The following is a 120,551-nucleotide window of genomic DNA, read 5'->3' on the forward strand; positions in this document are numbered from 1 at the left end:
TCTGGGAGGGAAGAGGCAGGTGCGTGTGCGGGAGTCGGGGTGAGGGGGGAAGCAAAGAAGGCGGAGGCAGGGGCCTGTTGATGGAAGGTGGGTGTCAGGAGGCAGGAGGTTGAGGGCTTGGCCGAGGGACACAAGGAAGTTTGAGGGTGGGGGCTCTTCAACCTGCTTTGTTCACAGGCCTCCCTCCCAACCCCCCCCCACGAACCCCCCACCCCCACCCCCACCCCGGCAGTCTCTGTCCTTCCCACTTCCTTCCCGTCTCCCCCCCGGGACCCTCCTATGACGCATCTGTGGGACACTCCCTCCCACCACTGTCCACTCTATCAATGGACGCTGTGTTCTCTCTAGCAGCTCCTCCTTGTGTCCACTGTCACAGGGACCATATGGTCCAGGGTCAGGCAAAGGCGATCTCCATCTGGCTGCAAGGAAGCTCTGCCTCCCCGTCTATGACAATTCTGAAATTCTTTTTTTTTTTTTTTTTTTAGGGCCGCACATGCGGCCTATGGAAGTTCCAGACTAGGGGTTGAATTGGAGCTGTAGCCGCCAGCCTACACCACAGCCACAGCAACACCAGATCCATAACCCACTGAGCGAGGCCAGGGATCAAACCCTCATCCTCATGGATACAAGTGGGATTCGTTTCCACTGGGCCATGATGGGAACTCCCGAGAAGCTGTGTTTTGTCTTTTCATACCCGCTGGCCTCTGCCCCACCTTTTGAAAACCCTCCAGTGACGCCCTGTGGCTCAGAGGACAGAATCCAAACACTTCAGACTGGCCTCCAAGGAAAGCTCTGCAGGGCTTGGCTCCTGCAGTACTTTTTAAAAAGCATTTTCATTTTCAAATAATTTCAGGTTTGCAGAAGTAGGGTAAAGACAGTGCAAAGAATTCCAACATACCCTTTACCTCGTTTCTCCTAATGTTACCAATTTGCATCACGGAAGTATATTTGTCAAAACTAAGAAATTAATATTGGTGCAATGGTGCATTACGTTTATAGTAAATAAAAAAGTTTATCGTTTTTTTCCTTTTCATCATGGAACATGTGACAGATACAAAGGAATCTAAGTGCAGGTGGAAGACTAATGATAATGCACTTGAACCCACCAGTCATTTAAGAAATGGAACTTTACCGTTCCCGAGATGATCTCTGCGTGCCTCTCCCTGATTAAATCCCCATCTCAGTGACTGCAGCCACAGATTTTAATTTATGGAGGTGACTGAATGACAACACAGAGAGGCTAATGTCATCAAAAAAAGAATGTATTACTTACTCTTTCCAAGGGAGGGGGGACCCCCCGCCACTGGGGGCCACATGAGAAAGACATCTGAGTGTGGGGGCTTAAGAGCCTTTACTAGGGTTCCATGACTTTAGGGGTGGTGACCGGTTGCCACCCCTAGCTGGTCCTGGGATGACTGAGGGCAGGGAAGGATTGGTTTGGTGTGTGAGAGTTAGCTAATGTGGGTAATAGTGGGTGTGGACTCTGGATGTGTTCATTTGCATAAAAAAGGCATACTCCTGGGAGTTCCCATTATGGTTCAGCAGAAACGAATCTGACTTGCATCCCTGAGGACGCAGGTTCGATCCCTGGCCTCACTCAGTGGGTTAAGGATCCGGCATTGCTGTGAGCTGTGGTGTAGGTCGCAGACACGGCTCGGGGATCCTGCGTTGCTATGGCTGTGGTGTAGGCCAGCAGCTGTAGCTCGGATTTGACCCCTAGCCTGGGAACCTCCATATGCCTCAGGTTTGGCCCTAAAAAGACCAAAAAAAAGAAAAAGAAAAGAAAAGAAAAGAAAAAGGCACACTCCTGGTCGAACCTTTGCTCTTTCTAAGAACTGGTTACTCTGAGGTACCGTTATCCCTTCTGTGCCAGCAAGATTTGTAAGATGTCAAAATACCATAAGAGGCGTTCCTGCTGTGGCTCCGTGGGTGTCTCTGTGGAGGTGCCATTTCTGTCCCTGGCTACAGTTGTAGCATAGGTTGCAGCTCTGGCTCAGATTCCATCTTTGGCCCAGGAACTTCCATATACCACGGACGTGGCCAAACAACAACAACAGCAACAAACAAACAAACAAACCCACCAGAAAACATAGGAAATAGACATTTAAAAACACAATTAATACCGCCTCTCTTTCCATGCTCCTGCCTCCTCAGCCCAGAAAGCCTATTCCTTTGTCTTCCTCTATCATTTTACCCCTTATATATAATTTCCTAAACAAAATATTCTTTTGCTTTGTCTGTTTTTAAACTTTATATAAAAGGGAGTCATATGAATGCATTCCTTTGTGATTAGCTTTTTCCCACTGGACCTTCTGTTTTTGAGATTCATCCATCCGGTCACAAGGAGAACAAGTTCATTTGCCTTCACTGCTGGATGGCACTTCATTTTCTGCATATCATGATGAATGGTGTACAACACACATTGCAATACGTCTATGGTCTGTCATCGATGGATACTTGCATGTTCTCCAGGTTTGTTGCTTTGCTGTTTGTGAAAAACAGCATTTCTATGAGTATTCCTGCAGATGTTGCTAATCCACGGATGCACTTCCTTGGGGTAAACCTAGCAGCAGAAGGATGGGTACATACAGGTTCATATCCAGGCACAGTGTCTTCAGCTTTACTGAGGCTAGTGGAACACTATTTTTCAAAGTGTACGCGCCCACCAGCTCCCCTCAGACCCTCGCCATCTGACTTGCAAATTTTTGCCAATCCAGTAGGTATGTAAGGATATCTCCTTGGGTTTTAATCTCTGCTTCCTTGATTGATAGTGAGAGAATATGTATAAACTCTGACCGCTGGCTTTTCTTTTTGTAATGGAGGTGCCTTGACTTAAGCTTTGACTGCCCAGGCATCCACTGCAAAGAGGGCTAGCTGGAACAAACACATTGCTGGCCACAAGACTAGCTAAAGGACCAGGCCACCTGCCTGAAATGCGAGCCTCCTCTGTTTTAGAGATCTTGGTTGATTTCAATAACTGATCTTTGGGGCTACTTGCTTTTTGTTTTCTTTCCTCTTCTTGTGCCTTAAATTCCTGTTCTTCTGTTTTAAATTCGCCAATGAAGAGAGAGCCTAAGAAACCCTAGGTCCCCAACTTTGACCCCAGTTAAAGCAGAACCCCAGGTCCTCGCACTTTCTCTCTCTGGAAACCTTGCTGTGTAGCCCCAGGTGTGTTTTATCATTTCCAGGTCCTGTAAGTAATAAACCTTTCTTTTTTTTATGCCGAAGGGCATCTTGCAATCGTAATAAGAACCACAATAAACATTGACCAGCAGACAACAATGGGTAAAGTTGGCTGGATTCCATGATTACCCTTACAATTCACCGAGGACAATGCCCCTTTTACCCGAAACTTTCTTACTAACCACCTGTCAGGTGGGGACACCATCTGGAAAAGGAGCTCTGCCCGCTGGGGGTCACTGGACTGCTCTATGCTTTTGCTTGTTGCCTCTGAGGTGTGTTGCCTGCAGTATCCAACCCAAAAGGTCACGGCTGCTGTCACAATCCAAAGATCTCCCAAGAGCAGTGTGATCAAGGCCATATGGTCTAACAAGACAATTACATGCTAATTATAAAGGCTTTAATTGACTATAAATGTGTGCAAAGCTCCTCCACATCTCAAAGCTAAGGACAGCATAGGGTGGATTGGATCCCAAAACAATTGTTACTGCTCAGGGAGAGGCTCTGGGCCAAAGGCACCAAGAAGAGTCCCATCAGGAGTTCCTATCGTGGCTCAGCAGTAATGAACCCAGCTAGTATCCATGATGATGTGGGTTTGATCCCTGGACTCGCTCAGTGGCTTAAGGATCTGGCGTTGCCATGAGCCGCGAGGTAGGTCTCAGATGCGGCTCAGATCCCACATTGCTGTGGCCGTGGCGTAGGCTGGCAGGTACAGCTCCAATTCAACCCCTAGCCTGAGAACTTTCATATGCTGCAGATGTTGGCCCCCAAAAGACAAAAAAAAAATAAAAATAAAAAATAAAATAAAGTAAAATAAAAAAAGATTCCCATCAGGAAGGTAGACAAGGAGGATGAGAGACCTCAGCCTGCCACTACGGCAGTGGGTTGCGCCTGGACCATGTCTCCTAACCCGGAAGAGTCAAATAGCCTTGCAACCAGAAGCCAATGGCACCACCAGAGGGAAAATACAATAGAAGCCTATGGTCTCTGTGTCACCACTTCACTCACGACTGTGGCTATTCGTTGCTCTTCAGTTTATTATGGGTTCAATACCTGACACTATATTGCTGGCAAAGGCCAGTCCCCAAGAGGTCTCTTGGGACACCCCAGGGGAAGAAGTGGCCACCCACAAAGAGGGCTCACCGGATGTAGTCCGAAACTTTCCAGTAACGATAGAGAAGAGATAACAGGAGAAATTAAGAAGTAGAAACTGAAATCAAAACTTTCGAAATTCAAATATTTCTTAAAGATTTTATGTAACAGGAGGGAAAGAGGAACTACTTAGCTATTTCGAATTTTTATCTTTTGTTTGTTTGAAATGGGCTCTGAATTATTATTATTCATGGCTGCCAAAATGCAGCAACTGGCTGGTGTCTCCGAGGACCTTAAATTCCATAACTTTCTTTTTTTTTTTTCTTTTCCTTTTAGGGCTGCACCCACGGCATATGGAAGTTTCCAGGCTAGGGGCTGAATCGAAGCTGTAGCTGCTGACCTACACCACAGCTCACGGCAATGCCAGATCCTTAACCCATGAGCAAGACCAGGGGTCGATGGAGTTCCCGTCGTGGCGCAGTGGTTAACGAATCCGACTAGGAACCATGAGGTTGCGGGTTCGGTCCCTGCCCTTGCTCAGTGGGTTAACGATCCGGCGTTGCCGTGAGCTGTGGTGTAGGTTGCAGACGCGGCTCGGATCCCGCGTTGCTGTGGCTCTGGCGTAGGCCGGTGGCTACAGCTCCGATTCAACCCCTAGCCTGGGAACCTCCATATGCCGCGGAAGCGGCCCAAGAGATAGCAACAACAACAACAACAAACAACAACAACAAAAGACAAAAAGACAAAAAAAAAAAAAAAAAAAAAAAAGACCAGGGGTCGAACCTGAGTCCTCATGGATACTAGTTGGGTTTGTTAACTACTGAGCCACGATGGGAACTCCCCATTTTTCATTTTTAATGTGGAAAAAGCTGATTGTATTTATTTATGTTTACGTGATATCCCTATGAAAAATTCAAATAATGGATATTAATCAGGTTCACTACCTCTGAGCCACAATGGAACTCCTCCATAACTTTCTTAAAAATCCACCCAGGCTATGTACTCATTGCCTTCAAGATACCACAGATCTTGAAGTTCCCTGGTGGTGGAGCAAGTTAAGGATCCAGCATTGTCACTGCTGTGGCTCAGGTCACTCTGGCGCAGGTTTGATCTCTGGCCCAGAAACTTCTGCATGCCTTGGACACAGCCAAAAAGAAAAAGGAAAAAAAGAAAGAAAGAAAGACACTTCAGCTTTCCCTTGAATTGGGGAAAACTAAAAAAAAACACACCTCCTAAGGTGCCTCTGCAGCCAAGGGAAGAGCTGACAGGGTTATTGCGGCCTCCTGCAAGGATGATCACTGAAGCTCACAGTGAACGAAAAACACTAAGATGAAGCCCACCTCCTGCTGCACAAAGTCAGCCTGGTCCAATGATTTGATCATTTCCATGACTATAGCGATTCAAACAACCCCCCTTCACTTCCAACCCTGAAGAGACCCCATATGACCGTGAATCCAAGGAATTATTTTTACAGGGGATTTCAGGGCAGTGCTATTACATTTTACTAGGACTGCCAAAACCACCAAAGGGCACTAAAACTCCCAGGAGAAAACATCTTTTCTCTGTCCCTTGAAGATGTAAATTTTACCATGTCTTTGAACTGGAAATGCCTCAGGAGGTAATTTAGATTATAAGAGAACTGCGCAGTTCAAACCTATGTTGCTCAAGAGTCAACGGTACTTTTTTTCTCACTACTTGATCCTCCCAGAATTTAGAAACCCTCATTGAGCTTCCCTGTGTTCATAGCAATATAATTATTTGCATAAGTTCAATAAGAATCTGTTCTTCTTGCGACAGGAGACAATTAGAATCATTGGTTATATTTACCAAAGCTTTGGCTGGAATATCGTATTTGAGAAGGGGCATAAACATAGATAGGACTGGGTTTAAGGAACTAAAGTTGATTTTATGGAGCCAATATAGGCCTGAAATCAAGTCCACCTAACACAGAGTGCCCTTACTAAGTGTATGATTAATCTCTCTATCCAAAACTTTATTCCTCTGCTTCTCTCCTCTGACCTCAATCTCTTTCTTGTCTCCACTGACCTCAATCCTGTGCTAACTGAACACTAATCAACCAGAGTCAGATGACTGGTATGGCTGTGGTTGACAATATAATTAATGTACTAAAATTGCCTTATAGATACTGTCATCAGCATATAAACCCAGGTTGTTTCTCTAGGAAAAAAATGAATGAAGAGACCTCCAAGCCACAGACTACCAGGGCTGAGAATCACAAACCGAAGACATCCTGACTCCAGAAACTATGATTAGGAAATGTCAAAAAATGTCACTCAAAAAATGTCACAAGAAGATGATTAATCCCAGTTTCTTTCTTTCTTTCTTTCTTTCTTTCTTTCTTTCTTTCTTTCTCTCTCTCTCTCTCTCTCTCTCTCTCTCTCTCTCTCTCTCTCTCTCTCCCTCTCCCTCTCCCCTCCCCCTCCCCCTCCCCCCCCCCCCTCTCTCTCTCTCTCTTTCTCTCTTTCTTTCTTTCTTCCTTTTTGTTGCTGTGCCTGAAGCACGCAGAAGTTCCCAGGCCAGGGATCAGACCCATGCTACAGCACTGCTTAACCTGCTGAGCCAGCAGGGAACTCCATTCCCAGTTTCTTTGTTCCTCCCCTTTAATATATCCCTAACTCAAAGACCAAGCTGAAGTGATCTGAGGCTTGTCTCCCACTTCCTTTCTTGGTACCCTGCAAATAAACCCTTACTTTGTAACAAATACTTGTTTTCATAGTTTGGCTTTTTGCAGCACAGGCACACAAACTCTTGCTTGCTAAGAGCCCCTTGGAAAAATCAGTTTTGTATCATTCTTGTAGATTTCCCCCCTCCCTTCAGCTTTACCAGGTGTGTAAGGAAGGTCACTTCCTGGCAGACCTAGGACCTCAAGAAGAAGGAATTCATCCAAATCTATAGATATTGCATGCAAATTCTGATGGCAAGAATTTGGCTTGGCTTCCTAGCCTTGAAAATCATTTAAAAGTTTAAGCTGAGATCCCTTATGAAACGTTCCAGCAAATCATACATAAAATAGTCTGAATGGTCAGTCGCTATTCTTGCTGCATTTATGTAGATAATAAGGACAAGTTTAAAGAGACTATTTTTCTTTTGCAAACAAATTAGTCTTACTTTGATAATCTGTGATAAAAATAGGGGTGACTGTAGAAAAAAATTATGTTTCAGTCAAAGCTATAATATATACTTACGAATATTAGATTCTAGTTCTGTAAGTTTTCTTTGTAATTTTGTGTTCTACTGGTAAACTGGACTGGATACTGAACTCTTCTCATTTTCCTATGCTATCTGGCTCCAACTCTCCAAACTAGTGTTTCCAATTTTTCTCCCCCTCTTCTTACTTGGAATCATTCAGAACTAAAACTGCCCTTTTCCCAAAGCCATGTAAGCCAAAGTCACTCTTTTAAATATAAACTTCAGAGAAATCACCACACCAGCTCATATATGAACAAGCTTCATGCCCTTGCTGTGTGGGCCACTCAGAAAGATCACCAGAGGCATTCAAACTGCAAACCAGGAAATTCTATCAGATTGCCATCACCTGCCCTCACTCCATCTGAAGATGCTTCAAGTTCAACATCTAAACATTTTCTCCATTGGTTGCCTTCAAAACTCAGAATCAAGTCTCAGAAATGTCTGTTATTAAATAAACTGATGCAAATACTTGAACTGTGTATGTCTAAATTGGAGAATTCACCTGCATCACAGCCAACTGAAATGAGACACAGCCTTTAACTGAAGTGACATATTGTTAGTACTAAGAGACATTTGATTAGATATGGAGCGATCAACCAATTCAAGACATGTTCAAACTTACACCAAATGGCCCAAGATGTAACATTTTATAATATTACTCAAATCTTTGAACAGATTTCTAGAGCTCCTAGATCACTGACTTAATTTCATCAAGAGACTCTTCAAGTTTAGGACAATGGCTACAAACTGGGTTTCAGACTATTTCCTATATAATTTTGGTAGGATTTGCTACTATAACCTATTTAGGTGTGCAGTTTCTGGGTTACAAAATGCCCTCCCCCTGACTTTTAGCATATCAGCCTCCCAGGCAGTTAGTTTACTCACTGTCGATTCTGTTTGCCTCCACATCACAAAGTAGATTGTGGTGTAAACCCTGCCAGGAGGCTTTTTTATTTTTTCGTGAAAGTGCCCGACTTAAGCCTTGATTGCCCAGGCATCCACTTCAAAGAAGGGTATCTTGAATAAATAGCTATATAGAGCCAGGCCCCTTTCCCCCACTGAGGCTTCTTTGTTTTAAGAGATCTTGGCTGATTTCCATAACTGACCATTTGGGCCACTTGTTTCCTCTTCCTGAACTTTAGATTCCCAGTCTTATGTTTTAAATTCGCCAATAGAGAGCCCAGGAAACCCTAAGCCCCCACCTGCTACCCCAATAAAAGCAGAACCCCAGATTCTCAAATGCATTCTCTCTTTCTACTGGCAAGCTTGCTCTGTGGCCCCAGGTGTGTCGTGCACTTTTCAGGATCTGTAAGTGATAAACCTTTATTTTTTCAAAGTTTCCTGATGGTTATTCCTGAAGGGCATCTTGTAATCATAATAAGAACCACAAAGGCTGGTCCAACCACAATGCTTATAGGCTGAGATGAGCACAAAACAGGTGGAGTGTCTTTTCTCATGTTTATGGATCATTTCTGCTACTTTTTTGAAATTTCTGTTCATATTTTTGCTCATTTACTATTGCGTTATTTATTAGTCTCTTCTCTCTCTCTCTCTCTCTCTCTCTCTCTTTTTTTTTTGGCTTTTTAGGGCCATGGATGCAGCATATGGAGGTTCCCAGGCTAGGGGTCGAATTGGAGCTACTGCTGCTGGCCTCCACCACAGCCACCACAACATCAAATCCGAGCTGCATCTGCAACCTACACCATAGCTGGTGGCAACACCGGATCCTTAACCCACTGAGCAAGGCCAGGGATTGAACCCTCAACCTCATGGTTCCCAATTGGATTCATTTCCATTGCACCACGACGGGAACTCTTATTAGTCTCTTCTTGATTCATAAGTGTTTTTTTACATATTTTAGCTGCTACTCTTTGGTTAGTTATGTGTATTCCAAATACCATAGATTATGATTTGTCTTTTCATTTTCCTGATTTTTTTTTTTTGACAAATGGAAGTTTTCAAGTTTAAGTAGTCAAACCGATCACATATTTCCTCTATGCTTCAACCTTTCATATCGTGTTTTTAAAAGCTTTGGTTGTTTGGTTGAAGGATATTTCCATAAGGATGCTTTAGTCCAAAATTGTAAGTTTTACCACTTAGATTTAAATTCTTAATTCAGGAGTTCCTGTCGTGGCTCAGTGGTTAACGAATCTGACTAGGACTCATGAGGTTGAGGGTTGGATCCCTGGCCTCACTCAGTGGGTTAAGGATCTGGTGTTGCCATGAGCTGTGGTGTAGGTCGCAGATGTGGCTTGGATCTGGCATTGCTGTGGCTCTGGTGTAGGCTGGCAGCTACAGCTTGGTTCCCCTAGCCTGGGAACCTCCATATGCCGCGGGTGCAGCCCTAAAAAAGACAAAAAACATAAATAAATAAATTCTTAATTCATCTGGAATGGAGTTTTAATATATGGCATGAGGTAGGGAATTATTTTCACTTTTTTCCATATGAATACCCAATTATTCTGGCACTATTTGTTGGAAGGACCAATATTTCCCTCTGCATTTGCAATGCAGGTTGTGCTGTATGCCAGCGTTTCATACAAGTATGAGGAAAAAAATGTTAACAGCGGAGTGAAATAAAGTGGCATGCAAGGGATTTTGTCTCAGCAAGTCCATGTCTAAGAATTTATCCTAAAGGAGTAACTATAAACACCAAAAACACACTTAGCTCAAGGATGTTGTTTATGCGACCTAGAAAGGGGACACAATCTACCTGTATATCCCACAAGAGGGGACTGTTTAAATAAATTCTTGGAGTTCTCATTGTGGTGCAGTGGAAATGAACCCAACTAGTATTCATGAGGATGCAGGTTCGATCCCTGGCCTTGCTCAGTGGGGTAAGGATCCGGTGTTGCCGTGAGCTGCTGTAAAGGTAGGAGACACAGCTCGGATCTGGTGTTGCTGTGGTTGTGGCATAGGCTGGCAGCTGCAGCTCCGATTCGACCCCTAGCCTGGGAACCTCCATATGCCATGGGTGTGGCCCTAAAAACAAACAAACAATAAATAAGTTCTTGTACGTCCATACAATGGAACGTAGAGTAATCTAAAAGGATGTGCCAGGTTTTCCTGTGGTGACAAGTGTTGACTGGGAAAGAATGCACAATCTAAAAGTTGAGAATTGTTTTATTTGGCACACTTGCTGGGGATTAAGCCTAGGAAGCAGCTTCTCAGGTAGATCAGAGGGACTGCTCCGAAGAGATAAGGGAGAAGCCGGGATATATAGACGTTTTGCAACAAAAACCATCTAGTCATCAAAAGATTACTGTTAAGGAAAGAAAATGCAAAGACCTCAAGTTAATGGATTTAGTGCTCTTGTTACAAATGACAGGCAGATGCAGGAGTCTGGGTTCCCTGACATCATTCCTTTGATGTGCACCTGCACTACCCCAGGGCAGGTAAGCTGTTTTTCTCCATCCTGAATCCCCTCAGGTTGCACGGGTGAGGGCGGCCACTGAGGCTGAGGGCTCAATGGTTGCAACATTCTTTGTTTACGGACGTGGGAGGAGATATTTTTTATTCCACATAGAAAGAGATACTTACAAAAGCAGACGGTAGAACCATCTATATAGTATAAGCCTCTATATAATCTGGAGGTATGTTCATAGAGGCATTTCAAAGAAGGAAGGATTTCTATTAAACTGCTAGCAGTTGATCGGCATTATTTGAGTTTTTCATAGGGATATCAAGCAAATGTAAATAAATACGATCAGCTTGTTCCACATTAAAAATGAAAAACGGGGAGTTCCCATCTTGGCTCAGTAGTTAACAAAGCCGACTAGTATCCATGAGGACTTGGGTTCGATCCCAGGCCTTACTCAGTGGGTTAAGGATCTGGCATTGCCGTGAGCTGTGGTGTAGGTTACAGATGTGGCTTGGATCCTGAGTTGCGGTGGCTGTGGCGTAGGCCAGCAGCTATAGCTCCAATTCTACCCCTAGCCTTGGAACCTCCATATGCCATGGTGCAGCCCTAAAAAGACAAAAAAAGAAAAAAAAGAAAAGAAAAATGGAGTTTCCATGGTAGCTCAGCCAGTTAAGAACCCGACATAGTGTCCATAAGGACGCAGGTTTGATCCCTTGTCTTGCTCAGTGAGTTAAGGATCCAGCAATGCTGCAAGTTGTGACACAGGTTGCAGATGCAGCTCTGCATTCCCATTTATTGTCAAATGAATATTCATGGCACACAACTATGTAATAAGCTCCCATCTGCTGTGTACATGTGTGTATACACCAATGTGCGTGTGTACACACAGATGCACACACATAAGCCCACGCTGGTAGGAAGACACGTAACTAACCAAATACCAAAAGGGGGGTTTTTGACTCTCTGAGTGGAGGAGTTGGAGCTGATCTTTATTTTCTTTTGCTCCTCTTTTTGCTGATTTTCCCACGATGACCACACTTTTTCCTGGCTCTTTGGAACTGCTGGAGTCCAAGGCTGGCTCCGTGAGGCCAGCAGGAGGGGGTCACTCCACAGCTGGGAAAACAGCAGCCCCCAGACGAACCCTGAGGCCCATTCTGTCAATGTTTATTCTTCCTCCCTGAGCAGTCCTGACATCCCCCCAATAACTTTTATATTTTTTTATTTTTAATAAGGGCCGCAGGTGTGGCATATGGAAGTTCCCAGGCTAGGGGTCAAATCAGAGCTGCAGCTGCCAGCCTATCCCACAACCATAGCACAGCCAGATCTCAGCTGTGTTGGGACCAACACTGCAGCTCAGGGCAACACCAAATCCTTAACTCACTGAGCAAGCTCGGGGATCAAACCAGCATCCTCATGGGTACTCATCGGGGTTCATTTCCGCTGAACCATGATGGGAACTACCCCCCACCACCAATAACTTTAAATAAACTCAAGTTCTTCCCCTGTGATTAAGAGCATCCTGAAGAGAATATGCACAATCTCCAGAGGTACTTTTTTTAAATTTTTTTTTCTTTTTTTTCTTTTTTTATAATTTTTTTTATTTTCCCACTGTACAGCAAGGGGGTCAGGTTATCCTTACATGTATACATTACAATTACATTTTTCCCCCACCCTTTCTTCTGTTGCAACATGAGTATCTAGACAAAGTTCTCAATGCTATTCAGCAGGATCTCCTTGTAAATCTATTCTAAGTTGTGTCTGTGTGTGTGTGTGTTTTTTTTTTATGGCCACACCTGCAGCATTGGGAAGTTCCCGGGCCAGGGATTGAATCCAGCCGCAGTGACGCTGGATCCTTTAACCCACTGCATAGGCCAGGCATCAAACCCCGACCTCCGCAGCAACCAGAGCTGCTGCAGGATCTTAACCCATGGCACCACAGCAGGAACTCCCAGAGATACTTAATATTTCCCCGTGCCTTTTGAATTAATGCTCCATAAATGTTATCTAAGCGATGAGTAATCTTATCCTGTGACAATTCTGCTCAAAATCCTTGAACAGCTCCTACTGTCACCGAAGTAGTCCTGGCCTAAGGCTGTGGAGGGGGTAAGAATGGGGGCTCAGAATTCTTTCAAAGAACCTGTAAACCCAAATCATCAGGAAGGGGTGTCTGGAGGCCAGCACACAACCCCAAGGGGGGTAGGAAAGGCCCTCAGCCCCATCTGCCTCCCTGTTCTCGCATCCTTCCCCCTCCCCTGGGAATATGGAATTGCTACTCAGATTGGCTGGCTTCTAGGACAGTGATGGGCTCTTGTCTTCTGGTGGGCAGGAGTCTCTGGGGCTAAAGAGGACCACACACCCAGGTGCCCTTTCTCGGGGTTCTTCAGCTCTGTGCCATGAGACCAGTAAGTCCAACTCAAGCTTACTCAGGCCTTCTCCCCCTCTTTTCCCTCCACCAAGCCAGCCTTTGTTGAGATTTCTCCCCCACGCAGCCAGCCAAAGACTGGGTGGGGATGGCATGAACTGTGGGAAGAGACGGTCCCCCTACCTTCTGTGCTCCTGCCCAGCCTCAGACATTGGCCACGGGCCCAGCTGGCAGTGAATCTCTAAGTTGTTCCTGGGCTGGATCCTCTCTGAGTTCCGCTTGCTCCCCAGGTATAGTGGGGGGCAGGTGGCGGGAAATGGCAGGGCAAGTTTTAGGCATTAGAGGTCCCTTAACCAAACCATCGAATATCAGCCTCCTCATTTCAAATGTCTGCAGACCCTGAGCTCAAAAAATGCAAGTTCATTTCAAAGAGTTGCTAAATTTGCAGTGGCTTTTTCTCAACCTACTGGCTGCAAACCTAACTATTATTACAGGAGGACCTTGATACTTGAAAAACTTGGGGGCAAGGCATCACTGGGCTCTGAGAACAAGACCACAACATGGCTTTGCCTACCTGTTCCCTTTATCTGGCCTGCCCTTCCCCCACCGATCCCTGGAAAATGCTCAGGGGGTTAAGGGACATGGGAGTCCCGACTTTCCATAGTCAATTCCATCACACAGCCCAACAGGAAGTGCTCCCTCCCCTACTTTTGAAGCCCTCAACAACCTCAGTTGTGTGGCCTCAGGCAAGCTACTTCTCTGAGCCTCAATTTTCTCATCTGAGAAATGGAGCCAATGATACCCACTTTCAGAGATGAGTGAGGACAACTAAGAGAAAATGTTCTCTGAGGGCTTGGCTGCTGGCATGGTTTAAGCCCTCTGAAGACCGGGTTGCTTTTATGGACGAGGCCCCTGGGGCCCAGAGAGGAGCAAAGGCTCGTCCAAATTCGCACAGCAATGCAGGGCCAAGGCAGGGCTCAAAGCCAGGCCCGTTGCTCACTGGCCTCCCCCAGTCCCCGCCTGCCTGTGTCCCCAGCTCTGTGCACTTAGCCCTTAGGGGCAGGACCAGGCGAGCAGCGGGGGTTTGCTCTAAAGCCACAACAGTTCTCTCTGGGACGCCCCCGCCCAGGTCCCGTTTAGCTGAGCACACACCTATTTCCAGCTCTGGGTGTTCCTTGAACATTTGGCAACTATGTGCTGCTTTATTTCCTGTAACCCTCCCCGGGGGCTGGAGGAGGCCCAGGCTGCTAGAGCCAACACCAACTCGGTCAAGCTCTCCAGCTTCCCGAGAGAAAGGAGAAGCCAGGGTGACACTCTCCTTTCCCGCTGCCCCCTGAGGGGACAACTTCGCTTTCTGTCTCCCCATCCTTCGGCTCTCAGCTCTCCCCAGAAACTGTCCACCCTGCAAAGCCAATGCCTTCCGGCTCTGAAATGGCCCTCCTTCCCCTCAGCTCCTGGGTTGCCCCGATAGGGCCAAGGTCAATTCTCACCTCCTCCTGGCAGCCTCCAGGGATTGCCAGGTCAGACTCAGCTCGTCCTTCCAAGGCTCCAAACACTTACTGTCTGGAATAGATACTCTGGGTTCTGACATTTCTTTCATATTTCCACTTTTTGAAATTTTTTTTCTTTTTTCTTTTTGGCCACCCTGCAGCATATGGAGTTACCAGACGGAACTCCTGAAATTTTTTCTTACTTTTTGTGAAAATTTGAAAGATTACGCTCCGGAGTTCCCGTCGTGGCACAGGGGAGAAGAATCCAACTAGGAACCATGAGGTTGCAGGTTCAATCCCCGTCCTCACTCAATGGGTTAAGGATCTGGCGTTGCTGTGGCTATGGTGTAGGCCGGCAGCTATAAGTCCAATTGGACCCCTAGCCTGGGAACATTGATATGCCACGGGTGCAGCCCTAAAAAGCAAAAATAAATACGATTATTTTCCACTTACAATTCTTATAAGCTATTGGCTATATTCCCCGTATTACACCCTTGAGTCTCTCTTAAGCCCAACAGTCTGTACCTCCCACACCCCTACACCTATCGTGCCCCTCTCCCACTGGTAACTGCTAATTTTTTCTTTATATCTGTGAATCTGCTTCACTCATCACTAGTTCGTTGTATTCACTTATTCACTATTGAATATATCTTGTGACCTACTCCGGGACTGCACTAGTGGTAATAATAATATGAATAATAATAACAGTAATACCACGAGAAAGTTCTGCCCTCATCTCCAAGACCAAGGTACCCAAAGGGGCCTCTTTATAAGACTCAAGGCTCAGAGAGAGACATTTTTTAGCACAAGGTAAGAGAGATGCCTGCTCAAGGGTTTATCTCTGTGTACAAAATGTCTGATTGCTGGGTTGCTTTGTTTGTTGTTTTGTCTTTTTGTGTCATCACCCACAGCATAGGGAAGTTTCCAGGCTAGGGGTTGAATTGGAGCTGCAGCTGCGCCCCTACACCACAGCCACGGCCATGCAGGATCTGAGCCGCCTCTGAAACCTACACCACAGCTCATGGCAACACCAGATCCTTAACCTACTGATCAAGGCCAGAGATCAAACCCACAGCCTCATGGATACTAATTGGGTTCTTAACCTGCTGAGCCACAATGGGAACTCCCTGATTGACTTTTAGATACAACACCTTGAGGCCTGATCTGCATGAGGCCCACTTCCTTTCCTTCCCCTCCACCACCAGGACCTCCAACAGCCTCCTCCTGTTCTCACATCCTCAATCCGGGATCAGGAAATAATCAGCAACATACTCCAGAAGCCAGACACACAGAGGAAGTGGGACCAGGAGGAAAAGAGGTGGGAAATCAGGGACTGAGCCGGAGGGGTCCCACTTGACCACAGGGATGGCCCTGCGCTAACACCTGAGCCCTGGGGCCTGATGAAGAGGCTGTGCCTGAGGATGGAGTAAGGGGACAAATGAGTAAACAGGTTCAGCAAGGTTAAGTGACAAGGTCAGACCCACAGATGGAGGTGTGGCAAGCTGGGACTTGCACCCAAGTCAGTAAGGTTTCCAGCCCACGCTCCTAACTGCTTTGCTGTGCTGGAAATGGACACTTCTCCTCCACAACGCCTGGCCTGCTCACCAAGGCCACGGGAGCCCTGGATTCCTCTCCCTCTGCACGCGTCCAGCCCAAACCCAAAGACCAGAGGACTGAGCACTCAGCATGGGCCCCCCTGTGTGTTTTCCTGGGGCTCCAGGACTCTCCAGCCAGCCAGCTGTGAAGGTTAAATTATGACTGTTTATGGAGCACCTTCTCCATGCAAGTGGAGCCATCCCTAGGATCTCATCTTATCCTCAGAGCAATCCCCACAGCGGACATTGTCTCCCCATATTTAAATGAGAAATGCAAATTTCAGAAGGGTCAAAGAACCTGACTAGAACAGATAGCCTGGCTGGGACAATGCTCAGGGCTCCAACCCCAACTCACTTTCCTGTAGAAAAAAGTAGACATCTTAGGAGTTCCCATCGTGGCTCAGCAGTAACGAAACCCAACTAATACCCACGAGGCTTCGGGTTCAATTCCTGGCCTCGATCAGTAGGTTAAGGATCTGGTGTTGCCATGAGCTGTGGTGTAGGTTTCAGAGGCGGCTCAGATCCTGCATGGCCGTGGCTGTGGTGTAGGGGCAGCTGCAGCTCCAATTCGTCCCCTAGCCTGGAAACTTCCATATGCCACGGGAGAGGCCCTAAAAAGCAATAAATAAATAAATAATTAAAAAGTAAGTAAACATCCAAAGGACCATAGAAAGATGGATAGAACCAGCCCCTGAATTCTCCACTCTTGACCCATCCCACCTCTGAACTCCTGCTGAGAGATCATATTTCACCTGTGATTTAAACCACATTGAGTTGGAAATAGCAGGAAGGGTCTGAGTGGATGACAGAACTATTGTGTATTCTTATTGTAGTTCTGGTTACACATAGCTATACATTTATATATTCAAGGAACTAGACAAAACTAGAAATAAATATGGCATAATGTTAAGATTTTTTAAAACTGGGTAGTCTATTCTCATTCATATATTCGAAATAGTTTACAATAATAAAAAGACCAAAAAAGGAGGAGGAGAAAGAGGAGAAGAAGAGGGAGAGAGAAACATTGGGAAAAGGCTATTTAGAGACAATGGCTGGAGCAGCTGCAGCCATCTTGCAACCATCCATGAAAAGTTGATCAGTTGATCTAGGAAAGAAATGAAAAATGTTATTTGAGCCAAACTGAGACTCATAACCAGGAACAGCATTTTGGAAAGCTTTGAGAACTGTTTTTCCACCCATTAGAAGTCAAACGCAGTTCTATAAGTTTTTTGAGACAGAGGGCTATACTTTAGATGATTTATTATAGACAGTTTACACAATCCAGATCTGCAGGTTCAAGGTGATGGGCCATGTGACCCCCTTACAAGATCAAGATGGAATGTCATCTTTATGGAGTTGTCTTATCTAGGCTAGGAGAATGTTGCTTTTTAGGGTTGAGCAAGTATTTCTGCCAATGGGGAAGGTTTGCTTGAGGCATAATCCAGACACACAATGCACAGCAAAGGGTGGTATGGAGGCCAAAGGGCAGAGAAATATTTCTGTTTAAATTTTTCTCGTCTTGTCATAAACTGTGAACATCATTTCACAGGACGAGGAAAGGAGCCAGTGTGAGGGTAAGTCTGAGACGCCAGGCTGGCCGGGCAAACAGGTGGTGCGATGGGCAATGTCTGTTAGCTGTTGAATTCATTGGAACCTCAAGGCTGCCCTCTCTCTGGACTTGGTCTCTGAGATGTTGTATGTGTTTATCATTGAAGCCAATGTGAGCCGGGGGTTTCTATTCTTTGGGTTGAAGACACTGTCACCTGGACCCCACCAGGGCCTCTCCCTCTGTCAGTTCCGGGACTTATCCCTCCACCACCCGCTTCACGGGAAGCTCTTCAGCACCTATCTGCGCCCCTCCCAGACACCAGACGCCTCCTCTCCAGGCAGCACCCCCTCTCTGGCCAACGGGACTGTGCAGGCCCCCAAGCAGAAGGGAGACTGAGCACCTCGACCTCCCCAGCTCACACTGGCCCACAGACTCAGGGCAGCAGCAGGGGCCCACCCTGGGGCTCAAGCCCAGCTCTGTCCTGCTTGATGTTTTTTGTTCTCGCTATTGGTTTTTTTAAGTTGGTTTTCATTTTTCATTTTACTTTGTAAGAAACTCTTTTATATATAAATATATATCTATATCTATTTTAAAAAAAAGAAGACGAAGACACTGGCACTCACACTGAGTAGGGAGTCAGGTCTGAAGCAGCGGGGCACCTCCATAGCCTGTGGCAGTACTGAAAAGGCGGCCAGAGGGTCACTGAGAGGCGCATCTGGATTTGACGGAGTATGGGCATCAGAGGGAAGCCAGAGGGACTGGCTTGTGCAGAACCTTGCCAGTTGTTTTCAAGATTCTGATTTCATGGCCATGTGAGTCACTGTCCTGTGAGTTTCTTCTTAATACTCCTTTCTTGTCAGACTCCCTCCCAGATGAAACCTCTGCCTAGATCAGAGGTATCTGGGGCACTTAGAGCTGCAGGTGTTTAAAACTGTGTAAGATAACTTTTCAAACATTGAATGTCCAGAGCTCCCATTGTGGCTCAATGGGTTAAGAACCCGACTCGTCTCCATGAGGAAGCGGTTTGATCCCTGGCCTTGCTCAGGGGGTTAAGGATCTGGCATTGCCACAGCTGCGGGGTGGGTCACAGAGGCAGCTCAGATCTGGTGTTGCCGTGGCTGTTGGTGAAGGCTGGCAGCTGCAGCTCTGATTCGACCCCTAGCCTGGGAACTTCCATATGGTGCAGTTGCGGCCATAAAAAGACAAAAAAAAAAAAAAAAAGAATTTTCCTGCAGGTCATAAATCTGCATGTTTTGGCCTCTGTCTTCTTTGTACAGATGTAGACATGAGACTCTGGTGGACCAGGAAGGCAGAGCTAGAGTGAGAACCTAGGGTGACAGATCCTCTTGGGAACTGCCTAAGGTAGATAGAAGAATTCTTCTCCCCATGAAAGGCAGTGCAACCTTGACAGAGACATAATCACTCTGTGACTCAGTTTCCTCATCTCCAAAACAGAGACTCCCTTTCTCACAGACTGTATTTAGGCTTGGAGATAATACATGTGAAGTGTCTGGCACATAGTAGATGCTGTCTACAGGGCCACTGTTTTCATTCTTAAGCAAGCCTGAAAGATATGGTCGATGGGGACAGAAAGGGAGACCCTTTTAGAACCAGGGGAAGAGAAGGAAAAAAGAAAGACCTCAGGAGGGCTCATGTCCTCTGGCTGAATGGGCTTCATTAGACTTTCATCACAGCAGAGCTCAAAGACAGGGCACCAGGGGGCTGATGAGGACCCAGCAGGAGAGAAGCTGGCCTCCCTCTCTACAGCCCCGCCCCTCCTCTCATCACCATGGAGACAGCGCTGGCTGCCCCTTGGTGTTCCAGCCCACACAGGGCCTGAGGCTGCTGCAAAGGGAGGGACAGGGGCCCCCAAGCAGACAGAGACCTGTCTGGAAAGGTGGGGTGGGGGTGTGCTGACACCCACACCCACACACCAACCCCCAAGGTGCTGAAGGACTGAGGCTGCTGTGGGATGCTTCTGGCTCTCTGTGTTCGAATCCCAGCTCTGCGAGCAGCTAGCTGTTCGTCCCCCTCTCAGAGCCTGGGGGTTCCACATCTATCAAAGGAAAGGGTGAAAAGGAATAAAAACTAAGCTTGGTGAAGAAAACTGTGGGACGGGGAAGGAATGAAATACGGTGCAGTGTGGGTCGAAGGAGAGAGAGCACTACAGACTGTTTATGGAGAAAGGGGGGGAAATTCCCCTCATGGCGCAGTGGAAATGATCCCGACTAAGAACCATGAGGTTGCAGGTTCAATCCCTGGCCTCACTCACTGGGTTAAGGATCTGGTGTTGCTGTGAGCTGTGGTGTAGGTCGGCAGCTAGAGCTCTGATTAGACCCCAAGCCTGGGAACCTCCATATGCCACGGGTGCGGCCCTGAAAAGACAAAAATATAAAATAAAATAAAAAGAAAGAAAGAAAAAAGGGGAACTTTACACAGCTGACTGGTGTGAGCTCATATTTCTTTGTTAAAAAAATAATAAGCTCTACCTATCCTTACCAAAAAGTGGAGGAGAGAGAGGGAGAAATACCTTAAAATACTCTTGTGCTTGTCATCTCTGGACTTGGGGGATTGCACGTAATTTTTATGCTCACATTTTGGCCAGTGAACATGGATTACTTTTAAAGGCAGAGTGACATTAGTAACTACCGTTTGTGGGCTTATTATGCAGGAGTGTTGCACTAAGTGCTTCACATGGTTTAAATTCCTTTCCGTCTTGACAACTATTCAGGGAAGGAGAATAATCTGGTTACCCCCACTTTACAGAGAGGAAATTGAGGTTCAGAGAGATTAAGGGGTTTGACCAGGGTCAAACCACCCCAGACTGGCCAACCTGAGCTTTTAAAACCACAGTTAAGATACTAGACTCCAAAACTCAAGAATTCAACTCTTACCAATTATCCCCTCTCAGGACGAGAAAATGTGAAAAGGTCTGTTTTCTTAAATGCTTTACTACAGAAAATATCAAGGAAATCAAAAGCAGGAAGAAAAATAGAACTTTGAGTTATAAAAATGAATAAGTTCTGGGGATGTCGTGTACGGCATGGTGACTATGATTAAGAATAGGAGTTCCCGTTGAGGCACAGCAAAAACAAATCAAAGCAAAAAAAAAAAAAGAATACTGTATTGTATAGTTGGAATTTGCTAAGAGTAAATCTGTTTTGTTTTGTTTTGTCTTCTTAGGGCCGCACCCGAGGCATATGGAGGTTCCCAGGCTAGGGGTCAAATCAGAGCTGCAGCAGCTGGCCTACACCAGAGCAACACGTGATCTGAGCCACCTCTGTGACCTACACCACAGCTCATGGCAACACCAGATCTTTGACCCACTGAGTGAGGCCAGGGATCGAACCTGCGTCTTCATGGATGCTAGTCAGATTTGTTTCTGCTGTGCCATGACGGGAACTCCTTAACAGTAAATCTTAAACATTCTTACTACACACACAACACGATAACTACACGAGGTGACAGATATGTTAATTAGCTTAGTTGTGGCAATCATTTCACAATCTCTACGTATTTCAAATTACCACGTTGTACATTTTATTTTATTTTTTTTATTTTTATTTTTTGTCTTTTTGCCTTTTCTTGAGCCGCCCCGCGGCATATGGAGGTTCCCAGGCTAGGAGTCTAATCGGAGCTGTAGCTGCCGGCCTACACCACAGCCACAGCAACTCGGGACCCAAGCCACGTTTGCGACCTACACCACAGTTCATGGCAACGCTGGATCCTTAACGCACTGAGCAAGGTCAGGGATCAAACCCACAACCTCATGGTTCCTAGTCGGACTCGTTAACCACTGAGCCACAATGGGAACTCCCGTTGTACATTTTAAATGCACACTGACTCTTGAACAAGATGGGGTGAGGGGTGAGGGGCACTGACCAACCCCCCACTTTAGCAGTTGAAAATCTGCCTGTAACTTTTAGCCGGCCCTCCGTATATATGCAGTTCCCTGGTATCTGAGGTTTTCACATGCATGGATTCAGCCAAGCATAGATATATACAATATTATTTGTCAAGTATACAATTTTATTTGTCAATTATACCTCAACAGAGAATAAAAAAAGAAAAGAAAAATATAATGAATCCTGAGGTACCTACCACCCAGCTTCCAGGAAGTCCTTAGACGGGGGGATTTGGGTGGGGGTTCAGGGAGGGGGGTAAGGTGTGCTTAGGAAGCAGAACGATGCCCAGAGCCAGAATCCTCGGTCTATACATGCCACACACACACCCACACACACACGCTATACATATACACACATGCACACCCCAGTACACACATATATACATACCACCACCACACCCACACCCACACACACACCCTAGTGAAACTGACAACATCAATGGCCTGAACTAGCCCAGAACCCAGACTGGGACTTAAACCTACAGTTTTAAATTAGAATCACTCACGCAGTATCTGGACTTACTGAGGTTCAGGTTCCATGCCACCGCGCAGAAGGAATTCAGCGGGAGACAAAGTGATAGGCAAGAAACAGATTTATTAAGATAGGATGCTTGTGAGAGATGCAAGCAGGCAGCTAAGGAGGCTCTGCCCCCAGGATTAGCTGGGCTACAGTTTTATCATCCAAGGCGAGTGGGGGTGGGAAAAGACTGCTTCTTCCTCTTTCTTGGAGTAGCGGCTCCTCCTAGGTATCTGGTATTCAAATCACTGGAAGGGGTGTGGGGGGGTCCTTAAACTCCCGCCCTTGGGCTGAACCTGAACCTCATCCCATCCCCCACCCAACGACCTGAGGCAAATCCCGCTCCTCTACTAGTCAAGCAAGCCTGCCTTGTTCTGATGGCTTTCTTGAGCAATTATTAACTAGAGCGACCTCCCAAAGTTCCCTGGGTTTCCCTCTCTGTCTGGTCCCTTATTGGGACTTCTACAGCTACCTGTGTATCTATCCCCCTCCGTCCCTATCACTGGCACACAGACAGACATAACACACCCCCACCCCCCACCCATACCACACACACAGGGCTCCCAGTCTCCACATCCGGCTGCCTCTGGGGCTGTGGCCCTGACCTTGGTGGGGCACCGCAGGCAGGCAGGCAGGCAGCTGGCCGCCCCCTCTCCCGCCCCCGCTCACTCGTGTTCCTTCCTCCTCTCTGCACTCTACTGACTTATGTTTCCCCAGCTGCCTCCTCTACAGGTCCCTGGTTCCCCTCCAAGGCCTCAAGGCTTTGGCAGCTCTGCAACGCGAAGACATGGCCAGGGGCGCTGACAACACACTCAGGTGGGCGACTCTGGTGGCGCTGGCTGCCCTGGGCACAGCTGTGACAGCGGCTGCCAACCCCGGCATTGTGGCCAGGATCACACAGAAGGGCCTGGACTACGGTAATTGGATGCCTTTTTCTTCCCTCCTCTCCCACCCCCAAGGAGCACTGATTAAGCACCTGCTGTGTGCAGCCCTTTAAATCCCATGTACAGCTGCTCCAAGGAGGCCCTCTTACCCCCATCTTACTGAAGAAGAAGCTGAGGTTAAGGCGAGTTGCCCAAGGTCACAGGGCTGGATTGGAGCGCTGGTCTGGAGATCACCAGTGCTCCAGCCTTTAATGGTCCCCTCTCTCTACCCAACATCCAATTTGGGCTTCTAGGCCCTTCGCTTCCTTCCAGGCTGGTTCTCCCCAGCCATTGTCTCAGGTCTCTGGCTCGGTCTTCAGCATGGGCAGAGCTCAGGCTTGGTGAAGGGGAGCGTGTGGGGGGGGCCCTCCTCAGTGGTCTCGCCCAGGGCAGGGGCACGGCAGCCATACTGCACACTACCATCTGCAGGATGAGGAGCGGACCCCCCCAGGCCACTCATCCAGGCCCAGACAGAGGACAGTGGCATGAAGCAGACCCCGACCTGCTCAGATCCGCGCCAGGCACGGTGCTGAAAGGACATGCTGTTACCAGTGATCTTTACAGCTGAGCAAACTCGGAGGAGGGACTCGGAAGTGGGCATCCTGGAGCTGAGCTCCGGGTTTGGCTCAAGTACCAGCCTGGGGCTGTTCAATGCTGCCTCTCAGTGGCAGAGAGATGAACTGCAGGACAATTGGGCACAGCCGGACCAGAGAAATCAGACCAAGGAGAAGGCAGAACCTCTCTCTGGAGGGCAGACCGCTTAGGGAGTCAGGACAGAATCAGGGGGACCTGATGTTCCATCCCTGAATTCTTACCCCAGTCCAGGACACCTCCAAATCCCAGGGGTGCAGATGGAAGACTCACTTGAGAGAGGAGAAAGGACTGTGTCCCCACTCTGTACCCAGAGCTGGGGGCAGGTGTGTGTTGGGGGTGGGGGCAGGCTGAAGGCTTCTTAGGAGCAGAGGCTTGGGCTGGGCCCTCAGCCAGAAAGTCTTCACCTGCTGTCGCAGCAGTCTCACGCCCCTGCCCCTGTGGCAACCAGTGAGTTTCCTGAAAGCAGCAAAGCTGCTCACATCCCTGTCGTTACTTACACTACTCATGGTTCCCTACTGCCCTCAGAAGATGTCCTGGCCTTGGCATTAGAGGCCCTTCAGGACCTGGCTCCTGCAGACCCTCAAATCATGGCCATTGCACATTTTCTTTTCCCCGAGGGCAGAGACAATATGCACCTTACCTCCTTCTGAACCCCCAGAGGGCTTATCCCAGGGCGCGGCTCTGGGACCAGAAGGCCTGGATTCACATCCTTCCTCTACCACCTGTCAGCTGTGTGCTCACACTTGTGAATCTCAGCTTCCTCCTCCAGGGACTGGGAGCTGTAACAGGACTACCCAGGATTGTTCAGATTCTGTAACTTAATACATGTGTGGAGGCCAGAACTGTGCCTGGCACAGAGTAAGAGCATGATGACATTTTTATTGTTGTTATTATTATCACTTCCTAATTGGCCCTTGGAAAACACAACTCCTATTACTATTTACTCCTTACGTAGCATGTTTGCCTTTTAACTGGTTCTTTGATGCTGTTAACCACATAAGAAGTGATGGCAGAATTCCCGATCTTGGGAACTTCATTCATTTATTCACCCAGCAGATATTAAGTTCCAGTCACTGTGGCAAGTGTAGAAGATGTTTGTGACATCTGCCACTGACCTTGGGGGGCCTACGTCTAGTAGGGGAGAGAGATGTTAATCCAAAAAAATCACATGGATAAATGCATAATCAGAGACAGTAATGGGGGCTCCAAAGAAGATGCTCACAGCATCGCGGGAATGATGACAAGGGGGATTGCTCTCATCTGCTGATCAGAGAGAGTTCCTGTAGGAAGTGATGACCGAACTGACTAGAAACTGACCAGGTAAAGATGGGAGGGAAGGGTTTCCCAGGCAACAAGAATGGTACATTCAAAGGTCCTGTGGAGAGAAGGTCCAAAAGCCAGAGATGGAGTCTCTGTGAGGGCTGAGCACAGAGGGGGGCACACACTAGGTGTTCAATAAACACTCATAGGTTGCATGACTCGGGATTAGGGTGTAATATTTTAAACAAGGGGTCTGTTGGCAAACCACAGCCCATAGGCCAAATCTGGGCCAACCCAGGTTTTTGCATGGCTTTTACATTTTTTATTTTGTTTAGGTTTTTATTTTTTCTATTATAGTTGATTTACATTGTTCCATCAATTTCTGCTGTACAGCAAAGTGACCCAGTCATACATACATACATATAAACATATATATATATACATATATACATTCTTTTTCTCACATTATTCTCCATCACATTCTATCACAAGTGACTAGATATAGTTCCCTATGCTATACAGCAGGATCGCATTGCTTATCCACCTCAAATGCAATAGTCTTCATCTACTAGCCTCAATCTCTAGTCCATCCCACTCCCTCCCCTCGCAACCACAAGTCAGTTCTCCAAGTCCATGAGATTGTTTCTTTTCTGTAGAAAGCTTCATTTGTGCCATATTATTAGATTCCAGATATAAGTGATATCATTTGGTATTTGTCTTTCTCTTTCTGACTTACTTCACTTAGTGTGAGAGTCGCTAGTTCCATCCATGTTGCTGCAAATGGCATTATTTTGTTCTTTTTATGGCTCAGTAGTATTCCATTGTGTATATGTACCACACCTTCTTAACTCATTCATCTATCGATGGACATTTAAGTTATTTTCATGTCTTGGCTATTGTCAATAGTGCTGCAATGAACATAGAGATGCATGTATCTTTTTGAATGTTTTGTCTGGATATACGCTCAGGAGTGGGATTGCTGAATCATATGGTAGTTCTATTTCGTTTTCTGAGGTATCTCCATACTGTTTCCATAGCGGTTTTACCAATTTACATTCCCACCAATGGCGTAGGAGGGTTCCCTTTTCTCCGCACTTGTTAATGATGGCCATTCTGACCAGTGTGAAGTGATACCTCATTGTAGTTTTGATTTGCATTTCTCTAATAATTAGCGATGTTGAGCATTTTTTCCATGTGCCTGTTGGCCATCTGTATACCTACTTTGGGGAAATGTCTATTCAGGTCTTCTGCCCATTTTTCAATTGGATTGTTTAGTTTTTTTGTTGTTGAGTTGTATAAGTTGTTTGCATATTTTAGAGATTAAGCCCTTGTCAGTTGCATCATTTGAAACCATTTTCTCCCAGAGTTCCCTTTGCGGCACAGCAGAAACGAATCTGACTAGGAACCATGAGGTTTTGTGTTCGACCTCTGGCCTCGCTCAGTGGATTAAGGATCCGGCGTTGCTGTGAGCTGTGGTGTAGGGTGGCAGCTGTAACTCTGATTAGACCCCTAACATCCACATGCTGCTGGTGCAGCCCTAAAAATAAAAAAAAAAAAAAATTAAAAAAAAGAAAGAAAGAAACTATTTTCTCCCATTCAATATGTTGTCTTTTTTTTTTTTTTTTTTTTTTTTTTAATGGATTACTTTGCTGTGCAAAAGCTTGTAAGTTTGATTAGGTCCCATTGCTTTTTTTTTTCTTTTTTTCTGCCTTTTACATTTTTAAACAGTTGGGGGAAAAAAATCAAAGGAGGAACCCTATCTTACAACATGTGAAAATGATATGAAATTCACATGTCAGCATCAATAAGATTTCATTGGAACACTGCCACACCGATTCATTGAGGTAGCATCTATGGGTGCTTTTGTGCAGTAAGCCCAGGGCTGAGCGGTTGTGACAGAGATGGCAAGACCCACAAAGCAGAAAATATTTCCTGTCTGGCCCATGACAGAAAACCTTAGCCAAGTCCTGCTTTAGACATTTCCAATCCCACTGTCCCTGCTATGTCCAGGCAGTGCCTCTGACCATGACCCTGCCCGCTGCTTTCTCCCCTCAGCCTGCCAGCAGGGAGTGGCTACTCTGCGGAAGGAGCTGGAGAAGATCACGATTCCCACTTTCTCCGGAAGCTTCAAGATCAAGTACTTTGGGAAAGGACGTTATAACTTCTACAGGTAAGGCCTGTCCAGCTCTGTCCTCGGTGTTCAGGGCTATAGTATGTTGAGGCCATCAAGACCTAGACTCTCAGAGCTGCAAACTCCTAAACTCAAAGAGGTTAGGATCCCAGAGCTAACGTTTACACCATCCCCAGCGGATACGATCCCCCCAAGTTGAGGGCAGAGAAAGCCACACAAACTATCTTTCAGGTGCTCACCATGACTCCTGGGGGATGTCATGAACCCCCAAACTCTGTGCCAAGCCCATATGTTAATTAGCATCTGAGAGGAGTGGTGACGTTTCAAGGACAGAAAATCTGATCCAAAATGGCCTGAACCAGGATGTACTGGCTCACACGACTGAGACATCCCTGGAATGGGCGGACTTCAGCTTCAGCTTGAGACAGGCTTAAATGTCCCTAGGGCCTGTTTCCCTCTTGCCACTTCTCAGCACCACTTTCCTTGGGGAGGGTCTAATGGTTGGGTAGGGCGTCCCTGCAAAGAGGTGAGACGCCTACCAGCACCTCTGCAGCACCCCCAACCCTTCTCTTTAAAGCCCAAGCAGAAACCCCAATAGTCACTCTGATTGGTCCGTATTAGGTTACATACACCCTCTGGGACCAATCACCTGTGGCCAGGGGAAAAGAATACACAAATGAGCTTGCGCTGAAGTCACAAGCTCCACCCCTTCAAGATGGCGGTGAAGTCGCCTTTCTTTGGAGCAACGTGAAAGAGCTGCGGGCAAAGGTTCCCAGAAAGGAAAATGTCAGAGGGGTGTGAGTGCTGGTGAGGAAATAACTTTTAAAGAAATAACTTTTAAAGAATAAATAACTTTTAAAGAATTTTATGCATTCACTCCCTCAACAAGTACTTTTGAGCACCTACTATGTGTCTGATCAGCAGGCTTTGCTACAATAATGAAAAAAGGCAGACACATTCCCCCTTTACAGAACTTGTAGTCAGTGGGATGACATTGACGGATCACCACACACCCGCAAGATAAAGATTATTTTGGCCATTTTTGGAGTTCCTGGTGTGGCGCAGGGGAAACGATCCTGGCTAGGATCCATGAGGATGAGGGTTCGATCCCTGACCTCGCTCAGTGGGTTAAGATCCAGCGTTGCTGTGGCTGTGGCTGTGGTGTAGGCCAGGGGTATAGCTCCTATTCCACCCCTAGCCTGGGAACCTCCATATGCAGCAGGGACAGCCCTAAAAAAAAAAAAAAAAAAAAAGGAAGGGTTATTTTGCCCATTTTACAAATGAGGAAATTGAGGCTCAGGACGATTAAGTGATGTGCCCAGGGTCACACAATAGTAAATTGAAGAGCAGGATTCAAATGCAAATTTGTCAGACCTCACGGCCTCCTCACAGAGTTCCCAAGGCTGCGGTGATAGCCTCTGGGTTCTCTTGGAAGGGGTGGGGTAAAGAGCCAGAGTGGAGGAGAAGGACCATTGACTGAGTCCTCGTGTGCATTCCCAAGATGCTAACTGATCGGTTCTTCTCTGCAGCATGGTTGTTCGTGAATTCAAGCTTCCCACTTCCCAGATAAGACTGTCACCTGACCAGGGCCTTGATCTCTCCATCAAAGATGCCAGTGTCAAGATCAGTGGAAAATGGAAGGCCCAAAAGAATTTCATGTACGTTTCCAAGCCTGACGTTTGTTGAGTGTGTGTGAACTTTGGTGATATTTGGAAGGGGTGAGAGCCAGCGTCTTGGAATGCAAACTTTTTGCCAGGCCCATTACCATTTGTCCCCTCAGGGCTTCTGGGGGACTTTTTCACAGAAGTTTAAACATACCTCTTGGTTAATAGCTGAGCACATGTCCACTTCTGAATGTAGGACTCTGGCAAAGCTGAGTTGATTTATGAGGCTTAGGATGGAAGGCTCAGTGGGACCTTTAATTTACTCCTTTATCAGTTAGCTGTTGCTGTGTAAGTCAATGGCCTAAAACATTGGCTGGTGTTCCCTGATCTAGGTTGGCCTCAGCTGAGGTGGGCTACCCAGAGCATACTCCTGGTTATGGCAGAGATGCCAAAAGGTGACTGGAACCATGTAGGTCCCCTTAAAGCCTAGGCTTCAAACTGGCCTGTGGTCACATCTACTCATATGCCATTGGCCAAAGCAAGTCATGTGGCCAAACCCAAAGTCAAGAACATGGAAATGCACACAGATCCTCCCAAGACAGGCAATGGCGAGGGTATGGATGCAGGGAGGGGGGAATATGGGGCAAATCATCCCAACTACAACCCTGAATCTAAATATTGGGCTCTCACTACAGTGACCCAGTGCATCAGTGAGAGTGGCTCAAACTGACCTGTCACTTTAGCAATTTCTCCTTTGAGAAAACTGGCACTTGGGTGAGGAGAGGGGCGTGGGTCTGCCCTCCGTTACGAGGACTGCTGGGTCTGTCTGTTCCCCACAAGAACCGCTTCATTCTTCAAGAGGCTCTTTTGCCTCAATCATTTCACTGACTGATCACACACACACACACACAAAACCCCACACTTCCTCACATTATAGAAGACTTGACAAACTACATTCACATCTGCTATCTTGTCCAAAACTCATTTTATCCCTGAAGGAGGAGTTATTAACCCCATTTAATGAACAAGAATATTAATTATTTAAAGTCACTGCCCTCCCCTCCCGAAAAACTCAGCTTTCTAGCAGCAAAGCTGGTCCAGGGTCTGGGTGAGGAAACTGAGGTTCAGAAAGGTTAAGAAACACTCCCAAAGCCACACAGCACAGGCAGCGGCTGAGATAGTGGCTAAAAGCAGGATTCTGCCAGGCAGACCTGGATTCACACTTGGGGTTGGAATCCGGCTGCTGTGTGACCTTGGGCAAGCTGCCTTCCCTCTCTGAACTCCATCTCCTCAGCCAGAGTAGGGATAATAGCCAAACCTACATTCTAGCATTGCTGTGAAGTTGGAATGGCAGCAGAAAAGAAAATGCTTTTGCTCCAAGACTTTTTTTGGGAGGTGGGGGTGGCTCATCTGCAGCACGTGGAGGTTCCCAGGCTAGGGGTCACATCAGAGCTGCAGCCGCCGGCCTACACCACAGCCATAGCAACGATGGATCCGAGCCACGTCTGCAACCTACACCACAGCTCACGGCAACGCTGGATCCTTAACCCACTGAGCAAGGCCAGGGATCAAACTGGTGTCCTCAGGGATGCAAGTCAGGTTGGTTACCGCAGAGCTGCGATGGGAACTCTGCTCCAGGTCTTTTCTTTTTGTTTCCCTTCAGCAAAGCCAGCGGCAACTTTGACCTGAGTGTGGAGGGCATCTCCGTTTTGGCTAGTCTGCGGCTGGGTTATGACCCCACCTCTGGCCACTCCACCGTCTCCTGCTCCAGCTGCAGAAGCCACATCAACAGGGTCCACGTACGCACGTCCGGCAGCAGCCTGAAGTATGGTCTCCTGGGGCTGTGGTTGGGAGGAGGGCTAGGGTTGTCTTAATCACTCTATTTTTCCTTCTTCTTACGGCCACACCTGCAGGATATGGAAGTTCCTAGGCTAGGGGTTGAATCGGAGCTACAGCTGCCCCCCTTACACCACAGCCACAGCAACACCAGATCCGAGCCTCATTTGCAACCTATGCCATAGCTTGTGGCAATGCCAGATCCTGAATCCACTGAGCGAGGCCAGGGATGGTACCCACATCCTCACGGATACTGGTCAGGTTCTTAACCCGCTGAGCCACAATGGGAATGCCACATCCTAATCATTCTTGTATTCAGAACACCCATCCTAAAAGCTGCCTCCATGCTAGGGCTTGTCCAGAGACCTCCGATGTAGGGAGGTCCGCAGATGGAACAGGCACGACCCCTGCCTTGAGTCACTTGATCGTTCAGTATCCATTCAGCAAACTTTCCTGAACACTTACTAAGCTCCAGGCTCTAAGCTAAACACTTTAAGCGCTCTAAGCTCTACAGTCCTCACCCAAAGCCTGGAGACATGCATCTCTCCACCCACCCAATAAAAATCGATGAAGATGCCGCCCTGCACCAGACTTGTGTAGTGAGCTCAGAAAATAGCAGTGGTCACTAAAAATGTATCCCTAGCTGATAGTGATTGGAGGCTTACTGTGTGCCTAGCACTGTGTCAAGCATGTGCTTTATCTCATTGAATCCACGTAATAACCTCGTGAGCCTAGTCTATGAGTACATACCCCATTTTCAGAGAAGATCAAGGCACAGAAAGAATAAGAAAGAACCTGAGTTTTCATACCTAGTGAGTATTGCAAAGGGACTCAGCCCAGGACTCCCTGGCCCCGGATTCTTAGCCACAGTCCCTGTTCTCTTGAAGCATCTAGCCTGGGGGGAAGACAGAAGTTAATCAGATCATGGCTCACAAAGTATTACAAAAGGATATAAGAACTAAGAAAAAGAGGTACAAAGTGTGGTGAACACATAGAACAGGAAGGTCTGACCTAGTCTGGGGGCTGACCAGTTCTTTGACTGAATGACATTTGAACGGAGATGAAAAGAGTAAGTAGGAGTTAATTACATTGGAGGCAGTGGGTGTTCCAAGCAGAGCCAACCGCATGTGCAAAGGCCCTGTGGTGGGAGGAAGCACAGGACACAAGAGGAGATGGCAGAGCAGCGTCATTTGTGTTCAGAGAGGGAGGGAGTACTAAGGCATGAGGCTGAGACAGGGCAGGGCAGGGGGCCCAAGGACAGGGTCCAGGTGGTCACCTGTTGAAGAAGTCACAGGTCCCTGCACACGGCGGGGGAAGCGTCTAACAGGAGTGTGCCCAGTTGGAGCCCAGGGATGAGGGTGCTTTAGGCCTGTTTGGAAGAGGGAAGAAGGCTTCCCAAAGGAGGCAACTTCTGAATGGGGCCCGGGGACACCTGGGAAGCCTCACACATGCCCCCCCTCCCGTGTCAATCTCCAGGTGGCTGATCCAGCTCTTCCACAGAAATATCGAATCTGCGCTCCGAAAAGCCATGGAGAGCAAGGTAGGTGCAGGTCCCCCAGAAGCTCAGCCCGGGTCAGGGCAGATGGGCCCCCCCATGCCCACACCCCTCATGCATGGCTGAATACCTGTGCTCCCACCCAGGCCGCTGCAGCAGTCCTCCGAGGCCTCAGAAAGTCATGTCTGCTTTCTTGGGGATCCAGCGAAAACTGAGGAAGGGTCACAGCCCCCACAGCAATGCCCCCCCACCCCAGCCTGCCTGCTTGGACCCCCTCTGCCCTTCCCCCAGCACTCCCCCTGCAAAACCACCACCATCCTCTCCTGCTGGCCTCTGTCCTCACAGCCCTCAGGGCCCCTTCCCCATCCCACCCCGCACCCCCTCGGTAGTGCTCCCCAGGCAGAAAACACGCAGCTGGGGAGCGTGCTAGACTAGAGTGTGTCAAACTGAGGTTGGAACTGGTACAAAAGACAGACACGGGCCGGGGCCCCACACCCCTGCCTTCCCCCAACCCCTTGCCCCGCCACGAACCAACTTCTTCTGCTCAGAAAAAGGGCCATTTGGGGGCTGGCTTTCCACAAATCCACCATCAGCTTCCAGGAAACCCCTGTGCCCATCTCCCAAGCCAAGTGAGCTTGGGTTTTCTCTACAGGGCAATAGGGAGCCATTGAAGGTTTTAGGCCAGGGAGTGACCTGGCCAGATTGGTGCTTTTTATTTTTATTTTTATTTTATTTTATTTTTTTGCTTTTTAGGGCTGCACCTGTGGCAGATGGACGTTCTCAGATTAGGGGCTGTACACCTGTTGGCCTACACCACAGCCACAGCAATGCTGGATCCTTTAACCCACTGAGCAAGTCCAGGAATCGAACCTGTGTCCTCATGGATACTAGTCAGGTTCTTAATCCACAGAGTCACAATGGGAACTCCATAGAGTACATTATAAAATGAGTTTTAGAGTCAGAGTCTCTGGGTTTTAATTCTGGCTCCAAGGCTTAGCAGTGTGATCTTGAGCATATGACTTGACTTTTCCAAACCTCAGTTTCATCATCTGTAAAATGGGCACACTGATACCTCCTTCACCAAGCTGCTGTAAAGATTACTAAGATAATGCAGGCTCTGCACCAGCCTAGCTTGTCCATAACTCAAGGGTCTTTGCAATTAAGTAATAGTATAAGGGGAGTGTTAGCATGTATTCAACATACGGAGCTATTGAAACAGATTATTTTTCTGTAACAAAGAATGACCCCTCGGTGGCAGCCAAGCTAAATGGCAATAATGCAGCTGCTGGTGGTGCGGTGATGATGGTGAAGTGATGGTGAGGAAGAGGAAGAGGAGGGTGGCCTGCGTATGCCCAGTGCGTGCAGAGGGCTTGCACTATGCTGAGACCTCTTTCAAGGATTCTAGCAGTCAATCCACACAAAATCCTTCCGGGAGGGAGGGAGGGACAAGTGTCATCATGCTTATCTCCATTTTACAGATGAGGAGACTGAGACCCTGATAGAGGAAGGGATGGCACTGAGCTTCAAATTCAGGCCACCCTACTTCAGAGCTGAAGCTCTTAATCAGTCCAGGATGTTGTTTTAGAAGAGAGTATGGGTCCGAGTGAATGGGTGGATGGGTGAGACGTCAGGGTGTCCATGATGCTAGGAACGCCTAGGAAATGGGGAAGAGTGAGTTAGGGGGTCCACTCCCAAGGAATACAGAGAGGAGGGCGAGCACCTGAGAGAAGGAAGAAGCTGTAGGTGTGGATGAGAGTGGGGGAGGGGCCAGGCGCCGGGCTGTGGTGTAATTTGCTGTGGTTTGGCGCCCCCTGGTGGCCTCACCCGTAAGTGGCGCTGGAGGGCCGAGGCAGAGGGCAGGCAGTGTAGGTGTACCCCTGGCCCCCCAGCCAGATGTGCTGGCCCTCCCGTCTTTGGGCCTCTGGGAGCAGAGGCACAGGTTTCTCTGAAAATGACATTTTTTAGTCCCCTGGGACATCTAGAGTTTTGTGTGATAGAAACACACTCCAGGAAAATTGAAATCTCTTCCTAAGAAATTTCTTCCTCATTGCCCACGGCCCCTCCATGGAGCTGGGCTTTGCACACGGCTTCTACGGATTCTCAGAGGGAGCATCTCGGGAGACCAAAGTGGAAGCTGCACAGCCTTTTATGGCCCCACCTGTAAAGTTACACGATGTCACTTCCACTGTCTTCTATTGCACCATGTTCTAAGCAAGCCACAACACCACTCACTCAGATTGTAGGGGAGACTGCACAGACACTGCCTCTTGATGGGCATGTGACAAGCCCACATTCCAGAAGCCAGTGGAATGGAAGATGTAACCCGCAGCACTGCATTTTTCAGATGAGAAAATGGAGTCTGTTTTCTCCTAGCAATGGACTAACTTGCTCTTGACAAAATCAGCATATGACCCAGGTCTTCTCAGGCAGGTGCTTGTTCCCCTGTGAGTCATGGGGAGGGGAGCACTGGGAAGACTTCTCCGGCCACACAAAGCAAAGATGAGGGTGCCCAACCAGACTTAAGTGGAGGCCCTGCCCCTGCTCCCAGCTTGTGCAGGAGAGCTGCCCACCTCCTGTTTTGTTTTTTGTTTTAACCATGTCATTCCACAAAGGGCCTGAGAAAAAACAAATTTTTTAAATCCCACCCTTAAAAAATAGAAAACGTAAATATCCATCAGGAAAGACCCACACCAGAATAGGAAGCAAAATTCAGATACCCAGGGTATACAGTCACAAACAGTTACTATTTCCAAGCTGTATGTTGGGCTCTGAGCTTCCTAGTGGCCAAAGAGAAAAGGGAAAGTAGAGTAGTTACATGATTTTCTTTTTTCTTTTTTTTTTCTTTTCTTTTTTTGGTCTTCTTAGGGCCATACCCGCGGCATGTGGAAATTCCCAGACTGGGGGTCAAATTGGAGCTGTAGCCACCAGCTTACGCCACAGCCACACCAACACAGGATTTGAGCCACATCTTCAGCTTACACCACAGCTCAGGGCAACGCTAGATCCTTAATCCACCGAGCAAGGCCAGGGGTCAAACCCCACGGATACTTTTGGATTCATTACTGCTGAACCATGACAGGGACTCCTACCTGATTTTCAAGGAATCATTCAAGAAAAGCAAAACGTGTCTGGATCTTCCCAAAGGACATTTTCCGCTATAGGAAGCCCTTACTGATCGTTTCTTTTCTTCTCCCCAGATCTGTAAGATGTTGACCAATACCGTGTCCTCCAAGCTGCAGCCTTATTTCCAGACCCTGCCAGGTGAGGACTGGAAGGGGTCAGGGAGGCTAGGGAAGAAGGGGGATGGAGGAGGGAGACAGAGAGAGCATGATGGAGCCAGCAAGTTTCCCAGGAAGTCCTGGGCTTGGGTGGGATTGGGTAGAGCAGGTTTCAAACAGCATTTGGCATCAGATCCCTCTTGGGCCAGGTCCTCCTGGCAGGTCCAAAAGTTAAACAAAAAGGCAGCCCTGCAGGGGCCAGAACACCCACAGGCCTCTAAAGCCAGAGATGCATAGCTGGCCTGAGATCTGCAGCTAGTCACTTCTCCTCTCTGGGCCTCAGTTTTCATATCTTTAAAATGGGAACAATTTCCTCTCTTCCCCAAGCGTTTGGAAAACTGTGAAGAGCTGCAGTAGGTGGGGGAGGACCCGGCTGGCCCTGGGTGATGCTCACCGCATGTCACACACCCTGCAGAACTGTCTCCCTTTGGCCTCCGACCACCCCACAGAGATCACTGTATGCTTCCAATTTTACCACCAGGAAACTCAGGCTCAGAAAGGAGCTGTGACTTGCCCAGGGTCACAAAGCCAGGAAGGAGCAGAAGCAGAATCCAAATCCAGGTTTTTTTCCTCCAGAGCCTGTGCTCCCAGCTGGTACCTGGGCTGCCTCCCTGCCAAGCCTGGCCGTCCAGTGTGTGGTCCATGTCCATTTAAGATGCTCTCCCTTCCTCCAGGCACCGCCCCAGCCTCTCCAGGCACAGGCCCATCCCCTGTGTGTTCCATGTAGTTGCAGTGTCCAAGGTTTGGCCTCACCAGGCAGGAAAAAGACTTTGGTTTGAGTCCCAGCTCTGACATTCACCACCTGTGCCATCCTGGACAAGTTATCTTTTCTTTTTTATTTTATTTTTTGTGTGTGTCTTTTCTAGGGCCAGTCCCGTGGCATATGGAGGTTCCCAGGCTAGGGGGTCTAATTGGAGCTGTAGCTGCCGGCCTACACCACAGCCACAGCAACGCCAGATCTGAACCATGTCTTCGACTTACACCACAGCTCACAGCAACCCCAGATCCTTAACCCACTGAGCAAGGCCAGGGATCGAACCCGCAACCTCATGGTTCCTAGTCGGATTCATTAACCACTGCGCCACGACGGGAACTCCAAGTTATCTTTTCTGAGCCTCGAGTTCTTCCCCTCTCACATAGGAAGGAGGGACCAGTATTTCTTTCATCCTCATTGACTGCTGCTGGGAAACAGAGAAACTGTTCAGACTTGAAGCCAATCTGGCAGCCTGGGATATTATCACTGCTAATAATAATCCCTTCTGGAAGGGAAAAGAAGAAAAAAAGGGAGTTTTTGCTGTGACACAGTGGGTTAATGACCTGGCTTGTCTCTATGGAGGTGCCGGTTCAGTCCCTGGCCTGGTGCAGTGGGTTAAGGATCCAATGTTGCTGCAGCTGTGGCATAGGCGGCAGCTCTGGCTCAGATTCGATCCCTGACCCAGAAACATCCGTATGCTGCAGGTCTGGCTAAAAAAGCGAAGAAAAGATCCCTTCTGGCTTTTAAGCCCCTACCATATACAGGACATCTGAAGGTCACTGTACTACCCCATCCTACAAATGAAAAAAGTGGCTCGAGAAGTGAAAAGACTTGTCCAAGGTCAAATAGAGTTCAGGTCTCTCTGCTCCTTGACTGTTTTAGCCACATCTCAGAGCCAAAAGAAAGAAGGGAAGGAGATGACGTCTGTGAATGTGGGGGTTAGGTTCATTTTCCTTTAAAGGGCACTCAGGGAGAGCTCCCTGGATGGGGGGTGGGAGGGAGCAGAATTCGCACTGCAGGTCATGGTTCAACTTTAGGGGAAACTGACCCTGCATCCCAGACCCCAAAGATGCCATCATGGAGAGCCAGCTCACGGTCCACGTTTCCCTCTAGTGACAGCCAAAGTGGACAGAATGGTTGGCATCAATTACTCCCTGGTGGCACCTCCAAAAGCCTCGGCTGAGAACCTGGATGGGCTGCTGAAGGTGAGTCTTACACCAAGAATCTTGTACCCCCACAACCTTTGCCTCAGACCCCTGGGGCCTCCCCATCTTCCTTGGAGGCAAATCTTACATTGACTCCACCCATTTCCTATCCATCCTCACCGCTCCCCCAATCCACTCGCCTGGCAAGACATAGGAAATTACACACACACACACACACACACACACACACGAGGCAGAAACGAAAACGCACACATGTAGGCCTAGAACAAATACAAAAACCACATATATAGACCTAGAAATAGACTCACACATCACATCCACGTAGCTCACACTTTGTTTTACAACTTCTACATACGGAGCAGTGTGATAGGACCCTCTTTCCATGAAATGTCCTCCCCGTAGCCCTTTCGCTGGCTGTTGGGTCTCTCAGTGGGCGGCTTACGATAACGTATGTGGACAGCGCCCCCTCCTGGAACATCTGGGCTCCTTCCATTTTTTTCCACAAACGGAACCAGAGCTGCCACCAACATCCTTGTGGCTGGACCTCTGCCCATCTTTGACTATTTCCTAGAATTGAGAGCGCGCAACCAAATTACACACGTTTACAAAAATCTAAGAGTTGCGATGGAATGCAGGACTAAAACGATACCTAATAGTCTCCAGGGAATGAGAATGTCCTGTTTACTGTGGCCCCCGCCCGCCGCCGCCGATCCTGCCCAGAGATAAGGGCTGTCAGCTGTGGGGGGTATTAACCCCACCAGTCCCCTGGTCCTGAATAGTCACATATACAGGCATGAAACTCCATCCAGTTTTGCTGAGAATTTCTTCACACAAATGTATACACACTGTTCTTCATTTGCTTTTCTTACAAAATGGTATATATTACAGATGGTTCCTATTTGGTACATCGGTGAATCCATTATTTTTATTTTTTTAATTTTTAATTTTATTTACATCTTATTATTATTATTTTGGCTGCACCTGTAGCCCTCGGAAGTTCCCAGGCCAGGGATCAAACCCGTGTGACGGCAGCAACCAGAGCCACAATGGTGACAACACCAGATCCTTAACCTGCTGAGCCGCCGGGGAACTCCACACCTGTTATTTTTTAAGAGTTGCCTATAGTACTCTATAACACGTATGTCGAGGTCATTCATTTTAAATAATGCAATGATCCTAAGGTACAGAGAATAGTACACACTCTGTGTACCCACCACCAGATATAAGAATTGTTACCATTCTGTCCTACTCACCTCTGATGTTTTTGAAATGAAACATTGTAGAAGTAAATATGGCCCCTCGGGCACCTTCTACCCCCACGGAATCACACTGATGATGTCACTGTGTGTCCTTCCTGCCTGTGTTTATACCTTTTGCTACATAACTATGCATGTCAATAAATCACATATCGTATTTTTATAGACCTTTGAATTTTACATAAATGGCATTCTAACATATGTAACCCTCTACAATTTGCTTTTTTATAACTCAACATTATTATTTTTTCAGCTCAACAAATGATCTGCTTTTGCAACATGGTGCTAAATTGTCCTTTGAAAACATAAACATATAGTTCTCATCAGCATGTAAATGCTTTCACCAAAATCTGGAGAGCATGGGCTGAAAATGCTCACATACTTAAAACAGTTTACCCCTTTCTTGAAAATTCTGCTAATTTGACAGTTGAAAACAAACAACCAGCATTTCATTGTTCTTCTAAGAGAATTTCTGTGCTCATTTGCAAGTTTGAGGCAGAGCCAATAGCGTGGCTGGGAGCAAGCTCGCCAGACTCTGGATGCCTGAGTGCAATTCCTGACGCTGCCACTTACCCCTTTGAGTGACCTTGGGCAAATCACTTCACCTCCCTGAGCCTCAGTGCCCTCTCCTGAGAAACGAATGAGGTTTCACCCACTTCCCAGGGAAGGCAGGAAAAGCACTTAGAAACTAGCACCAGGAGGCACGGGATGCTATTGCTAGTTTCTGAACATAGCTTTCTCCTCTGTGAATGCATGCCTGGGATCCTCAACCCATTTCTTTCTTGGCATGGAGACATTGAATTGTAATTCCCGAAGGATACCCAGGCTCACTCTGCTGCCTCCACCTCCAGGGGGAGTTTTTCAGCCTGGACCACCCCAGCCCCCCTCCCTTTGCCCCGCCGGCACTGGCCCTTCCTGCCGACCACGACCGCATGGTGTATCTGTGCATCTCCGAATACTTCTTCAACACGGCCGGGCTGGTGTACCAAAAGGCTGGAGTCCTGAATCTGACCATCAACAACAGCATGGTAAGGCCAGGTGGGGGTGGATGTGGGGAGAGGCCGGACTCAAGGGTGCAGTAGACGGTCTGGATCTATGTCTTGATTCACACAGGGGCAGGTCGAGGTGCAGATTCAAGAGTCAGCCAGGCCTGCGTTCACATATCAGCTCCCTCTTTTCCAGCGGGGTGACCTTAGACTGGCTATTCAGTCTCTCAGAGCCTCAGTTTCCTCATCTGTAAAACACCATAACACTCTCCTCCTCCACAGGCTGTAATGAGGGTGAGATGAGATATGACTGTTTAGGCAGCCTCAGCCCAAGCTAATTAGCACAGTGGAAGTACCCTGAATACTAACAGTAACAGCCAGTATTGACGGAGCACTTGTCCTGTGTCGGTCTGTAGTCCAGTCATCTTTGTATCAGTTATTGTCATCATCCTCATTGTCTCTGGATTCGTGGCTCTGACCTTCAGTTTACCCATCTGCAAAATGAGGAAAGCATCCTTTCCAGAGTCTAGGGGCAACCTGACCCCAACCTGGTCACCAACCACGTGGGCTCCCTCCTCTATCACTCCTGGAAGAGATACCAGATCCTCCCTCTCCCCAGAGGCACCAAAGGGAGGCTGAGCCCCCACCTGTTCCCTGTGGAAATAAACAAAGACCAGGGCAAGGGAGTCAGCCTCCATAATTTGCCTGTGGCAGAGACTCAAAGGCAGGCGGAAGCGAGGGGTGGGGGGAGAGGAAGTTTTATAGCGAAAAAAAGGAGGGTTTTGGGGAGGCTCTTAAGGAGGTTGTCAGCATGGGGAAGCTGGAGGTGGGCTAACAGAAGCCAGGCAACCTATGTTATTGGTTTGGGGAGCATGTTTGCCTTTTCCAGGGCAAAAAATAGGGAAACTGGCTGTCACGGATCATGCCCTGACTGTTCTGGGCCAGCGTTCTATTGTCATATGTGGTTCAATCACGGTCTGTTTGTATATTCAGCCTCTCGCCTGTCATATGGAATTTGCCCCTCCACCCCCACCATCTATAATATCATCTTCTAAGATCCTTTTCTCTTCTTTCTCACTGCAGATTCCAAAGAAATCTCTGTTCAGCCTGACAACCAACTTCTTTGGAACTCTCATACCCAAGGTAAGAAAGGACCTGCTCCCCTTTAGTAAGCTCATGAGGTGGCCTGAGGCAGCTGAGGAGGACAGGACTCTGCTGAGTGGCCTGCTGAGATCCAGAGGCAGATTCAGATCTGCTTTCCTGATGCAGAGGCACCACTGCCTGAGAGTGTGGCAGTAGCTTTGTGCAGCCTATCCCCAAGACAGAGAAAGGCTCCAGGCAACCACGTGACCAGGCGTGAGCGTAGATGTTGTAGAGCTCACCCATTTCGCAAATATTTACTGAGCACCCACCACACTTCTGGGGCCCCGTGCTGGGCATCCAGCAAAACATACCAAAGCCCTGCCCTCCTGGAGCTCCAATCCATCAGAGAGGGAAAATCTTGTTCAGGCACCCAAAACAATAAAAAAGAAAATGCAGACTATTTATTGGCTTAAGTTGATGAGGTCCCTTTAGACAATGCAGCCCAGGACAGCCTCTGTCTCAGTCTGCTTGGGCCACTGTAACGAAATGCCACCAGCCATCTTGCTTAAACAACAGAAATGTATTTCTCATAGTTCTGGGGGCTGAGAAGTCCAAGATCAAGGTGCCAGGAGATTCAGTTGTTGGTGGGGGCTCTCTTCCAGGCTTGTAGACAGCCACCTTCTTGCTGTGCCTTCAGATGGTCTTACCTCTGAGCACATGGGAGAGAGTAAGTGAGCTCTGGGGTCTCTCCTTACAAAGCACTAATCCAGTGGATCTTGGCCCCACCCTTATGGCCTCATTTAATCTTAAGAACTTCCGTAGGGCCCTGTCTCCAACTACAGCCATCCTGCAGGGTAGGGCTTCAATATATGAATTTGGGGGTGGAGAGGGACACAAACATTCAGTCCATAATAGCCTCTATGGTGGTGACACTTCCAGAAATTTCTATGGGAGGTACTAGGTGTGGAGGAGCTGTGACTGATAGGAAGCCCAAGAGAATTGTCTGGAAGATTCATTTGCATAACAATCACATACTTTTTACTCAGATCTTGAGTTTCCCTGGAGGAGGACTGGAGGCTAGCAGAGATTGGGGTGTGCCAAAGCTCTCCTCAGTTACCCCCACCCCTGAAGCCACCGCTGCTCTCTAGACCTGAAGGAAGGGAAAGAGCCAAGCTAGGGAGGCATATAGGACAAGCATTCAGGAAGAGGGAATGGAGAGTGCAAAGGGTTTTAGACAGGAAGAGAGCAGGTCAAACTTGAGGAAGTCCCATGTGGCTGGAGCTAGAGGCCAAGACGCAGTGGCATGGGAGGTGAGGTGGGCAGGATGGCAGGTGCTGAGCTGTGCAGTCTTTAGGTTTTATTCCAAAAGCAGTGGGAGGACATTGGAGGTGTTTATGAAGAGCCAGAACAGGTTGGATTTTGCAACCTTTTAAGAAAACGGCCCCTTTTGTTGGTTGTCCCCCTGGCGGCTGCAGGTGTCCACGATGTTCCCCAACATGGAGATGCAGTTCCTCATCTGGGCCTCCTTCCCCCCGCACCTTACCGTGCACCCCTCTGGCCTTGACCTCACCTTTGTCCTGGAGACCCAGGCCTTTGCTGTCCTTCCGAACGCCTCCTTGGCCCCCCTCTTCCTGATTGAGATGGTAAGCGGTTCCTGGGCGAGAGAGCAGGTGGGGAGCCCTGGACGGGGGCTGGGAGCACTGCCTTCAGAGTCAGGGGACCCATGCGACTCCTACCCAGTCTCAAATCTGGCCTGTGGGTCTCCAGGGCCCGAGATGGGAGCCTCTGTCCTACTGCGTCTGGTTTCTACAGGTGTTCATTCATCCCATTATTCATTCTGTAGTTGCCTTGAAACCTGTGTGCTGTTTCCAGTGCATTCATTCATATCTTTGGCCATTCCATTGTGCATTTGCGGGTGTGCTCATTGATTCATTGATTTATTCAATTATTCATTCAACTGCTAACTCGAAACATATCCTATCTCTTCCGGTTCACACATGCATTCGTTTATTCCATTATTCACTTATTCATTTACTTCCACCTCGTTCCACTGATGATTCATTTGTATATCTCTTTGTTCATTCATTCATCATGTCTTCATCCATGCCTATCTTTATTTATTCTTTCACTTGTGAGTTTAATCCTTCACTTATTCAAATGTTTATTCCATTGTCGATTTGTGCATTCATTCCTTTGACCAGTCTATCACTCCATGAACATTTGGTGGCTGGCATCCATTTTGGCCACTGGAGGTGAAGGCCAGACCCTCCTCACCAGGAGGTACTCAAAGGGCTGCCCCGTCTCAAGTTGAGACCCATTTTCCCCACACCGCAGATGCAGTGGATTCTGAGAGGCTCCCCCAAGGTCACACAGGAAAGCGGAAGGGGGAACCTTGGTTTTCTAACTCAGTCAGCGTTTGTTGAGTGCATACATGAATGAATGTGTGTTGAGAACAGGGTTGGCTAGGATTCCAGCTCTACCGTATGATGCTTGTAACCCACGGGAGTGGCCTGAGGACTCTAAAATGGTCTCAGAAGCACCGGGAGACAATGGTAATTGGTTGACCATCCAGCACTCAGCAAGGGGCCCAAAGCAAAAGGATGTGCATCTGTGGGTTTTGTAAGTCTGACCTGGCGGTGGTTGGGGGGCTCTTCTGCTGAGCCTTTGAGAAGCTGACCTTCTGGTCTTGGAGGCTTCACAGAGTCGCTGGTGCCTGGGTCAGGGGACTTCACTTCCTGGCTTGTTGCTTTGCAGAACAGCAGCATTTCTGTGGACATTGGTGTCCGGTCCAAAAGGCTTATTGGAGAGCTCAGGTTGAACAAGTAAGTGGGCCTGGGGACACGGGAGGGGAGGGGCTTCCCACTCATTCTTGGTGCCTCTGGGCTAGCCATGGCCTGACACTGTGCCAAGCTTTCCTGCCCATGTATCGCATTTAAGCCTCAAAGAGCACACGGTGGGCACAACACCCTCTTTTTGCAGAAGGTGAAATGGATGCTTAGAGGAAGTGACCTGCCCAAGACCACACAGCATAGGGCAACCAACCAAACGGCAATGTCCCAGTTTTCCCACTGAAAGTCCTGCGTCCCAGGATACCGCCCCCCCACCATTAGGCTGACTCATGACTGGACAGTGCCAGCTGACAGATCCACTCCATGCCGAAGCACAGCACGTCACTGGCCTTCCTTGGGGCTGGAAACTCACTTCACTCCCCATCTTTGGGGCTTCCTCAGCCAGCTCCTGTGGGCAGACTCTAGAACCTAGGCCCATCCGAGAGTGAATCCGGGCAGAGGAAGCTGGGGTTAGGGACGTGAGCTCTGACCTTGAGGCTGCTGCCTTTGAAATAGCTCGCCCTTGGCAAGCACTGAACTCTCTGAACTTCAGTTTCCCTGTTAAAATCAGCCCAATTATTTTTCTTTGCCAACAGAATCATTGTGAGGGTGAAATCACGTATTGATATGTGTTGAGGTGTTTGTAACACTTCAAGGGATGTAGAAAGCACTCGATAAGCAAGAGGGAAAGAAAAAGACAGGGACACAGAAAAAGAGAAATATAGAAATGAGGGGAGGGAGTTCATGTTGTGATTCAGTGGAAACAAATCTGACTAGTATCCATGAGGGCACAGGTTCGATCCCTGGCCTCGCTCAGTGGGTTAAGGATCTGGCGTTGCCATGCGCTGTGGGGTAGGTCGCAGATGTGGTTTGGATCCCGCGTTGCTGTGGCCATGGTGTAGGGCTCCAGCTAGAGCTCTAATTCGACCCCTAGCCTGGGACCCTCCGCATGCTGCAGGTGCGGTCCTAAAAAGACAAACAACAACAACAACAAACAAACAAAAATGAGAGGAGAGACAGAAAGAGACCGGGACAGATGGAGAGACGGAGAGAAAGGAAGGAAAGAAGGGAGAGAGAGACACAGGAAAGACAGAGAGAGAGGGAGGGCAAGACAGACAGATGGACGGATGGAGAGACACATTAACAGGGAGATGCTCAGAGAGACAGATGCGCAAAGGGAGGAAAGAGGGAAGGAGAGAGAGACACACGGAGATAAAGAGCGAAGGAGCCGCGCAGAGCAGAGCAATGACCCCAGCGTTCCGACCTGGCAGCTACCTCTTCATCGCTTTGACGCTGTTTAAATTGAGTCTTGACCCACATTTCTGCCCACTTCTGCCTTCTCTCTGGCACAGAGCTGTCCTTCTTAACCTTGAGTTTGGCTCCTGAGGCTTGCACGCTGCTTATTTCTCCTGGCTTCATTTTGACAAGTGTTACTGCTTCAGAAACATGTGGATTTAATTTTCCTGGAAATACCCATGGGCCTTTCAAGTAGAAGAGCCAGAGAGGATACCGCTGGGCCATGGCCGAGCACGGTCTTTCTAAAATGTGCAGGGATGGGGGTGGTGAGAGTGCAGAGGGCAGGCAGTTTCAAGCTCCGTAGGGTACTGGAGACAACAGAAGCTTTCGCATCAGGGAAGACCTATTTGAAACTCTACCTGGCTAATTGTTAGCTGTGTGATCTTGGGCAAGTTGCTTGACTTCTCTGAGTGTCAGGGACCTCATCTGTAAAATGGAAGTGTGATGATGGCCCTTGCCTCTTCCGTGTTATAGGAATTCAGTGGGATAAAGCATAGTGAACCATAGGGTTCAATAAATAGCCATTTATTGGCCTTTTTCCTAGATCATTGTTAAGATACCATAGTTTATAGGATAGTTTATTGGCTCAAATAATGGAAAGGCCCAAAAACTTTAGGCAAGGGTGGATCCATATGCTCGAATAATGCCCTTAAGACTCTCTTCATCTCCTGGCTCTGCTATTTCTTATGCTGGCTTCATTTCCCAGCAGGCTGTCACCGAGTGGTGGCAAAAATGCTCACCAGCATCTCCCTGATTTTTCTGGAGAAAATAGAACACCCATCTCCCAATATTTCCAGTGGAAGTCCTGGGACCAGCTCTCCTTGGACCAGCATGGGTTAGAGGTCAATCTTTGAAGCAATCACTGCAGCAATGGGCAGGTAGACTCTGCCCTTGGCCAGCCCATCGCAGAACCCAGCATTAATAACATAGGGAATGGGTGACTATCCCAAAGGAAAAACCAAGGGGCTGTCACCAGAGGCAGGGGGAATGGATACAGGATGGAAAAACCAGGCAAAATCCATCAGAGTGCGCCCCTTCCGCCTTGCAGCAGGGTTCTAATTCAGGTCAGGCAGATGGTGGTCTCAGCTTCCCATTCCCTTCTCACAGGCTGCTCCTGGAACTGAAGCACTCAAACATCGGCCCCTTCTCGGTGAGTCTGAGACCCCTGGTGTCTCCTTCCTTCCCCTGATCTTGAGATAACTGTCCTGAGGGCCATCGGGGCTCATGGCACCATTTCAGTGGACCCCTAGTTATTTTTGCATATGACTTGCATATTGAATAATGGTGGGGGGAGCTTCGTGGGCACAGAGACCTGAGCTGGAATTGCTGCTCTGTGTTTACTGTGGGCCTTGGGCAAGTCACTTCCCCTCTGAACTTCAGACCTTTCCCATAATCGTTTCCACCTGAGTTAGTGTGTTGAGGTTTAAATGAGATTAAAAATGCACAATCAGGAGTTCCCATCGTGGCTCAGTGGTTTGCGAATCTGACTAGGAACCATGAGGTTGTGGGTTCGATCCCTGGCCTTGCTCAGTGGGTTAAGGATCCGGTGTTGCCGTGAGCTGTGGTGTAGAAGAGGCTAAGGTTTAGACCATGCAATCAGGGAAAGCCTCTCGGAGGAGGTGATGTTTGGGCTGAAAGAGCCGCCAAGGTGAAGATCTGTTGCAGGCAGAGGGAACAGCAGGGGCAAAGGCCCTGTGGTGGAAACAAGCTCATGTGATTGGGAAATGGAGGGAAGCAGTGTGGCTGGAGAAGGCAAGCAGAGGGTGGAAGATGAGGCGTGGCTGGAGAGGCAGGCAGGGGCTGACCCGCCCCGAGCTTTCTGGGCTAGAATAGATTGTGTCCAAAGGGCAGTGAGAACCCGTGAACTGTTTCATGCAAGGAGTGGCATGATCTGGTTTATTCTTTATTTTATTTTATTTTATTTTTATTTTTTGTCTTTTTAGCTATTTCTTGGGCCGCTCCCACGGCATATGGAGGTTCCCAGGCTAGGGGTCGAATCGGAGCTGTAGCCACCGGCCTACGCCAGAGCCACAGCAATGCGGGATCCGAGCTGCATCTGCAACCTACACCACAGCTCACGGCAACGCCGGATCATTAACCCACTGAGCAAGGGCAGGGACCGAACCCGCAACCTCATGGTTCCTAGTCGGATTCGTTAACCACTGCGCCACGACGGGAACTCCCTGGTTTATTCTTTATAAAAGATGCCCCTGGCTGGGATGGGGGGATGCATTACGGGGAATGAGAGTCAGCCCATGTGGGTCCAGGGGGAGGCAGGTGTATTTACCAATGTGAAAAATGATGGAGGCTAGGGCTAGGCCAGGAAGGAGAAAGACGGTGAACTGAAGACATATTTTGGAAATAGAGTTAGAACCTGGTGAGAGATTTGGCGTTCCCTGGTGTCTCAGTGGGTTGGGGATCTGGCATTGTCACTGCTGTGGCCCAGGTCACTGCTGTGGCAGGGGTTCAAACCCTGGCCCAAGAATTTCCATATGCCACGGGCACAGCTTTTAAAAAAACTCGAGAGATTTGATGTGTGTGGCGGGGGAAAAGCCAATGAAGTATGACTCCTAGATTTTTGGCTTGAGCAGCCGGGCAAATAGCTGGGTCACTTAGAGATGGAGCAGGGCAGGTGGGAGGGAGAGGGGCAGGGGTCTGGCTAACCCAAGTAGATGATTCCACTGCTTGGAGTCACTGACCATCATCAAATAATCACACCCCCGCCTCTCCCCCACCCCCACCCTGGGGCACTGGCAGGGCGTTGCCCCTGTAAATAGCAGGTCAAATGCACTTCATCAGCCGACCTGAATGAGCATTGCTCACGTGACTTCCTTTAGAAACCACAGCATGCTGACTCTGTTCACAGCATCTTATGTGGCCCACATCTTCCAGAAAGCCTTTTTTTTTTTTTTTTTTTTTTTTTTGTCTTTTTGTCTTTTTGCTATTTCTTTGGGCTGCTCCTGCGGCACATGGAGGTTCCCAGGCTAGGGGTTGAATCAGAGCTGTAGCCACTGGCCTACGCCAGAGCCACAGCAACACGGGATCCGAGCCACGTCTGCGACCTACACCACAGCTCATGGCAGCACCGGATCGTTAACCCACTGAGCAAGGGCAGGGACCGAACCCGCAGCCTCATGGTTCCTAGTCGGATTTGTTAACCACTGAGCCATGACGGGAACTCCCCAGAAAGCCTTTTATTGAACCTCTGGAGGACATTTCCTTAGATTTCTGAAATGCCCTTCAAGGAGTTCCCTGGCGGCCTTGTGGAAAATGATCTGGCACTGTCACTGCTTTGGCACAGGTTCAATCCTTGGCCTAAGAACTTCCATGTGCCGTGAATGTGGGCAAAAAAATTAAAATGCCCCCTCAAGATCCCCACTGAGTAGGTGACTTACAAGCCCATGCAGCAGCCCTGGAGTGATACCATCCCAACATCCCCTCCAAATCCGATGGAAATCCAGCCAGCTGTTTCTATCTAGTAAGATTACAAACAAACAGAAGGACCCAAAGCAACCTCATTGTATTTTCATGGATTTACTGTTATCTGGGCTCTTGTGGAAGCAGCTAGACTCAGTAACTAACTTCAGCTTCTGCAGAAAATAAAAATTTAAAATTCCCAGATTCACAGGAAGAAGGGCACCACATTTGATGAGCCCAGGGAATTACAGCCTGGGGAAGGAATCTCAATTGTTCCAGAAACAAAAATGCACATTTTAACAAGTTGTAAATGTCACCACTACAGGCAATCATCTTGAGGATGTTACCTTATTTTTGAATTTCTTTATTGTTACAAAACAAAACATATATACTACAGAACAGTCAGAACCTACAGATTTGCAAAATGAAGAAAATAAAAACCATTCCTATTTTCACCACTTACTAATTCAGAATATATCCTTCCTGACTTCTTTTCTATGCATATTTAATAACAAAATGGAATTACTGTGGTTTCTGTAGCCTGCTTTTTATCACTCAAAAAATGCATCAGGAAAGGGAGTTCTCTTTTGGCACAGTAGGTGAAGGATCCATCATTGTCACTGCAGCAGCTCAGGTCACTGCTGTGGCAAAGGTTCAGTCCCTCGCCTGGGAGCTTCCATGTGTTACAGGTGTAGCCTATACATATATTCATTACATATACATATATATGCAATGAAAAATCTGTGTTGCTATATATATTTCTACAATATCATTTAAAATAGTTGCATAGTATTTCCTGGTATCAAAGTGCCACCCCGTGTCCTAGATCATTCCCCAATTGCTGGACACGTAGGTTGCTGTTAATTCATCGTTTGGGTTCTATGTATTGCACTATATCATCTCCTTAGGATAAATGCCTTAGGGGCACATGTGCTGGCCAACCAGGCACACACATTTTTAAGGCTTTCTTTTTTTCTTTTTTTATGGCTGCACCTGTGGCATATGGAAGTTCCCAGGCTAGGGGTCGACTTGGAGCTGTGGCTGCAGGTCTACACCACAGCCATGGCAACACTGGATCTGAGCCATGTCTGAGACCTATGCCACAGCTTGCAGCAATGCCGGATCCTTAACCCACTGAGCAAGGCCAAAGATCAAACCCACATCCTCACAGACAATGGTTGGGTTCTTAACCCACTGAGCCACAGTGTTGTCTTTTTAGGGCCACACCAGCGGCCTATGGAAGATTCCAGTCTAGGGGTCAAATCAGAGCCGTAGCTGCCAGCCTACACCACAGTCACAGCAACGCCAGACCTGAGCCACGTCTGTGACCTACACCACAGCTCACGGCAGCACCGAATCCTTAACCCATTGAGCGAGGCCAGGGATTGAACCCACGTCCTTGTGGATACCAGTCGGTTACATTACTGCTGAGCCACAGCAGGAACTCCGAGAACCCTTTTAACGCTTTTAATCCACGCTGCTGAATGGCTCTTGGAAGGATTAAACGAATTTGCCCCTTAGCCTGCAGTGTCTGAGCAGGTGCATTTTCTTACACAAAGGTTTTCACATTTAAATGCTCTGGAATGAGCTTCCTTACCTCGGCCTTGCCAAGGACAGTCTAGAATGTGATTTGCATCTGGAACCTTTGAAGCTAAAGTGGTCCCATCGGTGACCTTTCGAGGGCTGCAGTTTTCACGTCATCCCTGCGTCCATCTCTCGACAGTGTTTCCCAGCTGTAAGGGTGCCCTGGGTGGGAGGGCGGGTGTCAGAGGACAGCTGATGCCACAGTGCCCTCACCGTGGGTCCCGTCCTACTCCCTGACCCGCAGGTGGAATTGCTGCAGGCTGTCATGAACTTTGCCGTGCCCACTCTTGTGCTTCCCAAGATTAATGGTAAGGAGCTTTGGGGAAACGATTGATTTTCAGGCCTGGGGAAGCGGGTGGGGTTCCATCCTGGAGCCACCTGGTATCTCACCCCCATTGTGGCGGGGGGGCTGGAGGTGGTCACTTCACATGGACCTCAGGTGGCATCTGACTCAGAAAAGGGACGGGACAAAGGCAGGTCACGTGGGCTGGGTTCCTCCTACGTGCCCATCCAATGTGTCATCCAACCTTTGAGACAAATCCTTGAGATGGGGGCATTAGCATCTCCAGTTTCCATGGGAGGGAACGAAAGACCAGAGGAGTTAAGGGATTGCTCCAGGTCACAGAGAAGGTGAGAGGTGGAGCTTGGATTTGATCCTAGCTCTGAAGCCAGAGCCCTCAGGCTTTTCCCAACCCCAACAGAAGGGCCAGGGCCAGGATGGGCTAATGCTTACCCTCACCTTTGGGGGGCCGGGGCGAGAGTACAAGTAGAGACCCACCCACCATGTGACTGGAACATTTAGACTATTCCGAAATGATCAATGAAGGCGATACACTGTTATACAGACTGCGGCTTCCCCTCCTACCTTGTAACGACCTGGAGACTGGACTGGAGTTCAGAAGTCTCCAGAATTCCGTGTCAGAATGTAGGAGGATGGGGGAGCCAGGCCCTGGCCACCGCCCATTTCAGGTTTTGTCCTCAACATTGATGGGCTTCGTGGGCACACGAGGAGATAGCCCATCATGTGTTCATGGCCATTCTCGCCTCTGCAGGCAGCTGCCCCGGCTCTCACTCAGGCTGGGTGTGCACAGCAGAGGGTGGACTGGGGAAGAGGCCCACATGGGCCCTGGGTGTGCGCTTGGGGCTGAGAGGGCGGGAATGCATGGATTCCGGGTGCCTGGAGTGTGTTGGGGACAGCGGGAGACTCTGGGCAGCCTTCTTCCCAGAGCCGAGCACAGGGGTGGCGCTCTCTCTCTCTCTCTCTCTTTTCTCTCGGGCCCCGCCCTCCCTCTCTCTCCTCCCTGCAGGGGCAGAACCTTAACCTCCCCTTTGACCTTAACCTCTGCCTTAACCTCCAATGCAGAGAAGCTGCAGAGAGGCTTTCCTCTCCCGCTGCCCGCCTACATCCAGCTCTCCAACCTGGTGCTTCAGCCTCATCAGGTGAGTGCCCAAGTCTCCTTGGCCAAATCTCCCACGACAGTAGCCACCTTCCTTCACAGAAGCTCCGTGCCAAGCACTTTACAACCATCCCAGAAGGTGGGTGCTGTTAATAACCAGAGAACAAAGGCTAACACTCAGAAAAGCACACCGCTGTTAAATGAAGTCCAAGGTCAAAGCCAAGTCCTTGCTTTAAACCATTGGCTACACCCCTCCCTCACTATTCTTGGTAAAAATAAAATTTCCTTGGTAGCCCCAAAGCCCCTTTTATAAGACAGAGGCATTTAAGTATTTGACAAACACACGTCGCATGCCTTCCTTTGCCTCCAGCATCCTTCTAGGCCCGCGGGGTGTCAAGCGTGGTCAGTGTCCAGCAGATGAAGATCCCAGAGCAGACAGCCCCCCTCCTCCCTCTCCCTACCCTGGCCCCCAACAGCATCTGACACTATTTTCCTCACCCTTGCAATACCTTCTCCTCTCAACTTTTGAAGATGTCCTCTCTCGGTTTTCCGGCTGCCTTTCCCTGGATCATTCGCTCTCCTTTGCTGGCCCCTCCTTCCCCCACCAGCCTGGGGTTCTCCAGGGTTGCTGCCCAGGCCTCTGTCCCTCACTCCCCCCACTTTCCCTGGTCATTTCCATCACCTTGAGCTCAACAGCCACCTTTGTGCTACCCAGTGACCCAGCCCTGCTTCCAGTTTCTTCCCCGCGCCCAGACTGCACATGGGCTGGTTTCCCCAGTGCCTCCACCCCAAGGACCCTTCAAGCCAGTAAGTCCCAACAAAGCTGCTAACTCTGCAAGGAAACCAGCAACCACACTCGCCTCCTTACCTTGGCCCATGGCTTCCGGATGACCCAGGGGCCCTCATGGGAAACCCCCACCCCGTTTCCTCCCCCTCCTTCCCCCCCACCCGCCACATCCCACCAATCAGTCCCCAATTCTCTCGACCTAATGGAAGTAGCCCTGGGGCTAAAAGAGTGGAGAAATAGCTGAGAGTGGAGGAGACGGATCCCCCAGGTTCCCTGCATTGTACCAAGTGCATCCTTAAAATAAAAAACGACCCCATGGGCACAATTTAATTTCTTCGTTTCTGGAAATTCAGAGTGAAGGGCAGGAAGGAGCAAAAGAGACGTGGTGTTGCAGGCTTGATTGCAAGGAGGGCTCCCCTGAGCTGCCAAGAGGCAGGAATGACAAATGAAGGCCTTCACGGCAGCCTGGGGGTCTCCACGTCTGAGAGGGAAACAGCTGCCAGGCCAGCTGCCAACAGATTCATGGACCTTGGCAGCCCTGAGGTGCAGACCCCATGGCGAGCCGCCGAGTTCCCCCTCCTGCCTTTCTGGCCGCCGACAGACCCACTCGGCTCTCCTTCCCAACGGGCAGCCTCCCAAAATTTCCTTCTAAAAACCCAGCAGCCCCACACTCACAGATGAGGGGTGATCTTCCAGCTACCGGCGGTGCTCTCCTCTCTCCCCAGGATTTCCTGCTGTTCGGTGCAGATGTCCGCTATAGCTGAAGTCGCCCTGGGTGGCAGCGGCTGTCAATCCTGTCGGCAGGTGAGGGGGGTCAGCCCTGGTTCCTGACCGGCCCGCAGGGCCCAGGCTGCCCCTCCCCAGGCGTCTCTCTCCAGCTCTTGACCCAGAGACCCTTGCAAACTTCTCTGAACTCAGATTCCGAAACAATCGAAACAGGGGAACCTTACTCCTTGGAAAAGGGTGCTGTGTGTATTTTAGGGATTGTGAATTTCTTTCAGGGGCTCGCTTGGGCGGCACGGACATGCCCTCCAGGCATTGCATTTCGATTGTAATCACAATAATTCTCTTTGCGCTTCACACAACACACCAAAAAAAAAAAAAGAAAAAAAAAGAAAAAAAAAAAAAACCTGTTTTTTTCTGTGAATTTCTGTGGGATGGTTTTGTTTCTCATTTTATGTCCATTCAATCCTTCATTGGCTGGACCCCGTGTGGCCGAGATTCAATCACCTCTTTTTATTTCTCTGAATAATCTCTTGAGCCTCCACGTGCCTTCCTTAGCAGAAAGTCCCACTGTCCCTTTCCGAAGATGCTCCTCACTTCACACTGCCCAAGAATACTTGGGGTTTTCTTAGTCCAAGGTGAGTGGGTCTGTTTCTTTCTTTCTGTCCTCCTCTTTTTCTTTTAATTACAGCTGCACCTGCTGCATATGGACGTTTCCAGCTAGGAGTCGAATCTGAGCTGCAGCTGCAGGCCTTCGCCACAGCCACAGCCACCCCAACACCAGATCCGCATTTGTGACCTACGCTGCAGCTTGAAGCAACACTGGATCCTTAACTTACTGAGCAAGACCAGAGATCAGGAACTCCAGGGTCTTGCTTCTTAATGTCAGGCAGAGAGATCTGTCGGGTGGATCCATTAACTGGGCTGATGTTCCTGCAACTGCCGAATGGTATCTCTCTTGAACAGTGTGATTCTGCACAGCCCCTTGTCTTCCCCTGTAGTCATCTATTGTGGCTGTTACTCCGGTCATCACCACATGATGGTGCTGTTGAGCAGCGATCCTGCATAGCCTGTTTGCCCCATACTTGGGCTCTGTGGTGATGGCTCTCTTATTTCAAGGCTCTCCCGCCCAGCTAGTGGACCCAAAGCAGAACACGGGGCCAGAGGACAGAGGCCATTGGAGTTTTCAGTCGGCCACATCTTCCTCTGCAATTAGCACTTCCCCATGACTCTCCGGGGTGGTGTGGAAGCTCCAGTAGTGGAAGCACTGAGTAGGGACAGAGAAAGCAACTTGTGAGGCTGGAAGGAAGAGGGCGAATGGGAACCCAGCCTGGGATGTGGCCGGGAAGCCTTGAACACCATTAAGGATTCTGAGTTGTGCTCCATACAAAATATGGGAAGCCGCTGGAGAGTTCTGAGCAGGACGATGACACAAACCAATTCACATTTTTTTTAAAGACCTCTCTGGCAGGGGTGGGAGTGTAACTCCTAAGTGGGGGACATAACCCCGCCATTCCCTACCCTCACATCCTCTCCCATCATTCTCTGCGGAGATGGTCAACCCCTTCCTCCACTTACTCTGTTTTCCAGAGCATTCAGGCAGCCCCTGCTCCACTTGCTATAGAAAAAAAAAAATTATTTCTTAGACCCCAAGACTGATGAGTGGAACTCAGTGTGTCCTGGGGACCTCTCCCTAACAGTTGAGAAATGAGCAGTTGTTTAGAGGTCTGATATAGGAGCATCTCCCAACATCCCCCAAATTATCTGCCACACTGCCTACAAAACCACTGTTTGAGTGGCTTCTCCCTTCAGGCTAAGCATTGCTTGCTCTAAATGATGCCTAATGGGTATGGAATTTCTTTGGGGGGGTACGGAAAATCATCTAAAATTAGATTGTGGTGATAGTTGCACAACTGTGTGGATATACTAAAAACCACTGAACTGTACACTCGAAATAGGTGAATGTTATGGTATGTGAAATATATGTCAACAAAGCTGTTGGGGAAAGAGAAAAAAACAATTGCCTGCTCTGGGAGTTCTGCAGTGGCCTAGTGGTTAAGGATCTGGTGTTGTCACTGCAATGGCCTGAGTTCAATCCCTGGCCCAGGTTAAGAACCTGACATAGTGTCCTTGAGGATGCGGGTTTGATCCCTGGCCGCGCTCATTGGGTTAAGGACCCAGCGTGGCCATGAGCTGTGGTGTAGGTCACAGACACAGCTTGGATCCGGTGTTGCCGTGGCTGTGGTGTAGCCCCCAGCTGCAGATCCAATTCGACTCCTAGCCTGGGAATTTCCATATACTGCAGGGGCAACTGTGAAAAGAAAAGAGAAAAATGAAAACAAATTGCCCGCTCTGGAAAAGCTCCCCATCAGAGCAGTTTCACTTCTGGTTCAGCACTGCCCTCTTGGGGTTCCTTTTGGCAGTGCTGACTTAAATATGAAGAGAAGAGGTATCAACCCAGCTCTTCCTGGGCTGTGCAACTTTCCAATGATACTTAACCTCTCTGATCCCCTATTTCCTCCTCTGAAAAGTAGAGATAAAACTTTGCCCTCCTCTTTGATGTGAGGTTGTGGAGAGGAGTCAGTGGCACTACTGATAAGCTCATGGCAGGATGGTTAAGAGTATGAGCTGTGGACCCGGACACTGTGGGTTCGAATCCCTGCTCTGCTATTTACCAGCTGTGTGACCTTGAACAGTTAAATCTCTGGCCTTCAATCTTCTCATCTGTAAAATGGTGATCATAGCAGGACCCACCTCCTAGAGTTGTTATGAGAATCAAATATATGTGAAATCTGTGGTGCAGGACCTGACAAGGAGTAATCAAAGTTGATCCCTGGCCATTATTATATCAATAAACCTAGTAATTCTCACTGTTCTATAAGGATTACATCTGGCTTGCCACACCTAAATTCCCAATGCCCGTTATGGGATGATAATAAGTATTTATTTTTAAGATGATCTGGAATTTGAATCCACATCTGCAGGACTCAAGGCCACTCGTGACTTTCAAAGTGTGACCCAGGACTGCTGACTTGGACAGACCCTGACCCAAAGAACCAGGATTGCTGTCTACGTAGAAATTTAGGTTCAGTGATGGATTCGCAGTGTGGCTGGTCCTCCCTCTCTTCGCCTCAGGCTCCCCATCTGTAAAAGCCAGGGCCCTCTGGACTTCCAGGAAAGGAAGCCAATAAAATGAGCTCTGGCCAAGATTAAAGAATCTTTTCTTGCTGAGATATTTTCATTTTAACAGAAGCTCCGTAGGGTCCCCAAAGCGATCAGGACCCAGTGAAACGAGGCTATGGCTGGGATTTTAGATGCTGCCAATTGCAGAAGCAGGGAAGGGGTGGAGGGAGAGATTCGGGGTCCTCAAGTTCCTTAGAGTCCCTGGGGGGGGTGTCCTCATGGCCAGCCCTGCCCCAGGAAATCCCCCAGCATCCCAAGTAGGTGACATAATCTCAAACCAGTGTCAGTGACAGTAAAATTTTTTTTTTTTGTCTATAAATCCAAATCCACATGCCTCAGGGCTCTTTGTGTGAGTGTGCGCATGCGCGTGTGCGTGCGTGCGTGTGTGTGTGTGTGTGTGTGTGTGTGTGTGTGTGTGTGTGTTTGCAAGCATGCATACCTATCTTCTGGTTGGGAGAGGTATTGCCATGAACATCAAACCCTGATGTGCCTGCAGAGACGCAGAGCTGCAGGTCTTCACAGCAGCCTTCTCTTCAGCCAGAGCTGATGTGCTCGGAAGGACGGGCACGGCCATAGACAACTGCCCCGAAAATAAGCATGAACAAAGGTACAGAATCGCTGAGCCTGCAGGGAACTTGGAGCTCATTTAGTCCCTTGTTCTCAGTGTTCCATCCAAGGTCGGCACCCCCTGGGAGCTTGTTGGAAATGCGGGGTCCCAGCTCCCACAGGAACCTGACAAATCAGAATTTGCTTTGAACAAGATCCCTGGTATATGTATACCCCACAGCTTCCTTAGGCGTTCATCCGCTGACAGACACGTGAATTGTTTCCATGTCTTGGCTGTTGTGAATAATGCTGCAGCAACATGGGGGTGCATATGTTCTCTTTGACTTTCTTCTTTCGTTTCCTTTGCATATGTACCCAAAAGCGGAATTACTGGATCAAATGGTAGTTCTTGTTTAAATTTTTTGAGGGACTTCCCTTCTTTTGCCCTAATGACTGTACCAATTTCACACCCCTACCGACAGGGTATGTGCGTTCCCTTATCGCCACATTGCCACATGCAAAAGTTTACACACACACACACACACACACACACACACACACACACGCAAGGGACTATTATTCAGCCATGAGAAAGGAGGAGATCCTGACACTTGCAACAACATGGACCTTGAGGGCATTGTGCTAAGCAAATTAAATGAATGCTGTGTGATGTCATTTACATGTGGAATCTAAAAAAGCTGAATTCATAAAAACAGAGTAGAATAGTGATGACCAGGAGTCTGGTGGTGGCGGAACTGTGGCGATGTTATTTACAAATTTGCAACGAGTAGATGAGAAGCCCTGTAGGTCTAATGCACAGCATAGTGAATCACACAACAAATACTGTATCATAAACTTCAAAGCTGCTACGAGACTAGATCTTAATTGCTCCCACCACAAAAAAGAAATGGTAATTACATGCCCTGATAGAGTTGTCAGCTAATGCTCCTGTGGTGATCATATTACAATATATAAATATATCAAGTCAACACATTGTACACCTTAAACTTAAGTTGATGACATCTCAGTGAAAATAAATGTGAAAATAAAATAAATAAATGAGATCCCAGGGATCCAAGAAACACTGTTCTAGTTCAACACCTTCATCTGGTGTTAGAGGCCAAGGAAGGATCAGAGAGGGGAGTGGTTTGCTCCGTGTCACCCAGCCCATCAGGAGTTGAGCCCAGACACGGACCCAGGCTTCCTTGCTGCCAGCCTGTCTGCCAGCCAGGTCTGGCTCTGTGTTTTGGCACAGGCTGCTTCCTTCTCCTTGGCTGCTCTTGGCTCTCGCCTCTGCGAAGCCCCATGTGACCTTCAAGATCCAAGAGCATGTCCGTTCTCTACGGAAGGTGGTCCTGGAGTCATCCTCGGAGGCAGAGCACGGCTTGCCGTGTTCTTCTAGCTCTGTCTTTCGCAGTCCAGGCTCCCCACACAAGGCCTGTGCAGACTTTGGAAAAGAATTCACAGCTCTCCGCCAGAGGAAAGGCATTTGCTGCAAAGGTCAGTAACACAGAACAAATACTCCATGGACCAATTGTGTCAATCAGGGTCCAGGCAGGAAAACAGAATCCATCTCAGAGGCTTCTTGGGATCCCAGTGAATGGACTATTTAGAGAGTTGGGGGACAGACTTAAGGAAACCTGCGGAGGACTTGAGGCCCCCAGGAACTAGCCTCCCTAGGCTTGAAGCAGCAAAGAAATGAGTTGGGATGTCCCTGCTCAGAGTGGGGGCCACAAGCCGGTGGGGGGCGGGGGGGCAGTTCAGGACTGACAGTTCAGCCACGGCCAGACCTGAGATCCAAAGGAAGCAGGGAGCAGAGGAAGTGCCCTGACCCCTCTCCCTTCCTGACCTCCTGTCATGCTGCCCTCTGGCTGGGCCCAGCTACAGATAAGGAAACTGAGTCAGTGTGCCCAAGGTCACCTGGTGGACGAGCCAGAACTCAAACCCAAGAGTTCCCATTGTGGCTCAGTGGTAACAAACCCAACAAGTATCCATGAGGATTTGAGTTTGATCCGTGGCCCCACTTGGTGGGTTAAGGATCCGGCGCTGCCATGACCTGTGGTGTACGTCGCAGATACAGATCGAATCTAGCCTTGCTGTGGCTGTGGCGGGGGTGGCAGCTGCAGCTGCAGCTGCGATTCAAGCCCTAGCCCGGGAACCTCCATATGCCACAGGTGCAGCCCTAAAAAAAAAAAAAAATTCAAACCCAGGCCTCCTGGCCCCAGGGTCCAAGCCCTTAACCTTTCACTTTTCCAATTTATATTCATTTGCTCAGTGACCTATAGGCTGCTCAGTATCCTAGACTCTGTGGTTTCCAAATTCTGGGTTTTCCAAATTCTTTTTTGAAACTTTTGTAATCAGATCACAATAAACTCCATTCCTATGAAACAGGAGAGTCTCTGCTATAGGGCTTGATGGTGGGGGAGTGACTGTGGCTTTGGCTTTCTTGGAAGAGGAGGGAGAGCCTGGTGGAGGAAGCGTCCAAGGATTCTGACCAGCGTCAGAGTCACGCTGCTCCCAGGGGCCTCTGTTGGCTCCTGGGGCACCAGCAGGGACCTTGAGCTGGAGGTGGGCACCTGTGGGGGTGGAGGCCTGGCCTGGGGCCACAGGGCACACAAGCTGGCCAGGGAGGGTCTAAGGTCCAAAGCTTACAGCTGAGGGAACTCCCGCCGCTGCAAACGGCCCTCAGCCTGGGCATTCTCAGTCTGCTGCCAGAGGACAAGGGGCATCTGTGACCACCCCCACCCATGCACGCAGTCACCCTCTCCAGACTGTCCTGCCCTATCTCCAAGCTGGAAGGGCCCATGGGAGGCACCTGCTCTGGCCCCCTCATTTTATAGTCAGAGACTGCGGCGCAAGAAGAACCAAGAGTTTTTGCTGAGGGTCGCACGGCCAGGCAGGAGCTGAGCCAGGTCGGAACCCTGCTTTCCCTGCCCAGCACCCCTCCCCATCCCGCAGACTGGATCCAGGGAGCAGGCACCCCCAAGCTCGCTGCTGCCAGGCCTCCGTCCTTGCTCTTTGCTGGCCTGGAGTGACTCTTTCAAAGCCTGGCTCCTCCTCAGCCTGAAGGTCTCAGCTCAGCAGTTACCTTGGAGAAGCCTTCCCTGTCCATGGCTTTGGAAGGGCTTCCCACAGATCCAGGTTCAAATCCCTGCTGGGTGACTATGGCTTAATTGCTTCACCCCTCTGAGCCTCAATATCTTAAGCTCAAAATGAGGCTGAAATATTCGCCATGAAGGGCTCCTGCAGGGCCCAGGGGAGGTGAGTGACATAACCAGCACAGTGCCTGTCACATAGTAGGGACCCTATAAATACTGGTTTTCTGCCCCTTCCCATCCAATGCTGGAAGGGTCCTAGGATTTGCAAGGCTCAGCCCTGTCCTCAGGAGCACCCAGGCTGCTTGGGTGGAGGGGCAGAGGACTTTGACAACCTCAGCCTGCTGGACTAGATCAACAGGGTGCGGAGAGGCCCCCGAAGTGGGGTTCCCTGCGCTCAGTGTGGGAAGTTCTGACCTCAACCCCAATTCCAATGCCTTTTATGATCCCCTGGGAAGAAACTGTCACTCCTGCCACAGTCAAGTTGTTGAGGCAGTCACAAAGAAAGGCCCAACCAGTTTCAAATGGAGGGCAAAAGAAGTTGTGGACATATTTTCAAAAGACCGCAATTACAGGAAAGCAGAGAGTTAAGGCTATGATAGAGAAAGCGCAGAGGATTCTGGAACCTCAGAGGAGGACCATTCTCTAATCCAGGGAAACACAGGGGTGATCAGGGAGGGCTTCCTGGAGGTGGAGGAGAGTAAAACTCACAAATAGAAGGATTCCTTGGGAGGGGAGACATTCCTACGAATTTAGCACAATCCCTGGAGTTCCCATTGCAGCTCAGCAGGTTAAGAACCTGACTAGTATCCAAGAGGATACAGGTTCTATCCCTGGCCTCGCTCAATGGGTCAAGCATCCGGTGTTGCCACAAGCTGCCACATGTAGGTCACAGATGTGGCTTGCATCTGGCGTTGCTGTAGCTGTGGTGTATGCCAAGCAGCCACAGCTCTGATTTGACCCCTAGACTGGGAACTTCCATATGCTGCAGGTGCGGCCCTGAAAAACAAACAAACAAACATAATCCCTATTATAAACTGTAGTTTCCAAAATAAAACTTGGTTATCTTTACTTACTACAAATATGATACATCCCCAATAAAATAAAAATTTGAAATTCCGACAAAATAAAAAAAATTTAGATGTTCCCATCATGGCTCAGAGGAAATGAATCGAACTAGCAACCACGAGGATGCAGGTTCAGTCCCTGGCTTCGCTCAGTGGGTAAGGATCCGGGGTTGCTGTGAGCTGTGGTGTAGGTTGCAGACACGGCTCAGATCTGGCACTGCTGTGGTGTAGGCTGGCGGCTACAGCTCCAATTTGACATGGGAACCTCCATATGCAGTGGGTGTGGCCCAAGAAAGACCAAAAAAAAAAAAAGTTTAAATCACCCACATCCTATCCATTCAATCAGAGATAACCCTTCATAACTCCTTGCTACAAATTCTCTAGGTTGGCAAACCTGGAACTAGAATAAAAAATAGAACCTCATTCTACGGTGCCATTGGAAACAGACCACCTTTGAGCATCTTTCTGTATTAAGAAATATATTTAAGGGAGTTCCCATCATGGCTCAGCAGAAATTAATCTGACTAGTATCCATGAGGACATAGGTTCGATTCCTGGCCTCGCTCAGTGGGTTAAGGATATGACATTGCCGTGAGCTGTGGTGTAGGTCGCAGATGAGGCTCAGACCCTGCGTTGCTGTGGCAGGACCCCTAGCCTGGGAACCTCCATATGTGGTGGGTGTGGCCCTAAAAAGACAAAAAGATAAAAATACATATATATATATTTAGGAGTTCCTGATGTAGCGCAGTAGGAATGGCAGCATCTCTGGAGCACTGGGACACAGATTCGATCTCCGGCTCAGCAGTGGGTTAAGGATCTGGGTTGCTGCAGCTGCAACATAGGTCACAGCCGTGGCTTGCATCTGATCCTTGGCCCTGGAATTCAATATGCTTTGGGGCAGCCAAAAAAGAAAGCAAAATAAAACAAAATAAAAAGTCTCTTTTTTGGGGGGGGGTCTTTTTAGGGCTGCACCCATGGCATAAGGAAGTTCCCAGGATGGGGGTCAAATTGGAACTGTAGCTGCTGGCCTGCACCACAGCCACAGCAATGCAGGATCTGAGCCATGTCTGTGGCCTACACCACAGCTCACTGGCAACACTGGATCCTTAACCCACTGACCAAGGCCAAGGATCAAATCTGTGTCCTCATGGATAGCAGTCAGGTTTGTTACCACTGAGCCACCACAGGAACTCCCTAAAATAAAATGTCTTAAAAAAAGAAAGAAAGAAATGTATTTATTTCTGCAGCCTTGCTTTAACTGTATCACAGTTAATGTAACCAGTGCCATTTTGTTGAACGCCTTAGGCTGGGTCCCACTCCCACTTTGCCAATGTCACACAGAGCAGCAAAGGGCGTCTTACCACAGTGACGTATTTCCACTGTGACTTAATTATGTCCTTACAGAGTTCCTGTCGTGGCTCAGTGGTTAATGAATCTGACTAGGAACCATGAGGTTGCGGGTTCGATCCCTGACCTTGCTCAGTGGGTTAAGGATCTGGCGTTGCTGTGAGCTGTGGTATAGATCACAGATGCATCTCGTATCCTGCGTTGCTGTAGCTCTGGTGTAGGCCGAAGGGTACAACTCCGATTAGACCCCTAGCCTGGGAACCTCCATAAGCTGCAGGTGAGGCCCTATAAAAGATTTAAAAAAAAGAAAATTATGTCCTTAGAATCAAGTTCCAAAAGTAGAACTGCTGGGTCATCGGGCACGCAGGTGTTTAAGGAAACAGTTGCCTTCCAGAAAATTTTACCACTAATAAGTCTTGAGAAAACCTGTTTTCCCAGAAGGGATGGGGAGGGGGTGGAGGGGAGAATTTCTTTTTAACAAGAGTATAACTTAGCTGGCTTTGACTGGCAGCTCTGCCACCTGCTGGGTGTGTGAGCTTGAGGGCCTGACGTGACCTTGCTGAGCCTGAGCTTCCCTGTCTGGAAAACCAGGCTTTCCCGGCCGTGAACTTGGGGTCCAGAATGTCACCTGGACCCAGGCCAACACACGCTTTCACCTGCCGTGGCAACAACGGCTTTTAAGTTTGACCTGTGTCCTCCCACAGTGTCGCAAGCAGGTTCCAGTCACTGGGCCTCCCTTTCCTGATCCCGGGAACCCGCCCCACTCAGGAGCCGCCAAGCCCTCAGGCCTCAGCTACTTAAGGGAGCTGGGCCCAGCCTGTGGCTGCATCGGACCTGACCCAGCTCTCTGGGAATCCATGATGGGGGCCTCGGCTGGGGCCCTGCCCTCCCTACTGCTGGGAATTCTGCTCACGTCCATCCTGGGGAGCCTGGGGGCCAACCCCGGCCTGGTTGCCAGGATCACCAACAAGGGCTTGGAGTACGGTAAGGAGCCGTGGCTGTCAGCTGGACGTGGCTGACCCGCTTGGCCCCAGACTGCTCCGGGGACAGGGACAGAGAGGGCACCTTCTCCCTTGGGGCAGTGAAGCCTTCCTGGTCAGATGGCCCTGGCTCGGGATCTGGCCTCATCACCCGACAACTGGGCTACTGGGGCATGTAACTCCTCTTAGCTGGGCTCCCCACTTGCCAAGATTTGGATAAAGATTTGGGTGCAGGCAGTTGATTTGGGAGATGATCCCAGAAAACCCGGTAGGTGGCTGGCCACGGGAGGTAGGAAAGGGAAGGTGGCCAGCAGGGATGTGTCACTAAACCAGCTACCGCCCCGTGCCGGGAACAGCTCTGCTGGAAAATTCTTGCTCAAGTTTGAAAACATATGCCTTAAAACCAGATGTCAGGAGTTCCCATGGTGGCTCAGTGGGTTAAGGACCTGACTAGTATCCATGAAAATGTGGGTTCCATCCCTGGCCTCGCCCAGTGGGTTAAGGATCTGTCGTTGGCGTGAGTTGTGTAGGTCGCAGACGCGGTTCGGTTGCTGCGGGGTAGGCCGACAGCTACAGCTCCGATTAGACCCCTAGCCCAGGAAATTCCATATGCTGCACACACAGCCCAGAAAACACATGCATACATAATAAACAAACACACTAACTAATAAATAAATAAATAAAACTAGATGTCAGGTGGTGGCGGCTGCTCGGAAGGGGCACAGGGACCCTGCAGGGGTGCTGGGCGAATGGGCTGCATCCTGCTCTGAGCGGTGGCTGCTCAGGTGCATTAAAGTGTAAAAAATTCCCTCGCAATACCTTTAAGATTAGTGCCCTTTAGGTTATACCCCTATGTCAACTATACCTTAATTTTAAAGACCAAGAAAAAGCAGGATTATATACTACGGCATGTGGAAGTTCCCAGGCCAGGGATTGAACCTGAGCCACAGCAGTGAAAACAACCTCTAGACCACCAGGGAACTCCATATTTTTTACTTTTTATTGAAATGTAGTTGCTTTACAATATTATGGTAGTTTCAGATGTACAGCATAGAGATTCAGGGTGTTTTTTTAGCAGATTATATTCCATTATAATTATTACATGGTACTGAATATAATTCCCTGTGCTATACAGCAAATCCTTGTTGCTTATCTCTTTTACATATGTAGTTGGTATCTGTTAATGCCATACTCCTAATTTGTCCCTTCCCCTCCCTCTCCCCATTGGTAACCATAAGTTCATTTTCTGCCTGCGAGTCTGTTTCTCTTTTGTATATAGATTCACTTGTAATATATATTTTTCTTTCTTTTTAGGGCCTCACCTGCAGCATATGGAGGTTCCCAGGCTAGGGGTCCAATCAGAACTAGAGCTGCTGGCCACAGCCACAGCCACAGCAACACCAGATCTGAGCCGCGTCTGCAACCTACACCACAGCTCACCACAAGGCCGGATCTTTAACCCACTGAATGAGGCCAGGGATCGAACCTGCAACCCCATGGTTCCTAGTCGGATTCTTTTCCACTGCGCCACAATGAGAACTCCTCATTTGTAATATTTTTTTAATGATGCTAAAACTTAAAGCCTCAATTAATCTGTCCAAAGGACAAGGAATCCGGGGTATTTATAAACCGATCCCCACAGTAATTCATGGTGGGCTGCTCCTCACCTCTGTGGAGCCTCAATTGCCTTGTCTGTTTAATGGGATAATAACTTTCCTTCAGGTAGGGTTGTTGGAAGCCCAGACTGGCCGAGGACAGAGAGAAAGAAAAATCAGGGAAGGCTTCTTGAAGGAGGTGAGGTAGAAAGATAAGTGGAAGTTAGTGAGGGACAAAGGCTAGCATTCTGGCAAAGAGACCGCTTGCGCCTTGCTCAAGGGAAGACAGCACACTGGTAAGAGGTGGAGTCTGGGGGACCTCTGGTCATCTGTGTGCACAGTCTCCCTGAGGGCAGAATCCTGGATCTCTCATATCTCAGAATAAACAATAGTAAATGCTGTTTATATTGAAACCCTAGACCAGGCAAAATTTGCCTTTTGTTCCTTTCCACTGTGTCAATGCGCCACGTTTATTTAATCAGTCCTCTGGGACTGAACCTTTTAACCCTTTCTGTGGTTTTTTTTTTTTTTTTTTTTTTGGCTTTTGTCTTTTTTTGTTGTTGTTGTTGCTGCTATTTCTTGGGCCACTCCCGCGGCATATGGAGGTTCCCAGGCTAGGGGTCCAATCGGAGCTGTAGCCACCGGCCTACGCCAGAGCCACAGCAACGCGGGATCCGAGCCGCGTCTGCAACCTACACCACAGCTCACGGCAACGCCGGATCGTTAACCCACTGAGCAAGGGCAGGGACCGAACCCGCAACCTCATGGTTCCTAGTCGGATTCGTTAACCACTGCGCCACGACGGGAACTCCCTTTCTGTGGTTTTAATAATATAAACCGTGCTTTGCTGTTTTGGGCACTTCCTGAGTACCTGATGTGTGTGAGGTGCTTTTTATCGTGACAGTCCCTTTTTTGCTTTGCAACGATCTCTTATACTCCTCATGCCACCCCAGAGAGGAAAGCATTGTTATCACTGATACTTGACAAACGGAGAATACCAAGGTCAAGGACTCGCTCAAGGTCCCCCGGCTAGAAAGATGCCAAGGCCAGGATCCTAGCCCTAAAGTCCTTACAGGTGCTCTACCCAGGCTAGATGCCATGAAGGACAGGAAAGAGGGTCACCCACCCAAGCACATAGTACTCCTGCCTCGGGGAGCTGCTGAAAGAGACAGACTGTTTCCTCAGCCATAAAATGGGCACCAAAAACTACCCCCCCCCGAAAAAAAATGTACAGCGATGCTTCTGAGGGTTTCTCATGCTGCTTGGTGCTCGCAGAGGCTCAGTAATCTGGAATTGGAATTTCTGCTAATGAGGAAGTCAGCCCCTTTCCCCAGGGTGGGTGGGAGCCGCTGAAAAGTTTAGAGGGGAGGGAGGCAGGCGGACCAGGCTGACTCTCAGCGTTTTCCTGTCCACAGTGGCCAGAGAGGGGGTGGCGACTCTGCAGAGTAAACTGCACGAAGTCACACTCCCCGACTTCAATGGGGACTTCAAGATCAAATACATGGGCCGAGGGCACTATGAGTTCCACAGGTGAGGCTCCCTTCGGCTGGGCCCCCAGGTGGCTGGGCAGAGGTTGGAGGGACAGGAGAACAAGGGAGGGGAGCCCCAGGATGGGGTCAGGATTGCTCTGGGACAGAGCGGGGTGTTCCTTGCAGCATTCAGAGGGAAGTTCTGGGAGGAACTCAGGCCCCTTCATTCGTTCCTATGACAAATTTTTCTTTTTCTTCTTTTTAGGGCTGCACCTGCGGCATATGGTGTTCCCAGGCTAGGGGTTGAATTGGAGCTGCAGCTGCCAGCCTATGCCACAGCCACGGCAACACTGGATCCAAGCTGCATTTTGCGACCTACACCAGAGCTGGAGGCAATGCCAGATCTTTAGCCCACTGAGCAAGGCCAGGGATGGAACCCGCATCCTCATGGATACTAGTTGGGTTCTTAACCCTCTGAGCCACAATGGGAACTTCCCTTCAACACATTAATTAATGAAGACCTAACCTGCCATGTGACTTGAGCCTCAGTTTCCCCATCTGTAAAATGGGGATAACTTGCTATATATTTGGAGTGATAATCCAGGTTCTGGCCCAGCCGCTGGATGTAGTCTGAATGGGAAGATAGACCTTAAACTTTTCTTTTAAGTAAACCTTAAACCTTAAACATAGTAGCCCATCTGTTAGAGCTGAGGTTGGCACATCTGGAAGAATCAACCAAGGCTTTCCAGAGGTGATGTCATTTGAGTTGAGTCTTCAAAGGATATTTCCACCTGAGCAGCTGATGCTTAAAAAAAAAAAAAAAAAAAAAAAAAAGACATCAGGAGTTCCTGTAGTGGCTCAGCAGGTTATGGACCTGACATTTTTCTCTATGAGGATGCAGGTTCGATCCCTGGCCTCGCTCAGTGGGTTAAGGATCTGTCAGTGCCGTAGGCTGTGTCATAGATCGTATATGCGACTTGGATTTGGCGTTGCTGTGGCTGTGACCTAGGCCAGCAGTTGCAGCTCCCATTCGACCCCCAACCTAGGAACTTCCACATGCCACAGGTGCTGCCCTGAAAAGGAAATAAAGGGGAAGAGCCCTGAACAGAACTGACCCCCTCTAGTGAGGCAGAGACTGATATAATGCACTAAAGCGCTTGACATGGACACGTGGCCAGCGAAGGGCGCACAGCAGGGAAGTGGGGAACCACCTGTCTGCCTGAAGCAGGCTCTGCAGGCCTGGTCCCCATGGGGTGGGGGTGAGAGCAAGACCCCTGCTGAGGCTGGAACCGCCTTCACCTTGATGCTGATGCCACGTCCTTCCGCGGGTCTCTCTCCCCAGCCTGGACATCCACAGCTGTGAGCTGCTCGGCTCCACTCTGACGCCTCTCCCCGGCCAGGGCCTGTATTTGGCCATCTCCGACTCCTCCATCAGGGTCAAGGGCAAGTGGAAAGTGCGCAAGGGGATACTGTAAGTTGACTCTGCTCCCGGGTCCTCAGGCCCTTGACCTTGACTTTCATTCCATCCTTCTTGGATCCAAGATGTTTCTAACTCATCAAAAGGCCACACAGGGGACAGAAGGAGCCTAAACCCCGAGGAAGACCAGGATCCAAGTCCTGGCACTCAGATGAGCCTCCTTCCCTCTCATGCTTCCCTGGCGGGGCTGTGGTTGAGCTAAATGAGACAGTAGTGTGTCTTCTTGGTTTGCCTTCCCCATAGCAGACTCCAAGGTGAGAATTCAAGTGCAAGGACTTTACCTGGTAAGTGATCTAAGGGCACAACCAAGGGGTAAGTGGAAATGAGGCGAGAAAGAAGGAAGTTGGCTTGACAGCCAATGAAGTTTAACCCCTCTGGGGACAGTGTAGACAGAGAACACCTCTGAGTTACCCCAACCTCCTGCTGGCCATTGGTCAAGGGTGGCTCCCAGGGGCACAAACTCTCTAGCACTTGGAACTTTTCTCTGACCTCCCAGGTCCTTAGACAGAAGGTGGGTTAGTCTCCTTGAGCTGCCGCAATGTAATGTCACAGTCGTGGGGGCGCAAACAACAGAAATGTACCTTCTCGTATTTCTGGAGGCTGGAATTCCAAGATCAAGGTGTCGGCAGGTTTAGGTTCTTCTGAGTCTTCTCTCCTGGGCTTGCAGAGGGCCCCTCTGTCCCCATGTCCTCACATGGTCACCCCTCTGTCAGCCTGCACCCCTGCTGTTTCTCTGTGCGTCCAGGTCTCCTCTTCTTAGAAGGACACCAGGCAGATTGGACTCAGACCCACCCCAACAGCCTCATTTTAACTGAGTTGCTTCTTTAAAGGCTCTGTCTCAAATATGGTCACATTTTGAGTACTAGGAGGTGAGGTTGTCAACATAAGAATTTGGAGCCCATAACAGAAGGTTAAGTGCAGGTGACCTGACCATACTTACACACTTTAGACCACACTGTTCAATACAGTAGCCTCCAGTTACGTGTCTTTACTGGGTACGTGAAAAGTCACTGGTACAAACTGAGATCTGCTGTAAGTGTGAAACTCCAGATTTGAAGATTTAGTACCAAAAAGATCGTAAGAAGTTGCACTAAAAATGTGTATATTGATTGCATGTTGAAATGATAATCATATAGTATTAAAATGATTTTCAGCTCTTTTTTTTTCTTTTTTTTCCTTTTTAGGCCTGCACCCACAGCATATGGAGGTTCCAAGGCTAGGGATCGAATCAGAGCTATAGCTGCCGGCCTACACCACAGCCACAGCAACGTGGCATCTGAGCTGCATCTGTGACCTACACCACAGCTCACAGCAACGCCAGATCCTTAACCCACTGAGCAAGGCCAGGGATCGAACCCCCATCCTTATGGATGCTAGCTGGGTTTGTTAACCGTTGAGCCACAACAGGAACTCCGTGTAGCATATTTTTGAGGTCTATCCACACTAGAGCTTGTATCAGTACTTCAGTCCTTTTTATGAATGAGTAATATTTCACTAGATAGCTAGACCACGTTGGGCCTCATTCTTTTTATTTTGTTTTCTGTTTTGTTTTGTTTTTGTCTTTTCGTCTTTTTAGGGCTGCACCTGTGGCATGTGGAGATTCCCAGGCAAGGGGTCCAATTGGAGCTGTAGCTGCCGGCCTACACCACAGCTCACGGCAACGCCAGATCCTTAACCCACTGAGCAAGGGCAGGGATCGAACCCGAAACCTCATGGTTCCTAGTCGGATTTGTTTCCACTGTGCCATGACAGGAACTCCCAGGGCCTCGTTCTCTTTAAAGCCTGCATAGCGTAAGTGCCCGCAATTTATTGAGCCTGTCTCAACTAGTTGACAGTTGAGGTTCTTTCCTCACTTCTTGCTGGTGCCCATGACGCTTCGGCGAGCTGCCCCACATGCATATTTCTACAGGATGAGCCACAGAGGAAAGACTTAGGACTAAAATTACTGGGCCAAAGATATGTGGTTAAAATCAGGACAGATCCCACCAGCATGTGGTCCAGATGTGCCCTCCCCGCTAGTGTTTGGTTTTCCCATATCATCCCAAGCCCTGGGCACGTAAACGTCTCATCTTTTTGTCAATGTGATAGGTGAAAATTGGCATTATTTTGCTACTCCCATTTTTAATAACTTTTCCCGTGCTTACTTCAGCCGAACTTACTGCTCATATGTTTGATCTCTGATTCCTTTTGTCCTTTCCTTATTACTGTGTATAGGCCTTGAAATTGTATATTAAGGAAATTAACTCATATATTAGCTCACGCGTTAAGGAAATTAGCTCTTTGGCTGGCTCAAGATGCAATTCTTTTAAAAACTGCATATGGCATTTTTTGGCTGTTATTGTTCATTACATTTTAATTTCCTATGCTGGCAAGTTTATTGGCCATTTTTTTTTTTTTTTTTTTTAGGGCTTCTGAGACTTGGATCCAGTCTAAAAAGTCCTTTGCCCATCCCTGATCATAAAGAACTGGATCCAAGCTTTTCTCTTGACCTTTTACGGTCCTACTTGTAATAAATCTTTGCTTTGTAATAAATATTAGTAATAACTTTTACAATTAAATTTTGACTCCAGCTCCCCTTATTTGCGGGGAAGACTCGAGATTTATATTTTCCCCTCAAATGGTGGCCAACCCTAGTCTAGGAATCGATTATTGCTTCTTTTCGCTCCTCCAGGAAACTAGACGGCTCCTTTGACGTGAAGGTTAAAGGCATCACCATTTCAGTCAATCTTCTCCTGGGAAGTGAGTCCTCCGGGAGGCCAACGGTCGCCGTCTCCAGCTGCAGCAGCCACATCGACGACGTGGAGACACACATGTCGGGAGATCTGAGGTAGGTCACCACTGGGACACTAGCCAGCTGGACCTCTGGCTGCAGCCAGAGGCACATCCAGCCCAAGGCCTGGCCTCTCTGATGAGCAGGAGGATGCAGGCTTGGGCAGAGCACTTGCACTTGGAGTTAATTTTTTTGAGGGAACTGCTGAGATTAACAGTTGCAAATTGAAGCTCAGAGTATTGGTGTGCCATTTCCACCAAAAAAAAAAAAAAAAAAAAAAAAAGAACTTCAGGGGATCACCATTGGTCAAGTGTGATCTGGCTACTGCCGGACACACAGGTTTTTGGCCAAAGGAGAATTTGTGAAAAATATACAAACCCCTGTGAAAGTCTCCTGGAGTCTCAGTTTTCCTTGGTTAGAAAAATGTGGATTCCCCCACTGCTCCTGAATTTGGGGCACAGCCGGGCTGGAACACCAGATGCATGGAATCAGTGGGCATGCTGGGAACTCTGCATTTTCTTTCTTTCTTTCTTTCTTTCTTTCTTTCTTTCTTTCTTTCTTTCCTCTTTCTGTGTTTTGTTTTGTTTTTTTAATTTTTGAAATTTCTTTCTTTCTTTTTTTTTTTTTTTTTTTGTCTTTTTGTCTTTTTTGCTATTTCTTGGGCCGCTCCCGCAGCATATGGAGGTTCCCAGGCTAGGGGTTGAATCGGAGCTGTAGCCACCGGCCTATGCCAGAGCCACAGCAACGCGGGATCCGAGCCGCGACTGCAACCTACACCACACACAGCTCACGGCAATGCCAGATCCTTAACCCATTGAGCAAGCGCAGGGATCGAACCCGCAACCTCATGGTTCCTAGTCGGATTCGTTAACCTCTGCGCCACGACGGGAACTCCTAATTTTTGAAATTTCTATTCTTAATCTTTTTTTTTGCGTTTTAGGGCCGCACCTGTGGCATATGGAAGTTCCAGGGCTGGGGGTCAAATCGGAGCTGCAGCTGTCAGCCTGCACCACAGCCACAGCAACGCTAGATCCTTAACCCACTGAGTGAGGCCAGGGATCGAACCTGTATCCTCATGGATACTAGTAGTGTTTGTAACTCACTGAGCCACAACAGGAACTCGCAGGGACTCTCATTTTTATCCCATCCAGGCTTTTGGGACACAGCAGGGGACCAGCATGGGGGTGGGGAGGGCTCCCTCAGGGACGGGCCCCTCTGCTTTCCCACTCACTGTCCCTGTATTCAGTGGCAGAAAGCTGTGCCTCACTGTGCCTCTCTCCCCAGCTGGCTGCTGAATCTCTTCCACAACCAGATCGAGTCCAGGTTCCGAAGAACATTGGAGAGCAAGGTAAGAATGTCCCAGTGGCTGGCGTCACCAGGCCACTCAAGGGCTTGGCACAAGTCCTCACTGACCTCTGGCCTTGGCTGGCCCAGAGAGGACAAACCAAGGTCATGGAGCTGGTGTGGGGCAAGGCTGGGGGCAACACGTAGGTCTCTGGACTCCGCGTCTGTCTAGTTCCACAGAAAAAGCTTAGATGCTTGGCCAAGAGTAGAAGAGCAGGAGCCAAACTGAGATCCCTGCCCCTCCCTCGACTTGGCCTCGTTCACTGCCCACCCCTGCCCTGCATCCACAAAGGCCACAAAGGAAATCAACACCGAGGTGCCTACCGATGCCAAGCAGGAAACCGTAGGGGGCATGAGAAACAGAGGGGGGCTCTGATTCCTACTGAGCGTTCTCAGAAGTGCCTGCTTTGTATGGGGGCAGCAGAGCGTCACTTTTTCCCATTAAAAGAAGTTATGTGAAATCTTCAAATTTTGGAGTCTTTGGCTAACACAAACAAGTTTCATGCTAATTTCCCATTTTCCCACTCATTCATTTTTACCCCCACATACCATTTCTGGGGTAGCATGAACTTGAAGCTTTGTAGCAGTGACTGTGCTGGGGAAGGGAGAAAGTAATGAAGGAGGAAATGGGGAAACACACACGCACTCCCCTCTCTTGGTCCCACACCTGGTTTGGTCTTGAGTGCCTCCTTGTGGTTGAAGTGAGAATAGCAGGCAGACCCCACAGCTTGGATGGGGCATTTGCATTCTTTTTTTTTTTTTTTTTTTAATATTTTTTTTTTATTTTCCCACTGTACAGCAAGGGGGTCAGGTTATCCTTACATGTATACATTACAATTACATTTTTCCCCCACCCTTTCTTCTGTTGCAACATGAGTATCTAGACATAGTTCTCAATGCTATTCAGCAGGATCTCCTTGTAAATCTATTCTAAGTTGTGTCTGATAAGCCCAAGCTCCCGATCCCTCCCACTCCCTCCCCCTCCCATCAGGCAGCCACAAGTCTCTTCTCCAAGTCCATGATTTTCTTTTCTGAGGGGATGTTCATTTGTGCTGGATATTAGATTCCAGTTATGAGTGATATCATATGGTATTTGTCTTTGTCTTTCTGGCTCATTTCACTCAGGATGAGATTCTCTAGTTCCATCCATGTTGCTGCAAATGGCATTATGTCATTCTTTTTTATGGCTGAGTAGTATTCCATTGTGTATATATACCACATCTTCCGAATCCAATCATTTGTCGATGGACATTTGGGTTGTTTCCATGTCCTGGCTATTGTGAGCAGCTGCATTCTGATCCTTGTCTTGTCTTGTTCTGGGGTCCTGGGGTCTAGGTAAGCTTAGGAAGTATGCTAGCCTCCCTCTCAAGCACCTAGTTGCCATGTGGCCACACCCATCTGAGTGGGACATCATATTCTTCAGTGGTGAGGATTTATACTCCCCTATTGATGGAAACAGGAATGACTAATAACAATATTATATAAGAATAGTAACATATTCCAATTAACTATAATATAATAATCCAATTAAGTATAATGTAATAATAGCATGGTAATACATTACCATGATAATTGTTATTCTGATACATTTAAATATAATTAGTGTTGTACAGAATGTATCATTGTATAGCTCTTCCTACATATAATATTAATGGCAGCTCTTTACTGGGCCCGTGGTTTGGGCAGGAATAATGTGCTAAGCACTTCACATGGGCAGTGCATTGAATCTTATCTGCAGCCTTTGAAGCAGGTGCTGTTTCCCACATCTGGCGGAGGAAGCTCTGAGGGTGGGGTAAGTTGCCCTGTGGTCACCTTATGGACAAGAGGCTAGGTTCAGAGTTCCTGTTATGGCACAGAGGAAACAAATCCAACCAGTGTCTATGAGGTTTTGGGTTCGATCCCTGGCCTTGCTCAGTGGGTTAAGGATCCAGCATTGCCGTGAGCTGTGGTGTAGATTGCACATGCAGCTCAGATCCCGCGTTGCCGTGGTGTAGGCAGTTGTAGCTCTGATTCGACCCCTAGCCTGGGAACCTCCATATGCCTCGGGTGCGGCCCTAGAAAAGATGAAAAGACAAATAATAATAATGTTTTAATAAAATAATAAATTTGCCCTAAAAAGCAAAAAAAGAAAGAAAGAGGGAAGGAAGGAAGGAAGGACGGAAGGAAGGAAGAAGGAAAGAAAGAAAGAAAACCTATCTCTGTGTATCTCTGCGTAGAACAAATGAAAACCTATCTCTGCATAGACAAGACAAAGTCCAAAGAAAACAAATGGCTGCGTGGGGCAAACGCTCTCATGGTCAAACATGGATTTCAGCATGACTGACCAACCACAACAGAGGGAAAATAAATGCCCCCGGGGCGGGGGGATGGAGGGAGGCAGGAGGAGTACATCTGTACAATGCAACACTATGAGTGTGTGTGTGTGTGTGTGTGTGTGTGTGTGTTGAAATGTGGCTAATGTGGATGGTGAACTGTAATCTCAACAAAAAAAAAAAAAAAAAAAAAAAAAGAGCCGGGCGCCAGGCTCTTCCTATTCCCACTCAGGGAGGGATGAGATTTCTGAGCAGCAGGGCTAAGAATAATGAGTACGGACTGAGTGCTTGCTCCCTGGGCCACATACCCCCTCATGGTCTCATAACCTCTCACCTCAAGACACCCTGAGAAGCACTTGGCCTGTCACTGTCTCCTGAGATGAGCACTCAAAAGCGGAGATTCTGCAAAAGTCACACAGCCAGGAGAGACCCAGCAGGATTTGAACCCAGGTTTTCAGACTCACCTACTTCACCTTTAACCATTATCCTAACCTGCCTCCTTGGGAGATCACTGAAGGCACCTGCTCCCCAATCACTCGGGTCCCCTTAGGGGTGGGACATCCAGGCTCAGCACCTCAAGGATTTTTTTTTTTCTTTTTTTAGGGCTGCCCCTGAGGCCTATGGAAGTTCTCAGGGCTAGGGGTTGAATTGGAGCTGCAGCTGCCAGCCTACACCACAGCCACTGCAACATTGGATCCCAGCCATGTCTGTGACCTACACTGCAGCTTGCGATGATGCCGGATCCTTAAGCCACTGAGTGAGGCCAGGGATCAAACCCACATCCTCAGAAATAGCATCCTCAGTTCTTAACCCACTGAGCCACAATGGGAACTCCCTGGGGTGGTTTGACGAGTCATTGACTAAAGGAAAAGCAAGAAAGGAACAGTCTTGGGTGAGGCCCTTATGAGTTTGAAGCCAACCATGAATATGTCCTCACCATCTCTTTGCTTTGCTTTCTGGCCACTCTCTGTTACCAGCCTCCCCTCCCAGAAACTGGGCCCACTGCAAAGGAGGTTGAGATTTCAGCCCTTGCCTGCCCCCAGCATCGTCCTTCCCCACAACCCTGTGCTTGATGTATGCTTGCGCACCCTTGAGCTTGCCCTTAGAATGTCACCTCTTCAAAGGATCCAGGGGCGATACCCGCCCCCCGCCGCAACTATGCCAGAGCCCCATCCATGGTCTTGGATCCCCTATAGACGTCCCTCTCCTCCGCTGTATATGTGGATCCATCTGCCCCAGAGGTGGTAGCTGATTAATCAAAAAAGCTGCTTAAAATGAGGACTCACTCACACATACCTAAACAACAAAAAAATTTACGCATAAATCCAAATGTTTTCCAATACAATTTGTAAATGTAAATTCATTTGACCCACGCCCAGAACTCTTCTTTGTAAACAGTTTCTTGATCAGCATTGCATGGCCTTCTTGCATAAAAATTTCATCTGCTGCAAAATTCAGCTCCGATTCCTTCAACCAGTAAGAATCTAAAGACATTTGCCAAGCAATCCCAATGCGGAATCCTTCTATATTTTCATGATTGTTTGTCCTCATAAGCTTTTCTGGTCCAATTTGCCAGCATTTTCCTTAAGCAACTCACCTTTCCAAAGCATTTATCATGGGTTTGCCCAGAAACAACTTTTTTTCTCAGTCCTGTTTCACGGGTTTACATAAAGAAATAATTCAAGTGATTAGAATAGCAAGTAAGGCAGACAGCTTTGAGAACACACATTTCTTTTTCTTGAGAGGCACACAACCCAACCAGGGCAACAAATTCTGAGTGCCTATTGTGTATGGTAGTCTGCTGGGTGCATGTGTGTCTTCCAGGGAAGTAGGGGAAATGGGAACTATTGATCAATTCAGTTTTCCTGCTAAGTGATGACATTTAAGAAGTATCTAGGAGTTCCCTGGTGACTCAGTGGGTTAAGGACCTGGCATTGTCACTGCCATGGCTCTGGCTGCTGCTGTGGCGTGGGTTCGATCTTTAGCCCAGGAACTTGAGGGAGGCCAAAGAAGAAGAAGAAGAAGAAGAAACAGCTACATTAAGTATACATTTATTTGTGTGGCTATTGCTACTTAGCATCTAGTTCTGCTGTTCAACTCTAGATGCTGGGAGGCCAAGACCCAAAGGAAAAGGTCTTTCATGGTGGATTTTCAGGTAGTGCCTTCAGGCATGCCTCCTCATCCGGCTGCACAGACAACTACCTACCTCCAACATCCAGTCCTGGGATTGGCTATGACAGGTCCATTTAGATCTTATTGGGATCCACATGGGGGCCTACCTGTTTCTAATCATTTCTATTTTTCTCAGCACCTGGCACATTATAGGCATGGATACATTTTTGTAGAATCAATGAATCAAGCAACTATGTGAAATAATGGGACTAAAGCAACTAGCACCAGGCCAGACCAAAGCCAGGGAACTCACTCAGGCCTTCTCTTCCCATCTTTTTTAGATTTGTGAAGAGATCCAGGATTTGGTGGCCTCTGACCTACAGCCTTATCTCCAAACTGTGCCAGGTAGGACACCCCCCCAACCCTGGGATACGTGATGTTTATTAATTTTTATAAATGCAAATATATATATACCTTACAAAACCTTCCAGGGGACAGAAGTGTTGAAAGTAAAAGTTTAACGTCCCCGCTTCTCCCCAAATTTTCTTTTAAGAAGTAACCACTGCTTTAAGGATAAAATATCAGATACTTATTTTGCATGTACTAATATAAATATACACATACACAAGCATAGGAATTCACATATGTATTCCTTTTGTTCATGAATATATATGGGTGTGCATAATTACACATATGTATACATTAGTCTGTAACAGTAGACCCATTGTTCTTTTGTAATCTGTATGCCTTGGATATCTTTCTCTATTAGCACATACAAATGGACCGCATTTTTTGTTTGTTTTTTGTTTTTTGTTTTTTGTTTTTGTTTTTGTTTTTTTTGGTCTTTTTGCCTTTTCTAGGGCCGCTCCCGCAGCATATGGAGGTTCCCAGGCTAGGGGTCGAATCGGAGCTGTAGCCACCGGCCTACACCAGAGCCACAGCAACGCGGGATCCGAGCCGCGTCTGCAACCTACACCACAGCTCACGGCAATGCCAGATCCTTAACCCATTGAGCAAGGGCAGGGATCGAACCCGCAACCTCATGGTTCCCAGTCAGATTCGTTAACCACTGGGCCACGACGGGAGCTCCAGGACCTCATTTTTTTAAAAGCTTGTTTGTGAAAGTTAATACAGAGAGAAAAGTGTTCGGATCATAAGTGAACAGTATCCATTTTTTTCCCCCAAACTGAGCACACACACACACATGCCAGCTCCCAGGTCAATATACAGAACATGCCTGGCCTTTCAGAGGCCCCTTGCCTCCCCTTCTGTCACTCCCCACCCCTCGTGGGCAACCAACTTCTCCCAGCAAAAATCAGTTTTGCACTTTGTGCATGAACAGGACTGGAGTCCTTTATCAAAACCAGAAGGCGTCCTTTGTTTACCTTGTAACATGAGGTCAATCGATACTGTTGCACACAGCGAGGTCACTCCTTCTCTTTGCTGTGTTATCCACCCACAGTGTCACCGCGTCCGCTGTTGAAGCCCTTTGGGGCAGTTTTAGACCCTTGCGGGGAGTGCTGCTGTGACTGTGACTGTTCTAGCTCATGTGGACGCAGGTCTTTGGGTTGATACCCAGGAGTGAAAGCACAGGCTCCTGTGGGACGCAGAGGTCCAGCATGACCAGATCCCACCAACAGTTTTCCAAAATGCTCTTAACAGACCCCATTTTATTTATTTGTTTTTCTTTTTAGGGCCACACCCGCGGCATATGGAAGTTCCCAAGCTAGGGGTTGAATCAGAGCTGCCACTACAGCCTACGCACTGCCACAGCAACGCCAGATCTGAGCTGTGTCTGTGACCTACCCTGCAGCTCACATGACCTACCCTGCAGCTCAAGGCTGTATACCATCGGATGTATACCATGGCTCACGGGCAATGCTGGATCCTTAACCCACTGAGCGAGGCCAGGGATTGAACCTGCGACATCGTGGATATTAGTCAGGTTCTTAATCCACTGAGCCACGACAGGAACTCTGCAGACCCCACTTTAATAGCTGTGTAGTATTCTACCATACGAACGTGTCTCCATTTAACAAGTCCCTAGCTGCTGGACAGTTAGGTTTATTGTGTCCTTGCTATTGCCAACAGCAGGGTGGGGGGACCCACCCAACCTCTTTGCCTGCATATGTAACTATACCCACGGAACTGTCCTCTACAAGTGGAGGCCCTGGATCTAAGCTGCATACGGAAAGTTTGCAGAGACAGGCTCTGGCAAATTGTCAGAGGCGTCCTCCAATGGCTTGGCCCCCAGCTACCCCCATATTCACCTGTTGGCATTTCCCTTCAGCAGAGACCCAGGTGGGAACAGATGCCCCAGTGCATGGATCAGAGAACTCCTATCTGCCCCCACCCCACCCCCCAGGTCTTGGAGAAGCATGTCTGGGTCCTTTGGACAGGGCCCCGCCTTCCTGGTTATTTGGGTCATGTAGGTAGGAGGCTAGTTTCCCTTAAGATCAAGGTCTCAGGAGTTCCCGTCGTAGCTCAGTGGTTAACGAATCCGACTAGGAACCGAGAGGTTGTGGGTTCAATCCCTGGCCTCGCTCAGTGGGTTAAGGATCCGGCGTTGCCATGAGCTGTGATGTAAGTTGCAGACATGGCTCAGATGGCTCGGATCCCGCGTTGCTGTGGCTCTGGCGTAGGCCGGCGGCTACAGCTCCGATTGGACCCTAGCCTGAGAACCTCCATATGCTGTGGGAGCGGCCCAAGAAATGGCAAAAAGACCAAAAAAAAAAAAAAAAAAAGATCAAGATCTCAGCCATAAACTTGGGGAACAACAGCTTCAGCTGGAGAGATGGCCCTGTAATGTAGTTTCTTTGATATGAAGCTCTAGGTATAGAGGAGCTGCGAGACCTGAGCTCTTCCTGTCCTCATGGGGAGTGTGTGTGTGTGTGTGTGTGTGTGTGTGAGAGAGAGAGAGAGAGATGCTAGAAACTGCTCCAGGCTAAATGGACCACCTTCCAGGTCATCTCTTTCTGGGCGAAGCAGTTCTTTGCACCAGCACTGGGCTGGATGGAGGGTCGTAAGGCAGAGGGGCAGAGGGCGCTGAAGAAAGTCTCAGGGAGTGTGGATCAGACGGAGCTCTCCCCCTTTTCTCCGACGCCTGCCTCCTTACTCGGCCCCTCCCTTGGTTCACAGTCACGACAGAGATTGACAACCTTGCTGGCATTGATTACAGTTTAGTGGAGGCCCCTCGGGCAACAGCCCAAATGCTGGATGTGATGATTAAGGTAAGGGTCCCGGGGCAGGGGCTTGGGAGGGTCCAGCCCTCAGGGCCAGCTCTTTTTTTTTTTTTTTTTTCCTTTTTCTTATTAGGACCACAACTGTGTGTATGGAAGTTCCCGGGCTCAGGGTCAAATCGGAGCTGCAGCTGCAGGCCTATACCACAGCCACAGCAACAAGATCCAAGCTGCATGCGGGACCTACACTGCAGCTTGTGGCAACGTGGGATCCTTAACCCACTGAGCAGGGCCAGGGATGGAACCTGCATCCTCATGGATACTATTCGGATTCTTAACCCACGGAGCTACCAGGGGAACTCCAAGGCCAGCCGTCTCTTGAGGCCTCTTGTTCCCTCGGCTTCAGACCTGTCCTCCTCTCCCCATCAGCTCCCGCTGTGTCAAGGGCAGGGCAGTATGGAGTAGTGGGGAGTGTTCCCAGAGCCAGGATCCTCCCACTGGGGTCTTACAACTCTTAGGCCTTGAAACTCCCCTCCCTATTCCTCCCCTCCTTCACTTTCCCACCAGGCAGGCGAGAACAATCAGTGCCCGTCCTCAGTGTGCAGAGGAGCCTCCCACTAGGTCCCATAGGTTAAAAGACAAAGCTTCTGGGGAGTGTTTCATTAAGGGCTTCTGGAGACACAGGTTGACCCAAAAGAAAACATCTTTAACGGTGGAGTTTCAGGCCATTTCCAGCCTATCCATGTTCCCTCATCAAGCTCTATAGCCAACGACCTCGCTCAGATAGACCCAACCCTGGGATGGACTTTGAAAAATTCAAGTGGACCCTATTTCTCTCTCCAGGGTGAAATTTTTAGCCTTGATCACCGCTCCCCAGTTGGCTTCCTTGCTCCTGTCATGAGACTTCCTGAGGAACACAGCCGAATGGTCTACTTTGCCGTCTCTGATTATGTCTTCAAAACTGCCAGTCTGGTTTATAACGAAGCAGGGTTCTTGAACTTTTCCATCACAGATGACTTGGTGAGAATCCTAGCAGAATAGCTCTCACAAATGACACTGTCACCTGGCCTGCCTTCTTTCTTTCCTTCCCACCCACTTACATCAGTGAAATAGTAAATTATGACTAAGAAAAATAATCGAGACCAGGAAAAAATATGTTTCCCCAATTCCCTTTTCACATTGGCTGCCAGGAAGCTCAAAGTCAAAATTCTTTCTGCTTTCTAACAATTGTGGAAGAGTTTGTGGCTTGCTTGTCTGTGTTTTATTTTTCCCCTCCAGACTAGATGTCATTCTAATTCATAGTTTCTTTCCTCCTGATGGTTTGTGGAGGTTTAAAAAAAAGATTTTAGTGAAAGAGGCAGGATGATAGATATACTGATAAATGCATAAAGTTACATAGAATAGGAAATAAAGACCAAGTTACAAGTAAAGCAAAGTTATGAAGATACTGGGCCCACAAATTGACTTAAAAAAAAAATCACAAATCTGTGAGGGAGCTTCCTCTAGCCAAAATGGAAAGGGTACCTGATTTAGTGATTCACAGTGAAAAGGGGAGACAAAGTCTTCCTAGCATTTAGCTCTAAAATAACCGTCTCAAATGCAGTTTTGTATAAAGGATACTAAATTTTATAGCGGCTCACATCTTTACTATTTCTCCGGATTCTTTCATGCATGTGGGTTTTAGATGGCTGATTCTCGTAGCTCTTTGTAAAAGCTGAGGCCTCGTGAACAATGCCAGGATGATGGGAGAAACACAGTGCTGTCCCATCGGAGGGTCCAGCTCACCCTGGTAATAACTTCGGGACCAGCAGTGATGGACAGAGTGGCTTTTTGTCCTTTGAATGATTTCTCACCTATGTCCAGGCCTTTTTCTTCCATTGTCCCAATGGCATCACCCTTCCCTGCTGTGGTACCGTCCCTCCTTTGCTGGATGGGATCAGAAGAACTGTTTTATTGAACACTCACTCTGTGCTGGGCCTTGGGCTAAGTGCTTTATGCCCACCATTTCATTTAGCCCACACAGTGACCCAGTAAGGGGAGACTATATTTATCTCCATTTCATAGGTAAGGATGTTGGGGCTCAGAGAGGTAAAGGAACTGGCCAGAGGCCACACAGTAACAAAGCCCCGAGCCAAACCCGGGTCTGCATGACTGCAAATCCCACTCTCGTGGACCCTCCGAGGGGGTCCCGCCTGTCACCTATGCCCCAAGAAGAGCGGCCAGCACCCTGGCGACTCATGTGCTTGTGGTGAAGGCAGGACAAGCATTACATCGTTGCCATGGTAACTCTGAGCCATCGAGAAGTTTCATTACTGAACATCCATCCACTTCCCCATCTCTCTTCAGACCTTCAACTCCAGTGGGAGCCCCTAAAACTTCTCTGTGTCCCTCTGCTGCAGGTTCCACCTACTTCTAACATCCGACTGACCACCAACTCCTTCCGCACCTTCGTCCCCCGGGTAAGGCTTCCCTCAGCCCTCGGGTGCAGGCAGAGGCCCCAGGCCCTCGGGGGATTCTTTTTAAAACCTCCACACTCCTCTCAGCTTGACCAAGGGTCAGAAGGCCAGTGGCAGGGCCCCCAGTGAAGGCCGGGGTGCTGCAGTGGCCAGGGGTCCCTTCCCTTCAAACCCAAGTCCCAGAGACCCAAGCCTCATGTCTTGGGGGACCATAGGCTGCCCAGTCTTTTACTAGGGATCTGTGCCAATCCCAAGGAATGCCAATAGGTCCCACAATATTAATTAGGATTAATAACATCAAACAATTAATATTTGTATTAATCAATATTAATATTAGTATTAATAATATTAAACTATTACAGAGGGCATACTAGGGGCTAGGCACTGTTCTTGATGCTTTAAAATATATTTTGTGGGAGTTTCCATTATGGCTTAGCAGGTTAAGAACTCAACTAGTATCCATGAGGATGAGGGTTCAATCCCTGGCCTCGCTTGGTGGGTTAAGGATCCAGCATTGCCGTGAGCTATGGTGCAGGTCGCAGACGTGGCTCGGAACTTGCAGGCTGGCGGCTACAGCTCCAGTTGGACCCCTAGCCTAGGAGCTTCCATATGCCGCAAGTGCGGCCCTAAAAAGACAAAAAATATAAAATAAAATAAAATAAAATAAAATAAAAATACCAAAAAAAAATTTCCTTGCAGAAGGCTTGATGATGGCTGACAGGAATGATAATGGTGGGAAAACCGTTAAGCCTCAAGTCCTGCAAGATCTGGGTCACATCCCTCCCTAAGATGCCCCCACAGCAGCCCCTCTCTCTCCCTAGAGCCACAGGGCAGCCCAACCTGCCACCATATTGTCAGGACCAGGACCATGGCCACATCCTGGCTCCAGCATCTCTTTTGCCCCCTTCCTGCTGGCATCATAATCATCCTGACAGAGAAGCAGCTCAGCCCACTTTCTTAGTACAGTTTACCCTCCACCTTCTAAACATCCCCTTTTACAGCAGACTACAGGTTTTATCTTTGCCTAACCAAAAGTCTTGTAGGATTGTTGTTCCTCCACCAACTCCCCCCGCCCCCCAAAAGAGTAGTCTTGATGCCAAATTACATTCCAGTTAAACAGAAAATTTTCGAAAGGGTGGGATCTAGCGGGTCATATTTCAAGAACATTGGCATCTGGTGTTCGTGTGTGCAGTTACCGAGTGTGATGAGGGCATGAAGAAACCATAGTTCTCACCCATTGCCTGGGGAGAGGTGTGGAGTGAAAAAAAAAATCAGCCCAACCTTTCTGGAGGACAGTTTGGCAATACCTGGCAGAAACTTTAAAAACATGCTTAACCAGGAGTTCCCTGGTGGCTCTGCAGGTTAAGGATCTGGCTTGGGTTGCTGCTGCGACGTGGGTTCAATCCCTGGCCTGCTGTATGCCATGGGTGTGGCCAAAACATATGTATATGTGTATATATATATATATATATATATATATATATCTTTCCCTTGGACTTAGCAATTCCATGTATAGGAATGTATCTCTGCAAATAAGAGCCAAGGGTACATGGGGGAGTGGTCATTAAAATGGAAAACCTTGGAGTTCCCGTCGTGGCGCAGTGGTTAACGAATCCGACTAGGAACCATGAGGTCGCGGGTTCGGTCCCTGCCCTTGCTCAGTGGGTTAACGATCCGGCGTTGCCGTGAGCTGTGGTGTAGGTTGCAGACGCGGCTCGGATCCCGCGTTGCTGTGGCTCTGGCGTAGGCCGGTGGCTACAGCTGCGATTCAACCCCTAGCCTGGGAACCTCCATATGCCGCGGGAGCGGCCCAAGAGATAGCAACAACAACAACAACAAAAGACAAAAAAAAAAAAAAAAAAAAAAATGGAAAACCTTGTAGACAACCTTGGGACCCAGTAAGGCTAGATCAATGGCAGTACCCGTGCACAGTGGAATACAATGCAGCCATGAAATCACTAATGCTGACTCCATAAGTCTGACATGGAAAGATGTCCAGTTATGCCTTTAAGAGAAAAAGGCACAGAACCTTTTGTAGAAATAAAACCCACCTACATTCTCAACTTTATCTGACTCCCTAATGTTCTCCTGGAAAACCTGTATGTTTTCTCCTCCTGATATAATCTCCTCATTCTGCCCCTAGTTAGCCAGACTGTACCCCAACATGAACTTGGAGCTCCGGGGAGCAATGGTCTCAGCCCCGTTCCTGAACTTCGGCTCCGGGAATCTATCCTCAACCCCCCAGATAGAGGTCGAGGGCTTTGTGCTCTTGCCCAACTCCGTCAGGGAGCCTGTCTTCCGGCTTGGTATGGTAAGGTTCAAAGCCTTTGCAAATGCTGTTCCCTTTTCCTGAATGCTTTTCCCCCCACTCACCACCTGGCTAATGCCTTCAGATCTCAACTTAAGCATCACTTCCTCAGATGGGCCTTACTTGATTGCCTTTACCCCTGATCTACCTTAAGCCCCTTGTCATTTTTTTCTTGTGGCACCCTCTTATTTTTCCTCATAGGACTTATTACAAAGATACTTTATATCTGTTGGCAGGTTTACTCATTTAATAGACTAAGTGGGTCTGGGCTATTGTGGGGAGGAAGGGAAGGGGGGGTCTTTTCCCTGTTTGCTCTGCCCTTTCTATCTTTTTTTTAATTTTTTTTATTACTCACATGAATTTATCACATCTGTAGTTGTATAATGATCATAACAATCCAATTTCACAGGATTTCCATCCCACAGCCCAAGCACAGCCCCCCACCCCCCAAACTGTCTCCTCCGGAGACCGTAAGTTTTTCAATGTCTGTGAGTCAGCATCTGTTCTGCAAAGAAATTCAGTCTGTCCTTTTTTCAGATTCCACATGTCAGTGAAAACATTTGATGTTGGTGTCTCATTGTATGGCTGACTTCACTTTTGCTCTGCTCTTTCTATATCTGACCCCAAAGACTACATTTCCCAGGCTCCCTTGCACTGACTTCCAATGAAAGGCACTGTCAGAAGAATGGAGGATGGGAGGAAGGAAGAAGCCAGAGTACTTTCTCCTCTTTGGTTTGGACAGAGACACAGGCACTGACTGTGTCCCCTCCATGGTGGCTCCCAGGACCTCGACTCTTCCCTCTGTTCCTCCAGTCCTGGGAGAGAAGAAGCTTTGACTCTTTTTTGGCTTCTCAGCAATCCATCACTTGTATAACTGATCCCCTGTGTGAAATTTCCTCTGAGTTAAATATTGAGAGCAGAGGCTCCTCTTTTTTTTTTTTTTTTTTTTTTTTTTTTTTTTGGCTTTTTAGGGCCACACTTGCGGCGTATGGAAGTTCCCAGGCTAGGGGTCCAATCGAAGCTATAGCTGCCGGCCTACACCACAGCCACAGCAACACCAGATCCGAGCCATGTTGACAACCTACACCACAGCTCACAGCAACGCTGGATCCTTAACCCACTGAGCGAGGCCAGGGATCGAACTCGCAACCTCATGGTTCCTAGTTGGATTCATTTCCACTGCGCCACGATGGGAACTCCGAGTGTCTCCTTTCTTGATGCTTCCTGTCTGAAGTTTTTTTTGGCAGGGGGTGCTCACTAGATGAAGAACTTTGCTCTCTTGTTCCAGGTTTAAAACACAAGACAAATCTCTGGAAATGTAATTGCTCCCAGATGTCATATCTGCAATTCGATATTATTGTTCTCAAAATTGTTATCAACGCATTTTAAATTAAAACATGATTATTATTATTACTGCTACCACCATTACTAAGGCTGACTCTTGGCCTTGAAATAGCTAGAGAGTTCCAGAGCTAGTCCTCTATACCCTCTCTTGGTAATCTGCTCAAAGTTTAATTGCTATCATGGTCGGAAATTACAAGTCCAAGTTTAAACATTTACTGAGCACCCACAATGGGCTTCCTGGGAGTCTATGGTCTAGTGGGCAAGTTCCTGCTTTAACTCACTCACTGAGATGTCTGTTTCGAGGAGACTGCCTCCTCATAGTTATCTGCCTGGTACGTGACAACCTCCCTCATTCAGACATGTTTCTTTCTGCTGGAATTTCCAGGCCACTAATGTGTCCGCCGCGCTGACCTTCAATACCAGCAAGATCACTGGATTCCTAAAGCCGGGAAAGTAAGTCAGCCTCCTGCCCACATGGGGGCGCTCACCTGGGATCACTCCCCCTGACACTGTAGCTCCTTTGCTGTAGCTGGAGGTGAGGTGTAACCAGATCTCCCTGTCAAAGTTAGGGGCACGCCATTTGGGAAGGAAACTTAAATTTTACCCGAATTGGCCCAATTCTTTTACCCAACTGGTGCTGCCTCCCTAAATGTCTTTTCCAACTAACCCTCGTCACTTCCAAATTTCTAAAGAATTTACTAATACTGCTTTTTCTTAATCTCTGAATTTTAGACATCAGTAACATTGACTTCCTGAAATTATAGAGACTGAGTTCTTTTACGCTACACACGTCCACGCTTCAAGTCTTCCCAATAAGGTTATATCATTGTTTCTGGTTCCTCAATCATCTTTTTCACTCCCACCCCTACCATACCCCTGACCCTCTACCTTCTCAAGCTGGTGTCTCCTCCTTTCTGGGGACCCCCCACATGGCTTAGGGTTCCCGTAAGTATAATGCCCCCATCTCTGAATCTTCTCTGATTTGTTATAGGATACAAATGGAACTGAAAGAATCTAAAGTTGGAATATTCAATGTAAGTTATTATTGTTTTTATTTATGAATGATTAGGGTAATAATTAGAGTGTTTACTAAGCAGTGTTTTATACCTATAATAGAAAAGAGAAAAGGAGAAAAGTTACTCTCTGCTCTAGAAAAGTGTGGAAGCTCTAGAGGACATGAAACTTAGGGCAGAGGAACGGTTACCTCCCAATATAAGATAATATATGGTATCCATAAGTTTATCTTCAAAATCTTTGGGTCTGTAACATAATATTGTACATAGACTCTATGTCAATAATTTAAAAAAAGACAATATAATTAAATCATCCATTGGAGAAAAATTCTTTTTTTTTCCCCAGGGCCATCCCTGCAGCATATGGAAATTCCCAAGCCAGGGGTCAAACTGGAGCTGCAGCTGGCAGTCTATACCATAACCACAGCAACGCCAGATCCAAGCCGTGTCTGTGACCTACACAACAGCTCACAGCACCGTGGATCCTTAACCCACTAAGTGAGGCTAGGGATCGATCCCGCATCCACATGGATACTAGTGGAGTTCGTGTCCACTGAGTCACAGCGGGAACTCCCACTAGACAGGTTCTTAACCCGCTGAGCCACAGTGGGAGCTCCTTGACAGAATTCTTTTAGCTGCAAAGAATAGAAAGTGTCTTAAGCAAACAAGAGGAAGGTACGGGACCATATAACTTACAACAATGACAAAAAGCTAAGGCTAGAGACTTTAGGCAGAGCTAGATCTAGGCGTTCAAATGAGTATATCAAGAATCTCTCTCCAGGATGTGGAGCAAAGGAAACCCTCCTACACTGTTGGTGGGAATGTAAGTTGGTAAAGTCACTATGGAAAACAGTATGGAGATGGGGATGTCATTCCCTGCGCTGTACAGCAGGACCCCATTGCCCAGCTATTCTAAATGTCATGGTTTGTATCTGTTAACCCCAAATGCCCAGTCCACCTCCCTCCCTCCCCTTCCCTCTTGGCAACCACGAGTCTGTTCTCCATGCCTATGAGTCTGTTTCTGTTCTGTAGATAAAGTCCATTAGTGCCACATTTTGGATTCCACATATAAGTGATATCATATGGTATTTGACTTTCTTTTCTGGCTTACTTTACTTAGTAAGAGAATCTCTAGTTGCATCCGTGTTGCTGCAAATGGCATTAGTACATTCTTTTTTATGGCTGAGTTGTATTCTGTTGTGTTTATGTACCACATCTTCTTAATCCATTCATCTCTCGATGTACATTTAGGTTGTTTTCGTGTCTGGGCTATTATGAATAGTGCTGCTATGAACATACAGGTGCATATATCTTTTTGAATTGTAGTTTTGTCTAAATATATCCCAAGAGTGGGATTGCTGGATCGTCTGGTAGTTCTAAATCTAGTTTTCTGAGGAAGCTCCATACTATTTTCCATGGTGGTTGTACCAAGGTTTCTCTCTCTCTCTTGTTTTTTTTTTTTTTTTTTTTGGCTTTTTTGCCATCTCTTGGGCCGCTCCAGCAGCATATGGAGGTTCCCAGGCTAGGGGTCTAATCAGAGCTGTAGCTGCCGGCCTACGCCACAGCCACAGCAACTCAGGATCCGAGCTGTGTCTGCAACCTACACCACAGTTCACGGCAACGCGGGATCCTTAACCCACTGAGCAAGGCCAGGGATCGAACCTGCAACCTCATGGTTCCTAGTTGGATTCGTTAACCACTGAGCCACAACGGGAACTCCTCTCTCTCTTTTTTTTTTTTTTAAGCTACCCCCCCATCCCTGTGCTAACCCTTACTGGGTTAGTCTTAGTCATGTCCATTCCTTAGCCAGTTACCCAGGTCAGAAATTGGACAAGGCCAATTGGCCAAGCATAGGGTTCATCTACACACCTGGAGCCAGGATTTGCAGTCCCAAACCACGTGGGCTGAGATTGGAAAGGAGGGCTCCCCAAGAGAAATAAGGACCCTGTTATTAAAGCAAAAAGAATAGCTTGCTGGGCAAGCAAAAACGAGACGATATCCATAAAGAGGAAAAAGTGGTGAAATAGTGGCCTTCATGTTAAAGGAGAAAAGAGAATGGGAAGAAAAAGGAGAGGCTTTTGAAAAGAGGGAAGTTGGGGCGACGGCAGCTGCTCCTCACAAGCTGAAGAGGAAATGGAAAGACTTCATCTGCAGTAGTTGGCCTCCCTTTTATCAGCCTTTGGATGGTGGCCACCTCGGACCACCTTCCACCTGCCCTCCACTGCCCATCCTTTCCCCAAGTGGAAGTGGAGACAAACGCATCAAGTATCAGATGAGATATTGCCTACGGGGGCCCCGAAGGGTGACTCCTTTTGGAGAATGAAGGTTAAACTGACTAATGACACACTGATATTGCATCTGGGCATGGCATGGCAAAATGCTCCAGGAAGTAAATTATTCACTTGTAAAGAGTCACAAAAAAGGCATCCTATCAGATTTTCAGAATATGGACTGTAAAAAGCAAGACCCGGAGAAGCAGATAAACCTGGATTCAAATTTGGACCCTGCTGCCCAGTTTCTAGCAAATCACGTTCGTTCAGTGGGCCTCGCTTTTCTCATCTGTGACGCGAGGGCATTAATAGTAACGTCAAAGAGGAGTTCCCATTGTGGCTCAGTGGAAATGAATCTGACTGGTATCCATAAGGATGCTGGTTCAGGCCCTGGCCTCACTCGGTAGGTTAAGGATCCAGCATTGCTGTGGCCGTGGTGTAGGCCAGCAGGTGTGGCTCTGATTCAACGCCTTGCCTGGGAAATTCCATAAGCCATGGATGCAGCCCTAAAAAAAAAAAGGAAAAAATTAACATCAAAGAGTATTAGTGAAGACTGCATCAAATATACATGTAATGCTCTGAGCCCTTATACTTGGCCCATAGTGTGTGTTTAAGGTTGGATTTCATTATTTTTGTTTTGGCATAAATTTTTTATTATGTAAGTCATTTTGGAAAGCTTTTTCACTGTAAAAAGAAAAATTAATTACTAAAGATAAGACTAAGCCAAACCTTGATGTTCTTACTAGAGAAAAGATTATTGGGCATGTAGTCTTCCATAATTGTCTTTCCCTTTGTGCCCTTATAACTGTACATCTTAAAATCGTTTTATCTTGTAAAGTATAAGCATGATGTAGGTATCTACCCGAAAATTGATTTTTTTCAAGCCCTCTGCCCTGCCAGCATGTACAGAACCACCCCACACCCAGGGTGGCTCTGTGGAGGTTTGTTTGGGACATGTGGTTACGGGGTACCTCTCCTATTCTCCACCAGGTGGAGCTGTTGGAGGCGCTGCTCAATTACTACCTTCTCAACAACCTCTACCCCAAGGTCAATGGTAAGAACCACTAAGGATTTTTCCAAGAGTGGACACTGCTCTTTGGGAGAAAGAAAGGTGGAGCCAGGGCTCTCCTAAAGGCTTTGCGACCTTGCGCGAGTGACCTGTCTCTGATCTTCAGTGACATGTCTGTGGGATGAGAGTGTTGAATTCAGCCTCATCTCCTTCCACGGCTCCAAGAAAACCGAGAGAGAAACAACTTTTTAGAGCACAGGAAACCTCCTCCTAAGAGAGAAGGAGGGGCTCACAGAAGTGCCCCCCCACACACACCCTGAAGTGGCAGGTGAAAAACGGAGGACCAACTTAATATCCAGGGCCCAAGGCAGCCCACCTCTAAAGTCACATTCTCAGTTACCACCTCCCTAGTCAAAAAATAAAGCGAAGGACCTAAACCCTCTTTCCATGATGCTCTGCTTCATTTGGCTGCAACAGAAAGCAGGATGCAGGTGACAGCAGGCAGCTGGCATCCCCTAGCATCTCATACCTGCCACTGTCTCCACATAGCACTAAGGCTGAGAGCTCAGGCGCCTGCATCAGCCTGCCTGGGTTCAAATCCCAGTTCCTCCACTTTCCAGCTGTGTGACCTAGGAAAATTTACTTGGCCACGCTGTGCCTCAATATCCTTATCTGTAACATGGGAATAATAATCCCAATATTTGGTGATAATTAAACGGAAATATGCTGGGTATAGAGTTTGCAGAGAGGAACTTTTTTGGTAAAATTGTTTCTGTAATTGTTATTTATTAACAAATCTCTCTCGATGTTGTGCCTCAACCTCCAGATAAGTTGGCAGAAGGCTTCCCCCTCCCTCTGCTAAATTATATTCAGCTCCATGACCCTGTTCTCCAGATCCACAAGGTCAGTGGGTTCAGCGGGGGCTCTGAGGATTTGGGGAGGGGGTTGGCTAGATTTCCTGGTTTGTGGGTTATAACTCAGTGGATGGGACCCAGCCTAACCCTGCATCTGGGAAAGCCTGGGTGGGGGTAGGATGCTCCAGGGCCAGCTACATGCCAGGACGCCATCCATGTGTCCTTCAGAAATGGCACCTCTATCGGGGCAGGAGGGATGCATGTTTGGTGGGCTGTCCCTCAAAACGCCATTGCCCCACCACACCCACCGCTTGACTTTCAGGGCACTTCCTTCCAGCCTTTCTATTTTCTAAGCATTTTTTTGTTTGTTTGTTTCAGAGAGTCAGCGTTGCTGGCACTCAGACCTATTTTATTTTTTTACAGTCTAGTCTCTTCCCCACCAGTGTTAAATACTGCCCCACCCACCAGATGGGCCATCATTAACTTAACTATTTTGTTTTTGTTTTTGCTGTTTAGGGCCACACCAATGGCATATGGAGGTTCCCACGCTAGGGGTAGAATCAGAGCTGCAGCTGCCGGCCTACACCACAGCCACAGCAACGCTAATCCGAGCTGCGTCTGCAACCTACACCACAGCTCAAGGCAACATTGGATCCTCAACCCACTGAGTGAGGCCAGGGATTGAACCCATATCCTCATGGATACTATTCTGGTTCATTACCGCTGAGCCACAACGGGAGCTCCTAACCTAGCTATTTGAACACCAAGGAATATGTCTGATTCTTCACTATACTCTCCACTATTTCGAACAAGCATGTTCTGGTCCATCTGTGCCCCCACAGTTCAGGTTATCTTTCTAGAACAGCATCTGTAAGGTGAGATAACTGGGTTGGCAGACTCGTGAGCTGTAAAGGGGATGCTTTCTTGTGCCCGGTACGCAGTTAACATCCAGCAAGTCACAGCTGCTAAAGAGAGTGATGGACAGTGGGGTGATCAGGAACATTGAAACAGGGACCAACTGACATATTTGAACAACAAATGCCCAAAGCCCTCTGGGGCCCAGAGATACTTAATATCCCACTATTGTTGAGAGTTTAGAAGTCAGAGAGATCATGGTTCAAAGCAAGGACTGAATGACAATTCATGCAGCTGGCCCCAGTCTTCTCCTCTGTAAAACGGGGTGTAACCCAAATCTCCCCGGGCTCTTTTGAAGATTAGTGCTCAGTTTGGCACAATGGAAGTCTTTCGAAGATTAAGAATAAGGGTCAGTGTCAGAGTTCCCCTTGTGGGAACTCAGCGGGTTAAGAAGCTGACTAGTATCTGTGAGGATTTGGGTTCAATCTCTGGCCTTGGCTGGTGGGTTAAGGATCCAGCATTGCTGCAAGCTGCAGCATAGGTCTCAGATGCAGCTTGGATCTAGTGTGGCTGTGGTGTAGGCCAACAGCTGCGGCTCCGATTCGCCCCCTAGCCTGGGAACTTCATATGCCACAGGTGCAGCTATAAAAAGAAGAAAAAAAAAAAAGAAGAAGGGTCAACGTTAAGACTGATCCTTGAACAACACACATTTTAATGGCCCCAGGTCTGATTATACACAGACTTTTTTTTTCAATGGTAAATACACAGTTTGTCGAACCTGCACATGTGGACCCACTAATGTGAGGAACTGTGGCTACCAAGAGCCGACTATAAATTATAAGTGGATTTTCTCTTTTTTTTTTTTTCTCTGTTGATCTGTTTATTTGGAAAGGGCTGACTTAATCCCATTTCATCTCTTTTTTTTTTTCATTTACAATGATTTTTATTTTTTCCATTGTAGCTGGTTTACAGTGTTCTCTCAATTTTCTACTGTACAGCAAGGTGACCCAGTCACACATACATGTGTACATTCTTTTTTGTCACAGTGTCATGCTCCATCATAAGTGACTCATCAGTTCCCAGTGCTACACAGCAGGATCTCATTGCTTATCCATTCCAAAGGCAATACTTTGCATCTATGCACCCCAAATTCCCAATCCATCCCACTCCCTCCCTATAAGTGGATTTTTCACCCAAGGAGCAGCCTCACCCCAATCCTCATTGTTCAATGGTCAACTCTCTATACTACCTTGCGCATTAGAATTTTGAGGTCAACGTTACCCATGTGTTTGACCCAAAGGCAGGGGATGGGTCATCGTGGGAAAGAATTGGACTTTCTTTTGAGTTCAGAATTCCTGCCTCTTTGGTGATACAAACTTATAAGGAGGTAAGAGAGTAAACCCCAGCAGCTCACGATTTTGTGTTATTTGCCAAGGAGGGAGAATTTAGGTGACACAAAAGAAAGACTTTTATGAGGTCTGCCAGGAAGCAGCAGCTTGGGAAATGAGAGATAAATTACCACCTTAGAGATGGTAGCTGGCAAAAGCTATGCTTTATGGAGACCTTGGGGAGAGAGGCACACGCTCGATTTATGCCTTGACCTGGTTCCTGGCAGAGCTTGTGTTTCCCCAGACGTGGGCCTCCCTTTAAATCAGAGATGCGTCTTTTTGGAGTAGAGGATGCTTTTAACATCCATCCTGTCTTGTTTCTCCTAGGACTTCCTGCTTTTGGGCACCAACATCCGGTACCTGAGAGTCTGAGGGCAGGGCCAAAAAGACAGGGCTTGGAGGCCACAGCTGGATGGGCAAGTCCCATCTCCAGATATGCAGCGTAGTCCTGGAGAGTCTGGGAGGATGAAGACTTTTCTGTCACCAGCTCTGGGGGCCTGGCCTCTGCCCCCACGCTCCTCCTTTTCCGCAGGGGCACCCACACCCTCTTTGTCTCCAGACTTTACTCTCCATCCAGAAGAGACCATCTTCCCCTACTGGCTGGTACTTTCTTGAAGGGCAGACCCTGTCTTTTTCCTCCACCCTTGGATCCCTGTGCCCAACAGACCTAGCAGGCCCTCAATAAATATTTATTGAATGGCTCAATGAGGAAACCACCTGGGACTTTGGCTGAACCTTCCCACTGCCCACCCTCTTCTGCCTAAGGAGTCTTTGGATGGTGAGACCCACTGTAGTCTCCAGGATGGACCCTGACCCCACGCCTCTTTCTCACTGGCCGCTGCAGGGGGAACCTCGATGAAAGGACATGGGCTTCCACTCCACTCTCGATGGTGCTTGTCCATCTCAGTTCATGGGCAGTCCATGGGTTCATTTCAGTACCTGCTCCCTCCCTCCCTCCTTGCCTGCTATAGACACAGGAGCCAGTGGGTCTCCCGGAGCAGAAACTCAGCCTGCTACTGCTTTCCCCCATTAAAATGGGTATAAATTAGGAGGAAATGGATCTGTCAAGGTTTTGGGTCCGACCCAAATAACAACCTCATCCAACTGTTGTTTACGAGCCCCAAGCCTGGGGGGGAAGAGGCTGTGATTTCTAATTACTGAACAACCAGCCTTTGATCAGGCTTTACTAAAGAGTCATTTCCGAGTTATGTAGCTGGCTCCCCAGGGGCTGGGAGTCAGAAGACTTGTTGGATATTTTTTTAATTGTGTTAATGAACAGATGGATGGAGCTGCTGGCTAGTAGATAATTCACAGCGAATAGATCCATTTACCCTGAGTGTGACAGAGATGGGTCCTGTATGCGCTGATGCACCATCACCCAGCTGGCAGCAGGGTAAACCACAGCTCTGCCTCATCCCTTTGGCTCACTTGTCCACCACCATCATCCATCCCTGTGATGGACTAGGAAGGGCTCAGGCTTCATCCAGCACTGGCCATGTGGTTGTGGCCATGGGCAGGTCCCTTTCCCCCTTGAGGTCCTCTATATAAAATAAAAACAGTAGGAGTTCCCTGGTGGTGCAGCAGGTTAAGGATCCAGTGTTGTCACTGCAGCGGCTTGGGTCGCTGCTGTGGCTTGGGTGCAATCCCTGGCCCAGGAACTTCTGCACCACCAAAAAAAAAAGAATGATTATAATAGTAGCCATGTCCTAGGATTGTTATAATAACGATATTAGGTATTGCACGTGAAAGGGTTTATTTAGCCATAGTGGAGATTTGATATTTTTGTCTGGATGTGCTATTGAGCATCTCCCGTTTGCAGGCACTAAGCTGGTCACCATGAGTGTGGCCAGAAAAAATGGGTGCATGGAGTTCCTGTTATGACTTAGCAGTAACCAACCCAACTAGTATCCATGAGGATGTGGGTTTGACCCCTGGCCTCACTCAATGGGGTAAGGATCTGGGGTGTTGCCATGAGCTGTGGTGTAGGTCGTAGATGCACCTTGGATCTGATGTTGCTGTGGCTGTGGTGTAGGAGGGCAGCTGTAGCTCCGACTGGACCCCTAGCCTGGGAACCTCCATATACCTCAGGTGCAGTGCTGAAAAACAAACAAACAAACAAAGGTGCATGATCAAACCAGGTACCATCTTCATCCGACTGGGGAAACTCTGGGAGCCAGTGTAGAACGCTCCTCAGAACACCCACCCAGGGGCCAAAAGTACTGGGGTGTTTATTCATCATCTCCCATCAGTCACTGGCCGAGGGGAGCTTCTAGGGGACATTAGTTCTCTCGTGTTTCTCATCTGGGTAGAGGGGCTCTGGCAGCCATAGAAACCTCTTAGGCAAAGGAACACACAAGTGCTAGTGAGTACCACTCCGTTTGGCCTGCACTGACAGGTGAAACGTGTGGGGCCCGCACATGGCCTGACCCTGGCGCAGGAGCTCACCGCTCAAAATTCTGGATGTAATATGAGTCCATTTGCCACATTGCCTAGAAAAGCCATGGGTTGTTCTTCTCTCCCTATTTTTTAAGAAACTCAGCCTGGTTGGCAAGCAAGCCTCCATTTCAGAATATTCTAGGACATTCCAGGACATTCTAGGAACAAAAAAAACACATTTATATGGAGTTCCCATTTGTGGCACAGCAGAAACAAATCCAGCTAAGTATCCATGAGGATGAGGGTTCGATACCTGGCCTCGCTCATTGGATTGGGAATCTGGTGTTGCCATGAGCTTTGGTATAGATCTCAGACTCGGCTCAGATCTGGCATTGCTGTGGCTATGGCGTAGGCCAGCAGCTGTAGCTCCAATTCGACCCCTAGCCTGGGAACCTCCATAAGCTGCATATGCCACCCTAAAAATTAAAAAAAAAAAAAAAAGAAGAAGAAAAGCAGGATAGATGGCTGCTGCTTTATGGTCCACTAAAATGATTTCCCACTTGGGGCCACTAAAACCCAGAGCTGGATCCTCTCCTTCCCTCAGAAAAGGCTTTTCTCCACCTCAGGTAATCTCATGGGATCCTTCATCAGAAACCCCAGGGGTAAGTAGGCTGTTATTCTTTTTCTTTCTCTTTTTTCTTTTTAGGGCCGTACCTGCAATATATGGATGTTCCCAGGCCAGGGGTCAAATTGAAGCTGTAGCTGCTGGCCTACGCCACAGCCACAGCCACACAGGATCTAAGCCAAATCCGTGACCTATGCCACAGCTTGCGGCAACACTGGATCCTTAACCCACTGAGCAAGGCTAGTGATCAAACCCACATCCACACAGACACTGTGTCAGGCCCTTAACCTGCTGAGTCACAACAGGCATTCTCGTAGGCCGTTTTTCAAAGGAAGGCCTCATTGAACACTGAAATCTCATCTTGGGACCATCACCTGTATCCCCCAGACCCAATCAAGCCCAGCTTTCTTTCAGCTCCACCCTGTACCCCCAGCTAGCTTTCTTGGATGTGTGGTTCCACCAGGAGTGGTTCAGTCAAGGAGTTCCTATTGTGGCTCAGCGGAAACGAATCTGAGTAGGAACCATGAGGTTGCAGGATCAATCCCCGGCCTCACTCAGTGGGTTAAGGATCTGGCGTTGCCGTGAGCCGTGGTATAGGTCACAGACGCGGCTTGTATCTGGTATTGCTGTGGTTCTGGCGTAGGCCAGCGGCCATGATAAAGCTCGTCTCATCCACCAGGCCTGCATCCTTGCAGCCCTTTTGCACCACAGTAGGAACTCCCCTTCTCTGCTTGATCTTAATCATGCCTGGGCTCTCCTGAAAAACGTCACCAAGGAAATTCACCAAAAGATTACCTCTGGTACCTATGATAACGCTCATCTCATCCACCAGGCCTGCATCCTCGCAGCCCCTAAATGTAGGCCCTTCGGGTCCTCTCTTGTTTCCTGATGCCCTGGCTCACCCACTGGAGTCCCAACAGAGAGCTTAGACCCATCAGAAAGAGCGAGACCAGGGTGAGGTATACTTTAGGGAGCTCTAGGATCTGAGCAGGAGTGATATATAAAAGTAGATTGCAGGGGCACTGAGCATGTGCAGCACAGCAGAGGCAAACCCATGGAGACAATGAACAGCAGACTCTACAATGGAGAAACGATGTGAAAAGGGCCTAGGGCAGCCCATTGCTGGGGAAAAGATTGGAAAATTAGGTGAAGTGACAAGAGACTTCCAATCAAATCCCCAGATACATATTAAGTGTCCGACTCCGTACAGCCATCAGCCATGGGCGATACAAAGACGTATAGTATCTGTTTCTTGCCCTCAAGGAAAATATAATCTACTTATAGAGGTTAGACATAAAATTCCAGAGAAGTTAGATAACAAAATACTTAAATAGCAATTCACAGTGCCACACAATCAATTGCTAAATGAACTGTGGAGCTGATGACAAGCTCTTAGAATTCTGAGCCAGAAGAGATTATTTGGTTATTTATGTCCTAGGCAGGTGCATATTTTCTTGCTGGGGAGTGGGGGAAGAAAGGGTTAACTGAGCAGGGCAAATCAATAAAACTAAGAGGTTTTTTTTGTTTGTTTGTTTGCAGAGATCAATGCAATTAGTAAACTTTTAGCTAGATGAAGAGAAGATGCAAATAAAATCATAAATGAAAGAGGACACATCACAACGGATGACACAGGAACAAACAGGATGATAGAATTATCAAAAATTGTTCATATAATTACTATGAACAATTATATATGTCAACAAATCGAGTAAGCTAGAAAAAACAGATATGGTCCTAGAAAAGGAGGGGAAACCAACCCAGGCGCTGCGAGGATGCAGGCCTGGTGGATGAGATGAGATTTATCATAGGTACCAGAGTTAATCTTTTAGTGAATTTCCTCGGTGACGTTTTTTACGAGAGCCCAGGCATGATTAAGATCAAGCAGAGAAGAGGCGTTCCTACTGTGGTGCAAAAGGATCAGCGGCCTCTCTGCAACGCCGGGTTGCAGGTTCGCTCCCCAGCCCGGCACGGTGCGTTACGGATGCAGCATTGCCACAGCTGCAGAGTAGTAGATTCGGCCCCTGGCCTGAGAACTCCGTATGCCACAGGGGGGCCAAAAAAGGGGAGGGGAAAAAAAAAGATCAAGCAGAGAGGAAGTATGGAGTGGGGTAGCTTCAACAGAAAAAAAGTCCCTTTTAGCTCTAATATTCCATGATTCAAAGTTACTTACTGGTATGAGTGGAGCTGTGGCCTCTAAGAAAGATATGAAATCCTAAACTCATGTACTTCAAAATGTGACTTTATTTGGAAATAGGGCTTGATCATCAAGTTAAAATGAGGTCATTTAAGGTGGTCTCTAATCCAATGACTGGTATCCTTTTTTTTTTTTTTTTCTTTTTTTTTGCGCTTTTTAGGACAGCACCCACGGCCTATAGAGGTTTCCAGGATAGGGGTCAAATCAGAGCTGTAGCCTCTGGCCTACACCACAGCCGAAGCAACGCCAGATCCGAGTCGCATCTGTGACCTACACCATAGCTCACAGCAACACCGGATCCCCAACCTGCTGAGTAAGGTCAGGAATTGAACCCGAAACCTCACGGTTCCTAGTCGGATTCTTTTCCACTGCACCACAACAGGAACTCCCAGGTATTCTTATACAAAGGGGAAATTTGGACACAAAGACAGACACCCACAGAGAGACAAGATGACAGAGGCAGAGATCAGACTGATGCAATTTCAAGCCATGCAATGCTTGAGGCTGCCAGAAGCTAAGAAGAGGTAAAGAAAGGAGTTTCCTGGTTGCCTAGTGGTTAAGGATCCAGCAAAATCATGGCTGCGGTGCAGGTTCAATCCCAAGAAATTCTGCATTCTGCGAGGACACGGCCAACAAAAGAAAGGTAAAGAAGGATTCTACCCAGAGTCTCAGAGGAAGCAGGGCCCCAGGGACACCTTCTGGCCTCCAGAACCTTGAGACACTACTTTTCTGTTGTTTTAACCCACCCAGTTTGTGGTCTTTTATACCGCAGTCCTAGCGAACTTTCCTTCTCCGTGCTTCCTTCACCAATGGGTTTTTCCTTAGTCAGGCAAAGTCAGCATCTCCCTGAGTTTGCACAATAACCACAGCTGTTCCAAGTATGCTTTTGAGAAGGAAATCTTCCAAAGTGTTCCCTCGGAGATGACCTCCTGGTTTTTTTCTTGGCAGAAAGTCCCAGCGACTCAGTTCCCTCAAGACCTGCCCGTCTGCCCCCGCGAGCCTCCCATGCACTGAGGCGGAGAATCTGATGGTGGTAGCTGCTGAGCTTTGGTGTTCAGTTATTTGGAAAAAATTCTTTTTGCTTCCATTAGAACATCAAGTTTCCCCAATCTATGGGCCAATATCCACAAATATTTATTGAGTCTGCCCTATATACCAGGTGGGATATATCCATACACAAAAGAGACCCCAAATCCGCACCTCTGTAAAGCTTATATTCGAGAGGGGAGAGAGAGGCAATAAACAAAAGCATAACGCATTCATTACACAGTAGGTTATGAAATGATCACGTTTATGGGAGAATGTAGAACAGGGTAATAATCGGATCTTTATTTTGTTGCTCAAAGAGTCCCAGCTTTAAGCCATTAGGAGTGACTTCAGGTTGGTTCCTGGGTCCTCCCACTATAGCCCCATCATTTTCTCAGCACTTCATCATGTCCCAGGATTGTGTTTTACTTTCCATGCCCAAGTTCTGGAATCAACTACTTCCCCAAGACATTTTAGGTATATGTGTGTATATATATATATGGAAAAATATATATATTTATATATGGATACATATATATATATGTGTGTATAATTGAAAATGGTATTTAGAAACCACAATCTGGGTACTACAGCTCCAGATATGCTCATTGCTACTGGGTTGTCATTGCCTTCTGAGAAGACAGAACGGAAATACATAGGGGAAGCCTAACACATTCATACACATATCCATATTTATTTCTATGTATATCCACGTGTAAATATAAAAAAATATAGGTTATAATTACATTTCCATTTCCAATCCAACACCACACAGGCTTCATTCTAGCCCTTTCTTTATTTCTTTCTTTTCTTCTTTTCTTTTCTTTTTTTTTTTTTTGTTTTTGTTTTTTTAGGGCCACACCCACAGTATATGGAGGTTCCCAGGCTGGGGATCCAATCGGAGCTACAGCTGCCAGCCTATGTCACAGCCACAGCAAGGCCATATCTGAACCAAATCTGTGACCTACACCACAGCTTACAGCAACACCAGATCCTTAACCCCCTGGGTGAGGCCAGAGATTGAACCCACAACCTCATGGTTCCTAGTCAGATTCGTTTCTGCTGCACCACGACAGGAACTTCCTCTTTTTTTATTTCTAATTTCTTTTTCTGACCATGAAAAACTTGGCTCTTGTTATCCACAGTATATTTATTTTTTGGTTCAGTAATAGAATAAATATACTTACTCAATAGAGTACAATATTTGTGTGCTCTTCTTTTTGTCTGTAGCCTTACAGCATCCAGTCAAAATACTATATTTAAAAGTTACATAGGTGGTTCAGGAGTTTCCTTGTCACCTAGTGGCTAAAAATCTGGTAGAGGTGCAGATTCCATCCCTGACCCAGGAACTTCTACATGCTGTGAGTGTGACCGAAAAAAAAAAAAAAAAAAAAAAAACTACTTAGTTCTTTAATTCTTCAATAGGATTATCTTATTCACTTGGAACACCAGTTTATTTGCTATGCTTTGTATGCCATTTGGGTTTCTTCCACTTATTCTGGTTGGGTTTTGTTTTTGTTTTTTTTAACTTTTATTAGAGTTGATTCACAATATTCTGTCAATTTCTGCTGTACAGCAAAGCGACCCAGTTACACATGTAAATACATGCTTTTTCTCAGATGATCCTCCATCATGTTCCATCAAAAAGATTTGATATAGTTCCTGGTGCTATACAGCAGGATCTCATTGCTTATCCCTTCCAAATGCAAGAGTTTGCATCTACCAACCCCAAACTCCCAGTCCATCCTATTCCCTCAACCTCCCTCTTGGCAACCACAAGTCTGTTCTCCATGTTCGTGAGTTTGTTTGTTTTCTGTAGATAGGTGCTTTTGTGCCATATATCAGATTCCAGATATAAGTGATATTATACAATATTTGTCTTTCTCTTTCTGACTTAGCTCACTTAGAATGAGAATCTCTAGTTCCATCCACGTGGCTGCAAGTGACATTATTTTGTTCTTTTTTATGGCTGAGTAGTATTCCATTGTGTATACGTACCACACCTTCTTAATCCATTCATCTGTTGATGGACATTTAGGTTGTTTCCATGTCTTGGCTATTGTGAATAGACTGCAATGAACATAGAGATGCATGTGTCTTTTTGAATGTTTTGTCTGGATAGATGCCCAGGAGTGAGATTGCTAGATCATATGGTAGTTCTATATTTAGTTTTCTGAAGAATCTCCATACTGTTTTCCATAGTGGTTGTACCAATTTATATTCCCACCAACAGCATAGGAGGGTTCCCTTTTCTTCACATCCTCTCCAGCATTTGTTATTTGTAGACTTATTAATGATGGCCATCATGACAGGTGTGAGATGGTACCTCATTGTAGTTTTGATTTGCATTTCTCTAATAAATGCAAATGAGCATTTTTTCCATGTGCCGTTTGGCCATCCATATGTCTTCTTTGGAGAAATGTCTATTCAGATCTTCTACCCATTTTTTAGATTTGTTTGTTTTTTTGCTGTTAAGTTGTGGTTTCTATTATTTATTTTCTAACTGGGTATGTGAAACATCACCATGGTTCTAAGGGTCAAGGCTATAGAAAAATTGTACTCCCCAGCACTTGGTATTATCAGTATTTTTAACTATAGCCATCCTAATAGGTGTATAATGGCATTTCATTGTGTCTTTAACTTGCATTTTCCTAATAACTAATGATGTTGGATATCTTTTCATGTGCTTATTTGCCACCTTTATATCTTTTTTGGTGAAGTGTCTGTTCAAATCCTTTATACATTTTCTCATTGGATTGTTATCTTAATGTTTTTTTGGGGGGGTTATTAAAGTGTAGTTGAGGAGTTCCTATCGTGGCTCAGTGGTTAACGAACCTGACTAGTATCCATGAGGACTGGGTTCGATCCCTGGCCTCACTCAGTGGGTTAAGGATCCAGCATTGCTGTGAGCTGTGGTGTAGGTCGCAGACATGGCTTGGATCTGATGTTGCTGTGGCTGTAGTGTAGGCCGGCAGCTATAGTTCTATTGGACCCCTAGCCTGGGAATATCCACATGCCATGGGTGTGGCCCTAAAAAGACAAAGGACAAAAAAAAGTGTAGTTGATTTGCAATGTTGTGCCAATTTCTGCAGTACAGCCAAGTGACTCAGTCATACTCTAAATGTTGAGTCAAGAGAATTCTTTGTATATTCTGGACTCAAGTCTTTTGTCAGATATGTGATATGCATATCTTTAATTTTCTTGTGTCTTGTCTTTTCCTTTTCTTAACAGGATCTTTCACAAATCAAAAGCCTTTTATTTTGATGAAGTCCAACATATCAATTATTTTTTCTTTTATGGCTTGTGCTTTTGGTGTCGTGTCTAAGAACTCTTCACCAAGTCCTAGGTCATGAAAATTTCCTCCTAGATTTTGTAGGAGGAAATGTAGTGTTGCATTTTATACTTATATCTATAATTCATTTGGAGTTACCTTTTCATACAGTGTACAGTTTGGGATTGAGGTTCTTTTTTTTTTTTTTTTTTTTTTGGCCTTTGTAAGTACAACTGTACCATTACTACTTGTTGAAGAAAACACTATCTTTGCTCCACTAGGTTGCTTTTGCCCCTTTGTCAAGAATCTGCTGATCAACTTGTGTAGATCTATTTCTGGACTCTATTTTGTTCCCGTGATTTGTGTCTGTCCCAACAGCAATACCACTAGTCTCGATTACTGCAGCTACATAGTAAGTAGTAAAATCAGGAATTCTGATTCCTCTAAATTTATTTTTCATTTTCAGTTGTTTTAACTATTCTAGCTCCTTTGCCTTTATGTATACATTTTAGAATCAGCTTGTCTGAACCTACAAAAATTCCTGATGGAAGTTTGATAGGAATTATATTAAACCTATATTTAAATTTGGGGAGAAGTGTCATCTTTGTAATGTTGAATAAGCTAATCCAATTATTGTATATTATTTATATAATATGTATATTATATGTAAGATATTATAATCTATAATTATTGATGTTTTTGACTTCATAACACTTGACAGTTTTCATCATATTTTGTACATATTTTGTTGGATCTATACCTAAGTTTGCACTTTTAAGAGCTATTTAAAATAGTATTGTGGGAGTTCCCGTCGTGGCGCAGTGGTTAACGAATCTGACTAGGAACCATGAGGTTGCAGGTTCGATCCCTGGCCTTGCTCACTGGGTTAAGGATCCAGTGTTGCCCTGAGCTGTGGTGTAGGTTGCAGACGTGGCTCGGATCCCTCGTTACTATGGCTCTGGAGTAGGCTGGTGGCTACAGCTCCGATTAGACCCCTAGCCTGGGAACCTCCCTATGCCATAGGTGTGGCCCTAGAAAAGGCAAAAAGACCAAAAAATAAATAAATAAATAAATAAAATAGTATTGTGTTTTCGATTTCAATTTCCAATTGGTAATATGTAGAAATATGACTGACAGGACTGATTTCTGTATGTTAACCACCTCCCATCCTTTGGCTGTAATTTTTTTTTTAATTTTTAACTATATAGCTGGATTCCACCTCTTCATACTTCATGAAGTTCTGCTTTGATATTCATAGATTAAAGTGGTCTGTGAATTTCTTTTTGCTGTTTTGTCAGCTTTTGTTATTTGTCTTAGTTCAGGCTGCTATAACAAAGTACCATAGATGGGGCAGCTTGAACAACAGAAACTTATGTCTCACAGTTCTGGAGGCTTCAAGTCTAAGATCAAGGTGCTGTTCAGTTCTTCCTGGTTAGGGTCTCATTCCTGGCTTGCAGATGGCCATCGTCTTGCTGTTTCTCAACGTAGCAGAGAGAAAGGGGGATCACTGTGGTGTCTCTTTTTATAAGGGCACTAACCCCAGCCTGAGGACCTCATCTAAACCACTTTCCAAAAGCCTCACCTCCTAATACCCACCACACTGTGAGTTAGGGCTTCGACATATGAATTTTGTCGGGAGATACTACAAGCTGTGGCAATATTGACATTCTTCCAAAAAAAACCACTGAGGGAGTTCCTGCTTTGGTGCAACAGGATCAGTAGCATCTATGGAGGGCTGAGATGTGGATTTGATCCCCTGCCCAGCACCGATCCCCGGCCCAGCACCGTAGGGTTCCAGTATTGCTGCAGGCGAGTGGGTTGAAACTGTGGCTCAGATCTGATCCCTAGCCCAAGAACTCTGTATGCTGTGGGGTGGCCAAAAAAGAAAAAAAGAAAAATCATTGGGCAGTTTCCTTCTTCCTCTCTGCTCTGGAGGAGTTCAATGAGCTTTGAAATTCTGTGTTACCTGTAGATTTGAAAGAAACTATGGGCTTGTTGGGGCTGTCTTGGACAGTTTCTTCAGCTACTTCTATAATTATTTGTCTGTTTGGATTTCTACTTAAATCAATCTTTTTTTTTTTCTTTGTCTTTTTGCCTTTTTCTAGAGCTGCACCCACGGCATATGGAGGTTCCCAGACTAGGGGTCTAATCGGAGCTACAGCTGCCAGCCACAGCAACAACCACAGCAACGCAGGATCTAAGCCATGTCTGTGACCTACACCACAGCTCACGGCAATGCCAGATCCTTAACCCACTGAGTGAGGCCAGAGATCGAACTTGAAACCTCATGGTTCCTAGTCAGATTCGTTAACCACTGAGCCATGAAGGGAAGTCCTTAAGTCAATCTTAATAAATTTTATTTTTATTTTATTTATCTTTTTTTTTTTTTTGTCTTTTTGTCTATTTAGGGCCATACCTGCGTCATATGGAGGTTCCCAGGCTAGGGGTCCAGTCGGAGCTGTATTCACCGGCCCACACGACAGCCACACAGGATCCAAGCTGCGTCAGCAAACTACACCACAGCTCACGGCAACAGCGGATCCTTAATTCGCTGAGTGAAGCCCGGGATCTAACCTGTGTCCTCATGGATGTTAACTGCTGAGCCACAATGAAAACTCCTATTTTTTAATTTATTTTGTTTTTTTATTTTTTAATTTTTTAAATTTCTTTTCACTTTACAAGCAAGGCTTATGGCATATGGATGTTCCCAGGCCGGGGACTGAATGCCAGATCCTTTAACTCACTGTACTGGGCTGGGGATCAAATCTGCACCTCGGCAGCAACCCCAGCTCCTGCAGTGGGATTCTTAACCCACTGCACCCAGTAGGAACTCCCTATTTTAGTTTTAAATCACCCTAATTTTCAAGAGTAGCACTGCATGTGTTAAATAGGCTTTGCTGATTTTCCCCTTGCCTTTATGCTATATCCTATCATGCAGCAATTAAAGAGAGTAAAATAGATCTATATATGCTAACATGGAAATATCTATAAGACAGAAATGGGCAGGAGCAAGTCTCAGAGACAGAGAGAATCCATTTTTTAAAATAAGCTTTTATTGGAGTTCTCTTGTGGTACAGCAGCTTAAGGATCTGGTGTTGTCACTGCAGTGGCTCAAATCACTGCTGTGGTATGCAGGTTTGATCCCTAGTCTGAGAACTTCCATATGCCCTGGGTGCAGCCAAAAAATAAGCTTTTATTTCAGAATTAGAATCTCCTCTTTATACATAAAATGGATGCAGAATGGTCTGAAAAAAAGAACTTACTAATACCTAATTGTAGTTGGAGTTCCCACTGTGGCTCAGCAGGTTAAGAACCTGACATAGTGTCCATGAGGATGTGAGTTCGATCCCTGGCCTTGCTCAGCAGGTTAAGGATCTGGCACTGCTGCAAGTTGCAGCATATATGGCTTGAATGCAGTGTTTCTGTGGCTCTGGCCTAGGCCAGCAGCTGCAGCTCTGATTCGACCCCTAGCCTGGGAACCTCCATATGTCATGGGTGTGGCTATAAAAAGAAAAAAAAAAAAAAATCTAGTTGTAGCAGTATTATCCTTAGACCTGAGCAAGAGGGACCTCTCCTTTGGGCACTTGCTTTAGAGGGCCTGCTCATCCTCCCTCCAGGTGCACCACGCCCACGGAGGACATGCCCACCTGGAGCCTGAGCTTCCTTCTAGACCAGGCTTCCTGTTCCTGAGACCCCAGCGTTCCCTCCAGAGTCTGAGGGGGGCCTTGCCCCAGGTACGTCCTCTTAAGCATGAAGTGCCCCACTGCTGTGACCACTACTGGCCCAAGCAGTAACTCAGGGGCGCCATTTGAGGGGACGTGGAGGGACAGAGGTGTGCAGGTTAGAGTCTCCATCCATGTATCCACAGGGCCCTTGCGGTGTAGACGGCGTCTGGCAGGGGAAGAAAAGGGAGAGCCCCGCTGTCACATTCGGAGAAGGGACTTGGGAAAGTCCAGAAATTCTCAATCTGAACCTGGTTGCCCAGGTCAATATGAAGATACACTGGGGTTCCCATCGTGGCTCAGTGGTAAAGAACCTGACTAGTATCCAGAAGGATGCGGGTGCTATCCCTGGCCCTGCTCAGTGGGTTAAGGATCCAATGTTGCCGTGCGCTGCAGGGTAGGTCGAAGGTGTGGCTCGGATCTGGCGTTGCTGTGGCTGTGGCGTAGGCCAGCAGCAGCAGCTAGGATTCAACCCCTAGTCTGGGAACCTCCATGTGCCATGGGTATGGCCCTGAAAAGACCAAAAAAAAAAAAAAAAAAAAAAAATTTTTAAATGAAGATATATTTATCCAGGTAGGAGGATAGAACATTTTTATGTAACTTCGTTAGCTGGATTTATGAGCCGTAAATGTCATGGAGGGCCTGGTTAGTCGTGTTCCTTCTGGAAAAGAGTGGGGCTTGAGAGGATGTTGTGCCCTAAACTCCCAGATTCCTATACGAAAGCCCTAAATGCAACCCCACCCCCTGTACCTCAGAAGGTGACTATATTTGGAAATGGGGCCTTTTTTTTTTTCCTTTTCTTTTTTTTTATGGCTACACCTGCAGCATATGGACATTCCCAGACTAAGGATGGAATTGGAGCTGCAGCTGCTGATCTACACCACAGCCACAGCAACACCAGATCCTTAACCCACTAAGGGAGGCCAGGGATGGAACCTGCATCCTCATGGATGCCAGCTGGTTTTGTTAACCTGCTGAGCCACAAGGGGAACTCCCGGAAATGGGGCCTTTTAATGGGATGATTACGTTCAAATTAGGCTGAACCCTGATCCAAACTGGCTGGTGTCCTTATGAGAAGAGAAACTTGGACACACCAAAAGACCCTGGGGGCTCGCGTACCGAGGGGCGAGCACATGAAGAGGCAGCAAGAGGGCAGCCATCTGCACCCCAAGGAGAGGGGCCTTAGAAGAAACCAGCCCTGAGGGCACCTCGTTCTTGGGCTTTCAGCCCCCAGAACTATAAGCAAATATATTTCTTTCCTTTAACGCCACCCAGCCTATGGTGTTTTGTGATGGCAGCCTGAGCAGACTTTACCCTTTTCACTCCATTTTTTTCTTCTTTTTTGACTTTTATCTCCAATGCACATGTATCTGCACATTATTTTTTATGCGCATTATTTATGTAATTTAAAAATACATATTAAAATGTTCTCAGCGTGCTTATCTTTCATTTCTCATTCCTAATTGTGTCTTCTCTGTATGTGTTTTTTTTAATCCTCTTGATTAGGCTGCCTAATGGCTTCTCTATTTTACTGTGCGAGGTTTTTTTCCACAGTGAATCAGCTTTTCCATTGATCAATTCTACCTTTGTTCTGTACTTCGATCCATTAATTTCTACTTGTCTTCATTCTGCCCTTTGTTTGCCTTGGATGTTGCTCATTCTGTGTCTTCCTGGGTGGAAGGCGAGACTCATTTATATCTGTCTTTCATTTTCTTTTTCAGAATATAAATGTTTAAGACTAACATTTCCTTTCATAATGGTATTAGCTGTAGCTCATTGCTTTGGACACATAGTGTTTTCTTTTTCTTTTTTTTTTTCCAATCTGGTTTGAACTCGCAATTTTGACTTCCTTTTGTTCTCAAATGGTTTTCAGTTTTCAGGGAGGGGTTTTTATTTTAATTTTTTAAAGTTTTATTGGGGAGTTCCCACTATAGCTCAGGGTGTTAAGAATCCAAGTAGTATCCATGAGGATGCGAGTTCGATCCCTGGCCCCACTCAGTGGGTTAAGGATCCGGTGTTGCCACAAGCTGCGTCATAGGTCATAGATGCAGCTCGGATCCTGCATTGCTGTGGCTGTGGTGTAGGCCTCAGCTTTAGCTCTGATTCGACTCCTAGCCCAGGAACTTCCATACGCTCCAGTTTCGGCCATAAAAAAAAATAATAATAAAGTTTTATTGAAGTATAGTTGATTTACAATGTTGTAATTTCTGTTGTACAACAAAGGGATTCAATTATACACATACACATATCCATTCTTTTGCAGAATCTTTCCCCATATATGTGATTACAGAATATTGGGCAGAGGTCCTTGCGCTATATATCAGGTCCCCTTTGACCATTTATTCCACATATAAGAGCGCACAGATCCCAGTCCCAAACCCCTAATCCATCCCTCCACCCTCACCTGTCTCCTTTGGTAACCATAAGTTGGTTTTCAAAGACTGTGAGTCTGTTTCCCTTTTACTCTACTTTTTTGGCCACACGCATGGCATGCAAAAGTTCCTGGGCCAGGGATCGAACACTCACCACAGCAGTAACCAGAGCCATGGCAGTGACACCAGCAAATGCCTAACCCACTGAGCCACCAGGGAACTCCACTTTCTGCCTTGTAAATAAGTTCTTTGTATCCTTATCTTTTTGGATTCCTCATAGAAATGATATTATACGATATTTGTCTTTCTCTGTCTGACTTACTTCACTTAATAATTTTGCATGTGGCTGGGTGTTTGTCTCACTTCTACTCTGGGTTTTAATTTCTGGTTTTATTACTGGGTGGTCAAAGAGGTCTCTACTATTTCTATTGGGGGAAAGATACTTATATGTCCTTTAGCGCCTTGGTCAACCCTTGGAAATATTCCCGTGGGTCTTTCAACATAAGTTATATCCTCTGTTTATATATTCATTTGTATGCATGATAACATATTATCACTAATACGCACCTGTTAGTTATTTGATTCAGATCCTCTGTGTCCCGTTGTGACCTGTGGCTCCTGGCAAAGCCCCTTCTCCTGGGTGGGTCAGTCGATTCATCTCTGTTCCACCAGCTTGTGCAAGGCTGATGCCAAAGTGCCATTCTCAGCTCTTCTCCTGACCTCACCCTCACCCTGTTGGTTTGATATGGGAGCCCAGCTCAGAGAAAACAAGGTTTGTGATGTCATTGGGTCCTCCAGGATGATAGCCCGGGCTCCCATCAACCCAGGGCTTGAAGACAGTGGCAAGATGTAACCTTCCCTAACTCCTTTGAGACCTCCTCTCCTCTGAGTTCTCCTAATTCTGTGTAAAGATATTGGCCAGTCCCTTTCAGACTTTCTCACTTCTTCTTAGGAAACCTGCACCTATTTAATATCCCAGAGATAGGCAGGGGTCTCCATGCCTTCCTCAAATATGTTCCAGATATCTCCACATGTCCGGAAGGTACTCAGTTTGCTCCACTCTGCCACATTCATTACAGACGGCACGTTCTCCTGTTACCCCATCATTAAATGATCTCTGCTGCTGCTGCTGTTCACCTGAGAGGTGGTGGGGAGGGGTCAGCAGGGGCTTCGCTCTGCCACCCTTTCCTCCTTATGCTCATCAAAGCCAATTGCTCCCGTCTCTTGCCACATTCTATGAAAGCCAAGGGCTGGATCCTCACTAAATTGAGAGGCTATGTGCTGAAGTCTCTGATTCAAGATAAAGGCTATTAACTTTGTGGATCCCTGGGGATGCCTCAAAGGTCATTCTGAAACTAGAGTTCAGGAGGAAGCCGTGTGCCTGCTGATGAGGACAGACAAGGCATGTTAAGATGCCGTTGACAGAGAACACAGTGGCTTCACACTGCGTCTCGAGGACAGAGAGATGCTCCCTATTGTGCCGCCCACAGGCAACTCGATGTGGCCTCTACGTGAGCAGGCTGCACGGGCTTAATAATGTTCCTCTTATGCTCCTGAGCATCACCAGGGAGTCTGTTGAATTGTCTCTAAACACAGCATCCTCAAATTTTCTTTGCTTTTTCTTTACTGATTCACCTTTCTCGTTTTCCTTTCCATTCTTTTTCTTCCTTCTCCTGATCCTGTAACAGATTTGGAAGCACCAGTGTTTCTAATGTCCAGGAAGTATTTTTATGACTCTTTCCCTCTGCTGAAGACCTCATTAGCTCTTTCTCTCACCTTAAGTCTTACCTCCTCGTAGTATTTTACAAGACAGAGGAAATTTCTATTTACTTTAACTGGCAATTTTTACATAAAACATCCTTCATGTGTATTGGTCAGCTTTCACCACATTATGCTGCAGAACAAACAACCCCAGGATCTTAGCGGCTGACTATCACAATGGTTTGTGTCTCAGTCACATGACATCATCAGTTGCAGCTCTGTGCCAAGTCCTCTCCATTCTGGATCCAGGCTGCAGGAAAAAAAAGGGAAGATCAAGGTGCAAAAGGGGCAAGCTAGCCAAATCGAATCACTTTTAAAGGATTTTCCAGGAGCCCACCCCTTCCTGGTTCAGATGTGTCACAATAGCCTCCTACAGGGCAGGCAGCTACTCCAGCACCCATTCCTACAGTACAGCAGCCAGCAGCACCAAAAAGCCATAGCTCCCCTCAGCATCCTCACCTTTGGCAATTTTGTATTCAAGTGCCTCCAGTGAGATACCTCAGTGGTATCAGGATAGCTTTCTCTGGTTCATTAGAGGGCAAATTTCTGACAAGTTCCACCAGTAGAAAATTCGGTGACTCCTCTGCTGTCCAGTGAACCATGGCTGTGCCCAATCCAACAAAGTCTGGACCTCAACACTGAGGGGGAGGGAGTGGGGAAGGGCTGGGGGAGGAGAAGCTCTGTCTCAGCCCTAAGGGTAGCGACTGCTCCTTGTATCTGCTACTTTATGTGTATTCTTCAGAGTTCTCTTTACTTCTTCTTCCTCTTTTCTTTTTTTTGTCTTTTTTTTTTTTTTTTTTTTTTTTTTTTTGTCTTTTAGGGCTGCACCTGCAGCATATGGAGGTTCCCAAGTTAGTGGAGCTGTGGCCACCGGCCTACGACAGAGCCACAGCAACTCGGGATCCGAGCTGCATCTGCAACCTACACCACAGCTCATGGCAAGGCCGGATCCTCAACCCACTGAGCAAGGCCAGGGATTGAACCCGAGTCCTCATGAATGCTAGTCGGGTTCGTTAACCACTGAGCCACGACGGGAACTCCCTCTCTTCACTTCTTACTAGCCAATCCTTCATGCTGCCATCCCCTATTATAGTCAATAATTCTATTAAACTTTCCCTATTCAAATTACAATGTAGTTTTTCTCTCCCCACTGAATCCAGACTAACATCTGCACAGCATTGTTGACTCACATCTCATTGCCAGGACTAGGTGCCAGTGCTGGGAAATGTAGCTCGTTAGCTGGGCAGGTGGCCACTTCCACTAATCCAGGGTTCTGCTAATAAGGAAGGAGGGGAGTTGAGGTCTTGCATGAACAACCGGCAGCGTCTGCCTCAACAGCAGCACATATGGATAAGAATGCCTTTCAGATCTCCAGTGAAACTCTGTTTTCTAGGACACCTCCCTTGACCACATGCACTGGTGAAAATCCCCACCTGCCCACATTGCCAGGTGAACATTCCTACCTGTCCATGTCTCCAGGCGCCTTTCACACCATCCTCCCCCGTACCATGGATTTCTTCCCTTGAAAATCCCCTCAATGCAATCTCTTAGAAAAAGGTTAAATAAACGAAAACCTAGTCAACAAGTATGATTTGTACCATGACGAGCATTACGCACATCAAATATCCCACAATGTCCCTCTTGTCTTTGGAAAGCCCCCAGTCCCTCCAGCCCCTCAAGCATCTGCTAGACAGCCATCCCATTGACCCTCCATGTGCTGTGACCCACGTTGGGTCTGCCTTCCGGAACATTTGAGCCCCCTCTTAATGGGGAACCTGACCAGCGTCTGTCCCTTGCAGCTCCCTCCCCAGTCACTCTGGCCCCCAAGGCAGGGAGGGATCCCTTCCTTTCTCAGGAGGCTTCCTGAGCTCTCAGACCCCGTGCTTGCAATGCAGGCATTATTGCTCCCCATCTACTCCTTTGACTCAAGCACAAGTTCCAGTCAAGGTGGAAACAGGAGGTGGTGACAGGGACTTGCTATGTGACTATGGGAAGGCTAACAATCCCCTCGGGGTAGTTGTGAGCATTACACGAGAACGTGAGAGTCGTGCTAGTCAGTGTGTCACACACCGTATTCTCTCAGTAAATGTTCATTGCAGGTATTACTGGTATTATTTCAACATTTTCTTTTTTTTTTTTTTTTTTTGTCTTTTTTGTCTTTTCTGGGGCCACTCCCGAGGCATATGGAGGTTCCCAGGCTAGGGGGTCTAATCAGAGCTGAGCAAGGTCAAGGATCAAACCCGCAACCTCATGGTTCCTAGTCGGATTTGTTAGCCACTGAGCCACAACGGGAACTCCTATTTCAACATTTTCTGGCTAGCTCTTCAGAAAAAGTGGTCAGTGGGTTCTGACCACTTTGAGGTCCTGGGGCATCAAGAGAAGTCACTCTGAAGGGACAGGAGGGGAAAGTAGGAGGCAGGCAGCTTAAACAGCCAAGCTTTCCTGGTAGATGTTAGCTTGAACAGGAAGCAGCACAATTAGATCTTTCCAGAAACACAGAAGCTGCATTGAAAGTGCAGACTGCACTGCCATCTACTGGCCATGTCTTGGAATGTTACCGCTGGAAAGAATGTAGACAACTGGTCCAGGATGCTGGTTAATCACACAGATTCTGGGCCCACACTCTCAGGGGTACCAGGGGTGTCTGCACATTTATTGAGACCCTCAGAGGATTCTCTTACAGGAGATCCAGTGCTCCCCACTCCTTCCCATGAGGGGACGTTATTTTAAGGTATGAACAAACATGTTCACAACGATGTGATGCCCTAAGTTGCTTTCCTGCCCAAAACACTTAACCTGAATCAAATCATGAGGAAACATCAGACAAACCTAAAGGGGGTGACCAGCCTGTACGCTTCAAAAATATCAAAGTCATGAGAGACAAGAAGCCTGGGAAACTCTTACCTAAAGAAGACAATCGAAGGACAATCAAAGGTAATACATGATGCAGGATTTTATTTGGCTCCACAGCATGTTATGGGACAGTTGACAGAATCTGAATATAGTCTGCTGAATATAGTATTTCATCAATGTCAATTTCATGATTTTTTTTTATCTTTTTGTCTTTTTGCCATTTCTTGGGCCGCTCCCCCGGCATATGGAGGTTCCCAGGCTAGGGGTCTAATCAGAGCTGTAGCTGCCAGCCTACACCACAGCTACACAGCAATGCAGAATCCGAGCCGCATCTGCAACCTACACCACAGCTCACAGCAAGGCTGGATCCTTAACCCACTGAGCAAGGCCAAGGATCGAACCCACAACCTCATGGTTCCTAGTCAGATTCGTTAACCACTGTGCCACGACAGGAACTCCTCAATTTCATGATTTTTATCATTGTAGTGTGGCTATAATAAGAGCGAATTCCTTGCTTTTAGGGAATATATACTTAAGTATTTAGGAGTAAAGGCATATTTAAATAAAGGCATATTTATATATGTGAAATCTTGATAAAAGGTATTCAGGAATTCTTTGCACAGTTTTTGCCTCTTTTTTAATAGTCTGAAATTATACTAAAATGAGAAGTATACTAAAAGCGAATTTTTTTTCACAGCCCTTCTGAGAAACTAGTGACATAATGCCGCCTTCAAGTCAGTCACGCGTTAAAACCGTGTTGTTTTCCAGTGCCCTTAGTAGGTGCTGGGTGCATGCTAATTACTTGTCATGGTTTACCTTGTTTACTCCTCTCAGCAACACTATGAGAGAGATGCTATTATCATCCTCCACTTTTCACATGAGGAAAGCTTTATCTCAGAGAGGTGACGTGACTTGCCCCAAGTCACACAGCTAATGATGGAACTGGGATGGGCTCTCTCAATCCAGAGTCATAAAAATCCAACCAGCAGCATGTGGGGGTCCACAGCCCTAGAGGACAGAGTTCTCATTATTGAAAAGACTGCAGGGCACCACTCCTGCAGTTGCCAGATTGAACTCAACCGTCTCCGCCAAACATACCTGGGCCTTGATTCTGCCTCTGTCCAGGCCATTGCCCCTGGATGCCCTTCTCACAGTCGTCAGTGTCCTTCCCCTACATCATCTTCTGGGATGAAATACCTGTTCCCTCACAGTTCCTTCCCAAGCCCTCTGTCTGGGAGGCCCCCCTCCCCACTCTGCAGTCCCACGGCCCTATACCTGTCCCTCTCCCCAAGGCTATTCCATTCTGCATCTCTCGCTGTAATTCCTTTGGCTGAGGCAGAAGAGTGTATCTATTGTTGGGTCCAGCTCTGGACTCAGGCCTGGGTTCAAAACCTGGCTCCGTTATTTACTGACTGTGTGATCTTGGGCAACTCGCTTCACCTCCCTGAGCATCTTCTAAGTAAAACGGAGCTATGATAACCCAACTCCTATAAAGAGAATTATACAAACCCTTTCCTATGACATCTAGCAAGCAGCAAGTACTTTGAAATGTTAGTTACTATTCTTCCGTCCTATCTCCATAATCACTGCTTAAATTTTTGGAGATAAAATTTGTTATAAGCATGTGTCAATGTTTGACTTGGATCTTACCACAAAGCCAAGTCACCGTTCCCTTTTGTTAAGGACATGTCACGGCAGAAGAGGATGGGTGGATAAGCATTATTAAACTGAATACAAGACAAAGAATGTCTGATAGTCAGCTGAGTGTTCGGGTAGCTGATCTCCCCAAGGAGGTGTTAATCTTTTTAAAGTTTATCAGAAAATTACTTAAGCATTTATCAAGAATGCTAATTGCCTCCCAGAAGGAATCTGTGAATTGCATCAAGCAAGAGCTTCTATACCACATCATGATGGGGACACCCGTCTCTTAATCAAACCCGTAATAACCAAGGCTGGCATTTCTCGAAGGTTCACTATACACTCAGCCTGGAATTGTGTCCCAAGCCCAGCCTCGAAGCAGATCCTGGATGCTTTTTGTCCATTGTGTCCTGCTTCCACGTCCCCCAGGGTCAGACTATGCAGGCAGCTACAACATGGTGATGGGATGGGTAAATGGGAATAGTGGCCATTAAATTCCAGGCCTTTGCACGATGTAGGACACACACCTTCTCCTGTCCTGCACACCATCTAGGTGGAAATAAATGAGTTTCTGAGAGTGAAAAATCATCCACTGTTCCCCCAATATAGTGAGATGTAGGTAGGTGTTACTCAGGAGAATGAGACTTAGTTAGGCTTTCTGGTCCAATACTGTCAAGTAAGTCCTTTACCAGCTAGATGACAAGGTGCTTAATTCTGGCACAAGGTGCTTAATTCTGGCCACAGAGCCCAGAAGACTGACCAAAGGCTTGTTGTTAAGCATGGATGCCTTTCCTCTAACAGACAACAAAGGGTTGGATCCAAGTTGCTCATTAGCTTCTTTAGGGATTTGTTGGACATCTTGCTACTATATGAACAAACAGATGGACTTGGCTGTTGGCTGCAAGGATATTTAGCAAGGAGCAGATCTGCCTACTTACTGTGAAGAGCAAGACACTGTATGTGAAGGGGGTGCACGGCCTCCAAACTGGTTTTGGAGGACCTCCGGGTCTTTGAAGTGTGGTCCCCCCCGCCAGCAGCTTCAGCGTCACCTGGGAGTTTGTCAGAAGTGACACGTCTTGGGCCCCACCCTAGACTTAAAGAATCTGAAACTCTGAGAGGGAGCCCAGCACTCTGTGTTCTAACAAGCCTTCTAGGTGAGTTGGATGCACATTGCAGTTGAGCTAGGTTAAGCTGGAATATCTTTTCCTCTTATCTCACTTCCCCCATCTTGTCTCTCTTCCCATCACCTCCAGTCCCTTCTCCCCAACAAACCAAGACCTTCTCAGAAGCCCCTGGGATGGAATCTGCTAGATTGTGAGACCCCCTCAGTGGATCACCAAGGAGGATGAAAGATTATCAGACTCCAGAAAATTGTCACATTCTCCCAGCTGAATGTTTGTGAGCAGGCCTGCCTGGATGATTTAGAAACAATCTTGATGGCACCTGAGGCCTCATCCTCACATGACTCTGAATAAGAAACAAGCTCAGGCTGGAGTTTGGAGTCTGTGCTACCCTGGAGCCAGCCTTAGCTGCTTAAAGGATGTTTGGAGCAAAATAGTTTAGGGAAAGAATAGCAATGGGGAGAGGAGATGATGAAGTGGCTGTAGATGCCCACAAAGAGGCTATCACAGTGCAGTCATTCAGAGAAAAACGCAACGGCAGCAGAACAGCTCTTCTGGAACACACCAGCATGTGCTGGGATCTTGAGCAGATTTCCTCATGATCTTGGGGCTCATATTCAGTGGTTGTTCAAGGAAAGAGCGAAGCGACTTCTATTTTTTTATTTTTTATTTTTTGTCTTTTTCCCTTTTCTACAGCTGCTTCCGAGGCATATGGAGGTTCTCAGGCTAGGGGTCGAATCGGAGCTGTAGCCACCAGCCTACGCCACAGCCACAGCAACACGGGATCTGAGCCTCCTCTGCAACCTACACCACAGCTCACGGCAAGGCTGGATCCTTAACCCATTGAGCAAGGCCAGGGAGCAAACCTCATCGTTCCTAGTTGAATTCGTTAACCACTGAGCTACGACGGGAACTCCAAGAGTGACTTCTAAAGACTGGAGAACTTGGGACATTCATACAATACTCACAAAGAGAAAGTACAGCCCACCAATTCTTTTTTTTTTTTTTTTTTTGCTTTTTAGGACTGTAGCCACAGCATATAGAAATTCCCAGGCTGGAGTTCCCGTCGTGGCGCAGTGGTTAACGAATCCGACTAGGAACCATGAGGTTTCAGGTTCGGTCCCTGCCCTTGCTCAGTGGGTTAACGATCCGGCGTTGCCGTGAGCTGTGGTGTAGGTTGCAGACGCGGCTTGGATCCCGCGTTGCTGTGGCTCTGGCGTAGGCTGGTGGCTACAGCTCCGATTCAATCCCTAGCCTGGGAACCTCCATATGCCGCGAGAGCGGCCCAAAGAAATAGCAAAAAGACAAAAAAAAAAAAAAAAAAAAAAAAAAGAAATTCCCAGGCTAATGTCGAATAGGACCTACAGCTGCCGGCCTACACCACAGCCACAGCAACACCAGATCTGAGCTGCGTCTGCCATCTACACCACAGCTCACAGAAACGCTGTATCCTTAACCCCCTGAGCGAGGCCAGGGATCAAACCCACATCTTCGTGGATACTAGTCAGGTTGTTTACTGCTGAGCCACAATAGGAACTCCAATAAATATTTTCAGTTCACCACGGCACATGGATTTTAAGTAGAGGACAGATCTGGTACCTCACTCTGGTACTGCGATCCGTTCTAGTAAGCTCTCCAGTCAGCTCCACGACCATCTCCAAGTGTACTTAGACTACTCAGACCCCAGGAAGCTCAGAGAAACTAAATTCTAAAGCCTCCTGCTATGAACCGAATTATGTACACCCAAAATCTATATGTCGAAGCCAAACCCCCAATGCAACAGTATTTGGAATAAGAACTAATTAAGGTTAAATGACATCATAAGGAAGGAACACTAATCTGGTAAAACTGGTGTCCTTGTAGGAGACACCAAGGCACATATATAGCGGAATACTACTCGGCCATAAAAAGGAATGAACTCTTGCTATTTGCAGTGATATGGATGGACCTGGAGGGTATGCTAAGTGAAATAAGTCAGAGACAGAGAAAGTCAAACACTGCATGGTATCACTTATATGTGAGATGTAAAATATAAAACAAACGAATGAATATAACAAGGAAGAAGGAGGAAGAGGAGGAGAAGGAGAAGTGGTTGTTCCCTGGTGGCTCACCAGTTAAGGATCCAGCCTTGTCACCCTGTGGTGCAAGTTCGATCCCTGGTCTGATAACTTCCACATGCCAGAGATGTCCCCCCCCCAAAAAAAAAACAGCAAACATAGGGGTGAAGGAAGTAAAAATGCAGGATTATTAAAATGTTTTTGAACTTACGATCTCAGGAACTTAATCACATAGAGATTGCTATGTACAGAGTGGGGAATATAGAAATAACTATGTAATACCTTTGTATGGTGACTTATTGTAACTAGAACTGAAGGTTGGTGATCATTTCAAAAGGACTAGAAATACCAATTCACTGACGTGTCACAGGAACTAACGTAGTGTTGTAGGTTAGTTATACTTCAAACCCAACCAAATAAACAAACTCATAGAAAAAAAGAGGTCAGATTTGTGGTTACCAGTGGAAGGGATGAGGGAAAGGGGGATTGGATGGAGGTGGTCAAAAGGAAGAAACTTTTGGTTATGAGATGAATAAGTACTAGGGATGTAATGTACAATATAATCAATATAATGAATACTGCTGTGTGGTATATATGAAAGTTGTTAAGAGGCTAAAAAAAAATTTTTTTTTAGGGCCGCACCTGCAGCATATGGAGGTTCCCAGGCTAGGGGTCCAATCAAAGCTGCAGCTGCCAACCTACGCCACAGCCACAGCAATGTGGAATCCGAGCCGAGTTTGTGACCTACACCACAGCTCACGGCATTGCCCTATACTTAACCCACGGAGTGAGGCCAGGGATCGAACCTGCATCCTCATGGATCCTTTTCAGGTTCATTACTACTAGGCCATGAGAGGAACTCCCAAATCTTAAATGAGTTCACATCACAAGAAAATCTTTTTTCTATTTCATTAATTTTGCATCCCTATGAGATAATGAATGTTCACTAAACTTATTGGGATAATCATTTCATGATGTATGTATGTCAAATCATTATGCTGTACACCTTAAACTTATATAGTGCTGTATGTCAATTACGTCTTCCAGTCAAACTGGAAGAAAAAATTCATAATAATAAAACGTCCATACCACCCAAAGCAATCTACAGATTCAATGCAATTCCTATCAAAATTCCAATGACATAATTCACAGAAATAAAACAAACAAGCCCAAAATTTATATGGCAACAGCCAAAGAAATCTTAAGAAATAAGATCACAGCCAGAACATCACACTCTAATTTCAAAATATATTCTAAAGCTATAATTATCAAAACAACGTGATATTGGCATAAAATCAAAAACACAGATGAGTGTAACAGAATAGAGAGCCCAGAAATAAACCCACACTTTTATTGTCAAATAATTTACAACTAGGGAGCCAAAAATGATACAATGGGGAAAGAACAGTCTCTTTAATAGTGTTGGGAAAACTGGGCAGATACATGCAAAAGAATCGAACTGTATCCATATACAAAATGTAACTCAAAGTGGATTTAAGACTTGAATGTAAACCTGAAACCGTAAACCTTCTAGAGAAAACATAGATGGTAAGCTCTTTGACATCAGTTTTGACAATGATTTTTTTGGATTTGACATGAAAAGCAAAGGCAACCAAAGCAAAAATAAGCAAGTGGGACTATATCAAACTAAAAAGCTCCTGCACAACAAAGGAAACCCGAATGAAAAGTCCACCTACTAAATGGGAGAACATATTTTCAAATCATTTATCTGACAGGAGGATAAAAATCAAAAGAAGGAAAGAACTCACACAACTCAATGGGTAAAAAAAAATCTGATTGTCAAATGGGCAGAGGATCTAAATAGACATTTCCCCAAAGAAGACATACAGATGGCCAACAGGTACATGAAATGATACTCGATGGCACTAATCATCAGGGAAATGATCTTGAAAACCCCAGGGAAATATCACCTCGTGCCTGTTAGATTGGCTAACATCAAAAAGACAAGAAATAACAAGTTCTGGCTTACTGTGGTGAAAAAGGAACCCTTGCACATGCACTGTTGGTGGGAACTTAAATTGGTGCAGCCACAATGGAAAACGGTATGGAAGTTTCTCAAAAAAATCAAAAATAGAGGAGTTCCCATTGTGGCGCAGTGGTTAATGAATCCAACTAGGAACCATGAGGTTGTGGGTTCGATCCCTGCCCTTGCTCAGTGGGTTAGGGATCCGGCATTGCCGCGAGCTGTGGTGTAGGTTGCAGACGCGGCTCAGATCCCATGTTGCTGTGGCTGTGGGGTAGGCCAGCAGCAAAAGCTCCGATTAGACCCCTAGCCTGGGAACCTCCATACGCCACGGGAGTGGCCCTAGAAAAGGCGAAAAGGCAAAAAGACCAAAAAATTAATAATAAATTAAATCAAATTAAATTAAATTAAAAATAGAACTACATTATGATTCAGCAATTTCATTTTTGGGTATCTATCCAAAGGGGGAAAAAGAAAAAACACTAACTCGAAAAGATATATGGACGCCATGTTCACTACATTATTTACAAGAAATGAGAACAACCCAAGTGTCTATCAATGGATGAATGGATAAAGGAAATGTGCTATATACATTCAGACATTGAAAAAAGGAGGACTGGAGTTCCCGTCGTGGCGCAGTGGTTAATGAATCCGACTAGGAACCATGAGGTTGCGGGTTCGATCCCTGCCCTTGCTCAGTGGGTCAAGGTTCTGGCGTTGCCATGAGCTGTGGTGTAGGTCGCAGACGTGGCTCGGATCCTGCATTGCTGTGGCTCTGGCATAGGCTGGCAGCTACAGCTCCGATTCGACCCCTAGCTCGGGAACCTCCATATGCCGCAGGAGCGGCCCAAGAAATGGCAAAAAGACAAAAAAAAAAAAAAGAAAAGAAAAGAAAAAAGGAGGACAGGGAGCTCCCATTG

General features: G+C 47.3%; 2 protein-coding genes across 6 annotated transcripts; both read left to right on the forward strand.

The window, feature by feature from the left end:
• Nucleotides 8,663-55,888, forward strand: BPI (bactericidal/permeability-increasing protein). Of its 5 annotated transcripts, none has more exons than XM_013985355.2 (17): nt 8,663-8,790; nt 22,978-23,177; nt 27,093-27,207; nt 28,698-28,826; nt 30,436-30,597; nt 32,085-32,148; nt 35,301-35,364; nt 37,249-37,340; nt 39,409-39,585; nt 40,627-40,686; nt 42,102-42,269; nt 43,381-43,448; nt 45,858-45,900; nt 49,996-50,059; nt 51,115-51,191; nt 52,661-52,739; nt 55,643-55,888. In XM_013985355.2, the coding sequence occupies exons 2-16, from the start codon at nt 23,048-23,050 to the stop codon at nt 52,697-52,699; spliced, it is 1,452 nt and encodes a 483-aa protein (XP_013840809.1). In that variant the 5' UTR covers nt 8,663-8,790; nt 22,978-23,047; the 3' UTR covers nt 52,700-52,739; nt 55,643-55,888.
• LBP (lipopolysaccharide binding protein) lies at nt 62,720-93,252 on the forward strand. The gene is given in 15 exon segments (NM_001128435.1): nt 62,720-62,880; nt 65,887-66,001; nt 67,283-67,411; nt 70,089-70,244; nt 71,472-71,535; nt 76,297-76,360; nt 79,094-79,185; nt 79,978-80,154; nt 81,534-81,593; nt 83,734-83,901; nt 85,628-85,695; nt 86,234-86,276; nt 89,516-89,579; nt 90,361-90,437; nt 92,959-93,252. Coding segments are annotated over 15 exon segments (1,446 nt in total). The 5' UTR covers nt 62,720-62,756; the 3' UTR covers nt 93,004-93,252.

The sequence above is a fragment of the Sus scrofa genome, chromosome 17, assembly GCF_000003025.6.
Source record: "Sus scrofa isolate TJ Tabasco breed Duroc chromosome 17, Sscrofa11.1, whole genome shotgun sequence".
Lineage (NCBI taxonomy): Eukaryota > Metazoa > Chordata > Mammalia > Artiodactyla > Suidae > Sus > Sus scrofa.

Bases quoted from the DNA above. Each gene is read 5' to 3' on its own strand.
- BPI (XM_013985355.2), top strand. From the start codon at position 23,048: ATGGCCAGGGGCGCTGACAACACACTCAGGTGGGCGACTCTGGTGGCG. The intron at 27,208-28,697 runs GTAAGGCCTGTC...TCTTCTCTGCAG, and splicing joins GGACGTTATAACTTCTACAG to CATGGTTGTTCGTGAATTCA. The intron at 30,598-32,084 runs GTATGGTCTCCT...GTCAATCTCCAG, and splicing joins ACGTCCGGCAGCAGCCTGAA to GTGGCTGATCCAGCTCTTCC.